At 27.8% G+C, this 121,896-nt stretch overlaps 2 protein-coding genes across 4 annotated transcripts; both read left to right on the plus strand.

Annotated features, from left to right (window-relative positions):
- The first annotated feature begins 35,138 nt into the window (after positions 1 to 35,138).
- On the plus strand, positions 35,139 to 35,468 carry LOC135928687 (DNA-binding protein HEXBP-like). Its single transcript, XM_065465143.1, has one exon. It carries the CDS (start codon positions 35,139 to 35,141, stop codon positions 35,466 to 35,468), a length of 330 nt encoding a protein of 109 aa, XP_065321215.1.
- A 14,331-nt stretch (positions 35,469 to 49,799) lies between these two features.
- Positions 49,800 to 120,152, plus strand: LOC135928049 (actin-histidine N-methyltransferase-like). 3 transcript variants are annotated; one of them, XM_065464374.1, is made up of 12 exons: positions 49,800 to 49,956; positions 50,004 to 50,102; positions 50,144 to 50,292; positions 50,334 to 50,406; positions 63,327 to 63,437; positions 63,593 to 63,738; positions 70,906 to 70,973; positions 88,069 to 88,270; positions 90,780 to 90,882; positions 90,927 to 91,127; positions 114,437 to 114,606; positions 114,980 to 115,198. In XM_065464374.1, the coding sequence occupies exons 1-12, from the start codon at positions 49,881 to 49,883 to the stop codon at positions 115,004 to 115,006; spliced, it is 1,425 nt and encodes a 474-aa protein (XP_065320446.1). In that variant the 5' UTR covers positions 49,800 to 49,880; the 3' UTR covers positions 115,007 to 115,198. The 3 variants fall into 3 exon arrangements, with proteins under 3 accessions (XP_065320446.1, XP_065320447.1, XP_065320445.1); XM_065464375.1 differs by lacking the exon at positions 114,980 to 115,198 and adding an exon at positions 91,182 to 91,253 and having other exon boundaries at positions 114,437 to 114,574; XM_065464373.1 differs by lacking the exon at positions 114,980 to 115,198 and adding an exon at positions 119,591 to 120,152 and having other exon boundaries at positions 49,803 to 49,956.
- The last annotated feature ends 1,744 nt before the right edge of the window (positions 120,153 to 121,896 follow it).

Genomic DNA, 121,896 nt, shown 5'->3' on the forward strand with positions numbered 1-121,896 from the left:
TAATTTTGTATACGATTTTTAAAGAGAAATGACATTGATAGTTTTTAAGCATTAAATTATTTAATTTAACGAAATAACCTCTCAGCAGGTTTGTGATTTTGAAATACATATTTATAAATAAATCTTTTGTTTATATTTTTTTAAAGGTTAAATTAAAAATAGTCTATTTTATATAATGTTATCAAAAATTCATTCTTGACCAAGCCGACGCCGCCGCCAAAAAGTGTCGGAGCTCAACACGCCGCCGCCGATGTAAAAATTTGTCGGCGTGGCGGCGTTATACATATTTTTTATTATTATATATAATATTTATTTTATATATTATTTATGAATTGTAATTAAAAAAAAAATTAAATATTTTTTGAATTATTAAAAAATGCGATTTTATTTATAAAATTAATAAATATTATTTAGTGCTGTAAACATTTTTAAAAAAATCGAACGCGTTCGCGTTCAACGTTCATTGACAAAAATCGAACGCGTTCACGTTCACGTTCACGTTCACGTTCAAATTCAAAAAAAGGAACGCGTTCAAGTTCATGAACGCGTTCATACGTTCAAGTTCATGAACGCGTTCATACGTTCAAGTTCATGAACGCGTTCATACGTTCAAAATTTTATGATAAATTTTTTTTAAAATTTAATTTGATATAAATAAATGCCTTATATTTTTCAACACAATATATTAGCCATGATAAAAAATAATAGTTTTATTTTGATAATATAATTATAAATACAATATAATAGAGCGATAAAAAAATAAATTTATAAAAAAATTTTCTTATTAATTTTTAATAATAATTGCTTTTCAAAATTTTCATCTGATAGGCATGAACGCTTGTCAGTTAATACAGCGTTAGCTATACTAAAAACTCGCTCAACAGGGGCAGATGAAGGGATTGCGGTGTTATACTTGATAAATAATTCTTTTAAAAGGGGGAATTTATTAAAAACATTTAATGTTTTATCCATTGTTTCAAAAAATTGAGCTATGTTATCATCCTCCAATCTGCCCTCTTCTTCCTCGTCAAAAAAAAAGGATATCTCGGAATTGATTTTAAAACAGTGAAATATTTTTGATATTTGGGCCATGGTAATTCTAATTCATCTAATATTGAATTTTGATTTTCAGAATCTGATGATGAAATATTTATATCCATGCAAATGCTAATCTATTAAATTAAAATATAAAATATTCAAATTAATAAACTTTAATCTTATCTTCTCTAGCAGTAGCACTATGGTACGTTAATTGCAATATGAAAGAGGAAAAAGTAAAAACAGCTGATTAAAAAATATAAGACTTTTTTGTTAAAAAATTGGATTAAATATTAATTTTTCAAATAAATAAAAATATAAGAATTTTTTGTTAAAAAATGCGGATTAATATTAATTTTTCAAATAAATAAAAATAAAAAGTGTTTTTAAAATTGAACGAACGTAAAATTGAACGCGTTCATCAAAGAAAAGGAACGCGTTCACGTTCAAAGTTCGTCAAAAAAAAAGAAACGCCGTTCATCACCTTTTTTCAAAAAAACGAACTTCGTTCACGAACGCGTTTATTTTGAACGCGTTCGTTTACAACACTAATATTATTTACTATAAATTTGATTTGTAACAATCCATATATTACAAGTTGGCTCACTTTGGCAGATATGTAACGAACGTGCTAGATGAAATAAGATTAAGACATTAAAATAGAAAAGGTATTGATATTATTCTATATTTTATTCTCTTAATTTTTGATGCTTCAAATATTTTTAATAAAACCATAATGCAATTTACAACTCGTTGTATAAAATTTATTTTTTATCATAAAAGGAAATTTTAATTAATATTTTTATTTTGTTGCCATTATAACATATATAAAAATAGCAGGACTAAAACAATTATATTGGATGTAGCATTCCAATACCCTGTAACAAAATATAGGTTATCCTTGCAAGCAAAGCCTTCTTTTGCATGGAAACATTTTGGATCCTTAATATTAAATACTGACACAAATAATTAGAAAACCAGTGTTGCTACAAATAAAGTCTTTTGTAATATATGCTTGCAAATAGCACTTGATAAAGATGGTGAAGTTGAAAATAATTATTCATTTTCAGAGTAAATTTTTTGATTATTTTAAAAATACTTGTGAATTTTTTAATTAGTTATCCAATCAAATCTTTGTCAAAAAATATCAGCACATCAAACATAATAAAACATTTACTTGACAAACATGACTTATCATGTAAAGAAGAAATATCTAAACAAAATTTAAAGTTATTTTTCAAACCCATTGTAAAAAATACAACTGTCCCTATAAAAGATAAAAAAATGGATTCTAGTAAAAAATTCTGTTGAATTTATATCCGTCCAAAAAGGAGTTACTATAAATTTATCCTTATTATTTCATAGTGAAATTAAAAATCATTTAATTGTAAAAGAATATGATAGTCCTCCCATAGCATCCCTTAAATAAAATATGCTTACTAAATTTGATCATAGATTTCTAATAATCGATCTTCAGGTAGTATTTTAAAATACATTAATTATTTTTTATATATTATTTCCCTTTGTTTTATTTTTTTACTTAGGTGTTAGGAGCACTTTTGGATCCTCGTTTTCAATCTATAAACATAGTAAATAAATATTTAAAGGAAAACTATGATCCATTGGAAGAGGGGAGAATTCCTAACCTGGGATTTTTCATGCATCGATCCTCTTGCCCCTTTCAATATAAATAGAGATGTCATACTAGATGCCGAGGCGAATAAACTAGCTAAATATTCGCCATCTCTTCCTGCCAATTATACATTCCTACCATTAATCGCCACGACTCTAACGTCGTTCGGCTCTCATGCCCTGGCCTTCTTTAAAGAGTTGGGAAAACGGATCTCTGCTAGGACCGAGGATTCCAACGAGGGATTCTACCTACGCCAAATATTAGCCATAAGCATAGTAAAATACAATTATCCCAACTTTATTTTTTCAATATCCGAAACCCCCTAATTGAACACTATGCATTGGATAGACTTTGGCCATTTTGCTGCCTATTATAATGTTAACGATAAAAGGGAACTTGAATCTCAATCAACAAAAAATAGCAAGAATTAATAACTTTATATAATTGTGATTTACTAATATTATATATTCTTTTACTATTATTATAACTTACCGTAATAACATATTATTATAATATAAATATAGATATAGATATATATAAAAAGATTAACATAATAATAAAATACTTAATATTAAAAAAAAGAAGAAGATTTCTTAGATTGGAAGATAAGAGCATTGGATCTTCCTAAACTTTCAATATTAGCTAGAAAGGTCCTGTGCGTTCCAGCTATGAGCACATCCAGCGAGCGTGTATTTTCCTTAGCTGGGCTCATTCTGAACTCTAAAAGATTATTATTATGTCCTATAAATCTAAATAAAATAATATTTATACATGATAATTATAACTTAATAAAATCATTAAATTATAGTTATATAAACATAATAAAGCATAAATTGTATTTTAAAAGTGTTTCCAATGAATTTATAATTTTAAATAAAAACATTTAAGTTAGAAAAATATTTGACGCCTCGCCCCCGCCAGCCGATCCTTTTATAAAAAGAAACGCCGCCGCCGAAAATGCTATCGGCGCACATGTCTAGATATATCGATATATTCATTAAATTGCAAATTTTACAAAAATAATTTTGGTTAATTTTTAATTTTTTTTAGAAATTATATATCGATATATGTGTCAGAGACCTGCAGGCCCAGCCCTAAGCCCGGGCCGGGTCTAAATTTTTTTTAATAAACCGGGCCGGGTCTGAATTTTTTTTTAAAAAATATACCCAGGCCGGACCTGACCGAGCTAAGAAAAAAATTTAGAACCAGGGCAAGGAACTTTAAGTCGTGGATGCCTTTAGGCAGGGTGAAGGAGTATTTGACCTCTAAAAATGTTATTGATGAATAAATATATTGTTTAATTAACTAGTATGTATTTAAAGCATGTTTATCAATCTAATTAGGTTACAATTTATTTTAAAATATATTTGTCATCAAGGCATAGATCAAAATATATGATTTTCATATTAAAATATTGGAATTTTATTATATAAAAATAAAAGAATTTTTCTCATTATTAATTTGATTGGATCTCAATATATAAATAAATATAATAATTTTGCTAAAGCATGGTTTGAGAAAATTATTAATTGCCAATTTATATTACATTGTATACACTTATCCAATCAAGATGAGCATCGTCAATAAAATGTAAGGAGCAAATATAAATCTGCAAGAAAGCTCTGAAAGAAGTTGAATATTTATCCTAAAGAAATTACCAAATATATTAAATGAAGAAATATTTTGGAAACCTTCCAATTAATGAAGGGGAAATGTAGTAATGCAGGGATATATTGTAATATACTATTTATTAGTGCTGTAAACATTACTACAAAAAAGAAACGCATTACCGTTACTCGTTACTCTGAAAAAAGGAACGCGTTACCATTACCTTTTCAAAAAAGACCGCGCGTTACCGACTTTTCAAAAAAGTAACGGGCTACTCGTTACTTAAAAAAAATTAAATGTATACAAGAATAATATTTATTTTTTTCCGACAATATATAATAAAATAAAACTATACAAAAAGAATATATAAGATCGTTTTATAAAAAAAATATTAATATATTTAATTATAATATAAATAAAATTATACAAAAATATTATATGATAACATCTTTATGTAACAATTTTTTATTTATTTTTAGCAACAATTGATTTCAAAATCTTGATCAGACAAACAAGAGCGCTTAGTGCTCAACACAGCTGGTTAAATAATGAGATGTTATATATAGTATTTTAATAATAAATAAAATCTATAATGAAATTCTCTGTAAAATTTTGTTATATCCTGGCTACGCCACTCTTTCATATTCATTTATTATTTAAACAAAGTTTTTTAAAATAACTATTTTTTATTCTTTAAATTTATTAACAATTATATTCAAACCATTAATTTTGGGTTTTTAATGATGGTTTCCAGCCCAATACTGTAGTATAATTTAATTGCTTATATTTAGGGCTGTGCCGATCCACATATTTTCACCGATCCGATCCGATATTTCTCCATATATTGTTTTTCACCACCCCCCTTTGAACCAAAGAAATCAATATTTTTTATGCAAAAAATCAAATTATGCATTTAATTTAATTTTTTTTCATAATTCAGATACCATATTTAAAAACATTCTTTTATTTTAAAGTATAATTAATAAAATTGGCGTTATTTTTTAAAAAGATTTAAAATAATTAAAACTTTGGGTGTTCCTTTCTATTTTAATAAAAAAACTTTTAAAATACTATAAATCTATTTTAAAAAAGAATAAAATTTAAAGGATGTTGTGCATTTGCATTGTTTTAAAAAAAATTATTTAGAAAATATTATAATAATGTAAAATAAATATACATAACATAAAATAATATAAAATAACAAAAAAAAGAAAGTAAAAAGATCGGGTCTGTTTTTACAGGTATCGGCCCGATCCGATATTTTTGGAAAATTCTAAATATCGGTGCCAATCCGATCCGATATTAAATATCGACACAGCCCTAATTATATTTTAATTCCGATTAAGCTTTTCAAAATATTATGAAAAATTATTATTCTATTATTAGAGTAATATTTAAAATAATGATATATTAATTTATCTTTTTACCTTCAAATACTTTTTTAAGTTTGAACTGCTGGACATTGAGGTTGAAATATTTGTGTTGGGATATAATTTACATTTCCAAAGTGTAGACTTAGTACCATTAATTTTCTTTATTGGTTTAAAATATATTCAAATTGGGGGCAGGGAAGGGTTAAATCATCTTCATCTGAAGTAAGTACTATGGGAATAATATTCTTAAAATAAATTATAAGAATAATAATATCATTATTAACATTTACTTTGAATTTTGATTGAATATTAATTTCGACAGAAAATTTAACAACGAGAAGTTAAAATAAAAATGAAGGCAGGGGTTGATATGAATTAAAATCGGATTAAATTATTTATATTAATAATTAAAAAATAAATAAAAGTAATTATATAATACAATAAAATATGTTTTTGTTGTTATTTTTTTAAGAAATAATATAAAGTAACGAGTAACGTTTTGTGTTACCGTTACTCAAAAAAAAGAAACGCGTTACTGTTACTCGTTACCTCTAGAAGAAGGTAACGAATGAATGTAACGAATGGCGTTCCTTTTCTTCAAAAAAAGTAACGTAGTTAGTAACGACGTTACTTTTGTGACGTTACTTGACAGCACTACTATTTATACATTATGAATTATTATATTCGTCAATTAGATATGATTATCTATATATTTATGAATTATAATATTGGTGAAGGTTAACACTACAACACCCATAGCATGTAGTAAATGCCAGCATTTAAAAGCTCATTATCAAGATGTAGAAGTCTCCTGGAACTCTAAATACAATATGCTCAATAGTGTTTATTCACCAAATGAAGTAATTATAAAAGTTCTGCAAGAACGTGAGGGATCGGAAAACTATTATATTATAGATTTTCCAATTCTTGAGGATCTTGTCAATATTTTTGGAAATTTTTACAGAGCTATTGTTGAGTTACAGTAGGACTTTTATACTCTTTTTAAAGTGGTAATTTGGTATTATGAAGTATGAACTTCCTGAAGTTTATAATGCCTATCAAAGCGATAAAAGTGTGATAAAATTGATTCTAAATATAAAGAATTTTTTAATTGAAAAATTTGTTTTACGTAAGATCACTTTATCTCTTTTTTCTCTGCCAAATTCAGGCAATTACGTATATTGTCAGGGACAGATCGGAAAACTATATAAAATTACAAGAGGCTAAGGAAGTTAATAATTACCAACTACCAGTCGAATTACGACTGTTGTTAAACAAACTCTTTTACCACGAATGGGTCGATGGTGATTCTTATAATATGTCATTACACGATGATGAATTTAATAATTACCTAAATGTAAAAACAGATGAAACGATAAGGTGGATAATTTGTTAGATTGTTGGGTGGCTCATCAAAGCCAATTTCCGATTTTGAAAAAATTGGCAAAAAGGGTAGGCAATTCCTGCTTCAACTGTGAGCGGAATTTTTCCACTACTGAGAGAATTCTTGAAATAATCTTCAACCTGAAAAGGTAGACATGCTTCTCTTTCTTCATGATAATTTGTAAATCTTTTATATCTTTCTTGAATATAGGGTTCTGTCATTCATGCTGGCTTTTTACTTTGCAAACTGTCAAATATTTATTGCATTTGTTATATTTTACCTTAAGTCCTGAAAGTTTTTTTTAATCCAACATTTTTCATTATTTTTTTTTACAATATGATATAACACAATTATTTTATTTTGTTAAATTTATAAAATAAATTATATTATATTGTGCAAATAGATAATATATTCTCAAAATACTATTTACAATCTTACATACATGCATTTTTTTAAATAGCGGTTTATTTTTATTTAATACAATATATTATATTCTCAAAATATTATTTACTTCCATTTTTATAATTATCTGTTAAATTTTTTTTATAAATACAATATAATATAAAATATTCTCAAAATATTAGCTTTACCATGCATTTTTTAAATACAAATTAAAATTATCACAAATACAATATATTATTTAAAATATTATTTACACAAATATTTATAGTATCAATTTGTAATATACTAAATATCTGTTTAGAATAAAAAAGATAAAATGTGCAATATACTTATAAATAGGGTAAAATACCGAATAGGGAATTTTTGTATACACTAGGTCAAATATAAATTTAAAAAATTTCGGGACGGGCCTAAATAAATTTTTTTAAAAATCCGAGCTGGGCCATGCAAATGTTACCTATGCAGGTTTCTGATATATATCATTAATGAAAATAATTTGATGGTGATAATATAAATCTTTTAAAAATTTTACAAAAATGTTTTTATTATTTTTGTTTTTTAAATATTATATATATAATATCTTTTAAATTGCAAATTGAATGAGGATTCGAAATATGTAAAATATGGAAATTGTCCTATTCGTCTAAAAATATTTAGAAATAGATCTTTAAATCTTTTATAATTTCATTCTTAATGTTATTCTAAACGGTGACGAATGTCATAATCATCATTTTTAATATTTAACATATGCCTCTGAAGATAGGAATAATTATTGACAATGCAATGAAATATCTGTTTATTTAGCGTTCATTTGATCTCCACTTCCTCCCCCCCCCCCCCTTTCAATACCTATGACTCGAGGGACTAAATAATAGTCAGAAAATATTTTTATCAACTTTCATTTAACACTCATTTAACTATTATAGTTAAGTTATAAAAATTAAAACAATCCTAATCCTCAAAGGTTTAACCGCTCATTTAAAAAACAATGTAAATAATTAAATAAGAAACATTTGGAGCTATACACTTAAAAAAAACATTTAAAATATAAATATTTTTAAAACGATTTAGTATTTTTTGTGAGAAATTTTTTTTTTAAATATAAATAATCAATAGCTATTCTGTTTTTATTCTGAGCGAAATAGTGAGTTTAATTTAATATCATTATCTCTTTGGCAGATTTTAAACAAGCTCTTGAAACATTAATTAATGTTTTTAATCATTTTTATTTATTTATTAAATAATAGATGAAAACCCCTGTGATTACAAAAGATTAAGGACAGCTTATAGTAGTTATCAGCTCTTAGAGCTCGAAAGAGAGTTTTCATCCGCAATGTATTTGTCCCGTTTAAGAAGAATAGAAATTGCAAAAAGATTAACACTTACAGAAAAACAAGTAGAATATATAACATTATATATAAAATATATTAAACATATAGATTTTGAACTAATTACAGGGACTAAGTAAAATAATTTAGGCAAGGTGTGGGGTGGCGGGTAGGGGGGGGAGTATTAGCTTCATGAAGTTGGCTGAACAATTGTAAGAACTAATTCTAATATCTTTGCAATAATTTAACTAAATGAAAACTATTACGTCATTTTTTAAGCGTGATATCAGCCAAACTTTTGAAATTACATATTCTACAACCTTTACAGGAAGATAATTAGAAATTGTCGCTTTTGTTCATGCCCTAGTATTTCTAGTGTGATCTGCACCGTGCCTAATTTTTCAAGCCCGGCCCGAATATTTAAAAAATTTTTTTACCCAGCCCTGCCCGGTGTGAATTTATTTAAATATAGAAATTAATTTTTACAATTACTCAAAATAAACGATATATGTTAGGGTCTAGTTTCTATAAATCAAATCTAATATTTTTATTTTACATAAAATTCAACATAAAATTGATAAATTTAGATATATTTGAAAAAAAATTCTATGGCCATACCTGACCCGGCCCGAATTTTCTTAAAAAATATTAGGCCCGACTCAGCCCGAACCCGATTTTTTTAAAAAAATAGGGCCCGGTCCGGGCCTACTTTTGCAAATCTCTAATTCCTAGGTATTTAAAATTAAAATGATTTTGAAATTTTTTGTTAGTAATTTATGTCTATGAGATATATGAAGTGTAATAAAAAATCAATAAATGGGGAAAAAATTGTGTTATTTATTTATAGTTCTGTAAACCTTACTTCAAAAAAAAAACGGTTACTTGTTACGATTTAAAAAAGGAACGAGTTACCGTTACTACATTTTGAAATAAGAAACGCGTTACTGCTATCAAGAAAATAATGGGTCATTATTTAAAAAAATACTAAATATTATATATAAATTTTCTTTTTATTTATTTATTTTCCCCACGGATAATATAAATAAAATTTTATAAAAATTATATATAATGATAAGAGAAAGTCATAACTTCTTTTATCTGTTCTATTTTTACCTTCATATGTTTTATTTTGGATTTAAGCTGCTGAAAATTGAGGTTAAAATATTCGAATTTTGCTCACGATCTACATATACAAAGTATAGACTTGTTGACCTTAATTTTCTTTATAAATGTTTCATAAGACAGGGCAGAGTTAAATCATCTTCATATAAAGAAAATTCTTATAAAATAAATTATAATATTAGCGAATATAAATTAACATATCTTGATTGAATCAATATTAATTATATTAGACTGTATAATAATATTCCTTACATTATTTCACCCGAAATGTCTATTTCCAAAATTCTTACTTCATCTTTCTTCACAAACAACATTCATGAATAATTCAAAGCAAATTCAAAATATTTGTTGTTTAGAATTTAATTATAGGAGGGGGATGGGCTTAGACTTCACTGCACTTAACCATCTAGCTTTACCATCTAGATTATATGATCTCAGGCCTCATATTCCCCATCGACTATTTATGCGCAACATAGATTGGGGACAACACACCCTTAAACACTTCTTCGATTACTTAATTTAGTCTAAAATCAAATGGATTTAAATATATAAATAAGTATGGGTCAAGAAGTATTTGGGTCGACCAAAGTTTTTTTATTCAAATTAGACAAGGGCTTATCATAACATACAAAGTTATGATAATAAAAATTGATTGAATTAAGTTGCTTTTACATAGTTTTATAGATTTAATATGATAAATAGTTTCTTGTTTGTTACTATTTTGAATTTTATAAAATTATAAATTTTAATTTCGAATATTTAATCATTAAATTATCAGGTCAAAATTTGGTTTCAAAATCGAAGAGTCAAGTACAAAAAAACGCCAAAGATTGCCATCAATAAATTTTAATTATATAGGAAATAGAATCACTGCGCCTTATTTGAATTGTATACTAAATTTCTATAAATTGTAAAATAAATGATAAGATTTTTTTAATTATAATTGATATAAATATATATTTAGATCGTCCAGTCAATTTTTTTATATTAAATTGGAAAATATATTTATATATAATCTTACATTATCGCATCAAGTTCATATTAAAATTTATTTTCATATAAGCTTAATGTTAATATCAATTTCAACTTAATCTTTAACTTTAGTTAAATCTTATATCATTTAATTTCAATTTTCATATGAAATTAATATATTACAATTTAAGGAGATTATATGACAGTGTTAATATCATATTTTTTAAAATATATTTAAATTTATTTTTGAAAATTATGAAAATTAATCGTTTTTGCTATATGTTAAGATAAACTTCTTCATTTTTTGATCTAAAAATTTTTTTTTTATAGTTTCAATTAGTGATCTGTATCGGGCCTAACTTTTCAAAGTTTTGCCGGCCCGGCCCGAATTTTTTAAAAAAAAATTTACCTGCCCGACCCGGCCCGAATTTATTTAAATATAGAAATTAATTTTTATAATTACTCAAAATAAAAGATGTATGTTATATGGCGTTTAGTTTCAATAAATAACAAAATTTTTTATTTTACATAAAAAATTCAATTTTAAATTGATAAATTTAGATATATTTAAAAAAATTTCTAAGGCCCTACCTGACCCGGCCCAAATTTTTTTAAAAATATTAGGCCCGGCCCGAACCTAATTATTTTAAATAGATTCGGGCCGGGCCGGACTCGGGCCAGGTACAGGCCGGGCCTAACTTTGCAGATCTCTAGTTTCAATTTTATTCTTTTTAATTTAGTTTTTTACCTGTTGCCTGATTTTTTTTTACATATTTTACTTGATGTTATGTTTTATTTATGTATTTTATTTCAATAAAATTTATGATTGTATTAAGTCCATTTTTAAAAGTACGGACTATAGCCAAAGGCGGACTGGTCATAAGAGCAGGTGGGCATTTTGCCCACGAAGCCGCGAGAAAATATTTATTTTTGAGGCCGATCAGAAGAAAATATCAAAAAAGAGGCCGATTAGAAAAAAATTTATTATATTATGTTCGCATTATTTTCTCTTATCCATTTATTTTTGATGATATCTCTATTCCATGAGAATTATCATGTCGTTTACTATATTTTAATGCATAAAATATCATGATGTCGCTTGACGCTATACATCATTACCATGTGTTTTCTTTGTTTTTTTTTCAAATAAAGTGAAAACGCTTTCGTTTGAGTAGAGTGAAAGTTAAGTTTTGATTAATTTATTATATTATATTTTATACATTAATTTATTGTAGAAATAATATAGCCAGCATTTGTGATTGTATTTTTTGTTCTTAATTCATTGAAATTAAATAAAATACAAGTAAAAAATTTTAAATAAAATAAATTTTTGAATTTGATTTTCTAATGTTTCTTTTTAATATTAATTAATTGATTGTTAATTTATGTTATTTTATTACTAACTAAAGCTCAACGAACACAGATTGTTAAAATGATTACAACAATTTACTTATCATTTGCAAAAATTTTTAGTAAAATTTATTGTATAAATCATATATAATAATAAACTTATATAGATATTTTATACTTATTTATATGATCATTGAATTGAGATGTATGTAAAAAGTTAAAAGTAAATAACTCATTTATATTTCATAACCCATAGACAATAATATTTTTATTATTACTGGCTGGTTCATCAGATTTTATAAAAATAAGTAATTTTATATGAAATAAAATTTTATTAGAATTTCCAGTTCACATCTTGAGATATTTTTTTTAGCCTTAAGTTATAAAAAAGGATAACCTAACATGATGACTTTATTGTCTTATATTAAAATACAATTCTATTAAAAATATATTAAATTTAATTTACACTTATCTTGTTTATATTTATCATGGGTAATGTACACAATGATTTTTAGTTAGATTAATATATTTTTAAATATCATGCTTAGAAATTCCAAAATTAAATTTAAAGATGGAGCTGAAAATTTAGGAGAAAAAAATGCTGCCGAAGCAGCTGGTGCTGATCCAAAGCAACTTAAATCTCTTTGATGAATAAATCCATACAGAGTATTTCAAATATTATTACTCCATGTAAATAAAACTATTTCTTAGGAATATCAAGGAATATCAACAACTGCTTCCAATTCACATCTACCTGAAACAACTACATTGTCTGCAACATCGTCATTTATTATTGCATAAGTACAATCGTTGCCACACCCACCTAAAACTATATTATCCACCATTACAGCAGATAAATTCTTTATTATCCTCACACTTATCAATCAATGCTTTCAGATATTTTACAAAGTGGATTATTAATATCTGAAATAATTTCACTATGTATAGGAATATTAACCTCACATTTATCTGTTAAAATTTCAATATCTATTCTTTTAAAGAGCTACAAAATCGATTCAGGGGATCCTATGGTATCTCCTTCAGAATTGAATATGCATACACATGAATTTAAATTGCAAATAACAGCTGCTATACCTCAAAAACTTACATTTTTAATGCAACATCCTATACAACCAATAAATAGTAAACATGATAAATTATATTATTGACTGGCAATGAGTGAAAAAATGTGTACTGCTCAATCTTCCTGGCATTTGCAGTATGCGGACACACTTTCACAACAGGCTCAACAAATTTGCGACATATGCATTCAGTAATTAAAATACATGAAAATTCAGAGTATTAATGCAGTCAAGGCCTAGCCCAGAGCATCAAAAAACAAATCATTTAGTGTTAAAATATTAAATGAAAAAAATCGACAAATTTATAACAATGTCCACTTAATATAACAAATATTCGAAATAATAAAGTTTTTAGGCAAACAAAACGTACCCAACAAAGGATTAACTACTATTTAAACACTTAGCACTTGGGAAATGAAAATTTGAATCATGGGAATTTCCTGGAAATAATTCGTATTATATCAAAGAATGATCAAATATTCCGAGATCATTTAGAGAAGGCTATTTTAAAAAGCAAACGTAGAAATGAAAAGCTTAAACTCTATGACAAAGCAAAATCGAAGGGAAGATGTTCTCTCATAACCTTATTGTCAAAAACAACTGTTAACAAAGTCATTGATGTCGTTCTTGATCAATTCAGGAATTTACTCAAGACATTAGCGTTTATGATCAAACAATTATTTGCCTATGATATATATAATGGCAAAATAACTGAAAGGCTTTTCGCAGTTACAAAAGTTAAAACTCTTCTGGAAAAGGATTTTTTGATATTTGTGTGAATGCTTTTTAAAACATGGAATTCAAATGAGAAATATAATTGGAGAATCATTTGATAGTGCTGCAAATATGTAGGGTGAATTTGTTAGGTTACAAAGACAAGAGGTTCCAGGAAGTTTGTATATTTGGTGTTACAGTCACACATTAATTCTCTGTATATGTGATTCATGCGATAATATTGAAGGCAAAAATTAGTCTAGCAACTTTCTTTGGTTAATCATATAAAAGTATGGATGCTTGGGTGAAACCGAATAATTCATCCGGCCAACATTAGTTGCGAAGCTGCAAAAAATATGTGAGACAAGGTGGTGGGCACGTGTAATAGCCCTTAGATGGATATATGGTAAAGAGAGCTTGCTCCCAATAATGATAAGTGCGCTTCAATTTATAATAGATAATAAATCATTTGAGGCAAAAACCTCATTAGAAGCGCAGTCTTTGATCGATAATTTATGTAAATTTAAAACTCTAAATACGGCTATAATATATTTAGAAATTTTTGAAATAATGGGGTCACTGTCATTGTATCTTGAAACTAAAATTTAGATATTTTGTCAGCATGACAAATGATAAAAGATGCTAAGTCTTCTGTATCATCGATAACTATTACACCGATTCAAAATAATGCAATAAAAATGGCTTCTAATTTAAATGAAACACTTTTTAAAGCTCCCGGAGAGTATCTGGGTACAGAATTCTCTGTCAAAAATTGAATAGGACGAGCGAAGAAAATATACAGTGACGAAGGACAAGTTGAACTTCCTAAGAATCGATTGACCATTATAGGGTAGAATTATTTCGTCCTATAATTGATCAAATTATAAACAGCTTGTCGAAACGATTTTCTGAGAATAGAGAGAACTTATTTTGAATGTGTAATATTTGCATCCAAGACATTTTGATGATATAAAAGTAAAGGTATTTCTGAAAATTGGAAAAACTGGCACAACAAATATATTGAGTGTTAAATTACGTAATAAATTGTGTTCATTTGCTAGTGTATTCAAAGATTTACTAGCAGAATTAAATGAAACGGACGATGATATCGTATGTACAAATGAGGAGTCAAATGAAGAAGATATAATATTATAATATGATAATAACTCAGAGTGTAATAATGAATGTAACAAGTATTTATTATGCGTGTATGAAATTCGTAAAAGATACAATATGCACACAAGTGCATACATTGATTTATTTTTGGCATATGAATACATTTTAACGTTGTCATTTAAGTAGGTTTATTGCGAGAGAACATTTAGTAAATTAAAAATTATAAAATATAGGCTCTGAGCTAATATAGCCCAAGAAAAAATCGAAGCGTTTTTAATGATGTTAGTTGAACGAGAACTATTAGCGCAGATTGAACTAGAAGATATTCTTGTTTATTTGCGCAAAGGTCCAAAGTTAATAAGAGATTTATTAACTTAAAAATTATATATATCTTAATTCTTTTATTTAAATCTTATTTATATCTATTTACAATATGATCGATGCTTGATTTTATAAGTGCAGCAATTTTATTCTCGTGCAATAGTATAATTGCAATAATTTTATATAAATAAAATATATTATTGATTTTATATATTGAGTATGTTTTATTTTATATTTAACATGTGATGTATGATATGATTTTATAATTCAATATAGTTGTATATCTGATATAAAATATATATGTTCAATGAATATGATTTTACATGTGCAATTTTTTAAAATAAAATATATGATTATCGTTTAAATTTATCTTTACAAATAAGAAATAATAAAAATCTAGTAATTCGAAAAAACCATTTAAGGAAACTCGGCCGAAGTCTGGGTGGGAGTTAAGCCCACATAAAAATGAGGCCGCTAAAAAATGCCTATGAGGCCGTCGCGTCACCAGTCCGCCCCTGACTATAGCAGTTTTTGTTTTCATATTTATTTATTTTATAATTTTTTATTATTCATTCCGTTCTGATATTGGCAAACCGGAAACTTAAAAGAATATTAATTATTTTTATTTCTAACAAGATATCTAATTTTTAAATTTTAGAATATCTTTAGATTTATAAAGTAGAAATCACATTAATAACTGAAGAATTTATTATAACTATTTATATGACATTAATTTAGCTACTAAAGTATTGTTTTGTGCCACCTGGAGAGGGGAATCGAAATGAGGAGAATAGTAGAGATGAAGTTGAAAGCTGTATATTAGATAATCTTAGTGATAGGCAATTATAATCTCACTCAAACAACCATCATGGAGCTTAAATCACATGGAGAAAGAGTTTATAAGAATTGTATGAAATCATCTAAAATATTTACATAAATTTTTCTATTTCTTCTGAAATAATTACAAATATATATCTTGCACAATTTTTTAAATTTATTTTGATCATAAATGATTTATATTTTATTCCTCGAAATATAAAAATTGGCACACCCAAAAGAAGGTAGTCAAAATCTTCAAAACAATTTGAGTACAGAGTGCAAGAGAATGTAGGATATAATTAGTGTTGTTAAAATGCCGCGAGTCGCGACCCCGACCCAAAGCTCGGGTCGTTTTATTCGACTCCGACTCAATGTTTGGGTCGTTTTTTTCGACTTCGACCCGAGTTCAAGCCGAAAAAAACGACTTCAACCCAAAATATGGGTCGTTTTTTTCGACTCCGACCCAAGTCCAAGCCGAAAAAACGACCTCGACCCAAAATATGGGTCGTTTTTTACGACTCCGACTCAAAATTTGGGTTGTATTTTTCGACTCAAACTTGAAATTTGGGTCGTATTTTTCGACTCAAACTTAAAGTTTGGGTCATATTTTTCGACTCAAACTTGAAGTTTAGATCGTATTTTTCGACTCCAACTCAAAGTTTGGGTCGTTCTGACTCAGACTCAAACATCGGGTCGTTTCATTCAATCAGACCCAAAATATGGATCTTTTTTTAAAGACGACTTAAAGTTAGGGTTGCTTTTTTTCACCCCTAACCCAATATCTAGATCATTTTTTTCGACCAAAAGTCAAATAACATTTAGTATATATTAATATTATAGGCGGGAAAGTTACTTAAAGCTTCTTTAAATTATAATGCTCTTATTAACTATTCATCATAGTTATATTTTAAAATTTTTAAGTGAAGATGTACCATAGAAAAGTGCCATTTGTCATGATGGTTATTTTTGAACTTTTTTAAATGAAATAGATAAAAATATATATTGTAGACATGTTAAATCAAAATTTCAGTGATGATGTACCATAGATAAGTGGTAATTGTCATAATCGCTATTTTTGAACTTTTTTGAGTTTTTTTAAAGCAAATTGCTAAAAATATATATTCTAAACATGTTAAATTAAAAATTCAGTGAGGATGTATCATAGATAGGTGACAATTGTCATAATCGGTATTTTTGAACTTTTTCAAATTTTTTTAAAGGAAATAGATAAAAATATATATTCTAAACATGTTAAATTAAAAATTCAGAGAGGATGTATCATAGATAGGTGACAATTGTCATAATCGCTATTTTTGAACTTTTTCAAATTTTTTTAAAGGAAATATCTAAAAATATATATTCTAAACATGTTGAATTAAAAATTCAGTGAGGATGTATCATAGATAGGTGACAATTGTCATAATCGCTATTTTTGAACTTTTTCAAATTTTTTTAAAGGAAATAGCTAAAAATATATATTCTAAACATGTTAAATTAAAAATTCAGTGAGGATGTATCATAGATATTTTGAAAAAGTTCAAAAATAGCGATTATGACAATTGTCACCTATCTATGATACATCCTCACTGAATTTTTAATTTAACTGGTTTAGAATATATATTTTTAGCAATTTGCTTTAAAAAAACTCAAAAAAGTTAAAAAATAGGGATTATGACAATTGTCACCTATCTATGATACATCCTCACTGAATTTTTAATTTAACATGTTTAGAATATATATTTTTAGCTATTTCCTTTAAAAAAATTTGAAAAAGTTCAAAAATAGCGATTATGACAATTGTCACCTATCTATGATACATCCTCACTGAATTTTTAATTTAACATGTTTAGAATATATATTTTTAGCTATTTCCTTTAAAAAAAATTGAAAAAGTTAAAAAATAGCGATTATGACAATTGTCATCTATCTATGATACATCCTCACTGAATTTTTAATTTAACATGTTTAGAATATATATTTTTAGCTATTTCCTTTAAAAAAATTTGAAAAAGTTCAAAAATACCGATTATGACAATTGTCACCTATCTATGATACATCCCCAATGAATTTTTAATTTAACATGTTTAGAATATATATTTTTAGCAATTTGCTTTAAAAAAACTCAAAAAAGTTCAAAAATAGCGATTATGACAATTACCACTTATCTATGGTACATCATCACTGAAATTTTGATTTAACATGTCTACAATATATATTTTTATCTATTTCATTTAAAAAAGTTCAAAAATAACCATCATGACAAATGGCACTTTTCTATGGTACATCTTCACTTAAAAATTTTAAAATATAACTATGATGAATAGTTAATCAGAGCATTATAACTTAAAGAAGCTTTAAGTAACTTTCCCGCCTATAATATTAATATATACTAAATGTTATTTGACTTTTGGTCGAAAGAAATGATCTAGATATTGGGTTAGGGGTGAAAAAAAGCAACCCTAACTTTAAGTCGTCTTTAAAAAAAAGATCCATATTTTGGGTCTGATTGAATGAAACGACCCGATGTTTGAGTCTGAGTCAGAAAAACGACCCAAACTTTGAGTTGGAGTCGAAAAATACGATCTAAACTTCAAGTTTGAGTCGAAAAATATGACCCAAACTTTAAGTTTGAGTCGAAAAATACGACCCAAATTTCAAGTTTGAGTCGAAAAATACAACCCAAATTTTGAGTCGGAGTCGTAAAAAACGACCCAAACTTTGAGTTGGAGTCGAAAAATACGATCTAAACTTCAAGTTTGAGTCGAAAAATATGACCCAAACTTTAAGTTGGAGTCGAAAAATACGACCTGAGTCGAAAAATACAACCCAAATTTTGAGTCGGAGTCGTAAAAAACGACCCATATTTTGGGTCGAGGTCGTTTTTTTCGGCTTGGACTTGGGTCGGAGTCGAAAACAACGACCCATATTTTGGGTCGAAGTCGTTTTTTTCGGCTTGAACTCGGGTCGAAGTCGTAAAAAACGACCAATACTTTGAGTTGGAGTCGAAAAAAACGATCCAAAATTTGGGCGAGCTCTGTTCGAGCCGACTCGGCTAAGCCGATTAACAACACTACTTATGCTAATCTATTAAAATAAATAAACAATATTCAAATTAATTATAATAATGGCGTTTTAAAAAAATTGAAAGTGACAGTTGATTATAAAATATGACTTTTTTTCTTAAAAAACGAACTTATATATTCTTAATGTTTTATGTACGATGATAATTTTGTTTTATAAGATTTGGAAAGGAATTTAGCTTTAAAGAAGGAGGTTAAGAATGACATAAACTAATTTTCTTTTCTATAATATCCATCATTGTGTCGTCTTAAAAACACTAAAAAAGAAATATGTGCATTGATATAAAAATATAAATTAAAGAATGTAAACCGCATATGCATAATTAGTTGGAACTTTCTCAAAAAAGGTTAACAAAAATATTTAAGATTTTGGTAAAATTATTGCATAATATTTTATCCCCCTTTTAATCTATAGTAGATATCAGTTCAAGTTTGTGAAGGATATTTTTCTCATATAAAGGTCAGCAAGATATATATATATACTTGCTTAACCATCATTGAGTATTAAAATAACAATATATAAATTTTTTCATATGATTAAATATTAATTGTTAACCTATAAATTAATTTTTTTAAAGATTATTTTATAATAGACATTTATGCAATACCATTGATGTCCAAGATTATTTTATGGAAATAAATTTATTTAATTTTTTAAATAAATTATAAGTTTATAAAAGTTCGTTTTGAATAAGAGTTTGTTCGAAAAAACGATAAAGATATTAGTATTGACATAATTGTTATTTTTTATATGATGTTCAAATTGAATGATAACAAAATATAAAAAATGTTGTTTAAGTATTTTGTGCTAATAATAAAAATTTTTGTACCAAAACAACGGCAAACTCTAAGTTCCTGGCATATAGGAAAATTTTTTCTAGAAAACTAAAAGGTTTTTTAAAAAAATGAGATTTAATTTTCTTATTTACATAATAATTAATATATTTATTATAAAAATTTTAATAAAAAAAAATAACTTGAGCAAATACGTGTTAAATATTTTTATTAATAAGTGCGAAATTTTAACTCGCATCAATAGGAGTAGCCGAGAGGGGGGGGGCAGGAAAAAATTTTCGCTTTAGAAATTTTCCTGTTCGCAATATCATTTTAAACTAATAAGAATTTCCCCCTATACATCCTTCAGCCACCCTTTCCACCCAAAAATATATACAATTTATCACATTAAAAAATAATTTGAAAGAAAAATAAGTAAAAGTTAATATTATTTTAAAATAACTACTATAATTAAAATTTTTAGAAAAAAAGAAGTGAATTTTTTATAGATTATAGCATAGCCAAAGGTCTACAATATGGGTCTAAAGAATAGAGGGGCTCGGGCTGGGAAATTAGGCGTGACACGATGGGTTAGGGCGTGAATGTGAATAAACTTTAAATTATTGGGCGGGCCTTCCCGAAAATTTTGCCTGACGTGATTGGGCATGAACATAAATTCCCCGTGAATCATGGAAATTTAAATTTTAAAATTGCTTTTTGTGAATATAAACTTGCAATTTTAAAATTATAATATATATTTTCTAATTTAATTTATTCCTTTTGGAAAAGGAATACTATTTGAAAACAAAAATAATTATGCATTTTATAAACAACATTTATTTCACCTCTTATTGAATCTCAACTGAGTGAAAAACAACTCTCGTTCAGTAATATAATTTGGCAATAAATTTAATTTAAATATGTTTTATTTTCATTTATCTTCACTATAAACTAATCATTGGACTCAAATTATAATCAGTCAAAATTAGGAAAATTAAACGTCTTAAATTTATTGTTTATTTTCCAGATTTACCTATAAATAGTGTTGTTAAACGGCTCATTTTGAGCCGATTTTTTAAGAAGGCTAACTCAATATTTTAGCCAGAAAAAGATTGTTGAAGCCTCGAGATTTCTATAATATATGTCTGGATCTTTATTCTTCCTATGAGCAAATCCTTTAGGCTTGCGTAATATTTTTCTGGAAGAAATATTGAGTTAGCCGATTTTAAAAATCGGCTCAAAACGAGCCATTTAACAACACTACCTATAAATTTAAAAGATGATTGATGAAATTGCCTTATACATGCTGTTTAAAAGGGGTTTGACTAAACTACAAATGCCTAGGTAAACTACAAATGCTTAGGTAAACTACAAATGCCTAGCTAAACTGCAAATGCCAAGGTAAACTGCAAATGCGTAGGTAAAATTTTTTGTTACATACTCATTAATTGAAGTGAGATATATTTTCTTATGATATAAATAATTAAATATTATCAAATAATAAAGGAATATATATTAATATTTGTATTTCCTTTTATCTCACAATAAATAGTTTTAATCCTTTAATATATTTATATTAAAAATAATTATAATTACATTTTAAATTTCAATAATATTTTTTTACGCTAACATCCGGATTTAGCCCGATAGATCGGCTTGCTTGATCAGCTTGCTGGGTTAACAAAATATATAGAAAATTAAACTAGCTTGTTTTAATCGGGGTTTATAGTTCATATTATAAATAGGTTTTAAAATCTTTGGTTCTAGTAATAAATTGGCCCTGCCAATATATTTTATAACACGAGGAAAAAAATAAAATTTTTTAAAAACTTTGTTTTAAGCTTAGTTAAAAGTTTTTGATACTAGAAAGATGTTTCAAACCTTTGGGTCTAGTAATAAATTGGCACTGCCATTAAATTTTACTCCAAGAGGAAAAAAATTTATGAAAATTTTTTAGAATTTTGTTAGCCTAATTAAAAGTTTGTGATAGTAAAAAAGATGTTCTATAACCTCTGGGTCTAGTAATAAATTAGCACTGACATTAAATTTTAAGTCCACAAAGAAAAGAAACTATGAAAATTTTAAAAGGTTGTTTTCAGCCTAGTTAAATGTTTTTGATATTAGATAGATGTTCTAAAACCTTTAGGTCTATTAATAAATTAGCACTTTATTCCACGAGGAAAAAAAATTATGTATTTTTTTGTAAAATTTGTTTTTAGTCTAGCTAATAGTTTTTGATATTAAAAAGATGTTCTAAAACTATTGGGTATAATAATAAATTGGTACTGCCATTATATTTTATTCCATGAAAGAAAATATATTTATATAATAATCATCGGCAACTATTGATTTAAATTAATTATATATTGCAATAGATTATGAAATAATAAAATTGGGGTCTGCATAAACACTAACTTTTTTTCATATGTTTTGACATTGATCTATATTAATATTCTCAAGCACGAATATTATGCTTATGGCAATTGTGGGATGCATTTTAGATAAAAAAAAAATTAAACACGATTTAAAATAAATATTAATCTATTATATAAACAAGCTATAAGGTTATCAAACCAAGCATGATTGCCATATAAAGTTAGTCAAAAATGTAATCCGGTTTCATAAACTAGACCAGTCTTATAATGAAGCAAAATATTTAAATTTATTATTGAATTACAAAATTTTAACGAAATATATATAAAAATCAAAATGAAATTTCGAAAATTTTATAAACATTTAGGACAAAATACTATAGGTTATTTGTAATTTTTTATTATATCACAAGTAATTTCAGATAAATTATTCACACAATTATCATAGATAAAATATAAATTTAAATTATAATTTTATTAGTGATAGAAAGTATCTCGTTTAGCAAGCTCCACTAACACTCGCTTTACTAATTACATGATCTAAATAATATCTAGACATCATAAATGTTTGTAAAAATCACAAATTAAGATAGTTCAAAATTTTCTAAAAATTATTTGTCATACGAACATTTTCCAAATTTGATAAAAAAAATTCAAAATATTTTTAGCATATTGATAGACAATTTAATATCTATTTTAGGATAAATTTATATACCCGAATGTCTTAAATTTCAAAATGAGATATACGGATTAACTTCCCCAGTCATTTTCACTACCATTCCCTAAAAAATTTTAAATGGTATATTACTCATTTCTAATACCAAAAATTTTAAACTAAACTCAAGTTAAAAAAATAATAAATAAAAAATTAACAGTATTAATTTATACTAGACACTAGGGTTTTAGAACATTTTTATAATATCAAAATTTTTTACTAGGCTTAAAACAAAGTTTATAAAAATTTTTCAAATTTCATTCACCTCGGGATTAAAATAGAATGATAGTGACAACTTATACTTGACCCAAACTTTCTACTGGGCCTCAAAGCATAAATTTATATTATTTTATTGCTACATATAACGCAAAGAATTAAAATTCAATGGGCCTAATTTTTCACCGAATTTATTTAAATATAAAATTAATTTTTATAACTCAAAATAAACGATATATGTTATTTGGCGTCTACTTTCTATAAATAAAATCACATATTTTTATTTTACATAAAAAATTCAACATACAATTGATAAATTTAGATATATTTTTAAAAATTTCTAAGGCCCGACCCGGCTCGAATTTTCTTAAAAAATATTAGGCCCGTACCCGGGAAATCTTTCTAATATCAAAAACATTTAATCAGCCTCATAACATAGTTTTTAAAAATTTTCATATCTTAATTTTCCTCGTGGAATAAAATAGAATAGCAGTGTAAACCTAATACTAGCCCCGATAGATTTAGAATCCAATATCATGAACCTTTTACTGGGCATAAAACATAAATATAATTTTTTTATATTTCTACATTTTACGCGTGGGTTAAAAATATTCGGACTAGAAATTCCTTTATGAACCCAAATGTTTTAGAACATCTTTCTAGTATCAAAATTTTTTAACTAAGCTTAAACCAGTTTTAAAAAATTTTCATTTTATGGTCCTTGTGGAATAAAATATAATGAAAGTGTCAATAGGTTTAGGACATCATCTTAGTATCAACAACTTTTAACTTGCTTAAAACAAATTTTAAAAAATTTTCACATATATTTTTTACTCGTGGAGTAAAATATAATGCCAGTGCCAATTATTACTAAACCCAAAGGTTTTAGATCATATTTCTAGTATCAACTTTTAACTAGACTTTAGATAAAGTTTTAAAATTTTCATAATTTTTTTCCCTCGTGGAGTAAAATATAATAACAATGATAATTTATTGCTAAACCTAATGGTTTTAGAAGATCTTTTTAGTATCAAAACCTTTTTACTAGACTCAAATTTAAAATTTTTCATAATTTTTTTCCTCGTGGACTAAAATTGAATGTCAGCGCCAATCTATTACTAGACCCAGAGATTTTAGAACATTTTTTTAGTAACAAAAACTTTTAACTAGGTTTAAAACAAATTGATATAAAAATTTTCATATTTGTTTTTTCCTCGTGGATATAATGGTGCCTATTTATTACTAGACCCAAAGGTTTTAGAATATATTTATAGTAACAAATTTTTTTAACTAGCCTTGTTAAAACTAGGGATGCGAACCCGACAAAATTTTGCCCGGGTTCGGTTTAAGGTTAAAAAAAATAGGGGTTCGGTTCAGGGAAATATTTTTGAACCCGGGTTTGGTTCTAGGTTCAGCTCGGGTTTAAGAATTTTTGAATTGATAAAAAAAATATTCTATATTAAATCATCATTAAAAACTAGACATATTTGGTATAAAAAATAAATTTTTTATTTTATTTATAGGCAAAATATAGTTAAAATACAAAGTATAGTCATGCATAGATTTAAAAATTTTTATTTATATGTGTTTCTTTAAATTAACAATATCCAATATTATAATTTTTACTTTAACTTGTTCACTTTATTTTCCTCTAATTAATAATCTTTGAGAATAAGTTAAAAATTAAAAATAAATGGCGTAAATGAATTTAATTGTTTAAAATTTATTAACAATCCAATAGGAATCTTTGAGAATAAATTTTAAAAAATTTAAAAATGAAGTAAATGAATTAAGTTGTTTAAAATTTATTAACACTTCACTTAGTTGGAAATTTGAAAATATTATAAAATGTCAAGTAAATTATTAATATTTGTGTTTACAATTATACAAATATCTTATATTAATTTAAACAATTAAATGAATCCAGTTGAACCAGGGTTCAAATAAAATTCAGGTTCGGTTCGGTTCAAATTTTTTTTCCAAAAACCCGGGTTTTCTTCTCCAGGTTTGGTTTCGCTTCGAACCCCTGGTTAAAACAAAGTTAAATTTTTTTTCTTTATTTCCTATTGGAACAGAATATAATGGCAGTGACAATTTATTACTAGACCCAGAAATTTGAAAACATCTTTTTAGTATCAAAAACTTTTAACTTGATTCTTAAAACAAAGTTTTAACATTTTCATAATTTTTTTCCCTCGTGGAGTAAAATATAATTCCAGTGCCAATTTATTACTAAGCCCAATGGTTTTAGAACATTATTTTAGTTACAAAACCTTTTAACTAGACTCAAAACAAATTTAAAAAAAAATTTTTTTTTCCTTGTGGAGTAAATTATAATGGTAGTGCCACTTTATTATTAGACCCAAAGGTTTGAGAAATCTTTCTAATATCAAAAACTTTTAACTAGCCTTAAAAACAAACTTTTAAAAGTTTTCATAATTTCTTTTCCTCGAGGACTAAAATTTAATTTCAGTGCCAATTTATTAGGTTAATGATGCTTACTACCAAGTGAATGTATGGAAATATTCTAAATACCAACCTAATTTGCTAAATACCGACCAAAATTTATTAAAATGTAATAAGATCATTATTATTTAATATATTAATACGGAATCACGTGGCCGAGTCCGGCCTCCTATATATTATCCCCCTAAGGATGGAACCACCAAGTTAGAATAAGAAAAAAAAATGATCATTCCAGGGATTCGAACCCGGGACCATGGGATAAGTAAACCAAGCTCTTGCCTACTAGGCCATAGAGGCTTTCCAAAAATCACGATTTTTCAAATATATATTATAAATATATTTGGTAGTGCCTATCCAAATGAAAAATGAACAAAATTCAAATTTGATAGATGGTACCTTAAGGTACCAAGCATCATTAACCAATTTATTACTAGACCCAGAGGTTATAGAGCATCATTTTACTATTAAAAACTTTTATCTATGCTTAAAATACATTTTTAAAAAATTTTCACATTTATTTTTACCTCGTGAGTAAAATATAATGGCAGTGCCCATTTATTACTAGGACCAAAAACTTTAGAACATCTTTTATATCTAAATCTCTAAACCCAGATTAAAACAAACAAATTAATTTTCTATATATTTTGTTGACCCAGCAAGCCGACCTTCGGGCCGACCCGATGGATCGACTAATAAGGCCCATTTGGTTGGGTCTAATCTATTGCTAAATGGGTTAGCTCTGGTTTAAGGTCAGCTTTTCGGCTCAAACCTTGCTGGGTTTTCGGCCAAGCAGACCCGACTTAGCAATTTAACAACACTAGTGTAATCTACTAAAATACACTTAGGAATATGGTATTGTATGTAATAATTATCGTTTAAATTTATCGATAAGCTTAAGTTCAATGAGCATACAAATTATATTAAACAAAATTTCGCGATGTTGGAATTGGATTATTTCCACTTTTATCATAGATAATTATTACACATTTTTCATTGATTATCATTTTATTTTAAATCATAATTTAAATTTTATTATATGATATATTACATATTTATTTTTGAAAGATAAATTACATTTTTTTATTCCTTATATATACTTTTTTTTTAAATAAATAATAAAAAAAAATAACTAATACAAATTGATGTATAAAAAAAATGTTAATATAAAATTTTCACCGATTAAATTTAAATACAAATTGATATATAAAAAAATAAATCAATTGCCAAAATAAATAATAAAATAACATCGATCAACATATTCAACATTCCACCCTTCGAAGAAATTCGGCTTATGATTTCCTTGGATAAGTTGAGTGGTAACGTCATTAACATTCATGATTACCACGCAATACTCACCCATGTTCATGGTGCAGTCTTCTTTTCAAACCGAACGATGGCTTGGTAAAGTAAAGACAACACCTAGCTAATTTCCAAACCGGATCGCTTGTGCATGGCATCGGACATCTAGATTCCTTTCGAGCAAGGTTTCTTTTGTCGTGCTTCAGCCAGCAATCCAATTTCTGAGTCGTTGCATCGATCTTGGCGCACGAAATTCTTCTTGAAGGTATGATCTTAGGCACAACATCGGGCTTCAAGCGAACTTTCTCTTGTCTGACCAATTTGGGTTTATAGGAGTAAGTTGATTCGAGGTCTTTTTTTGTTGTCGAGATTATCTTCTCGATCATTCTCTACATTACCCACTAAGAACGTTTTTAAAATGTTGTTGAAGGTGTGGAGCCACATACGTCCTAGCAGGGGGATCTTATCAAAATCCACTACAATGGCCTCCAGTGTATGTGAGTTTCCTTCATACTTAACGTTCACATTGGCAAGACCTAATATCTTGATAGCGCTGCCGTCATAACCAGTGAGTCTTATGTCACTCTTACGTATAGCGGTTATGCCTACAGTCTTAGCTGTCAGCTTCGGATACCTGGTACCGGTGTCAACTTGCATCAAAGTGGGTATGTTGTTGATGCTCACTGTCATGTTGTACGCGTCATATGTGGTATCCTTGACCTTCATATTGTACACTTCCAAATTCTGCAGATTATATTCTTTGTCTGTGTTTGAGTCGTCGTCATGATTGATTACTTCGATGTTTATAGCATGGTTCGTATTCAATTGACTATTACGATCTTTGTAATCAGGAGATCTATTGTAAGTATTATTGTCATTTTTGTACTGGTTGGGCTTCGACGAATATTTCGGAAACCATTAATATTTTAAGGGTTGTGTTTGTGCTGACCACGGCGAGGATAGTTGGTTCGGTTATCACCTCTATAGCAATCATACCGTCGATCAGGGCTTTGATGATGGTCACAATGAGAGTCGTGGCGATTGCCATGGACGTTGTTCCCGCTATTGTTGTAGCGATCGTCGTAGTAGTTATCGTTGCGATTATCCAAACGGTTGCAGTTATAGTGACAATTATCGTAGCTTTGATCAAAACGATTGTCGTGGAAGTTGCTATGCCTTCCGTTAAATCGTTTGTCGCGGTCGATCTCGTAGCGTATATCGTAACGTTCATCAAATCGTTTGTCACTGCAATAGTCGCAGCGTAAATCGTAACGTTCATCGAAATGCTGTGCGGGGCGATTGTCATTGACAAACTGGGGTTGCTTGATAAGAGAGTTACCATGTGCGTGACAGTCCTGAATGAGTTTTTGTTGTTACGTAACTTTTTTGACTCTGCCCATGTGATTAACCTCTTGTATACCGTGATTCATTCAAATGTAACAATTTCATCCTTGATGCCACTTGGGTCCGCGGTGTCTTCCTCTAGACTTAGATTGTAAATGTCTTCTATGGTCATAGAGCTCTTGCCCGCTTTCCTGACATCTTTGGAATACGAAGATACTCTCACTTTCTCAATAATTCTCTGAATGCCATTGAAATTACATTCTTTATTGAGTCATGCTACGCGCGTGACCCAAGCAGAGAATGTCTCATCCTTGCCTTGAGTTGCAGCATAAAATAATGATTGTTTAGCGTTCTCGGTCTTTGTTGGATGTTGTAACTTGTATTTGTCAAGCAGGGCGATTGGGTCCTGGAAGTCTGTCTGCCTCAGTGCAAATTGCCCCAATATTATTGAATTCGTTATCAGGAAGACTTCGGAGAAATAAAGCGGCTCCGTTGGAGATCTTGCTCGTATTGAAGAAATTCTGCAATTTCCCTATGTAGGCGCTGTCATCGCTACTAAAGGGAAATCAAGCTTGACAAATTCAGTCATATATGTGGAATTGTTCAAAGCATCCATCGTAAGAGAATTATCATCGATAATGGCGTGAAATAGAATAAATGTACACTGTAAAATCAAGATCAAATTTTGAGATAGTACTTACCTAAAGTTCGGACTTAGATTGGCCTTCATGTTGGAATTGGATTATTTCCACTTTTATCATAGATAATTATTACACATTTTTCATTGATTATCATTTTATTTTAAATCATAATTTGAATTTTATTATATGATATATTACATATTTATTTTTAAAGATAAATTACATATTTTTATTCTTTATATATCCTTTTTTTTTAAACATTAATAAAAAAAATAACTAATACAAATTGATGTATAAAGAAAATGTTAATATAAAATTTTCACTGATTAAATTTAAATACAAATTGATATATAAAAAAATAAATCAATTGCCAAAATAAATAATAAAATAACATTGATCAACATATTCAACAATCAAAATATCTCGCGACAAAACATTCAAACATAAAAGAAGTATAACAAGCGGCACCCAAAGACATATAAATACCTAGACTGATGATTGCTTATTTGATAAATTACATCTAATATTTCCCTAAAATGTCTATATCTGCATTTCATAATTTTAGATAATAATTTTTTAAATTTTATTAATATATTATGCATCGCTCTACAAAAAAATTTTTTTTTCATAGGACATTTCTTTTAATTCACATTATTTATTATATTATAAGACTCTTTTCTTATTTTAAGACATAAGTATTTTTTCTTTTAGATTCCCAAGAATAAAATATTATTGTCAAAAGGATTGTATCATTTATTTTTTTTAAATGTAAATCCAACACATATTTTTGTTGATCTTAATGATCAAATGCTTAATCAAGATTAACCCATTATCAAATTCTTAAAACATTAATAAATGAACGTTATTTGCACATTAGGTTTCATCATTATGGTGATAATCAAAATAAAAAATCTAATATTTGTATTATGTGCATGAATTAAGAACAATTTATTTAATTTTAATATTATTAGATTTATATATTGACTATATATTTTTAAATATTGATATTATATTAAGTTATGAATATTTATTATGTCTTATAAATTAAATTTTTATTATATAATATAATTCCTTAAGTTCCATTTATATATAATATAATATGAGTATAAAGATCTATAAAAAATAATAAAGTTTGTTATATAAAACTTAGTGTAACAGAATATATATTAAAATAATATTATATATATATTACATTATCATTTTAAAAGCTAAAATTATATCAATATTTAAACAGCTAAAAAAAATATTTTACAAATTATAGGTGCTGAACTAGGAGGGAAAAGGGAGTGTTTCGAAGAAACATTTGTAGTTCCCCTTTAGGATTTCGAATTGGATTTTTTGTTTAAGAAATAGGGACTCGTTTTTGACCCCTGTCCTTAATGCAATTCTTCTACCCAACAGATTTAAGAACTTTAGGGATTGGGGACCGGGGTTTCCCAGAACGCTAAAAATTAGGGGAATAAATATAAAAGAATTAGGGAGGAATCTATATTTATTAAACTTATTGATTTCTTGGAGTTCCAAGGGGTCGGTATTTCCGTTAGCCGGGTAGGAGGTAACACACGAGACGTCCCAGACAAGTCCTTTGCCGCCGTGCCAAGACGTCAAAGACATGCCGTCGGGACGCTTACCTTCCGCATTTAGTAGACCTAATGGCTCCAAACTATTAGGGAAACCGGCCAAAATCAAGGCTTTGCAGATTAAGTTATTAAGGTTGTTGTGCCTCAGAAAACGGCCACTGACTTTGAGACAAGAAAAACAATGTCTAAAGATAGCCAATGGCAGTTTGAAACTCATCGTCTGTTAGTAACGTTTCCTTTTTACCACTCGGAATTGCATCTAGCCATTCATGGCCGTTAGAATTTATTTTTGCGTTTCTGAGCAGTTCAGGTTAGTGTTGTTAAAATCTAGTCAAGTTTTGAGTCGCAAAACTCATTTCAATTTGAGCGGCTCAATGAGCCGCATGAGTCGGCTCGATGAGTCGGCTTTAAGTAAACAACTTTAATGAGTATAATATATAGAGGGACTCTGAAGCCGACTCATCGAGTCGACTCATGCGGCTCATTGAGCCGCTCAATTTGAAATGAGTTTTGCGACTCCAACTTGAGTTCAAAGTCGTAAAAACTCGATTATTTAACAACACTAGCCGACTTTGAAACCGACTCATGCGGCTCATTGAGCCGCTCAATTTGAAATGAGTTTTGCGACTCCGACTTGAATTCAGAGTCGTAAAAACTCGACTATTTAACAACACTAGTTCAGGTTAGTTAGATCGGGACACAGTCAAAGATTTTCAAATGCGCATTGAAGCATAGGGAGCATGAAGCTCTTTAGATGACTGGAAACTGGCTGCTCGGATCCTTGAATAGCTAGGGTAAGCCACTATTGTTTAGCTGAAGATAAAAGGAGATCGTCCAACTCCATAAGCGATGAAATAGAATCGTTAAAGGATATTCGAGATGAAAGAGATCACGCAATTGCCATTAGGAAGGGAGTGAAAATCCAAAACCACCCCGGTAAGCGGGCATAGAGGCGAAGGTCCAATTAGAATCGAAAAAATTTAAGACTAAAAGGGATTCGATAAAATGTTTAAATTTTAATTCGAAGGCCTTAAGGAGGGTGTTATACTGGAAAACCGGGGAAGATTTAAATATGTGTAAGAATTTATGTAGTAAAAGACATTTTTTAGTGAGGAAAAAGAACTGATGCTTGGGAAGATGAGGAAGATTCTTTAGTGAATTGAAAAGGAACTGAATCAAATCGTCAAAAAAATTTTGACAAAAGGAAGTTGAAAACCGATAGGGGAACCTAATAGAGTTCCTCGTGGGGAATGATTATAAAATCTGGGGGAGGGATAAAATCCTTGTTGTTAAGGGAAGATATTTCACACTTCTTTCTATTTAGGGAAAGACCAATTTTAGAAGCTACCATTTCAACGTATTCTATGGCCGATAAAACATTAGATAAATAGCCGCCAAAAGAGCCATCGTTGAGATACCATAAATTTAAGTCTAATTTGAAAAGATTTATATTATGACTGTTTTTAACTATTGATGTTATACTTAAATGATTTTTGTTATGACTATCAAGCTCTTATTTTGTGCACATTATTTCTATTTTTTATTTATTATATAATAGATATTTTTTGAAGACTAACATTCTTTGAATATCATTGACAAAGTTAAAGTGTCTTAATAAATCATTATAGTTTTTATTCATTTAATTAAATTGCCTAAAATTTGAAAAATGTAAGTAAATTTACAATTTAAAAATATATTGGTTAATAAACTTTTCTTTTTTTTTCTTTTTAGCTTTCACCTTTTCGCGGTAAGCTCCTTCAATATCTCTCTCCACTTTATGTTATTCATGCTATCTCATTTATCTAATTTATACTTCTTCGCTCTAACTTTATGGCCCCATTGAAGTTTTGGCCTTCCACTTTTACGTTTGCCCATCATTTCTGTTATATAATAGGAATATTAATAAATTAAAATATTATTTTTGGTTATTAAATAGTAATATGTTTAAATTTTATATCACGCACACATTAAATTATTTTTATTATAATATTCTTTTTTTTTCTTCTTTTTTTTACGCGCCACTATTCACATCCGGTGCAAAAATTTTGAAATAGTACTGTATTGTATGGGTTGAATCATTAATAAAATAAAAAATTATATCATACTGATCAGGTAAATTTTTTTATTTAATTATATCTTTATTTTACAGATTATACGAACATTAAATCTCAATATTGATAGTAATCTTTATGACTTACACAGAATTTAAACTTAAAATCAGCCACCACCCACCCTAAAGTAATTAAATTATACTGTAGTTCTCGGGTATAGGCTCTTTTTCTGCCCCACTCCTTTTTTAATAAGACTATAGAGGTTTAAGTAAAATTTTTCGAAATGATGCGCCAACAAGTACGTGCGGCTTGCAAACAAACGTGTGGAGGGCTCCTCATATTTTTACTTTTATACCCAAATTAAATTAGTTCCAATCAGATGAAAATGAGGAAAACCTAGCGTAGCTCTGTTGAAACTTCAACGCTAGAGGGAAAAAGCGCTATATATCACGTATCACGTATTTTGTAAGAAACATTTTACAGCTATTCAAATATGACTAATCTTTACTTTTCATTTTACATTTTATTTGACCTTTATTTATATATTATTTAGTATATATATATTGTAAATACAAAACAGTGATGAATACTTTTTAAAATTAAATTATCTTATCTTTTCATGGTGCTTTTAAACTTCCAAACTCTCAACTTGGAAAAATAATTTGTGACAAGAAATTTCCGATAACAACCTAATTTACTAAACATCGACCAAAGTTTCCGTCAATATATATTAAATTAAAAAGTTGGGGGTAGGGGGGTCTTATTATTACATTTATAACCCAGAAATCACTTGATCATTATGGATGTCGTCTACTTACGTCAACGCATAGGAATTCAGATTATAAAATCTAATTTCACATACTTCATAGGTTCATTCCCCGAGGAGCCCGATTAATCTAGATTTTCTTCTTCTTCCCTAAATCATTTAAAATTACCCTCCCCCCCCCCTTCTTCCTCGTATTATCATTTGGACTATTGTAATATGAAGTCGTTGGTTGTTAAATTTCTTAAAATTTCTAGAATTGTTAAATTATATATTTTTCTTAAATTCCGTTATGTAAAAATTACTTATTGTTAAGGGAGCAGGCTATTAAGCCTAGCATTAGAGAAAGGTAATGGCGTAATATATGAATAATAAGGAATGGAATAAATAAATATTAAAAAAAAAAAGTTGATTGACTTGTGATAAATAAAATAATAAATAAAAGGGATGATTTTGTAAAAAGAAAATATATAAGCGCGAAAAGAAAAACAAACGATTTATTATATTTTTTTTTATGTACGATATATATTTTATTGATTTTTATTGAAGTAAAAATAAAGAAATATTGAAGGAAAAATAAAGAAATATTGAAAAGTAAAAAATATAAATAATGTTGTTTGATATTTTAAAAATAAAGAAATATAGAAGAAAAAATATAAATAGGGTTAATTGATAAATTAACAGTGGTGACTCCGACCCATTACGGGAAAAAGTTTATTTTAAAATAAGGAAACATAGTAAAAGGTTTAAAAAAGAAGGAAACCTGAAATTATAAAAATAAGGAAACATAGTAAAAGGTTTAAAAAAGAAGTAAACCTGAAATTATAAGAATAAGGAAACATAGTAAAAGGTTTAAAAAAGAAGGAAACCTGAAATTATAAGAATAAGGAAACATAGTAAAAGTTTTAAAAAAGAAGGAAAACCGGAAATTATAAGAATAAGGAAACATAGTTTAAAAAAGAAGGAAAACCTGAATTTATAATAATAAGAAAACATAGTAAAAGGTTTTTTTTTAAAAAAAGGAAGGAAAACCGGATTAATAAATTTTTGTACGGCATTCAAGATATATGTATAGTTGCATCTTTAGTTTGTTTACAATTCTCATAGTATTTTATTTATTAACGTTGCAAATTGTTAAACTCTTTATATTAAAAGTATTAGTTAACTTTTTGTAGAGAGAAAATGAAAACTTTTAAATTTATGAAATGTTGGGAATTACAATATAATATTGTGGGAGCACTAGTCATATTAGTGATTTGGATGTGTAGTTTGATTTGGGGTAGAAGAGTCAAAAAGAGTCGTAGCGTGAGAATAAAGGGCCATAATGGAGAGGAGGATGTTATGGGAAAGGTAACATGGTTGCCGGTTCAAGAATTAATTAATGGATGGACAGAGAGTGAAGTGGATAAATGAATAAGGAAGCCTGATGGGAGGGAAGTATATAGTGATAAAAGGTTGGGACCTTTTAGGGGACCTAGAGATGATTCTCAGGGACGTAGAGGGGAAATAAAACCCAGTTTTGATTCGAGAGTGAGAGGAAGAATGAATTGTTATAATTGTGGAAGACAAGGACATATGGTCAGAGATTGTAGGGAGGCAAAGTGTTTCGAATGTGGTAGATTTGGTCATATAGCCCCTTATTGTCCAGGAAAACCAGAGAAATTAAGATGCGCGGGTTGCGGAAGATTTGGTCACAATAAGGAAGAATGTAATACGGGAAATTATAATACTCGGGGAGGTTTTCCCCAGAGAGTAATGGGACCAAATACTCCAACTGTGCGAACCATTGAGGATGCCAGAGTTGAGGGAAGAGGAGTATTTCCGGAGGGAGTTGAAGATCAAACCGTGGAATGTTTCCGATGTCGAGAAAGGGGACATGTGGCAAGGGATTGTGCTAATTTGTGACTATATGATGGTAAAAAAAATGATACATAGGGCCAAGAGAGTGGGTTATTGGAAGGAAACATAATGTATTCACGAAGAGAAAGAAGTATAATTGGGAATGTAAGGATGATACAAGATGATTTAATAAATGATCCTTGTCCTAGGGTAATAATAGACTTCAATGGGAATAGGGTACCTATGCTATTTGACACGGGAGCAGCTATTTCAGTAATGAGTTATGCGAGATATAGGAGTATTTGGCCCGATGGAATGATAGCAAATGAAGGCTTGAGAATACGACAATTCGATTGGTCCCAAATAGTAGTAATGGGAAGAGTGGAAATAGAGGCAATGACGGAAGGAGGGATAGAGGTTTTAGACTTATGGATTATTAATAGGAGAGTAGAAGCGGTATTGGGGTGGGATTGGATCACCCGGATTAATCCATGGTATAGTTTTTGGGGGGTATTTGCATAGGGAAGTATTCGTTCAGATGGTGAGTGATGATACAGATGGGAGGAGGACATATGAGGACGTGGAAGTATTGCCCGGAATTGAGAACATGTTCAATTGGGAGCGGGAGGGAGCTGAGGAAATGAGGGGAGAAATTAGGAGTGGAGGTCTGGGAGTAAGGATTAGGAATGAGGGAATCAGGAGAGATAATCATAGTGGAGAGGTAAGCAGAGAGTGGGGAAGGGAAATGGAAAGGAATAATTTTATAGGAGGGATTGGAGCGAATAAGTTTAAGGGGGAAATAAGAGCGCATAATCCTAAGGGGAAAATAGGGAATAATTACAAGGGGGAAATAGTGGCGTATAATTCCAAGGGGAATAATTCTAAGGGAGAAATAGAGGCGTATTATTCCAAGGGGGAAGTAGTGGCGAGTAATAGTGAAGAGGAGATGGGGGCAGAAATTGGTACCAAGGAAGGGGGAAAAAATAATTGTAAGGGGTGGGGGGGGGGAAGGAATTACGAGGGAGAATTAGCAGTGGGGAGTTATGGGTATGCGAGTAAGGAAAAGGACAGATACTGGGAGGGGAAGATCCAGGAGACAATCTATAATGAAGCGAAGAGCGGGAAAGGGAAGTTGCAGGATAATAATGAAAATATAATTTAAAAAAAATGACAAAGGAGCATCCGAGCCAAAAAACGGCATGTGGGAACCGGGAAGGAGAGTTGGAAGTAGGGGTGGGACCAATACCAATATAATATTGGTTTACAATACCAATACCAATATAAACCAATATATATTTAAATATTGGTATTGCTTTTACAACCAATACCAATACCAATTACCTAAATATATTGGTTTTGATATATTGTTTAAATACAATTTTAACCAATACCAATATTAAAAATAACATAATTATTTGGGTTTATCGTGGATAATTATATCGTGGTATTTTTTTTACTTTCATTGCAAAAACTGATTACATCTGTTATTTCTTCCAATACTACTGTGATATCAATATTTCTGTTATTTATAATTATAGTTTATTTTCATTATGGAAGTAAGTTTTCTATATGATATCTATCAATTTTATCTATTAATTCATTTAGGATATTATAATGAATGAAAACCAAATCGAGTTAATAAATATAGATAATGATGTTGATACTAATAATAATAGCGATAATGAACAAGAAGAATCAACGATATCTAATAAAAGACGAAATACAGCAAAAATCTGGGAATTTTATACTAGTTGTGATAACAAAAAAAGGCTAATTTGTAATAAATGTAAAAAAGAATTATCTACTTCCCAATTTTGGAACCTCAGGATTATGGACACATCTTAAATCCATCCACCCAACTTTATATAAGAAATGTGAACAAATAAATAATGGCAGTAAAAAAATTAACACCATAAAATCATTTTTAATTAATAATGTAAATAATAAAGCTAATTTAAATAATTTAATTATGGACTTTTTTATTCAAAATAATTTAGCCTTTTCATTGGTTGAAAATGAGTCATTTAAAAATTTAATAATGCAACCCCTCATTAACATTAATTTCTAGAAAAACACTTAAAAATAGAAATTATGAAACATTATCATAGTTCTTTTATCAATTTAAAATCTATACTTTCTAAAATTACTTCTAAATTTTCTTTAACAATGGACATTTGGTCCTCTCCAAATAAAATACCCTTTATGGGCATAACCATTCATTATATTGATAATGATTTTAAATTAATTAATCATTTATTAGATTTTATTCCTTTTAAATCAGCACATAATGCTATTAATATTTATAATATTTTTAATTCTGTATTAAAAGTAAAATTTGAAATTGATTTTTTTGTATTACATTAGATAATGCTAGTAATAATTTAGCATTTCTAAAAATTTTAAAACAAAAAGATAATTTTGATAATGTGTGCAAATGCTTTTGCCATATTATACATTTGGCTGTCATGGCTGCATTGGAACCCTTAAATACAACTTTAAAAAAAATAAGAAATTTTTAAAAAATTTTGAGACTTTCTATATCTAAATTTAATAAACTCGAAAAAATATATCTTGAAAAAAATCCACACTTATAATTTCCTCACCCAATCTTGGATATACCAACACGTTGGAATTCAACATACCAAATGCTTGTAAGAGCAATATTGCTCAAACCCTATTTGACAACATATACCAATCATTTATAAAATACCAATCAAGAAAATTATATTAGTGCCTTAGCCTGGAATAATATAGAAATATACCGAGAATTTTTGGAACCATTTAATTTTGGTACAGAGATGGCCTCATGTGCTAATACTCCAACAATTTCAACAATTATTCTTTTATATTCCAGTATTTTTGAGCATGTGGAGAGTTATAATAATAATCCTAATGCTATTTTAAAGACAGCTTCTTTTGCTGCCTTAACAAAACTTAATAAATACTATAATTATAATACACACCTCTTTATTATTTCAACAATGATTGACCCAAAATTTAAACTATCAAGTCATTTATTAAAGCATAATAATATGCAAACTCTTATTGGATATCTTACTAATGAATACAATCTTTTTAAATAAATAATAACAATTCAGCGGAACTTACAAATGAAGCACAAAATAACAAAAAATTATCCTTTTATGACAAAATTTATCAGGTGAAACCTCATAATAATAACAACTTAGAAATAAGTAAATACGTAGATGAAGCCACAATTTCCAATGATACAAATCCATTAGATTGGTGGAAATTAAATAAAAATAGATATCCAGTATTATCAAAAATTGCTAGAGATTATCTAGCAATTCCGGCCACCTCATCTAGCTCTGAAAGGGCTTTTTCAGAAGATCGGTATGTTATAACAGACCAACGTTGTTCATTAGATGAGCGTACTATACAAGCTTGCCTGTGCCTAAAAAGTTGGATGCGCATTAGTGTTGTTAATCGGCTTATCCGAGTCGGCTCGAACAGAGCTCAACCAAATTTTGGGTCGTTTTTTTCGACTCCAACTCAAAGTATTGGTCGTTTTTTACGACTCCGACTCAAAATTTGGGTTGTATTTTTAGACTCAAACTTAAAATTTGGGTCGTATTTTTCGACTCAAACTTGAAGTTTGGGTCGTATTTTTCGACTCAAACTTGAAGTTTGGGTCGTATTTTTCGACTCAAACTTGAAGTTTAGATCGTATTTTTCGACTCCAACTCAAAGTTTGGGTCGTTTTTCTGACTCAGACTCAAACATCGGGTCGTTTCATTCAATCAGACCCAAAATATGGATCTATTTTTTAAAGACGACTTAAAGTTAGGGTTGCTTTTTTTCACCCCCTAACCCAATATCTAGATCATTTTTTTCGACCAAAAGTCAAATAACATTTAGTATATATTAATATTATAGGCGGGAAAGTTACTTAAAGCTTCTTTAAATTATAATGCTCTGATTAACTATTCATCATAGTTATATTTTAAAATTTTTAAGTGAAGATGTACCATAGAAAAGTGCCATTTGTCATGATGGTTATTTTTGAACTTTTTTAAATGAAATAGATAAAAATATATATTGTAGACATGTTAAATCAAAATTTCAGTGATGATGTACCATAGATAAGTGGTAATTGTCATAATCGCTATTTTTGAACTTTTTTGAGTTTTTTTAAAGCAAATTGCTAAAAATATATATTCTAAACATGTTAAATTAAAAATTCATTGGGGATGTATCATAGATAGGTGACAATTGTCATAATCGGTATTTTTGAACTTTTTCAAATTTTTTTAAAGGAAATAGCTAAAAATATATATTCTAAACATGTTAAATTAAAAATTCAGTGAGGATGTATCATAGATAGATGACAATTGTCATAATCGCTATTTTTGAACTTTTTCAAATTTTTTTAAAGGAAATAGCTAAAAATATATATTCTAAACATGTTAAATTAAAAATTCAGTGAGGATGTATCATAGATAGGTTACAATTGTCATAATCGCTATTTTTTAACTTTTTTGAGTTTTTTTAAAGCAAATTGCTAAAAATATATATTCTAAACATGTTAAATTAAAAATTCATGAAGATGTACCATAAAAAAGTGACAATTGTCATAATCGTTATCTTATAACTTTTTTAAGTTTTTTTTGACATAATTGGGCTAAAATAAGTATTACTAACATGTTAAAATAAAACTTCAGTGAAGATGTATCATAGATAGGTGACAATTGTCATAATCGTTATTTTTGAACTATTTTCAATTTTTTTAAAGCAAATAGCTAAAAATATATATTCTAATGCATGTTAAATTAAAAATTCAGTGAGGATGTATCATATATAGGTGACAATTGTCATAATCGCTATTTTTGAACTTTTTCAAATTTTTTCAAAGGAAATATCTAAAAATATATATTCTAAACATGTTAAATTTAAAATTCAGTGAGGATGTATCATAGATAGGTGACAATTGTCATAATCGCTATTTTTGAACTTTTTCAATTTTTTTTAAAGGAAATATCTAAAAATATATATTCTAAACATGTTAAATTAAAAATTCAGTGATCTATGGTACATCATCACTGAAATTTTGATTTAACATATCTACAATATATATTTTTATCTATTTCATTTAAAAAAGTTCATAAATAACCATCATGACAAATGGCACTTTTCTATGGTACATCTTCATTTAAAAATTTAAAAATATAACTATGATGAATAGTTAATCAGAGCATTATAATTTAAAGAAGCTTTAAGTTACTTTCCCGCCTATAATATTAATATATACTAAATGTTATTTGACTTTTGGTCGAAAAAAATAGTTCAAAAATAGCGATTATGACAATTGTCACCTATCTATGATACATCCTCACTGAATTTTTAATTTAACATGTTTAGAATATATATTTTTAGCTATTTCCTTTAAAAAAATTTGAAAAAGTTTAAAAATAGTGATTATGACAATTGTCACCTATCTATCATACATCCTCACTGAATTTTTAATTTAACATGTTTAGAATATTTTATTTTTAGATATTTCCTTTAAAAAAAATTGAAAAAGTTCAAAAATAGGGATTATGACAATTGTCACCTATCTATGATACATCCTCACTTAATTTTTAATTTAACATGTTTAGAATATATATTTTTAGCATATTTGCTTTAAAAAAATTCGAAAAAGTTCAAAAATAGCGATTATGACAATTGTCACCTATCTATGATACATCCTCACTGAATTTTTAATTTAACATGTTTAGAATATATATTTTTAGCTATTTCCTTTAAAAAAATTTGAAAAAGTTCAAAAATAGCGATTATGACAATTGTCACCTATCTATGATACATCCTCACTGAATTTTTAATTTAACATGTTTAGAATATATATTTTTAGCTATTTCCTTTAAAAAAAATTGAAAAAGTTCAAAAATAGCGATTATGACAATTGTCACCTATCTATGATACATCCTCACTGAATTTTTAATTTAACATGTTTAGAATATATATTTTTAGCTATTTCCTTTAAAAAAATTTGAAAAAGTTCAAAAATAGCGATTATGACAATTGTCACCTATCTATCATACATCCTCACTGAATTTTTAATTTAACATGTTTAGAATATATTATTTTTAGATATTTCCTTTAAAAAAAATTGAAAAAGTTCAAAAATAGGGATTATGACAATTGTCACCTATCTATGATACATCCTCACTGAATTTTTAATTTAACATGTTTAGAATATATATTTTTAGCAATTTGCTTTAAAAAAACTCAAAAAAGTTAAAAAATAGGCATTATGACAATTGTCACCTATCTATGATACATCCTCACTGAATTTTTAATTTAACATGTTTAGAATATATATTTTTAGCTATTTCTTTTAAAAAAATTTGAAAAAGTTCAAAAATAGCGATTATGACAATTGTCACCTATCTATGATACATCCTCACTGAATTTTTAATTTAACATGTTTAGAATATATATTTTTAGCTATTTCCTTTAAAAAAAATTGAAAAAGTTAAAAAATAGCGATTATGACAATTGTCATCTATCTATGATACATCCTCACTGAATTTTTAATTTAACATGTTTAGAATATATATTTTTAGCTATTTCCTTTAAAAAAATTTGAAAAAGTTCAAAAATACCGATTATGACAATTGTCACCTATCTATGATACATCCTCACTGAATTTTTAATTTAACTGGTTTAGAATATATATTTTTAGCAATTTGCTTTAAAAAAGTTAAAAAATAGCGATTATGACAATTGTCACCTATCTATGATACATCCTCACTGAATTTTTAATTTAACATGTTTAGAATATATATTTTTAGCTATTTCCTTTAAAAAAATTTGAAAAAGTTTAAAAATAGTGATTATGACAATTGTCACCTATCTATCCTACATCCTCACTGAATTTTTAATTTAACATGTTTAGAATATTTTATTTTTAGATATTTCCTTTAAAAAAAATTGAAAAAGTTCAAAAATAGGGATTATGACAATTGTCACCTATCTATGATACATCCTCACTTAATTTTTAATTTAACATGTTTAGAATATATATTTTTAGCTATTTGCTTTAAAAAAATTTGAAAATAGTTCAAAAATAACGATTATGACAATTGTCACCTATCTATGATACATCCTCACTGAATTTTTAATTTAACATGTTTAGAATATATATTTTTAGCTATTTCCTTTAAAAAAATTTGAAAAAGTTTAAAAATAGTGATTATGACAATTGTCACCTATCTATCATACATCCTCACTGAATTTTTAATTTAACATGTTTAGAATATTTTATTTTTAGATATTTCCTTTAAAAAAAATTGAAAAAGTTCAAAAATAGGGATTATGACAATTGTCACCTATCTATGATACATCCTCACTTAATTTTTAATTTAACATGTTTAGAATATATATTTTTAGCTATTTGCTTTAAAAAAATTGAAAATAGTTCAAAAATAACGATTATGACAATTGTCACCTATCTATGATACATCCTCACTGAATTTTTAATTTAACATGTTTAGAATATATATTTTTAGCTATTTCCTTTAAAAAAATTTGAAAAAGTTTAAAAATAGTGATTATGACAATTGTCACCTATCTATCATACATCCTCACTGATTTTTTAATTTAACATGTTTAGAATATTTTATTTTTAGATATTTCCTTTAAAAAAAATTGAAAAAGTTCAAAAATAGGGATTATGACAATTGTCACCTATCTATGATACATCCTCACTTAATTTTTAATTTAACATGTTTAGAATATATATTTTTAGCTATTTGCTTTAAAAAAATTGAAAATAGTTCAAAAATAGCGATTATGACAATTGTCACCTATCTATGATACATCCTCACTGAATTTTTTATTTAACATGTTTAGAATATATATTTTTAGCAATTTGCTTTAAAAAAACTCAAAAAAGTTCAAAAATAGCGATTATGACAATTACCACTTATCTATGGTACATCATCACTGAAATTTTGATTTAACATGTCTACAATATATATTTTTATCTATTTCATTTAAAAAAGTTCAAAAATAACCATCATGACAAATGGCACTTTTCTATGGTACATCTTCACTTAAAAATTTTAAAATATAACTATGATGAATAGTTAATCAAGCATTATAATTTAAAGAAGCTTTAAGTAACTTTCCCGCCTATAATATTAATATATACTAAATGTTATTTGACTTTTGGTCGAAAAAAATGATCTAGATATTGGGTTAGGGGTGAAAAAAAGCAACCCTAACTTTAAGTCGTCTTTAAAAAATAGATCCATATTTTGGGTCTGATTGAATGAAACGACCCGATGTTTGAGTCTGAGTCAGAAAAACGACCCAAACTTTGAGTTGGAGTCGAAAAATACGATCTAAACTTCAAGTTTGAGTCGAAAAATACGACCCAAATTTCAAGTTTGAGTCGAAAAATACAACCCAAATTTTGAGTCGGAGTCGTAAAAAACGACCCATATTTTGGGTTGAAGTCGTTTTTTTCGGCTTGAACTCGGGTCGAAGTCGAAAAAAACGACCCAAACATTGAGTCGGAGTCGAATAAAACGACCCGAGCTTTGGGTCGGGGTCGCGACTCGCGGCGTTTTAACAACACTAATGCGCATGCAAGATTCTTCTTAAATACATAAAATTATTTTCTCCTCTTATATTAAAATTATATCATTCTTTTGCATTATATTTTGTATAAATAGAGAGTTATGTTACATTTTTAGTTTATTTTGCTATGTTCTTTGTGATAAATAAAATGGTTCAAAATCAATACGTTTATTATTGTTGATACAAAAAATGCATGATTAAATCAAAATTTTTTATATTCACATCACCTAATAAATTCCTAGTTTAAAAAAGAATTTGAATTCAGTAAAATTTTGAGAGTTGGTTTTGGTATCATGATTTTTTTCCCCATGTTTATTTAAAATTAGAAATTAAGGGTTTTATAATCACTATTTTTATTCTTTTAATTAGTAATTTGAATTTAAACCAATACCAATATAAACCAATAGTTACCAATATAAACCAATACCAATAGCAATACCAATACAAGAAATAGAAAATATTGTTTAAACCAATACCAATATTTTAGACCCAATACCAATACCAATACAATATTTTGTTAATATTGGGTTTTTACTATTGGTTCCCAGCCCTAGTTGGAAGTAATCAGGATGCAGGAGGGAGTAAGAAAATTGGTGGATGATTATCAAGAAATTTTTGACGAAGAGTTGGGCTGTTTAAAAGATTACGAAGTAGATATCAAATTAAAAGAGGGATGTGTACCAAAGTTTTGTGCTTTGAGGTGAGTACCGTTTGAATGGAGGAAGGATGTCGAAATGGAATTGGATAAATGGGTACAGAAAGGCATCATATGTGGTGTGGAATATAGTGAATGGGCAACGCCGTTAGTGCCTGTAAAAAAAGCTAATGGTCAACTACGCCTGTGCGCTGATTTTCGAGTGTCTCTAAATCCCTGGGTCGTAGAAGTTAAATATCCTTTACCGAGAATTAAAGAAATTTTAGCGAATTTGAAGGGAAGTGTATATTTTTCAAAAGTTGATTTTTCCAACGCGTACTTGCAATTGCGGGTAAAATCAGAAGTAATAAAGTTGTTAACCATTACTACTCCCAAGGGGTTATTTGCGTTTTGTAGATTACCTTTTGGATTAAGTGTATCCGCTCCGATATTTCAGAGGACTATGGCTGCGGTTTTTCAAGGGATGGAAGACGTATTCTATTATATGGATGACGTAATGGTAATGGGGCGAACTCCAGAACAGCATGAGCAAAGATTGAAGGAGGTGTTCCGAAGAATTAAAGAAAAGGGTTTGCGGGCCAGTGCCGAAAAAAGCGTGTTAGGAGTGACGGAAGTCGTATATTTGGGACATAAAATAACGGGAAAAGAGGTTAGACCGTTGGATAAAAATATGACGGGAATTGCGAATATGTTGAGGCCGAATAATAAAATTGAGGTTCAGGCTTTTTTGGGAATGGTAAATTACTACCACCGATTTGTAGAGGGATTCGCTCAAATAGCTGCGCCATTATATACTCTGCTAATGAAGGGTGAAAAATTTGATTGGAAGAAGGAACAAGTGATTGCATTTGCAGAATTGAAAGATAGAATTGGAAGGGAGCCCATTCTTATGTGCTTTAATAACGAGTTGGAGGTGGTGTTTGCGGTAGATGCATCGATTAAAGGAGTAGGTGGTGCGTTATTGCATTATATAGATGGGATGGAAAACCCGGTTTTGTTTTTCTCGAGAATATTCAGAGCCGCGGAAACAAGGTATTCCGTGATTGAAAAGGAGGCATTGGCTGTTATATTTGGACTGACGAAATGCCGTGAGTATTTGATTGGGCGTAGGTTCGTGATATATACAGACCACAAGCCGTTAGTACACCTGTTCAAAAAGGATAATAAAGAACTGATGCTGTCGCCTCGGTTACAGAGATGGCTCTTATTTGTGGGAAGTTTTGATGTACAATTGAAATATCGACGGGGAAAGGAAAACTGTTTACCAGATATTCTTTCTAGCTGTGGAGCTGGAGAAGAAGGATATGAAATGGTTCAAGAGTATATAGAGGAGGGAAAGGAGCAAGGACTAATTAGAGCAATGGTCAAAATGGCCAAGGGAGGACCGATAACATGTGAATAACTTATAAGGGCAACTCTAAAGGATCGTGAATTGACTCGAATTAAGGCGTGTATAAAGGGGCGTAAACCTTGGAGCGACGGAGATAAAGTTTTTAAATACATCGAAAAGGAATTAGCTATAGTGGATGACTGTGTGGTACGGGGAAGTCGGGGTATAGTACCATTTAAATTGAGAGATTCGTCTTGGCAATGATTCATGCAGGGCATCAGGGAGTTGAGAAAATGAAACAATGGGGCCGAGAATATGTATGGTGGCCAGGAATGAACAAAGAGATTGAGGACATAAGCCGAAGCTGTGAAATGTGTAACCTGTGGGCAAGTATGCCTCACAGAGACAAGAAAAGTGTATGACCCAAGACTACACAGCCGTGGGAACGTATCCACATCGACTTCTTTGACTCTGAGGGGCAAATATATTTAATTGTGGTAGATGCATACTCCAAATGGGTAGAGTACGAGGCAGTAAGGGGGTTAACTATGCAATGGGCTCGTTTTGGAGTAGCGAGGACGAACGTGTCCGACGGCGGTCTCGCTTTTGTGAGTAGACAATTTGAAAAACTTTACACGGAAACCGGGGTAATACATGTCTTAGCATTTCCTTATCATCCAAGCTCAAACGGACAAGCGGAAAGAATGGTGGCTCTGGTTAAAAGTTGGTTTAGAAATTCGAAATATGGCGGGGGGGGGGAAACTATGGATCGCCGTAGCCTTTTATAATAATAGTCGAAAAGGGGAGGAGTTATCACCGGCGGAAAAATTTTTGGGCCGTAGAACTCGCATTCAATTAGATTTGCTAAAACAAGAGGTACCTCCAGAGATGGATTAGGGGGATAACGCGTGTAAATTCGTGGTGGGGCAAACGGTTTGGGCTAGAATTTTTGGGGGTATCCGAAAAGGGGAATCCGGTGTGGTCATAGAGAACGTGGGTCACAAATTGCATAGGATAAAGTTCCCAGACGGGAGAGAAGGAATAAGACATGGGGATCAGTTAAAGAGAGGAATGGACCCCGGAAGACTTAGGTCAAGTCAAAAGACTTAGGTCCCGTCAGGAGGGAAAAGGGGGAGTCAGCATGTGTGAAGATAGAAAGTCGTATATAGAAGGAAAATAATAATAATTGAGAGAATAAGTGAGCATATAGAATGGGAGACGTAACAATTTTTGGAGAAATAAAAGAGCCTATAGGAATAGGTGGGAAGGAGAGAGAAATTAATGGAATTGGCAAAGAAAACAAATGTTGGTCATCAAAATGGATTCAAATCGTGCTTCGGGGTGGCATAGGAGATGGATCTGTGGAAACTATGAAGTAATACTCGGGATGCGACCTCGTAGGACTGAGCGCCGGAGTAGGGAAGGTGGATGGGGAAGCGAACGAAGTATCATAAGACAAGCGATGGCAGAAAGACGATGTTATCGATATCAAGAGCGTGGTCATATTCAATATAGCTGCCCCTGGAATTGGAGAAGGACGGAGGGGAATCCAACATGGCAACAAGTTCGCCTAAGGGTGGAGGAAGTACCTACGAGGCAGATAGCGGCTGTTTTGGGGCGGCGAACGGAGCTAGTGCAAGGGACAATCAATGATCCCGACCGGTTGAAGGAATTATGGGAACGAGGAGAGAGGAAGAAGAGGAGCAGCGTGAACATCGTCCAACAGCTAGCGTGGAATGGCCCATCGTTGATTAAACAGTTGAAGGCACAAACGAGAGGACGGAGGGAAACGGTATAACAAGAGGAGAGGATATCACGGCAGCCGAGCGTATAGAAACTAGTCAAGGAGTGATGGGAACCGAAGAATGGAGGGATCTAGTGGCCGTTTGGATGTAATGGTAGAGGATTCGTAATGGGGCAACCTCTGAGGAGGGGACGTATGATCATCTTTGCTGAAGGGGGCGTGTTAAGGGAGCAGGCTATTAAGCCTAGCACTAGAGGAAGGTAATGGCGTAATATACGAATAATAAGGAATGGAATAAATAAATATTAAAAAAAAGAAAGTTGATTGACTTGTGATAAATAAAATAATAATAAAAGGGATGATTTTGTAAAAAAAAAATATATAAGCGCGAAAAGAAAACAAACGATTTATTATATTTTTTTTTATGTACGATATATATTTTATTGATTTTTATTGAAGTAAAAATAAAGAAATATTGAAGGAAAAATAAAGAAATATAGAAAAGTAAAAAATATAAATAGTGTTGTTTGATATTTTAAAAATAAAGAAATATAGAAGAAAAAATATAAACAGGGTTAATTGATAAATTAACACTTATATTTTATTGTAATTATATATATTTATTATTTTTATAAATACAGTATTTTTTTTAAAATGTATATTTACGCGAAATTAAATATTTTAATATACTACATAGAAAACTGATAAAATTTAAACAAGGAAAAAAAAAAAATTGTATAATATAATAGTAAATATAAAATTGTAAGATTTTGTATGATTTAATTATAATATTAATAATTAATAATATTTACATTATTAATATAAATTTAATAATAAAAATATAGATTTTTTTTTGTAATATTTATTCCAAAAAAATTACCAAGAATGATAGCTAGGAGCCATTTATTTGCATCGTTTTATGAATATAATTTCATGAGACTTATAGCTGGGTAGGAAAAATAAATTTAAGGGTAAAGGGGTAAATCAAATTATTCGTAAATATTTATACTTATTATTCCTATAAATATCAGATTTACTCATATATTTTAAATTTTTGAGATTTTTAATGATTAAAGGGACTGTTAATATCTTTTCTTACTAATAACACCTTTAATAAAACGTTTATAGTAGATATTTTTACTTATTATTCCTATAAATATTAAATTTACTCATATATTTTAATTTTTTTGAGATTTCTTATGATTAATGGGACTATTAATTTCTATCCTATTTTTTTTTACTAGGAAATCCTTTAATAAAATTTTTATCATTGGTATTTTTGCATATATTGTAATATTTTTTGAGATTTTTAATGATTAATGGGAAGGTTAATCTCTTTTCTTAAACAAAACTCCTTTTATATAATTTTTATAGTAGGCATTTATATTTATTATTTCTATAAATATCAGACTTACTTATATATTTTAATATTTTTGTGATTTCTAATGATTAATGGGACTGTTAATTTCTTTTTTATTTACTAGGAACTCCTTTGATAAAATTTTTATCAATAAAGCTACTTGTGGCTCTTTTGAAAATTAAGAGCTGCAATATAATAACAAAATATTTATGGATTATTGAATTATAAAGTTAAGCTACTGTAATTTGGCTTAAATGAAGATAAAGAGCTGAAATATAATATTTATAAAAGCTTATAAATTGAGCATGAGCATATAAATTTTAAGCTTAAGCGAAATTTAGCGAAGGGTTTACCGACAAAATACCTAATTTTAACTAAAAAAAATAATAATACCTAGACTGACGATGCATTTATGATTATGTATTTGAAAGCCTCGTTGAATGCAAATTAGCTGAACCCGCCATTTTGGTAACCCATATAGTAATTATTCTCATGTTAAAAACTACTATTAAATTGATAACTTGGTTCTTTAAATAGTATGCTTCCGTTTAAAATCTTTAATAATGAAATGGGTAATCAAAATGGCGACCCCAGCTGTTTTCATTGATGTACACTTTTAATGAATGTATCGTCAGTCTAGGTATTATTATATGTCATTGGGTACGATACCATTATTATGTCATTGGTGGCATTATACCACGTTTTATATCAAATTATATATTTTGTCACAATACATTAACCATATGTTATAAAATTTTTTAATTTGTAGATATTTTTCTATAATGGGGAAATGCCATATAAATTTTCCTATAAATCTTGTTGAAAAAATTGATAAACTCTGTGACAATCTTTTAAATTGTATTTTTTCCCAATTTATGATATATGAATTTATTTAATTTTTTAAGTATGCATTGAAAATAAACATGATCCCACATTTCAATGGCATTTTAAACAATTACAGAAAATTTATTGTATAATTTCACAGTTAATGAATTTACAAGAAAGTAAAGTTAATAGATTATTTTATGTTATTTAATTATTTTAGAATATAAACTAAACTTTAATAACAGGAATGAATATTTGTCCAAATTTATTTTATGGCTCAAATTAAATAATTTGAAAAATCTTGAAAAATTTGAAATAAAAATGTGTGAAAATAAAGGATTAGGAATATATTCAACAAATTTAATAAGAGTAAAAATCTATGATTATTGAAATATAAATTAATTTTGTAGACAAATCAAACATTGACTAGAATAAATAAAAATATTATATTAGACAGTTCTTCTGATCATGATTTGTCACTCAGTATGATATCTTTATGTATATTAAATTAAAAAATTAGTTCTTATATACCTAAAAAATTAAGAGAAAAGAAAGATATTTTTTTAAAAAAAATCTATATAAAAATATGATATTTCTGTATTGATGGCCAGACTTAATAGAATACTTTAAAATTATACTTAAACTGATGATACATAATATTGATACTTTTACAATACCTATATATTAAAAATTCAAATATATATTATCTAAATATTTACAAATTGGCATAATTACTAAATATTTTGATTTGATTTTAAATAAAACATTTTATGACACTGAATAAGTTTTCAACTTGAGTAAGGAATGGTAGTGTGTTTATATATGTTAGGATCAATGTGTTATTCTCATTGCCTGATTTTTATGGCAATATGTTAAAGTGGTTGGCAGTATGATTTTGTGTTTATGGGAACGTACACATTGCCAGAGTTAATCATGCAAGATGTTTTTTATAATATTTTAACAAATTTTTCCATATAATTTTTTAAGATTATTATTTTATAAATATAGATTTTTGTGGTTGATAGTATTGAATTGATGTTATATTATTATTTAAATATATTTTTTTGAAATATTTTGATGGTATATTATTTTTTAAATACATATTTTTAAGATGATTTATTTTGATGTTATATTATTTTTAATATATTTTTTGAGTCAATTTTTATATCTTTATTTTTTTCTTACTTTTATAGACATCTTTTGATTTTATATTATCTTATAAATATAATTTTTTAAGATTAATTTTATATTTATTTTATTCATACTAGAGGTCTGCATTGGGCGGGTTTTTCTCACCCACCCAATGTTTTAAAAAAAAATATACCCTCCCGCTTACCCATTTGTCAATAATACCTTACCTGCCCACCTGCCTATTAGTCTAAAATTTTTTACCAGCCTACCCATTATTTAAAAAAATTTTTCCCAAATCCGCTATTATAAAATTTAATTATGTCCATTCTTTCAATTTTTTAAGCATCTATAATAAAAAAAAATTTTAGAATTACACCTCTACAAGAACTTTTTAAGAAATTACTATATTAAGCATAAAAAATATTCAAATTAAATTATGGATTATTTATTTGATCAAATAAACTATTTATAAAAAAAATATATATAAAATTGATATTATATGTAATTCTATTGCAAAAATAATAATGAATCAAGTTCTGGATTCAAACATGTTCTTTGTTCTAAAAACCTTCCAGCAATCCTCGTTCAGAAGAAGCACTAGTTGTAGGAATTGCCAATATTTTTCTTTCTAATCTTGATAGCTTTGGTAAAATCTCTTTCTTGTTCTTTCCACCAAAGTAGTTTTATATAAAAAAAGTTTATTTATAAAAAGTTTTTATGACACCAAAAAAGGACATTTTAATTTTTAATATATAAAAAAGTTCACAGGAACAATTTTTTATTAATATTTACTTAAATGATTTTAAATTTTTTTAACCCACCCGCCCATTGTTTAAATTTCTTAACCCGCTCACCCACCCGCCTATAGTTTAAAAGTTTTTAACCCGCCAGCCCGTTCTTAGAAAATTATTTGCCCGCCCACATAGATGGGCGAGCATGCCGAAACCCCGCCCAATGCAGACCTCTAATTCATACTTTTTTAATATACTTATATTATTGTTCCAACATATTGTTTTAATATGGTTTATTTTGATGTTAAGGGTTTTGCCGATCCACATATTTTTCACCGATCCGATATTGTAAACCGATCCGATATTTATAATGATTTTTAATCACCCCTGTTTGAACCAAATGTAATTAAGAAATCAATTTTTTTTAAGAAAAAATCGAATTATGAATTTAATTTAATTTTTTTATTTCTACAATTAAGACTATAATAAAAATATATATATTTAATAATATATCCAATTTATGTTGGTATAAATTATAAAATTGTAATATTTAATATATAAAATTATAATATATTAGATTTTTTAATAAATATGAGAGCCTCCAGAATTTCTGGGAATAAGCTTCTACGATATGGACTATCTATATCTCCTGCCATACTGAAGGCAGACTCAGATGATTCCGCAGATAACGCATTTTGCAAAATTATCTTTGTCTTTTGTAAAATATTTCCATAATTCAGATACCATATTTAAAAAAATTCTTTTATTTAAAGTATAAATAAAAAAATTGGCGTTATTTAAAAAGATTTAAAATAAATAAAACTTTGGATGTTCCTTTCTATTTATATAAAAAAAAACTTTCAAAATACCATAAATCTATTTTAAAAAAGAAATAAAATTTTAAAAACTATTTAGAAAATATTATAATAATGTAAAATAAATATACATAACATAAAATAAAATAACAAAAAAAAGTAAAAAGATCGGATCAGGTTTTTACAGGTATCGACCCGATCCGATATTTTCGAAAAACGTTAAATATAGGTACCGATCCAATATTTAATATCGGCACAGCCCTAGATGTTATATTATTTTAAATATATTTGTTAATTTGGTTTCTTTCATATATGTTTTTTAATAATGTATTTTTTCTAGTGCTATAAACATTTCTAAAGAAATTCGAATGCATTCAACGTTCATTGGCAAAAATCGATCTGTTCACATTATAAAAATAGAAACGCGTTCACATTCATTCAAAACTTTATGAATAAATTTTTTTAAATATTTAATTTAAAATAAATAAATATCTTAATTAATAGTTTTAAGTGAATTTAAAAATAATATTTTATTTATTAAAAAAAAATTTCTTATTAATTTTTATATATTAAAATTTAATTGTTTATAAAATATAAAAATAATACTTAAAATTTGTTCAACTATTTATATATAAAACACTTGAAAAATATTAAAAATAATATCGAAATTTCAAATAATCATATAAAAATAAATAAATTTTCTATAAGATATTAACTATTTTATATCTATGTATGTAAATATAATATTTAATTATTTTTACTTTATAAATCTATTATAATAATTATAATTATTTAATAAGTCTATAAAATATATCAATCGGAAATAAATATTACAATCAATCTCTTTAAATTATAACGTAAAGATTTAAAAACATATACTTTTTGATCACATTTTACATTTGTTAAGGATAGAAGGAATAGGTTCTAAATCGAATCGCTAAAATAAAAATCGTTAAAAATTGAGAATCTCGCTTATATCTGAGAAAATTTATCAAGTAAACTTGAAAGAGCGCAATAATAATATTTCCTCTATTTTTAATAAATTTATAAAAATTCATTTTAAATACAAATGTTTACTTTCAAGGAGATATAAGCGAGATTCCTAATTTTTATCGATTTTATTATTAACGATTTAGAATGGGAACCGATAGAATTAGTTTATTAAATACATGGTGTTACTGTAAAGTATTTATTTTATTTTGGCCATGGTATTCAGTATCATATAACGAAATAAAAACTTCCATGCTTACGATAATCTATAAATTAAAATAATATACAAATTGGACAGAAATAGTGTTATCAAATATGATAAAGGAAACAGCTGATTAAAAATAACCCTTTATATCTTAAAAAATTCATATTAATATTAAATTAATATTTATTTTCAAAATAAAAAGAAGAAGATAGATAAAAAAAAATTTTCTTTGCAATAACTTTTTTTAAAAAATACATTAGAAATTTTTTTAAATTTAAAGCATTATTCCAAAATTTTAATTTTACTATTAGTTATCTAAAGATTGAATGAAAATTCGAATTTAGGGTTTTCATTTCATTTTTATTTTTAAATTTTTTTATGATCAATATGAGACACCAAAATTAAAAAAAAATCATTTATTATTTATTTATTCTATGTAAATAAAATATACAAATCTATTATAAATTCAATCATTTATAGGAATTCATTGAATTCCATCTTCAATAAATTTTGTGGTGTGAGAATAAAAATTTGAAAAATTGTATGTAAAATAATTGCTCAAAATACTCGTAAATATAGCAATAACTTCTATTCCGTTAATTGGTTTAGGAGAATTCGATCGGTATTGATTTTTAATAACTCTGAAAATCGATCGGATTTTATTGCGGCGAATAGGGTGGTAAAAATATGATATTTGGATAATTATCGTCGCTCGATGACTTGGAGCATTATCCATTCTAAGCAATGACGATGGTAGAGGTATGTTTTGAATTTTATGACAATGAAAGCCTCATCTATAATTGTGAATGTTTTCAATCAACTTATTCCTATTGTGCATAGGACTGATATATTTTTTCCTTTGGAGGGAGGTAACTTAACAGATAGCCTTTTTCCTAAGGGTGCCCACCCATGCGAAATACTGTGGGTATTAAGCCCTGTCTCGTCCAGGAAGAATACATCAAAGGAAATATTTTTCATCTTGTCACAATATTCTTTTCGAATTTGAATTACATATGGAGAGTTTCTCCTATCGGGTTCTTTTCTAACCCTTATCCGGCTCCAACCCATTAATTTAATACATTTTGATATAGCTGACTTGCTCAACCTTAGATATGGTGGTAAATTTTCTATTGTTTTTAATGGTATAGACGTTATTCTTACCAAACAATTCAGCTATATTCGACTGAAGTTCTTTGTTATCTTTCAGAGATAAAGGGTCGTCGTAATATTCAACAGAACGAATGTATAAATTTAGATCATGGACAATTGTCCTTGCATTGGGATGTTCATCAATTGGTTTGCTCAGCCATATTTCAGCAAATTCCATTTTTTCATCGCTCCAATTACCATTTTTTTCTAAAACGAATAAGATCAAAATTTGGTTGCTCGTGAATATTCGAATATTGACATCGGTTTGTAATGTCAGTTAGACATCTAAGGGATTTGATGGGATAGGTGAATAACTTTGGTATCTATTTGTTATTTCAGATAATTCTTCGAGAGAATATAGTTTCATTAGGTGTATCTAAAATTATGTACATAAAGTTAGTAAATAATCGAATATTATATTAACAACTGAAACTGGAGATAGATTCCAAATACTAGCGAAAGTAAAATTTGACCTTTAAAAAAATAGAAATATCGTTTTTAATTGGAAAAAAAATAATTATTAGAAGTTTTAATTTAAGTTAAATTACCGGAAGTTTTTAAAAATAATAGTTTTTCTCAACATTTTCTTTCAATTAAGTTTTTAAAGGGTGTGTTTATCTCAAAAAGTTTTTACAATAATTAAGGAATATTATTTAACTATATAAGAATGTTTTTTTCACATTATGGAAATGTGTTACAACAAATATTATTACTGTAATAGTTTTGCAATATCTGTATGGTTTTTATGCAATTCGTTAAATAGCATATTACAAATTTGTTTAACTGGGGCTGATGTAAAATCTTTTCTTTCATTATACATACTAAAATCTAAGATTTTAATAAAACAGATAAATATATTAATATCAACATTAGTAATCTGCATCGGGCCTAATTTTTCATGCCCGGCCCGCCCCGAAATTTTTTTTTAAAAAATTTGCCGGCCCGGCCTGAACCTAAATTTTTTTAAAAAAGTTTTGCCGGTGTGGCATGATACATTAACTCCCCTTATCATATACCTCTGAGTTAAGATATCACTATGATAGATTAATTCCCTCTTTGATAAATAGTGTTAAGGAGGGAGTTGATTAATAACAAAGATCTTAATTACAATGTAAATTGATAGGGAGAGTTATATGATCATGCAGTTTTTTTTATTTACTGAATTTCTTGTTAGTCGTTTTAGTCGCCTAAATTAGACGACTAATAGACTAATTTAGTCGCTAAAGTTTTTAATCGATTTCCATGATTACGACTATTAGTCGTAGTCGTAAGAACTCGACTAATTAACAACACTACTCATAAGCGTCAATATAGCTAAAAATATAAACTTTAAGCATCACCTGTCATGTCAATAATGCTATATATAAACTTTTAATATTACATTTCAGTCATTAATGTCAGTATTACTAAATAATAAAAACTTTTAACATTATATATCAGTCATTAATGTCAGTATTACTAAATAAAAGAAACTTTTAACATTACATGTCAGTCATTAATGTCAGTATTACTAAATAAAAGAAACTTTTAACATTACATGTCAGTCATAAATGTCAGTATTACAATTTTATAATGATATTTTATTATTATAATTACAATCATAAATGTCAGTCTTACTAAAGGGAGTTAATTTAAATTTAAGTTAAAATATCATGTTACATCGGCCCAGCTCGAAACAGAATTTTTTTAAAAAAAATTTACCGGCCCGAATTTATTTAAACATAAAAATAAATTTTTATAATTACTCAAAATAAAAGATATATGTTATATGACGTCTAATTTCTATAAATAAAATCAAATATTTAATTTTACATAAAAAATTCAACATAAAATAGATAAATTTTAAAAAATTTCCAAGGCCCGATCCGCCCCCCAAATTTTTATTAAAAATATTAGGCCCGACCCGGCCCGAAAAGCCGAATACTCCTAATTTTAACATGGGGCCAGCTAGTAGTATGGATTTGCAGATCTCTAATCAACATTATATATCACTACCAGTAAAAAAGGATTGGACTTTTCTTTTTGATTGAACGATAAAAGGACTTTATAAAAATTTTTATGGTCGAAATCACAATTTTTGAATTATATAAACTGCTTTGATATAGATATCTATATATATACTGTCAAAATACCGAAATAATAAAATTAAACTTTAAATCCCTCACCTCACTAATTAAAATACGTTTAATTAAAGAATAATAAAAATGATTTGCGAGGATTAATCATCTGTTTAGCTCAATGTTTTATATAAGACTTGTTCTTAGCGCCTTGCAAATTTAATTTATTTTGGACTGAGCTCCATCCAAATTTATTCTTAGTCCCAAGCCCATAATTTTATTTCCGTCATGAGCTTGGCCTATCCCAATAATTGAAAAATATAAATAAACGTATATTTAAACGATTAAATAATACAAACATTTAATTCATTTACATTAATCCTAGAGAAACCATTATAACCTATCGCATAGAATCTTTTTTATATATTTTGAGTCAATTTCCGAAAAAATTGTTTTTAGACCCAAGCCCGATTTTAGACCAATTTTCAAGTTCCATTAAGTCTGTTTAAAGGCCGATAAATATATAAATGTAATTTTCATCAAACTGCATTCCTAATATCGCAAGAAATGCATTCGCGAATCGCGATAATGCTTTCGCTATAATACATTCACGACAATGTATAAGTAATATATTCAGGTAAGTCATTCGGGGTAATGGATCGATTCACTATAATAACTTTACGAGGTAATCAACAGTTAAAAATATATGAAATTTAGTATAAGATGTCATAAAAAATATAGCAGTATAAAAAAATATTAAAAATAACGACCATGTAAAATTTGAAAAAAATTTTTAAAAAAAGGATAAAGAAGAAAAGAATAAATTTAAAATATAAACCATCCAAAGGCCTTCAAATAGGGAGCCTAATATTATTCATAAAATTAATGATGGAAAAAATTATATAATCTTAAAAATTATTGCCACTTTCGGGGAGGGGGGGGATGTATGTTGTTTTTTTCATTTAAGATATTTAAAAAAAGGTTTTTCTACAAATTTTTATTGATATTTTAGAAAGTTTTTTCTACAAATTTTTATTGATATTTTAGAAAGTTTTTTCTACAAATTTTTATTAATATTATAGAAAGTTTTTTCTACAAATTTTTATTTAAGATATTTTAAAAAGTTTTTTCTACAAAATTTTGTATTGGGGGTCAAATATAGAAATTCTTAATTCCGCAGCGTTTATATATGGGGGAGGGAGGGGTGTAGGAGAATTTGCCTACAAATTTAATTTTTTATTTAGTGATAAATTAAATCTATCTATCTTAGATATAATCGGTTAGAAAAACAAATTATTTCCACTATCGGGTCAATCATTCGCAAAATTTTGTTGATCCAAATGTCAGATTGATTACACTCAAAAAGTCGAAAGGCTGTGGCGGGATCTAAAAGCAAACTATAAAAGACATGGGGATCGGGATAATATTCATGAATATCTTCTTATAGATATTTTCGAAAATACCTATTATTAAATCGTTTAGATATTTTTATTCATTTTATTAATGATTGTATAAATTTCAATTATATATTTCAATTTAATGAATACAATTGCGTCATTTAATACTATATTTCGATTTAACCCTTCACTACAAAGGTTAAAAAAATCACTTAAACTTCAAAGGTGGGTCAATTTTACCCCTATTTTGATTATTTTCAGAACAAAGTTATGCTAATTTTCCTAAAGTTGCTTAAATTTTATTTATTTAAGGGATCTTCCTTTAATTATAGTATTATAACCAAAATAAATTTAAAATGCAATGTTTCATCTACCAAAAATTTACCTTATCCCTATACCCCTTTAAAAACTTTGTAGGCATTTAGTAATTTTCCTAAAGTTGCTAAATATTTTTTTATTATGGGATCTTCCTCTAATTATAGTATCACCAAAAAAAATTTAAAAAAATGGCTAACTCAATATTTTAGCCAGAAAAATATTATTTAAGCCTCGAGATTTCGTTAATAGATGTTCAACCCTTTGTGCCACCTCTGAGCAAAATCTTAAGGTTTGCATAATATTTTTCTTAATAAAATATTGAGTTAGTCGTTTTTAAAAATTGGCTTCCCCCGAATCGCGTTCAATGACGCTTTTTTGAAAAAAAATGATAAACCACGTTCCTTTTATTTTTAACAAACTTTGGAAAACGTAAATACTTCTTTTTTTGACGAACGCATTCGTTAGATGGAATTCAATGCATCCATCCTTTAAATGATTGAATTTATATTTGATTTTTATATTTTATTTACATAGAATAAATAAATAATAAATGATTTTATTTAATTTTGGTGTCTCAAATTGATCATAAAAAAAATCTAAAAATAAAAATGAAGTGAAAACCCAAATTCGAATTTTCATTTAATCTTTAGATAACTAATAGTAAAATTAAAATATTGGAATAACACTTTAAATTTTAAAAAATTTCTAATGTATTTTTAAAAAAAAGTTATTGTAAAGAAAATTTTTTTTATATAATTTATTTAAAATTCTCATTTTCCGATTTAAACTTGTGCCCAAAATATAAAAACTATATTCGATTCATAACTTTGACTTTAGTTTTCATTAAAGTTTAAAAAAATTTATTATTAAAAATTTCGCCAACTTGCGGATTGAATATTATAGAGTTATATCTTTACATTATGATTATTTTATAATTTTATTAAAAGATTTAAACAATCTATCAATAGTGATGAAAGATAATTATTAATTTAAATTAATTAATTATTGAATATAGCTAGTAATTTAATTTTTAAAACTTGTTTATATCATAAGAAAATAAATCTCAACTCAATTATAGATTATAAATATAAAAATTTTACCTAACCATTTCTTGTTTTCCTTCATTGTAGTTCGCATAGGCATATGCACTTTAGTCAAACCAAGAAAGAAAGAAAATATTAATCATGCTTCTAAAAAATATAAATCGGTTGGTATTATTTGTTTTTCAAAAAACAATTAATTATTATTTGATTCGAAAATTTATTTTTTTATTTTTTTTTTCTCTTTAGCTTTCACTTTTTCTGGTGGTAAGCTCCTTCAACATCTCTCTCCACTTTATGTTATTCATACAATCTCTTTTATCTATTTTATACTTCTTTATATTGGCTCTAACTTTATGGCCCCATTGAAGTTTTGGCCTTCCTCTTTTACGTTTGCCCATCACTTCCAAACTTTCAACTTTATTTCCTATGTAGTTCATAGGCCTTCTCATTGTGTGCCCATACCACCTAAGTCTGTTTACCATTAACTTAGTCTTAATGGGCACTACCTTTAAACTATTTAGTATTCTTGTACTGCGCACCTTATCCTTTCTTGTTACCCCAGCAATCATCCTCAGCATTCTCATCTCCATAGTTTGTAGACTTCTCTCGTCTGATTCTTTGGTTGGCCATGTTTCCGAACTATATAGAATAGTTGGTTGTACTATGGAACTGTAGATTTTTCCCTTTAATTTGTGTGGGATTCTTTTGTCAAATAGCACTCCAGATAAAGATCTCCACTTTAACCACCCTTGATTAATCTTATTCTTTATCTCTTTTTCTATTGTGCCGTTTGTTTGTATAGTGGAGCACAAATATTTGCAGTTTTTAATTGCGGATATCTGCCAATCATTTATATCAATACTCTCCGTTTCATCTCCTCCTATCACCATATACTCCGTCTTTTCTCTATTTACTTTTAATCCGTGCGTTTCTAGGATATTTATCCAATTCACTAACCTTTCTTTCATTTCATCCTTGGATTCGGCAAGTATCACAATATCATCTGCAAATATCATATTCCACGGGACTGTTTGAGGTATAGACTGTGCTAATACATCTATTACTGTAATGAAGAGAAGTGGGCTGAGAGCCGACCCTTGATGAACTCCTTCGGCTATTGTGAAGCCTGCTGAAGTACCTGTTGTGCTACGGACCATTGTTGTATGTCCCATATACATATCCTGTATTATTCTTATATATTTTTCGGGAACTTTTTTGTGGCGTAGCGCCCACCAGATAAGTTTTCTTGGGATTCTATCGAAGGCCTTTTCTAGATCGAGAAAGACCATGTGTAGCTTTTTGTTCTTTTCTCTGTATTTTTCACTCATTTGCCTAATTGCATGGATAGCATCGGTTGTTGATCTTCCAGGCATAAAGCCAAACTGTGTCTCTCCTATTTCGATTATATCTCTTAATCTTTTTTCTATTATTTTTTCGTATAGTTTTAGACAGTGTGACATTAGTTTTATGCCCCTGTAATTTTGACAATTGTGTGGATCCCCTTTATTTTTGAAGATAGGAACTAGATAGCTCTTCCTCCATTTTTGGGGAACCTCTTCATTTCCAAGTATTTTTATTGTGCTTTAAGGCTTTCTATTGGAATATCGTCTGGACCCCTAGCTTTGTTGTTTTTCATATGCTTGAGGCATGTGATTATTTCTTGTTCCGTTATAGGTTGTACAAGGTTTTGACAAGGGGAGTGTTCATCGAGATGCAATATGTGGGAATTAAAGTTGAGAAGCTCCTGAAAATATTCTTTCCATCTATTCATTATTTCTTTTTCCTTTATTATCAATTTCCCATCTTTATTTTTGATTACTTTCGGAGCTCCGTTTATATCCCTAGAGTTCTTTTCTCGCTGTTTGGCTAATCTGTATATTTTATTTTGCCCTTCTTTGGTATGTAGATCTTCGTACATGTCATCGTATGCCATAGATTTGGCCCTAGCCACCGCCTTTGTAGCTAATCTCTTGGATTTTTTGTATCTTGACTTGTCATCTGCATTTTTGGATTTGTACCATATTTTATAAAGGGCTTTTTTCTCCTGTATAGTGGTTTGTACCTCTTAATTCCACCACCATAGTTCTTTGTGTGATTTGTTGCCTCCTCTTGTCAAGCCTAGCGTCGATTTTGCAGTGTCTATTAATCTAGATGAAAGGTCTGTCCTGATTTTTTCACTGACTTGTGAGCAATTTATTGTTTCAATGTTTACATTGATTGCAAAGGCATCTGTCATTGTTTTTAATTTACCCCATTTGATGCATGGTTCCAGTTTTATCTTATTTTGAGTGGATTTATTTGAGATTTGTAAATCCATGATTAGTAGCTTGTGTTGTGCGGCGATATCTTCTCCTGGGATGACTTTGCAGTCTATTATATCTTTTAATCTTCTGCGAGAGATTAGCATGTAATCTATCTGTGTTTTCCTAGTACCACTTTCATATGTTATTAAATGACTGTCTTTTTTCCTATAGTAGGTGTTGGTTAAGGCAAGGTCGAAGGCTTGCGTAAATTTCAGTACGTGCTCTCCTTCATCATTTCTTTCTCCGTATCCAAAACCACCATGATGCCTTGTAGCTATCTCTTGCTTTCCCCACATGCGCATTTAAGTCACCACCAATTATGACTAGGTCATCCTTAGGGATTTCCATTACAGCTTCATCAAGGAAAGCTCTAAAGTCATCTTTCTCTTCTTCCTTGCAACCCGTTTGAGGAGCATATACTGATAGGATGTGTAGTATTGATTGACCAATGCAGAGTTTTATCTTCATTAGTCTATCAGAGATCCTGTTGACTTCTACTACTGAAGAGGTTAGGTCTTGGCTGAGGATGATGCCGACACCGTTCCTATTGCTAACAAGTCCATTATAGTACAATTTATACCCATCTCCAATCATCAAAGTTTTCTGTCCTTTCCATTTCGTCTCTTGTATACACGCTATATCAACTTTTCTCTTGTTCAACATTGATGCCAATTCTCTCGTCTTACCTTTAAGCGTCCCAATATTCAAACTTGCCAGTCTTGTCTTCTTTGCTTTGACCTTTACTTTATTTTTCACAGGATGGAGGTCTACACCCTGCGCGTCGCATGGAGGGAACGCCCTAGCTTTCATATTCATATTTTCATTTGTGTCCTTCATTTGTTTATTGGACAGGTATCCTTAGCACCCGGCTGTCCAGGCCTGTCGGTGACCGGGGTGTCATCTCTAAGCTCCGAAATTCATCATACCATATGTCTTTACACATCAGTCATCGAAGAAAAACTTGAAAGTTTTTATGGTTCTTACCAGGATTGAACCCGCGTCCTTGTTCATACTCGTGTTTCCAAGCCTACATCTTACCCATTAGGCCACCCCGATACGAAAAATGGATTACATTTTATAAAATGGATGAGGGGAAAAAATACATTAGAAGCTTATATAATGATAATTTCGAATATTTATGAATAATTAAAATATTATTGAATACTATTATTCTAATATAATTGATAAGTAAAACACGAATTGAATTACATGCGTTTAAGACCGAGTGTATACCAAAAATTATAAATTTTATTTTTAAAAATAGAATCAATTATACAGAATGACTTATTACTTCAGAAAATGCAAAATGTCTCATTATCTTTGCTATTACTAGAAGAAATGCATAAAAAAGATTCATTTTGGAAACCTTATTTAGGTTACTTGATTTTCTAGATATTTTAAATAAAAATTTATTTACATAATAAAGAAAGAAGGAAAGAAAGAAAGAATTTTAATATTAATTAACCGGTAAAGAAATTAAAGATATTGTTAAATAGGAAGTTATTTATTTATATATATAATGAAAATTAGATATCTTACCACAGACGTTTAACACCCCCTTGTATTTTAGTGAGAATGATTTTGAGATCGCGAAATCGAGTTTGTCATTTGATTTCATATATAATCACGTTTGCAGCATTTCAAGGCAATATGTTTACATATATAGATTACTTAAAGTATGTTTTATTTGTTTTTAAACTAAAATACCGGGTGACTCAAAAACGCCGCCTTTTAAAATATTTATCTAAAACTCTTCATGTTTTTTAATGAAATTTCGTGTTTTATTAAAAAAATATATGAAACTTAATATCCTCATTTTTTCAGAGATCTACAGGCTCGGTTCAGAGCTTGGGCCGGGCCGTATTTCAATTTTTTTAAATATACCCCGGCTGGGCCTAATAAATTTTTTTTTAAATGACCGGGCCTAAAAATATTTTTAAAAAAATACCCGGACCGTGCCATATATTTTATAATCGAATATTTTAAATCGCCTTTATTAGCTATAAAATTAAAAATAAATATAATATATTTTAAAAAAATCCGGACCGGGCCTGAAAATAATAGGGCTGTGCCGATATTAAATATTAATCGGCACCGAAATTTAACGTTTTCAAAAATATCAGATCTGGACGATATTTTTTATCGTTTTTGGTTATTATTTATATAATCATATAATTTTTTATTTTATGCTTAATTTCATAAAAATAAATTAATGAGAGGAACTAGAGGTCTGCATTGGGCGGGTTTCCCGTTCATCCAATGTTTTAACAACAATTTAACCCGCCCGCCCAGCCCACCCATAGTTTTCAAAAAAATATATACCCGCCCGCCCATTAGTCTAAAATTTTTTACCCGCCCGCCCATTATTTATAAAAAATTTTTAACCCAAGTCCGCTTATAAAATTTAATTATGGTCATTCTTTCATTTTTTTAAGCATCTAATAAAAATATTTCAGCATTACACCTCTACAAAAAGTTTATAATTTAGGAAATTAATATAAGTATAAAAATAAATGTAAATTATGGACAATTAATTTGATAAATTGAGTATTTATGAAAAAATAAAAATGTAAAATTAATATTATATGTAAATTATAATGCAAAAATAATAATGAATCGACATTTTCTGGATTCAAACACGTTCTCCTTTGTTTTAAAAATCTTACAGCAATGCTAATCCCGTGTTCGGAAGAAACACTAGAAAAGTTTTATTACATTCCCATAAATGGAAATTTTTAATAGACAAAAATGTTTATTTATTCTAAGAAAAAAGTTTTATTGTTGTGTTTATTAATAATATAGTTAAGTAAATGTTCTTCACTTAAAAAAAAGAAATATTGTTAGTGATCATAAACAATTTTTTTTTGTTTGTTTTTGAACAAAAATTTTAAATTTCCTTAACCCGCCCGATCATTGTTTAAATTTCTTAACCCACCCGCCCAGCCCGCCCATAGTTTCAAATTATTTTTAACCCGCCCGCCTGCCCATTCTCGAAAATTTTTTTACCCGCCCATCCGCCAGCTCATTTATATAAGCGGGCGTGGGCGGCAGACCTCTAAGAGGAACTATACAATTTATTTGTTATAATTGTTAAAAAATAGTTTCAAATTTTATATTATATGCAAAAAGAAAAGTATTTTAAAATATCTAAAGAGTCCAATTCGGTTTTTGTTGCTAAACGGTTCAATATATCCAATTTTAAAAACAGCTAACTCAAGATTTTGGTCGAAAGTAAATTACTCAAGCTAATTGATTTTTCCCATAGATGGCAGAAAGGTTTGGACTTCTATTGGTGAAATTTCAAGCCTTAGGTAATATTATTTTGACTAAAATTTTGATTTAGCCCTCTTTTAAAATCGACTAAACAGAGCTGTTTAACAATACAACATTCACCCATAAACATTGCAAATATTTTAAATGAGAATATTAACTGTTGTAATTGTGGTAACATGCAAATTTACTAGATTAAGAAAAACGCCAGACAGGCAGATTACTTTTAAACAAAATTACGAAGCCCAAAGATATTCAAATCTACAAGAATTAAATCTCGGTACAAATTGAGACTATGCAAATGTTGATTAAAGAAAAAGGATATATAAGGAGAAATTATGATGCGAAAAATGATGATTAAATTATGATTTTACGAACTTAATTTTTTTAATCTTTAATTTTATTTTAATTTTATTTTAATTTTTTTATATTATTTTAATTTCTTATTTTATTTATGATTATGTAATTAGTATTTATATTAATTAATAAAGTATTAGTAGTTAATTTATTTATACTATTATTTTATTCTCTAAATTATCTCAACCACTACATTTGTTGGCCGAAACAATGTTCTATGGACACATTCAGTCTAATTAACTTTTCTTTATTTGACAATGGTTCTAAGTTCCCAAATAAATTCTACTTAACTTCTACATTGGTGTTGGAGAGCGGAGGAGACCGGGCCATTACAATAATTCAGTCTAATTAACTCTGAAAAGAGATTCTAAATAAAGGGGGAAGGGGATGTATGAAATGACTATCGACACAAAGACAAAGAATGAGGTCAATGAAACATGGTGTCAATATCAATGGTCGTAATTCGAAAAAGAATAGAATTAGTCGTTTAATTAAAAGGAATTCGTCACAAGAAATCGTTATACATACAAGCGATCGATGTAGCTAAAAGAAATTTGTTATAAATTGTTATTAAAGATATACGGTTAACTGTTATTTAAGTTGATAATATTTAGAAAAATATCAGGTTGTTGATTAACCAAAATCTTCATAAAGAGAAACGGCTTTTCGTCATTAGAAAATTTATGCCGCAATCGAGCTCAATTAGAGATCGGATTTTTTATTTTGGATCAAAAGATACAAGAAATCATTATCGTATAAGAAATCTTAAGACAACGTGGATATCTTGACAAGCGACTAGGTAGAACAAGTGGTCAAGACCAGGATGCTATCGTTAATCGTTGACAAATTATCGCCAGTTGCTTATCAAAACTTTAGTATAGGATAAAAAATCGATGATCTTAGAAACAAGAAGTCGGGGAAACCATCGTTACTCGCAGACAAATTATCGGCAGTCGTTTACCGTCATTAGTTACTAGAAATCGTTAGAAAGAAGCACAGACTAGGATAATTTGGGATTAAAACGAAATATAATTAAAAGAGCTAGAAGAATGTATCGGGAATCATGATAACAGATTCGTCAATGGCCTATAAAGATCAAGAGATAATCGTTTACAAGGGGTTGACAAGAAACAGAAGGAATCAAGAATTTCATAGTGTAATAGGATACAAACAGTCCTTAGAAGTGAAGAATATTAGACAATAGACCGCCGTCGTTAGAAACTTGAAGACATTAAAGATTAAGACGAATAGATTTGGTGGAGAAACAAGATCAGTAAAGTCAAAATCGGAAGAAAGGAGATCATTCGCAGAATGGTGGGACTAATCTAAGTGGAAAGGTGTTGTAATTGTGGTAACATGCAAATTTACTAGATTAAGAAAAACGCCAGACAGGCAGATTACTTTTAAACAAAATTACGAAGCCCGAAGATATTCAAATCTACAAGAATTAAATCTCGATACAAATTGAGACTATGCAAATGTTGATTAAAGAAAAAGGATATATAAGGAGAAATTATGATGCGAAGATGATTAAATTATGATTTTACGAACTTAATTTTTTTTAATCTTTAATTTTTAATTTTAATTAATTTATTTGATTATTTTTTTATCTTTATCATTTTAGTTTTAACCTTTCTTTATTTGACAACGGTTCTAATCTCTCAATCCTTAAAAAACATCAAAATGTTACATTAACTTTTGGAGAATAAAAAAAATAAAATGCACTTAATTATTCATAGAAGTTTGTTTATTTTAAATAGAAAATATTGATATTTTTATTGCATTGATAGATAGGTAGTAAATAAAAATCAATATAAATATCTGATTGGTAAAAAAATTATGGATCAGCACTGCCCTATAATATATAAGACCTACGGTGGGCTGAATTTTTTTAAAAAAAAAATAACCCGGAACCGGCAGTATGGTATCTTGGCAGGTCTTGGAATTTAATAGAGTCATTTTTTTCCAGTATGTTAAACTATAGCTGGCTCCCTGCTTTTTTCAAATTTTTTCTCTTATGAATTATTATGAAAAACGCAAACATACTTTGAGATTTTTATTTAAATACAATTATCATTATACATAAATATAATTTGGATAGAGCTCCAGCTTCTTTTTTTCTTCTTTATGTTTTTAATTTATTTAAGACTTGAATTTAGATCAGGGGTTTTCGGAATATGAACCCCAAATTATATTTCACTTTTTTCTAGGAACTTTAGGATTAAACTTCACGCATTCCAATTTTTCTTCTCATGGCATAACTTTTTCAGTTTAAGATCTTCTTTTAATAACATTTTAAATTTATTTTATTTTTTTGTGTGTTAATAAAAGGGCGTTTAATAGTCAGATTTGTTTGATGACCAATATTTGGCTTTAAAATTTAGGTTTAGGGAAATATTTTTAAATAGGCGATCGTCCGGCTATAGTCCAACATAGTGGGAATCCATCTAGCTTGTTTTTAAAAAAGAGATTAAAGGTATTGAGTTATTACCACATTTTAGAATTTTTGCATATAATTTCCTAAAAATCGACTCGATCAAATTCTGAATAAATGAAGATATTAAGTTACATTTATTCTTTATTAAAATAGGAAATTACTTAAAAAATCGAATGAAGCATTTTAGAGCAGATTTATATATTTTTCCCTAATTTCAATTAAGGTTCATGTTTCTACAACAACCATTTTATAAATTAATTATGTTTGATATCTATATTGTGTATAGTTAAATTTTTGACCCGCCTCACTCCGACCCTTTATAAGGCTTTTTAGGTGTCTAATTACTATAGAAAAATATAAAAGAATTGAATATCTTTTCTGAGAATGGTTATATGTTATTTTAAAATACACACTTGAATCATTAATATATAAAATTTCTTAATTAAAGGAGAAAAATATGGAAGCAGAGCCCTAGGCCAAGACAATAGGATAGACTGCAATCTTCCTTAATTTTTGAACCGTTCACACAGCTTGAATTTGGCAATAAATGTAAAAAATGGCGCTAAGGTCAAATCCACCTTGTTCTATAAGGATTTTATATTTATTGAGTCGAAAAATCGACAGAAACAACAAGAGGAATGCTATTTCCAATAGCTATAGCAATTGTCACTAGGATCCTCTTTCACCTGAGGTTAAAAATCCTACCTGTTTCATTCCCTTCTCTGCAATAACTTTACCATGATCTTGGACAGTGGTTACTCCAGTTTCATCCATGTTCCATATGTCCTGTGGTTCAATTTATATTCATCCATTAGAGATTTTAAATTATCAAATTTTTTTGACAATATGAAGATTGAAGCCTTGAGCTTTAGCCAAACTTGTTACTTAAGGAGTTCTTAGGGATAATTTAGGATGTCTATGTTTGAACCCTTTAATCAATCCATGCCCACCATTCCATCACGGGTCCAACTTTCAGGAAACTAACTCATATTTTGCTAAATCATGTGCTAATAATCTTAACTAATATTATTTATATTCTTTAAAATATAAATTTTATCTGCTTTATGCCAAAACCTATGAGTGATTTGCTAGCTTGAATGTGTTATCTTTTAAAATGCCCTCAGAGCTTTGGCGAATATTAACCTTGAACTCCATCTCATATGAGGATATTGCAAAGTCTCTTTGTACTTATACATTGATCTTCTTAAGGTTGTTCTAGGAATATTAAATTTAGTATCTATTGATAATATTGATCTTTTATTAATGATTATATCATCAATTACTAGTTTAATTTGTTCACCACTTATTTTGCACCAATTTTGTTTTGCGCGAGCTTTCATTTCAATATGAATGTATGAATTTTGGCCAGTCAATGCATGCTCACCTGTCTATTATTTTTAAGGCCTTTATATGTATATTAAATAAAACTTTTAAAGTCTAATTTTTTGTGTGAATAATGCCAAATGCCTAAGGATAATATTTATATAAAATATCAGTAATCTAAAATAGTAATTTTTTCACCAAACAAAAAAAATGTGTAACGTGATTTTTTCAGAAAGAGGTTCTAAAAACAGTTTATTTAAAATATTATTTTATTGGATTGCTCTATTCAATAAATGAACTTAGGTGAGGTACATATCATAAATATACACAGGGCGGGCCAGTCTTTAAACATGACCATTTATGGCACATTTTCCTTACCCTTTTTGAATTTCTGGCTAGTTAATTGCGAAAACAAAAGAGAGGGGGTGGGGAAATTAAAATTGAATAAATTAAATTGTTGCGAACACGACACTTTGCATTATTAGGTCGAATAATGTGGGATATTAAATCAAGAAACGTAATTAAATAATAAAGTAAAAAATATAATATTTTTCTAATTTATATAAACTTAATTGTATATAATTAAATGAAAATATATATAATTATAAATCAACATTTTGTAGTTCATGGGTGCCATATTGTTTTGCTTCTCTTTTTTTTATCTAAACAAAACTAGGTATAATATTTAAAGGTATGATGCTCTCTATCTCTAGTCTCTTTGGCATATTTATCGAGATTGAATTATATGTATTTAATTAAGTTATGAAAAGACCTGCCAAAAAGTGTCATTTGGGTATAGATATGGTTCACTCACATAATGAACAGCCAATCTATAATCATATGAGTGTTATAAATTTCGAAGGCTTGGCAAAACAATACTATTATTTATCATTTGTAATATGCGTAGACATCTAAATAATCATTTATATTAAATTTATTCTTATTATTAATATAACTTATGAAGGGCAAGATCTTTACTAAAATTTCATTTTATACAATAATATGCAATTTATAGAATTAACAAGATTATACAAGTTCTTCTTAAGTTATCATTAATTAAATAACACCAAAACCGAAGGCTCTAGAAGAAAATGGATTTGAAATTAAAATATGTAGAGTTTTCGCATCGTATAGAAAAGTTTTTAATAGAAATGTGTCAATTCAAATCTGACAGTTTCATTCAAGTCTGATATTTTAAATTTCTCACGATTTAAGTCATAAGCACGTGAAATTGAAAATGTGAGATTTTAATGACTATGAGATCTTGAAAATTTAAATGGCCTTCAATCTATTTAAAGATATCAAAATTTCAATTCCACACGTTATTAGCCGTGTGATTTTGATGGTGTGAGTTTTCACAGATTTTATTTTTCTAATCATTAGAAATTTTATTTTTATCATCAAATTGTTGTCAATAACGCTCAACTGATTCTGAAATATTTATTTAATTTTTTAGAAATTATCTCAAAACAAATCGTCTCAAAACTTTATATTTTACGACCATTTTACTTATGAAGATTACAGGTTAATAACAATTTAAGATTTTTTCTCTAATTAAATAAATATTTAAAACAAAATAAAGGTTAGAAAAGGTTATACTATATTTTATTTTGGCTTAATTCATATTTTATATCACAATCCTTCCCACTTTAAAATTTGTGCTTATGATTTTAGTTTTTTTATAAAATAAATGTTTAATTTACGTAATGAGAACTAGATCTCACAGAAATCAAATCTAATATTTCAATATTCGTTTCAAACGAATAATACGAGTATTATATTCCATTTTCGAAATATTTGATTCTATTTGAATAGTTTAAAATAATTAATTCACCATTAATATACCTTGTTTATAATTACAAACAATAGATGATAATACTAATGACGTTTATAACTTTCAAATTTTAATTCAATTCTAAATAGAAAAATTTAATAATCGTTCGTTATAAGCAGAGTTGCTAAAGGCGCCGCTATATTTTTTCAAAAACACCTGTAAAACAGCTATTTTTTAACTCGGGAACGGGAACTGTCATGTTTATTCCACTTCCAACCAACGGCACCTATTCAACCAATCATTCTTTGCCTTCCGTTCAGCATGTCTAAACCATCTCAGTCTATTAATTTGCCTTCCGTTCAACATGTTTAAACCATCAGTCTATTTATTCTCAAGACATCACCTATTGATTCTATCCCAATCCTTTCTCTCAGTTCCTAGCTTGTTTTTCTTCTCAATGAGATACTCTTCATATTCATTTAATCATTCCTTCAATCTGGCTTCGCTTAATTGCCCATGTCTCGCTGCCATACATCATACAACTTCTCTCACAGCTTGTATAAACTCCTTCAAAGTTAACGAGACATTTTTATCGGTTAAAATTGAAGACACTTAAATTTTTACAAGCATATCTTATATGAATATTTATTTAAATTTATAAAACTATTTAATTAAATGTAGAGCGAGTTGTTATATTTATTTATTTTTGCCATTTTTAAACTCAAGTTAGAAAACATTACAAGAAATATATCTTCCAAAAGTGGTTGAATGTTTAAGAATGGAAGTTCTGAAATGAATGAAGATTTTCAACTTGTTGGATATCAATGGTGTCACAACATTTACGCAGTGTCTACCACAATATCAATTTAGTGTTCATCGGATATAGAGAAAGCTTTAGAAAATATATTTAAAATTATATATTATATCCAAAAGCTCATTTCAAAAGTGTCAGTCTTTAGAAAATAGACAAAATTGTCCACAAATATGGCTGGTATTATAATTAAAAAATTGGGAAGTTATTTGATATCTACAAATACCACAAGGTGCTTTAACTCAAGAACGTAAATTTATTAAAGAATATAGTCAAGTGATATAATCGTTATTTTTCGAAATGAATAAATTTCAGATTAGGGAATCTTGACAAAGACTTTGAAGATCCTTGAAGATGAGCTTTATATGAATGTGAATTTTTTTTTTAACTCCAACTGTTTCTAGACTCATTCAAATAAAAGGATTTTGCAGAAGAACTTTGCCAACTTATTGTAGAGTCTGGCGCGTACGCAGGAATTTGGTCTGGGGGGGGGATAATAAAATTTTTTATGAAATATTATTATTTAAAAATATTAAGCATTAGGACTATTAACTTTTCTAATACATAATTTTAAATTAATGTGAATTACAAAAAAATTATATATATATAAACTGGCATTGAAAAACTATAAAATAAATGTGAATTAAAAATGAATATAACCACGATATGAATCACTTAAATGACCCAAAATTGAAATTTGAATTTTTTGAGCCTTAGTATAAAAAATTTAAATGTTGGAAATATAAATTAAATCACAAAATGTTTCTTAGGAATAATTGTATTTTGTATGTTTTGAGAGCTAATTTTTCAATTATCTATCTTGGCGTTAAATACCTAATATTCAAAAGATCCTAATCATTCAATCTACTTTCAGAAGTTGTATTTCATAGGTATGTTTCTCAGAGACTTGCAGGCCCGGCCCCCGGGCCGGACCATATTATAATTTTTTTAAACATACCCGGGCTGGGTCTAAAAAATTTTTTTTAAAAAATATCCGGGCCGAGCTGTATATTTTAAAACTAAATATTTGAAATCGACATAATTAGCTATAAAGATCAAAAATAAATATAATTTATTTTAAAAAAATTGGGAATATAATCTAAAATGTGTTTGAAATAATGCAAAGCATCCATAGCATTTTTGGAACTGTATCAACCATAGTTAATCTTTTAATCATAGTTATTCAGCTAATAAGGTATCATAAGATACTTTAACATCTTCATGATAAAAATCTAACAAATATTTTTTTTTCTATCACCATCTGAAAAAGGTTGGAAAGGCTTTTGTGGAAGTAATATCTGCGGATTTGTAAGTGCTGATTGATGAATTAAAAACCATTCATTTATTTGGGTTATAAATGTATCTAAGAGAGGGGACATTTGTTTTATAATACTCTTCTACTAATCCTATATTAATGTTTTGACGATGAGCTTGCTTGCTGCAAGTCGAGGGGGACAAATTTTAAACACGTATAGCTCTGCTTTTGACTCAACAATAACATATTAAATATGTTCTTCATCAACATTAGCTCTAATTTACTGAGTTCTAATAAAATGCTCTCCGCTATTCTCATCTTCTTAGTCTAGGTCATGTTTTTGAAAAGTATTAGATAAAATAGTTGTAAAATTAAATAATACATTCTAATGAGAAAAAAGAAAGAAAGAAATAAGTATTGAATCCAATAATTTTCTTGCTTCTGAGGAAATATTTCTTCCAAGCCATTGGGATATTTCAGTAATTGCATTAATAATCGGCTCTTCTAACTCCATAAAAGCTGTTATGCTTGATGACGGAGACTCGATCTCATTGGACAAGTTTGCAATTTCTTTCTTCCTGTTGGACAAGGAGTTTCAGAAATAATTATTATTTGACTAAAAATTTAGATAAATAATACGCCATTAAAATTTGAAAATAATAGGTAAATTACGCCAAGGAAAACTTGATATCGAAATTAATTGGTAAAATATCTTAGTAGATGAATGTGATATATAAATGTAATTAAATATATTATATAAGATAAGAATAAATATTAACAAATATAAATTAATCAATAATATTTTTGAAAAATATAATTCGGCATCTGCATTTTTTGGCTTTGGCCGTTACGTACGCGCCTGAGTAGAGTCTCTTATACGTTGCATTAATAAGTTTTATAATTTTATAAAAATAAGTTTTTTTAATAACTTTATTGCATATTTTCAACTGTTTGTAATGATGATAATATCATAGCTGCTATCAGGGCTTCTACCGCTAAGTATAGAGGTTTGGGACGTTTTAGTTTTTAGTTTAAAATTTTAAAAAGATTTTGTTCCATTTCTGTTTTTCTTGAAAAAATTTATATCGGTTCGGTTTAATTATTATGGTTCTTTTCGGTACATTCCGGTTTTTATAAATTTGATTTTTTTAAACAAAATTAATCATAAACCTTATATAGAGAAAAATATTTTTTATTTTTATAATTCCTTATTTAATTTAACCGTGAAGATTATTTCTTATCTAATTAACTAGTAATTTCCCTAACCTCTATTAAATTGAATATATAAAGAAACAATAAAATAGGTATTGATTGACATAAAGATAATGGTGATTTAATTGTAAAAATTTTATTTGTAAAGAAATCACTAATTTAAATTGCCCCAATGAAAATTATAATTTCAAATTTAGGTTAATAATTTAAAATTAATTATTTTAAAAAACCGTTATGAACCGGTTAAACCGGGTCAATATATTTATAACAGTTTGGTTCGCTCTCTTTATATTTTCTTTATAACGGTTACGGTTCAGAAAATTATAAAGGTTCGTTCCGGTTTCGCTGTTTGGTTCGAAGCCCCTAGCTGCTATTATCCATCCTACATTCAAATTGATAAGAAAACAAATTCCTAATAAAAAAACCTACAATTTTCTTTGTGATGATATATATTTTTTAATATATTAAAGAATTAATTTTGTCGCATATATTGAAAAAATAATTTTGTCGCATATATTGAAAAATTATTATATTTGTTAGTATGGTTAAATGGCTGGTCTTACACGACCACGACGCTGATTTTTGGTCGAAAAAATACCAGAACCAACCCAACCAAATGGATTGATTGGTTGACCAAATCCATAGTCTCGAGCACCAACCGACAGCTTATATAATATTTTATTGTGAATATTTTGCTCAATCATATTTTTATGCATAGAGGGACGAATATTTCAATATTAGCATAAATAATTATTTTTGAGATTATTTTTTTAAAAAATATTCCCTTCTTAAACAAAAAATTTTTGATAATTTTTACTTTACACTAGTAACTTGAGTCTCAAACTCGAGTTTTGATCTATAAACCAATTTAAAAACTAGAGGACGACTACTTCAATTCATAATTGATCAAATATTTAGCATAGAATTCGAAATAATTATCTTCTAAAACCAGGCTAACTTTATTATAGGAATTTTTCGGTTTTTAGATATTTATAATTCATATATCATCAAAAAAATGCGGGTAATATATGTTTATTTAATTAACAATTTTCGGGGTGACCTAAAGTCGTAAAAATTGCCTTAGGCTAAAGCCGAATGAATTGGCTTTGGCTTGAGTCAGCTCCGGATTTGTCCTAATATTTGAGTTTAGTTAGTTGGCCCAATAGTTGGCTCGAGTTTAATTTTGGGCCCAAATGTATTTATTTGTTATTTAACTCTAATTCGCTAATGGATATAACGACAAAATTATTTGCTTAATATATAGCCAAAAATTGCCTTCCCATCAAAATATATTGCAATATTGACCATCCATTTCAAGAACTTGTATTATATACTCCCTACCTGGTAGTTCTAGCTGATCCTTGCTCGCAAGTATTTGTGGAAAAATTCTTCAGTGCATACGATTAAGTAACCCCATTACGAACTAGATTTGACAAATATACTTTAGACGATATTTTAATCATCAAACCTAATAAAAATTTATTAAATAACGTTATCCTTTGAGTTTTGATATTCATTTTTATTAATATGAGATTTTGAATTGAATCCTTTATTAATATTTATAAATAATTTCATATTGTTTTAGAATAAATAAAATAATTTTAATGAAATTGTTACAAAGTTAAGGGATACTAATTTGAAATAAATTATCAAAAAAAGTTGGGCACACATTTTTCGAACTCCTTAATTTAAAAAATTTTTTTAAATTCAAATGGATTCGGATTTCGGCAATAACTATATTTTTTGCTTAATAGAGGACGAGAGAATGTCAATAATGATAAAATTTCAAAAAAATATCATACTTTTTAACACTGAAGAAATTTTTTGGATTTGATCTATAAGAAAAACTTAACCTAATTGCTTATTATTAGTGGTCAAAATTCTTGATCAAATTTTACCTAAAATTTTAAATATATTTAGTTAAAAAATCCGATTTAAGAACATTATATCCATCCAAATCTTAAGATTTTTGATAGTTTCTATGGAATTTTTACGGCAAATATAAAATAAATAAAAAATAGATTTTATCACTTGGCAAACCATAATATTTTTTTTAACAAATTAATTATTTATTTTTATAAAGATAATTAAAAATATTTTTAAAAAATTTGACAGATCTATGTATAAAATACTAGTTTAATTTTTTGAAATTTTATTTAATTCTTCTAAATTTATAATTAATTGTTTAGCAATTTAAATTATATATGTTTAATTGTTCACCGTAAAGTTTTGTCTTAATAATGAAAATGTTAGTCAACAAATTTTTTTAATAATGTTAAAATAAATAAAATAATTCCTTTCTTATTATTTTAATCGTTAGTCTTAAAACAAATTTTTATAATAATGTTAGTAAATAAAATAATTCCTTTTTTAATTTAATAATTCTATCTGGGGCCAGCTATAGGTTTGCAATGATAAAGTTTTTAGTCAAAAAGCGTACTCGCTCATTGTTCTGAAATTTATTTAACCCGCTTACTTATATATTTTTTTTTTAAATTTAACCGCCCGCTCGCCAATTTATCTATAAATTTTGTTTAACCCGCCCGCCTAATGTCAAAAATTATTTTAATGGCTGGTTTGGTTCTTTATTTATTTATATATTTAAATGTTAATTAAACATATATTGAAATAAAACTATTATTTTTAATCATTTCGCCTGAAAAATATCAAAAATTTACCCGCCCAAGCCCATCCATTACTTTAAAATTTTTTCAACCCGCCCAATGTTAAAAATATTTTTTAAAAACCCGATCATACCCATTTAAAGTATAAGCGGGTGAAAACCCCTCCCAATGCAGACCTCTAGTGCTAGCTAGACATAAGTAAAATAAAATATATAAAAAAATAAAATAATTATATAGATTTTTCTTTAGCCGGAAAAATAGGCCCATATTTTATATCAAAAAAATTCCCAAGCCAAAATTCCCCCCTCCCTCACTACCTTAATAATAATTCTTTTTCTTCCTTTCTTATTTTCTTGTATAATTATTTTTAGCTAACGTCAATTTCTTGATTTTTATAAATAGAAGTAAATTTAAAAAATTTTTTTTCATAGTTAGACCTCACATCAGGGTTGCCATGTCTCCCCCATCAGCTGGAGACTCCCGCAATTTTTTAGTTTACATGCAGACATCTCTCCCGCAAAACTACCGCAATTGGAAATCTCCCGCAAAAATACCGCAATTTTAGAATTTCTCCCGCAATTTTTTTTAGTATTTTAAAATTTTTAATATATAGATAATAATTTTGAGAGAAATTAATTGATTATTTTTAAAATAATTTTAAATATTTATTCGAAAAACATGTCTAGTTTGTAAATTTTTTTCTATTCTGTTTTATTTTTATCCAATAATAAATCAACATCATTTCATTCATATAAGTCAGTACAGGGGAGTATATCAACATCAATTGCAATACAAAAATATTCTTAAAAATAATAAATAATACAGGTGCAACTACATTTTACGGAAATCGTATACATCTATCATGTAGTTCAACATTCACAGAGTTATATCATCACAATGTGGGTCGAATCTTTTTCTCATGATATTTAACGACTCCAATATAAGTGCAAACCTTACTTGTGGCAGAACAAAAATGAGCAAGGCTATCACAAGTGTTTTAGTACCTGAATCCTAGAGGTCAATTCTAGACGATTTGAAAGATGGGCGTCCATATGCAATTCTAACAGATGCAACTAATAAGGGAAATAATAAAACATTTCCCTCGATCCTCCTCTATTTCAACAAGAATAAGAACATTTCAATAAAACTGTTAAAATTTTTTCCTCGGATAGTGAAAAATCCAACGATATAGCTAGCCACATAATGGTAAATATAGCTGATTCAGGGTTATCAATGATTTGCATGTCAGCTTTCTGCGCTGATAATGCCTTTGTAAATTTTGGCAAAACCCAAAGTTACCGAATTGAGGAAGCACAATAATGAATTAATACCAATTGGCTTATAAGTCATATACTACATAATTCTTGCAAGAAGGCAATAAATGTACTATCTGTGGATGTCGAAATAATTGTGATGATATGTTTTAACGAATTTAGTCATCAACTAAAAGAGTTAATGAATTAAAAGAGTTGGCGAAGTGGCCTTACTTGGAATGGTGTGAGTTGTTGCGATATATACCTATCAGGTGGTTGTCATTAATATACCTGCCATCGATAGAATTTTAAAATTTTACAAACCCTTAAGAAAATTTTTCTTAAATAAAGATTTTAAAGCTGTCCTAAAATTTTGAAAAATTTTTTCGAGTATATTTTCAAGGTAGAGTGATAATGTCGGAATATTAGGAATAAATGTTAACGAATTTTCATAAAGATTAATATGGTTGTTATTATCAGCATTTTTCTGAAAATCTCCACTAATTAGATTAGTATTATCGATTGGAATACAATTACCTGTTGTTATCACTTCCAGTTTTGCTCCCAAGACATCTCTTATGGACGATCGTAATTCATAAGCAGAAGGATTATTGTTAAAACCTCCTCTGCTGCGTAAACAACTAAAAAATAGTTCAAGATGATCTTGTGAGGTTTTGTAGGTTAAAACATAACTAAAATAAGAAAAGAAAAAAAAATTAATAATAATTATGGTTAGTATTAAGAGGTATAAAAATATTTGAAAATAAATAAGAAAAATATATAAAATCAAATGATTGATCGGTATTTAATAAATACCTTGATAATATTAATAATATTTTTATAGAATGTTTGATTTTTTAATACTCGAAACATATGTGCTAAAGGGTTTAAGGCCCCACTATCTAAAAGTATGAAGATTATTTTGAAAAATGTATCAATACTCTTAAAGCTTTAAAGTTTGAAGATGGGAAATATGTATATGAATCAAATAGAAAAACATGCATTATAGGGTTAATAGCATCAATGAAAATTTCTGGTATTGGGAATGAATTATTATTGGGTCCTAATCCCAAACTCAAGTATTTTATATATTTTTCTTATTTATTTTCAAATATTTTTATACCTCTTAATACTAACCATAATTATTATTAATTTTTTTTTCTATTCTTATTTTAGTTACGTTTTAACCTACAAAACCTCACAAGATCATCTTGAACTATTTTTTAGTTGTTTACGCAGCAGAGGTTTTAACAATAATCCTTCTGCTTATCAATTACGTTCGGCCATAAGAGATGTATTGGTAGCAAAACTGGAAGTGATAACAACAGGTAATTCTAATCGATAATACTAATCTAATTTGTGGAGATTTTCAGAAAAATGCTGACAATAACAACCATATTAATCTTTATGAAAATTCGTTAACATTTGTTCCTAATATTCCGACATTATCACTCTACCTTGAAAATGTATCAACCTATATAGCAGGGTATATAATACGCAAATTAATATCTGAAAAAAAGTAACATGTTATACATGCATGCATAACAGCTATGATGGATAATCAAAATCATAAAAACAGTGATGCTTATAATTTGATAAAAATAAAAAACAATCAGGGGTTAATAATTCCTTCTAAGAGTGTTTCAATATTATGCCAAATTTCTTAAAGTGCATTCCGTGTTTTGAAAAATCATTGCTAATAAAAAAAAAATTTATTTTTAAAAGGATTGTATCATTTATTCTTTCTAAAGTACATCAAACAAATATTTTTGATGAACTTATTGATCATATGCTTAATCAAGAAGCACTATTCTCCCATTATCAAATTCTAATTACATTAATAATTGAACGTTATTTGCACATTCGATTTCATCATTATGGTAATAATCAAAATAGAAAATCGAATATCAATATTCGTCAGAAATTGACCAAAACAATTTTATTTAATGGCCAATGAATAAATTGTATAGTGTGTCTGAATTAAGATTCTTTTTTTTAAATTTAATATTGTTGATTTATATCATGATCATATATTTTTAAATGTTGATATTATATTTTGTTAAGAAAATTTATTATATCTTATAAAATATTTATAAATTTTCTGTAACTTTAATTTTATAATAAAATTTATTTCATTCTTACACATTTTTAATTAGGTTATGCTTATGATTTTGTAAGAAATACATATGAGAATATGTTAAAATAAATAAATACTGATACAAACACATAATAATAAAAGCCATTAGAAAATGAAACCAATTTTAAAAAATAAAATATTACAAACAAGGAATGATAAAAACAATAAATAAAATAAAACTAATTTGAAAATTAATACCAAGAGAAAAGATTATATATGGGAATAGGATATCCTAATAAATGTAAAAATATTTTAAACATTCTCAATAACGATAGGGTTGCTAAATGTTAAGGTTTAATAGTTATTAAGATCTAATCATATAACTCCATAAAATATTAAATTCATAAGTTTATTTCTTTAATTATAATAAATAATATGAATAATATAAAAATCATTTAAATCATAAAAATTAATAACTTTATTAGATATTATATATTTTTTATTAAAATACAAGATTTATTATTATTTATATAAGTAATAATAATAATTGATAGGATATTTTTGAAGTTAATGCATTATTTTATAATAATAATATGTTGCCATAAGAAATAAAGCTTTGCTAGTTCAGATATAAATTCAGAATGTTCTATTCCATTTCCGAAATCTATACATCCTTGAAACTCATTTTTATACCAATGAATAAATCGATGCATAGACACATGCGAATTGGATTGAATTGTTAATCCTTTTAAAGAAAGAATCTAAAAAACCTAAAATAAAATAATTTTAAAGTTATAAAAATAAGTTAATTTCTAACCTAGACTTATTTGTATTTGTTGACTCCAAATTCTTAAGAATTATAAAACATCCTACTGAGCAAAATTTTAAAACTAATTAAAATAATTCAGCCATGCTAAGCAAAGATATAAATTGGGCCAGGCACAAGTTCATAAGTAAATAAAACTCTTAATTTCTTAAGTTTTTATAAATCTAAATGTAATTTATATGGAACCCACAAAATTGTGACAGTTGATATTCTTATATGGAATCTTCAGTTTAGATATATATGATTGCATAAAGTAAATAAGATACCTAATAAACTTGAATAAAAATTGCTGATATTGCTATAATGTAAATTTTATAAATTAAGAAAATAAAAATAAAAGCTTTTGATAAAATATAATGTTTGATTAATAAAATTGTATCAGTAGTAAATTAAAATGATAATAAAAATAATGGACTCATGGGCAGGGGCGGACTGGCGACGCTACGGCCTCGTGGACATTTTTTATAGCGGCCTTTATATGGGGGTTTCGCCCCCATACCCCCATATTGCGGGCCTTTGGCTCGTTTTGCCCGGTCATCGACCGGGTTCCCCTAAATGGCTTCTTTGATTTGCATGATTTTTATTACTTCTTATTTTTTGAAAATAAGTTCAAAAGTTTTACATTTTTAGTAAAAAAAGAATAGTATTATACGATATTCATATATTTTATTTTTAAAAAATGCACATCTAAAATCATATTCATTACCTATATAAAATAATATTCATTGAAAATATATATTTTATATTAGATTTACAACGATATTGCATTATAAAATCAAATCATACATCACATGTTAAGTATAAAAAAATATAATCAATATATTATATCAATTAATTATAAATATAAAATTATTGCAGTTATACAATATTACAGAGAATAAAATTGCTGCACTTTTATAAAATCAGGCACCGATCATATTGTAAATAATATTAATAAGATTCTAATAAAAGAATTAAGAAAATATATAATTTTTACCTTAATAAATCTCTCATTAACTTTGAACCTTTGCGCAAATATACAGGAATATCTTCTAGTTCAATCTACGCTAATAGTTCTCGTTCAACTGACATCATTAAAAACGCTTCTAATTTTTCTTGGTCAATGCTTATTTTTATAATTTTTAATTTACTAAATGCTTTCTCGCAATTAACCTGAGTAAATGATAAAGTTAAAATGTATTCATATGCCAAAAATAAATTAGTGTAACTTGTATATGCTTATTGTATCTTTTAAGAATTTCATACACGCATATTAAAAACTTGTTACATTTATTATCACACTGATTTGTTATCATATTGTAATATTCCATCTTCTTCATTTGACTACTCACTTGTACATGCGATATCATCGTCCGTTTCATTTATTCTGCTACCAAATCTTTGAATACACTGGCAAATGAACATAATTCGTTATGAAATTTAACACTTAATGTATATGCCAATTGTGCCAGTTTTTCCAAGGTCTTTTCAGAAATACCTTTATTATTTATTTTATCAAAATATCTTGGATGCAAATATTGCACATTCAAGATAAGCTCTCAATTCGCAGAAAGTATTTCCGACAAGCTGTTTATAATTTGATCAATTATTAGGACGAAATAGTTCGAACCTATAAAGGTCAATCTATTCTTGAGGACGTTCATCTTGGCATTTGTCACTATATATTCTCTTCGCTCATCCAATTCGATCTTTTTCCAGAGCATTTTGTACTCAGATACTCTCCGGAAGCTATAAATATGAAAATGTTTCATTTAAATTAGCAGCCATTTTATTGCTTTATTTTGAATCAATGTAATAATCGATGATACAGAAGATTTAGCATCTTCTTTCATTTTCCATGCTGACAAAGTACCTGATTTTTTAGTTTGAAGATATGACAGTGGCCCCATTATTTAAAAAATTTTTAAATATATTATAACTGTACTTAGCATCTTAAATTTACATAAATTATCAAGTTTTTGTTTCAAATTATTTATTATCTATTATAAATTGAAGTGCCTTTATCGTTATTGGGAGCAAGCTCTCTTTACCATATATCCATCTAAGGGCTTTTTCACGTGCCCACCACCTTATCTCACCTATTTTTTGCAGCCTTCTTAACTTATTTTGGCCAGATGAATTATTCTGTTTCACCCAAGCATCCATCCTTTTATCTGATTCACCGACCTGGATTTTATTTGATTTCAATGAATTAAGAACAAGAAATGTTGGCTATATTATTTCTACAATAAAGCAATGTATAAAAATATAATATAATAAATTAATGCTTTCACTCTACGCAAACGAAAGCGTTTTCACTTCATTTGAAAAAAAAACAAAGAAAAGAACGTTGTAATGATGTGTAGCGTCAAGCGACGTTATTGATACATTATGTATTAAAATATAGTAAACGACATGACAATTCTCAAGGAATGTGATATTCAAATCTTAGAGATATCATTAAAAATAAATAATTGATAAGAGAAAATAATGTGAACATAATAATAATTTTTTCTAATCGGCCTCTATTTTGATATTTTCTTCTGATCGGCCTCAAAAATCGACATTTTCTCGCGGCCTCGTGGGCAAAATGCCCACCGGGTCTTATGGCCAGACCGCCCCTGAGTCAAGCCTCAATGACCATGGACTTCCACATAATAAACTTATAGCGTTATTGAAAACCTTAGAAATGATAATGGAAGTAATTTCTCGATATCCTTTTTTTTGACTAGGAATTAGAGAATGGATTGGAGGAGTCTAACTTATCGCAATTATTTGAAGCAAAGTGCAAAACAATAAATGTTTTTAATAAATTCCACGCTTTAGAAGAGTTGTTTAATAAGTATAATACCGCAATCCCCTCATTGGCGTAGTGCGTGTTTTTAATATAAATGTCGTATTAACTGCCAAACGTTTTTGTCTATCAGATAAAAATTTTGAAAAACAATTGTCATTAAAAATTAATAAGAAAAATTTTTTATAAATAAAAATATTATTTATTCGCTATATTATATTGCATTTATAATTATATTATCAAAATAAAACTATATTATTTTTTAATATGGCTAATATAATTTGTTAAAATATATAAAACTATTATTTATATTAAATTATATTTAAAAAAAATTTTATTATACGCATTTCTCTTTTTTGAAAGCGAAAGTGAACGCGTTCGATTTTCCTAGAAATCTTGACAGCATTAAATAAAATTCCAGGAAATCATACTAGTATTTTGTACATAAATCTGCCCATTTTTTTAAAATATTTATGATTATCTTTATAAAAATAAATAATTGTTTTGTTAAAAAAAATATCTTGGATTTCAATTCCAAGGGATAAGATCTTTATTTTTTAATTTAATGGCCCTTAAAAATTCCTTCAAAACTATCAAAAATCATTTTTGGAAAGATATAATGTTCTTACATGGATAGGAACAATGTTATACATAATAATAAATTTGTGTATATATATATAAAATACTTTTTAAAATTTCTATTTCGTTTTACGTAATGATTGAAGAAGTTTTTTTTATAAGATTCAATCCAAAAAAATTTCTTTAGAATGTTAAAAAGTACGATATTTTCTGAATTTTATCATTATTGACATTCTGTAGTTCTCTATATTATTAGTTTTAATTTAAAAAATATAATTATTGCCGAAATACGAATCCATTTGGATTTTTTTTAAATTACGGAGTTTAACCATCTTTTTTGATGAAGTTAGTATCCCTTAACTTTGTAACAATTTCATTAAAATTATTTTATTTATTCTAAGACAATATATAATTATTCACAAATTAATAACGGATTCAATTCAAAATCTTATATAAATAAAAATGAATACCAAAACTCAAAAGAAAACATTATTTAACAAATTTTTATTTAGTTTGATGATTTTTTTTAAATATTCTATTGATTTTTTTTTTTTTAAATATGGTATAAATTTATTATAATTGAATAATATAATATAAGTATAACAATATATGTATTTTTTTTTAACTGGACTTTATTATTTATTCATAATCATTAAATTACAGAGGATTAAAAAATATATATTAAAATGGATATATTAAAAATTAAATATAAAAAAAATAAATATATAATATATATATAATCTATGAAGACATTAAAAAGGACTATAAAAAAAATATATATATTTTAAAAAAAGGGGGGTATATATCATCTAAGAGAAGAGTGAATACTTAAAAAATTAGACCGGCAAATTTCCAGGGAAATCTGCTGGCGAAGTTAAAATCCTTCATTGGGGGTCCCCTGAGATCTGTCTCATTTTTTTCCTATAATTTTAATGAAATTGAGGGCCTCGTTTCCAAACATGCCTAGGGTATTGGTAACGATAGGAATGAACATAGTGTTGGCGAGGCCAGCGTATTTATTTTTTTTAAAGATTTCTGCCTTTTCGATAGCAGAAAATGAGAGGTTAGACTTGGCTGCAAAATCAACGCAAGTGTAATCCCATGTTAGCGGAAGACCATTAGACCAGGGTATGAGAGAAATACCATCCGGGCGTATGGCGTATTTGTTTGAAAGACCCACTGGTTCGAGGGTAGATGGGATATTAACTTTTTTGAGGGCGGCTAGTAAAATGTTATTGATAGATTTATGACGAGGTTGTCGTCAACGGGAGAACTTGCAGTGCAAGGTAAAACATATGTATATAAATAAGCCATATTTCTTCATAACACATTTATTCATATTTATCTATACTTTAAAAAAAAATATATGGATGGTAAGCCTTCGATTCAATGGGCTGACCACAGTCGATGCAGATGGAGGGAACTACGACATTACAGCCGAGGCGGAGGGCTATAGATATACATAGCTGTTCGCCAGTCATGAGGAGGCCAAGATTGGCGCTGGGGATGGCTTCCAACCATTCGTAGCCAGAGTTTGCATTTAGTACCAAATCATTGGGATTTTCCTCAAAGGGCCTGTTCGAAATAAGATATTCAACGGAACGGGCGATCAGAGGAGCATCCCAGTCTTTTTGGGTACTGGAAGCGGGACGGCTAAGGGTGGGAGAGCAGTTGTTGTCCCAAAAGGTGAGGGCCTGTGAGAGGTCAGTATCTAAAATATCTTAAAGTACATTTGTCCAATTCAGTTCGTAATAGGGTTACTTATTGCTAGTGCATTGATGGATCTCTCTACCGTTACTTGCGAGCAAGGAGCAGCTAGAACTACTCGCTAAAGGGTGTATTATTCAAGTTAATGAAATATTTTGGATAGCCAATATTGCTAAATATTTTGATGGGAAGGCATCTTTCTATATATTAAACTATTAATTTTTGTCGTAATATCCTTTAGAGAATTAAAGTTAAATAACAAATGGCTCAAAATTAAACTCGAGCCAACTATTGGAACTACTAAAGCCCACTTGAGCTGATTAATGTCAACTCCTGAGCCAACTCATTTAGTCGGCTTGAACCTTAGCCAATTTTTATGACTTTAGGCCAGACCTCGTAAATTATTAATTAAATAAACTTTTTTGATGATATATGAATGAAAAATATCTAAAAATCGATAAATTCCTATAATAAATTTTTCCCGGTTTTAGAAGATAATTTTTTCGAATTCGATGCTAAATATTTAATAATTAATATTGAATTGAACAACTCGTCCTCTAGTTTTTAAATTGGTTTATCGATCACAACTCGGTTTATTCGATTTGCTAGTGTAAAATATTAATTATAAAATATTTTTATCTAAAGATAAGAGCGTTTTATAAAAAAAGAAATATAATATATTCTTTTTTTAATACGATAATTATTTCTAAGTGAATATTGAACTACTCATCCTCTAGTTTTTAATTTGGATTCTCGATCACAAATCGAGTTCGAGACTCAAGTTGGTAGTTTAAAGTGATAATTACACAATATTTTCAGGTTATAAGAGAACAATTTTTTTAAAAATAAATCTAATATTATTAAACGTAATTATTTCTATGCTAATATTGAAATATTCATCCTCTCATAAAAATATGGTTAAGCAATATATTTAAAATAAAATATTATAATAAATTGTTTTTGTGTTGGTGCGCGGATGGGTGCTCAGGTCTATGGATTTGTTCGATCAGATCGACCCATTTGGTTGTGTAGGTTTTTATTCATTTTTCGACTAAAAACAAGGGTCGTGGTCGTGTAAAACCATCTATTTAACCACACTAATTGACACTATTCCTTTTTTGATGGTATCTTTTCCTTTTTGATTAATACTTTTTCTTTTTTGATCGAATACTTTTCCTTTTTTGAATGGAAAACCCTGTAATAAAAGATAATATTATATATTGATTTGTAGTATAAATATATTGATTGAAAGTCAAGGGTATAATAAATGGTTGCATAAGATCTTTTTGATAATTTAGCTATGATTTTGACTGTAACATTCGAGGAATTAAAATTATAAAAATTATTGATAAGATACGATTATCTAAAATTGAATAATTAATTCTATTTATCAAAAAAAACGAATAAACTCTAGTATTCGAAAGTTAATAAAACCAAGAGTTAAAAAAAAGTTTTCAAAAATATTTTGACCAAAAATAATTTTTAAGATTTTTTTCAAACTCTGATCAAAACACATAGCCTCACAAACCCGGATTTTTCCTTTTCTCAAATTAGAAATATAAAATTTGGTTCAAAAATGAGACCCAAAATTAATAAGCGTAAAATTAATAATGTGATAACCTAATTGAATATTGAATCTGAATAAAATTTCTATTAAACAAGATCAAACATTCTTATCTATTTTGCCTAGAATTAAAATGAAACAAATTTTATAAAAATATATGTTAGGTGGGCAGTATCGTGTGTAAGCACTAGACAAAACCGCATTGTCAAAAAGAACGATTTCGCTAAAGAGGAATCGATACTGGCACTTATTCCATTCATGGATATGTTTAATCATGATGGAAATCTTCCCATGTCAATTGATTATGATATCGAAAATCAAGATGTTATTATATACGCCCCAAAAATTTATCATATTGACCAGCAAGTTAATTTTTATATTTATTTTAAATCATATATTACAATAATTCTTTCCTAGAGACCTGCTCGAACCGGCTTTTGAAGATTTTTGAACTATTTTTGGACCCGACCCGAAAAATTATTTTGCACATGCCCGGTCCATTTTTTTTAGTCAGTCTGAAAAATATTATGCACATTTTTATAGTAGATATCTAAGACCTGGACCGGACCAATAACCCGAATCAAATAAAGATCCTTTGTAAAGATCAGACTGAAAATGGTTTTTTGAAAATTGGTTCGCTCGGTCTGGACAGTTGCAAAATATGTTAGGCCAAAACCAAACTGAATTCAAAAGCCAGGACAGGAGACTGCTATCTAAAGTCAGAATGCAAGGACAGGATCAAGGACATTTTTTTGGAAATTCGTTCGGTCATTTTAATTATTTTAACCTCTATCTATATTCTTGACCAATATTTTGGTTTAACACCCCCTAACCCCCGCCCTGCAAAATTTGAATATTTTCTTTTTGATTTTTCTATTATTTATGGATTTTATAAGTTTTGTTAAATAAAATTACTTGCATTCATTTTTTTAGGAAATCTATTAAATTTATAAAATAAACAATCATGAATAAAAAGTATACTATCTAAAAAGAGAACTTATACATAAACTTATAAATATTGTTCCTTAGTATTCCAAATATGCGGCTCATGGACAAAACAATATTAGGTTATTGCCACTTTCGGTGGGTGTATTATTTTTTTTTATTTTACATTTTTCTTTGTTATTTTTTTTTATGTTATTTTTTTTTAAAATTTTATATCATTTTTTAATTCAAGATATTTAAAAAAAAAATTTCCACAAAATTTTTTTGGTAGATTAAACTTTGCATTTTTATTTTTTTTTGGTGATAATACTATAATTAAAGGAAGATCTTATAAATAAATAAAATTTTAAGACTAGTATCCTTGTACATAAGTACTAATTCTTTAAAAAATATTAAAGAACCAAATTATTTTTAGGCCATTTTACAATTTTAAGGGCTTTGAAGGAATTAGATTATGATAGGAATGCAATTTCTAGATGGTAATTTAAATTAAATATGGTTTTTAATATAGGTTTAAAAAATTTCGCAAGGTATGTGGGTTCCATATAGTCGAATCATTCAAAGATCTATAGAAATTGACGAACTCATGTGTGAAAGCGTAAATATTATCGTGGTCGGCATTTGATCTCCGAGGCTATATGGATCATCGGTGGCATATATCGGGAGACAAATGAAATATTTCTAAGTGCTACAACAACAATCAAGATATGTTTTCCTCTCATAATCTAATTCCTTCGAAGAACTTAAATTGTATAACGGCCTAAAAATATCTTTAATATTTTTTAAAGAATATACTAGTTTAAAAATTTTACTTATTTATGAGATCTTCCTTTAATTATAGTATTATCACCAAAAAAAATGCAAAGTTTCATTGCCCCCTTTAAAAACTTTATAGGCATTATCACAACAAAAATAAGTAATTTTCCTTAAGTTGCTAAATATTTCTTTATTTATGGGATCTTCTTTTAATTATAATATTATCACCAAAAAAAATTTAAAATGCAAAGTATCTGCCAAAAAAAAATTTAAAATGCAAAATTTGTAGAAAAAACTTTTTTAAAATATCTTAAATAAAAAATGATATAATCTTCCTTTAATTATAGTATTATTACCAAAAAAAATTTAAAATGCAAAGTTTCATCTATCAAAAATTTTGTAGAATAAACTTTATAAAAAATCTTAAATATAAAATGATATATTTATCTTCCTTTAATTATACTATTATCACCAAAAAAAATTTAAAATGCAAAGTTTCATCTACCAAAAAAAAATTAAAATGCAAGTAAAAATTTTTTTTTTAAATATCTTAAATAAAAATTGATATATTAATTCAAAAAAAATAACATAAAAAAAAATATACCCTCCGGTGGCAATAACCAAATATTTATTCAAATAAAATTATGAGATGAAGTTTTTATTATGATGCGTAAAGTGGTCTTTATATTGCAGAAATGCAACCCATAAATATGAATATAGAATAGGTCATTATTTTAACAAAAGATTCCACTAATAACCCAGAAATTTGGAGACTAGGGGTCCGCTTCGGCTATACTATCTTCTATAGGTGTTAATTTCAACAATCCTAATTAGAAACCTCTCATCCTGGTATAATTACGCACATTTTTGTAAATAGGCACCTGATAGAACAGTTTATGATTTATCAATATTTATGCTAATCTAAAATGGAAATTATATGTATTAAAAGATTGGCTAGTTTATTTCATTTAAATATTATGATTAATATTTACTCCATAGATATTTGACTATCTGTTTCTCTGCCTTGAATCTAGATATCCGATTATCTGGCCTATATCGCATATTAAAATTTAGGACCAAAAAATGACCACCTGATTATAATTTAAACAAAGTATATTTTTATTTTTAAATTTGCTATTATGTTATTTTATTATATTATTGCACCCAAATGCAGATATGTATGAATTATGGCAACCGATCTTCCGCACAATATTTGATACATAACGGGTTTATACCCGACGAAATAAATCGCTTTGATGAAATATCCTTAAAATTTGGTTTGTAAATTTTATTACATTATTATATTATTTGTATACGACAGGATTGAATTCAAATGATCCAACATTATTGATTAAGAATACATATCTTAAAGAATTGAATGATGAAAATATAATAAACGATGCTTCCAATGTTTTTATATCTTCCGACAATTATTCTACGTTGATTTTAACCTTAAATCTAGAAAAATTTCCTTTACAATTAACGGCTTTCAATATGTTAAGAATTATTTGTATGACCTTAGGTAATTTCTTTTCTCTTATTTATATATAAATACTGATATACGTGTAATTTATAGGGTTGCCAAATCTTCTGATTTTTGGCGAAACGATTTTTTAAAACTTTAATTTAAGCGTAAATTAGTGCCACGGTAATTTACAATTTCTTTTGATTTTTACGAAATCTCGAGGCTAAAAACAATTTTATTTTGAAATTTAATTATTTCAAATTTTCGGTTAAATTTAAAAAATGTTAGAATTTATCACATCATGGAAACGAGATTTTTTTTATTATAACAGTGAAAGTAGTGATAAAATATCATTAATTAAATTTTGCATACCTTTTGAGGTATATGGGGGGGGCACATGTATATTTTCTCTTTTTTAAAAATTTTTAAACGTTTTGCTGCAGCTGCATTTTTGCAGGCTGTGCAAGCTTATTCCCTCTTCATTTTTCTGATTCCAAAGTTGGAAAAAGAGGGAGAAGAAAAAATACATCCTGAAACTAAGAGATGAATATGGGAGAATAGGCTATACGTCAAGAGTGTAAACAGGATGTTCTAATCTATGACATGTGGGCTAAATAAAGGAGTTAGAATATTACAATATGTCTCTAGGAATTTTGAATAAACAGGAACTTTGGGATAAAAACAATTTATAAAATGTTCACGAAATTTGCTATTGAAAACATTTTTAAAGTCTACTTTAGGAGGAGGATTTTGGATATAATACAAATAACATGTGAAGCTTACCTTCTCCCTTCACACCAATTTCTAATTGATACGTATACTTAATAAGTTAAAACCCGAGGTTTGGACACATGGCAATTATTTTTGTAATAATCTCCTAAATAGCCTACGACCAAAGTATTTGTGATATAATCAGGTTTGCCCCCATAATTGATTCGAATCTGATGGCAAGTCTTTTTTTAAAATAGTATTTAGGAAGGTTTTAAAGGCATTTAAATGATTTTTTGAGATGAATTTATATGAAGAGGCAAAAACCATTTTGCGTCTGAATGTGGAAAATTTGTTAAAAGAATTGATAAATATCATAACTCACAAATCAAATTTTTTATTCCATATTTTCCAAAATATATTTGGCCTTCTCTAAAAAATTATTGAAATCTTGGAAGAATGAATACGGATAATCTATTCTCATTTGACTATCTGATTGATCCATCGTTAACTATAAGGAGAAAATTTTGATTCCCCCTCATTCTTGACGGTCTATCAGCTAGTAATATATATTTGCGTTGTTAATTCTTGAACGTTAAATTGTATTAATTCCTTAAGTAATCGTTTTAATATATTTCAAAATAAACAATTAACCAAAAATTATAATCTGAACGGTGAAAAATAAAATAATATAAAAACAATTAATTTTTTAATATGGGAAGGGCGAAACAAAAATTATATCCAAACAATTTTATAATATGAAAATTATCAATTTGCCTCTATACATTTTGTATAAGGTAAAACGAAAATTAATAATATTTAAACATGACAAAACTCATACCGCGAACTCTTTCGAACGATTACATGACAGCGAAATTTTTATCGCGAATCAATAATAGCGATTATAGTGAAATCATTATCAATTGCGAAAATTTTATAGCAAAGTCATTATCAATTGCGAAGAGAATATAGCAAAAACAATAGCGCGTGAGCAAATAGAGGTCTGCTGGGAGGGCTGACGAGCGGGTTAAATTTTTTAAAGAACGCATTCGCGGGTAAGAAAAATATTTAAACTATGGGTGGGCGGACTGGTTAAAAAAAAATTTTCAACTTTTATTTAATATTTAAAATCATTTAAGTAAACATTAAAAAAAATATGCTCTCTGAAATTTCAACATTTTTAATATAAAAGTACCTATAACTGAGGATGTTTTCGTCGGAAGAAATTAATTAGAAAAAATAACATGTTGGATTTTATTTGCATGGAAGTATATAACATTGACGTGGATGAAAATCAGATATTACCCGTTTCCCCAATGAGAATTCAATTAAAGATTATTATAATTATAAATCCAATGTTTGGAATAGATAGCATCCACCTCAAAATTAAACAACAGATGGGAAGATGTGGCTGTTACAGAGGAGAGAATTACCTAATGACATAACAAAATATTTAATGTTTTTTTGTATAATTTAGCAAGATTTTAGGCTACTTAGTTTAGTTTAAGATTACAATTTATAAACAATTTAAATTAGTCTTTTTATATTTATTATTAATAAGTTCACTTTTTATTTAATTATCTCACTTGAGTAGAGGATATACTTCAAACGGATATCCTACTCTACTGATAGAAACTACAAGAAAAAGATTTAGCAAAGCTATCAAGATTAGATAGAAAAATATTTTCAATTCCAAAAACCAGTGCTTCTTCTGAACGAGGAATTAGCATTGCTGGAAGGTTTGCAATATTAATTTTATATTATTACATAAATATGTTATTAGATCAAAAATTCCTTATCCGTAATTCGGATTGAATATTTTTTATACTTATAATAGCAATTCCTAAATTATAAAACTTTTTTATAGGGATGTAGCGCTGAAACTAAATTATTTTTTTATATTAGATACTTAAAAAAATTGAAGGAAAGCTTATTTAAATTTTATATGAGCGGCGTGGGTTAAAATTTTTTTATAAATAATGGGCAGGCGGCTAAATAATTTTATATTAAAGGGTGGGCTGGTGATTTTCGGCTAAAGAGCGGACGGGCTTGTATATTTTTACTATAGGCAGGTTGGGAGGGCGGGTTAATTTTTCCAAAAATATTGGACGGGCGCGTTTGTGGGCTAAAAATTTGCCCATTGCAGACCTCTAAAAGCAATACAGCGATAATTGTTAAAGGTGACCATTTTATTTTAAAACATATTTTTAAGCGGATATTAGTTAAATAATATTTTTAAAAAATACGCTGAAAGATTGATTCAATGATAGAGCTTTATATTTTTTTAATCTTAATAAATTTGTGTCCTAGAAATATTTTATCTGAGATTTGTATTTATTGCCTAAATAATTCTTATTATTTACTAATTTAGTTTTCCGTCGCTAAACAAAAACCGAGTTATAAGCTAAATAAAAACTATAACGTTGCGCCTATAGCATTTTTTATTTTCATAATAATTTATCTTAAATAATTTGACCATTCATATTCCGATATTGGAATACCGAAAACTTAAACAAGTAGCAATCAAATCATTTATATTTTAAAATTTCTTTCAATTTTGTCTAATTATTTGTAAAGTGTAAATATTTATATAACACATTTATTTAGCCATTATTGGAGAATAAAGATTATCAAACAGCATCAATTCTGAGCCATTTAGTGATAAGAATCAAAAGAAGGATATTGAAAAAAAATAAAGGTTTTATAATAGATCTTAGGGGTAGTAGTTAATATCAGGCTGTCATTTGAATACATAAAGAGTTTAATTGAAGAAATAGTTGAAATCATCAAAATCAATTATAAAGTGGAATACATATGATTTATTTCCACAATATCTTTAACTCTCTCTTTCTGCAGAAACAATTACAAATTTATCTTATCTAATAGACTATTTTAAAGTTTTTTTCATTATAACTAGAGATGTAACATAAACTTCGAAATTTCTATAGTTTCCCCAATTTTTATTTATTTTTTTTTCATTAAATAATCAGGATTTTATTATATTTTAAATAATTATATTTCCTCTTGGTTTATATATCATAATTATGTTTTGTTTTTATGTTTACGTTCATTTTCGATGATATAATCAGGGATGTAACATAGGGAAAATTTCCCCTATAGTAATCAGGATTTTTATCATATTTAAGAAAAAAAGAAAGAATATCTTTTCTCTTGGTTCATATATCATAATTAGTTTTGTTTTTGTAGGTATCACGTCAATTCGGCGCTGCGTCAATTCAGCGCAACGACGATTCGGCGCGTATCTAATATGGTTTCCGTTTATATAAAACAAAGGGATCATTAAATAGAAGTCATGTTGAGGGTTGGATATCAAAAAAATTATAAACAAAATTTATACTCTGATTTCTTTGGTGGACCAATTTATAATGAAAAGATATGTTGATTTAAAAAAATTCAAATTATTTTTTAGAAGATTAACAAAAGGGAAGTGTCTAATGCTAAGGTTGAATTTCCCATATGCAGCGATTGTATTAATTTAGAAAATAAATTGACTTAAAAATAAATTTTCCTTTAAGACTGCCTCATTTTATGGATTTATTAAAAACCCTAAAATTAATTCTATTAATCATAAAAAATAAATATCATTTTTAAATCAAGGTTTCGAACAGAACAGCCAAACAAGAACCAACCGTTTTTATTTTCTGAACCATAACCGGACTTTTATATAAAATTATAAAAAGAGCGAACCGAATTGTTATAAATATTCTTGAACCAATTTAAACCGGTTCACAAGGTGTTTTAAAATAATTAATTTAATAACCTAAATTTGAAATTTTAATTTTCCTTGGGGTCAATTTAAATTCATGATTTCTTATCAAAACCATGTTTATTTTTTTACTTTATATACTTGATTTAATATAGATTAGGCAAATTACTAGTTAATTAGATAAGAAATAATCTTCATTAAATTATATAAGGAATTATAAAAATATAAATTAAAAAGATTTTTTTCTATGGTTTATGATGATTTTTAAAAAAAACAACAAATTTATAAAACCAGAACGAACCGAAAAGAACCGTTATAACCAAACCGAACCTAAATGTTCAAAAAAACCGAAATATCTTTATAAAATTTTAAACTAGACCGAAACGAACCGTTATACTTAACGGTTCGAAACTCTCGTTTAAATAATTTGATTTTTTTATAGATCAACACATCTTTTAACATAGCAAATTGGTCCACCAAAGAAATTGGTTTAAATATTGGTTTGTTAATTTTTTTTGATATTATTAAATTTTTTATTATTATTACACATTTATTAAATAAAATTGAGATTTTTGTAAAAAAAAAAATATGAAGAAATAATTAATAAAACCAACATTCAAAATGGCTTCTATTTAATCATCCTTTTGTTTTATACTAATAAATTTCAACTCTATTAGATACGCGCCGAATTGAGGCCGCGTTGAATTGATGCTAGTCGAATTTACGTGTAACCTTTTTGTATGTACGTTTATTTCGATAATATAATAATATCTCACTGAATGAAATTTTTTTAACGACTGAAATATATTTAATTTAATAATAACTGAAATTAGGTAAGAAATAAGATTAAAAGCTAAAGAGATATAAGGTAGGGTAGACCAACCTCGTCTTATAATTTTAATTTAATTAATAATAAAATAAATTTCTGAAAAATAATTTAATTAAATATTATGATAATTTCGCAAAAGTCATTTTTAGGTTAAATTGTTCATTTTCCATAATGCAACGTTTATTTGGAAGAAAATATCAATTTTTAAAAAAAAGCATTTAAAATGCTCTTAAGATATTTATTTAGTAAAAATTTGTTAAATAGGGAATATGAAAGGATTAAAAATTTAGTAATCGAAAGATGAGATAAAAATTAAAATTTAGCTTTATTAATGATGGGTGGGCAAATATAAGAGTGGAATGTATTATAAAATTTATTATAGCAATACCAAGTCCTATTTCCTTTAAATTAATTGAAACACATACGGATGAATATATATCTAGTGAATTTATTAAAGTAGTTGAAGAAATAGGAAACACAAAAAGTAACATCATATTAAAGGATAATGCAATTAATAAAGAAAGCATGGAGCTCTTTCTTCGTTTAATGACGTTCCACATGCCCAAACCATCTTAGTCTATTCTTCTCATTACCACTCAATCACTTCTATAACCAATCTTGCTCGTAATTCCTTGCTAGTTTTTCTCTCTCTCGAAATATCCCACACATCCCTCTAATCATCTTCATCTCTGTTCTTTTCGTCTCCATAATCTAAACAACTCCTCACACAACTTGTTTAACTTCAGAGAGACTTTTTTATTTGTTAGAATAGACGACATCTCTCTACTTCTCCCATGCTTGTCTGACCCTTGCAACAGCAGCAGAATCTATACCACCATCTGCGTTTAGCATATCACCCAAATCCAGAGTTAACCCATTGCCAAAATCCAAACTACCATTTTCTACGTTATCAGTATTATGTACCCCTTTTATGTATGTTCTACAAATAAAGGTCGGACTTCCTTTTTTCCCGCTGATCGTAATTTGCACCCATTTCTGCCATGGTGCATTGTATTGAATTTCTAGAAATTCCCCACATACACCACAAGGCCAGTTGCCTGATTCTTACATCTTCAGATCATCACCACCAATCATCACCTTTATCTTTGCTGAATTCATTTTTAGGCCCTTGCTTCCATAGCCATCTTACATCTACTAATTTTATCCCTCAATTCTTCCTCACTGTTTGTCATCAATACAAGGTCATCTACATATAATATCCCAGGGAAGTCCTTCATGCATCTCCTTAGCCACCACATCCACCTTGATGAAGTTCTACTTTCATTTCAAAGCTTTCACTATCTCCATCATCCTTCCGTACCGCAGTTTGTGCTCCCACATACATTTTCATCACTGCCATAACCAACCATTCTTCCACACCTGATTTTCTCAAAGCCCATCTAGTAACCTATCGCGTCACCCTGTCAAATGCTTTCTCCAAATCAACAAACGCATAATAAAGTTTCTTCTCCTTCGCAAGATACTTCCTTTATATATTTGTTTCACCACAAAAATTGCATCTGTCGTTCCTTTTCCTGGAGTAACTGCATTTCATCAATTTTAGTTTGTTCCCTTATCCGCTTCTTTGACACCCTCTCAAATACTTTCATTTCATGTTCCATGAGTTTAATAACCCGGTAAGATCCGCAATCTAAAGGATCATCTTTCTTGTATACTGAAATAATTATACTTCTTTGCCAGTCTTCGAAAATAGCTCTGTGACAATTTTATTGGCTAAATTCATTAATTATTTAATCCCTAAATCATCAGAACCTTAAAACATTTCTAATACCACTCTCGTTAAACCCGCTGCCTTCCCTTTTTTCATCTTTTTCAATGTTCTCTTAATTTCGTTCTTGCTAAAATGTACACCCTGGACCTTCATCCTTTGCACAACTAACATCATTATCCCATTCATTCTTTTCGCTCAAAGATCCCTCCTTGTAAATCTTACAGGTGTTCTTAATACCATTACTATCAATCACCATTTTTCCTTCCATATTTTCCAAACATTTAACACCTACCACTTCCTGCCTCTTTTTTACCATCAGCTCTGTCATTTGGTCCACATTTCCCATTCCTTCCGCGCATTCCATTTCTTTAGCAAATCCTGCCTTTGTTCTTCCTTCGCTTTCACTATTAATTTCTTACCATTTCTTTTCGCCACCTTGTAAATATCGCTATCACTATTTTCTTTACATTATACCATTCTTTGATGCACCTTTTTTTCGTTCACAGCTTTTGCTACCTCCGGATTCCACCATCATGACTCCTTATATCTAGACGGCCCTTTTCTCCACCCACATACCTCCCCAGTTGTCCTTACAGACTTTCTTCATGGCTTCCCACTTGATATTTACCCAAGATGTTTGTGCCATCTCCAACTCTCTTATCGCCAATGTCATATTGAATTGACATCTCGCACTCTCCTCCATCAATTTTCAAACCTTCAGCCTTGGCACAAAGTTTCTTTTACTGATTCTGGCGCCTTTAAAGGTCAGATTTCTTATAACTAGTCAGTGCTGATCAATACATTCCTCTCCCGGTATCACTTTTATATTTTTTAATATGCTCCTATCGCATCTCCTTACTAACAAATAATCCACTGCACTTTTAGCACTACCCCACTTGTAAGTCACCAGCTTCTTTGATTCTTTATTAAACATTGTATTACAAACAATCATATCCATAGCATCACTAAAATCTAAAATTCTCTCCCATTCCAGATTTCTCATGTCATAAATAAATCCTCCATGTACTCCCTCATAACCCTCACTACTCTCTCCATTCAGATCACCAGCTAGGATAATCCCCTCTTCATTTGCCAGTCTTGATGTAACCCCCAATAGACTGTCCCAAAATGTATCTTTCTCTTCTTCACTTCTTCCACTGAAATAATATTGCATAGCTTCCTACCAAAAATCATCTTGATAATCATTATCTGGTTATCTAGTCTTCTTTCGATTACTTTGTCCTCCCATTTCTCTGCAACCAATACACCAACGCTACCATCATTACTTCCTTTCTATAAAACTTTTACTTTTCCCTTGTCCTGCCAATCATTCTTGCGTCTTTATCTTTCCATCTGGTCTCTTGTATGCAACACACATGTATATGTCTTCTATACAGTGCATCGACCACTTATCTCGCTCTTCCCATCATGCTCTCAACATTCCATGTCTTAACTCTTACTCTATCCCCGTAAACTGGTTATTAGGTCGTTTATGGCCATCATATGTTTCATTTTCACGAATCATGGTTCCACCAGGTTTCCATCCTTCTTTTTGTCGTAGGGGTTGAGGAGGCCTTGGGCTGTACCCCGCTCAGGCATTGTTGTAATCATTAGGAAATTATGTAGTTTTTAAAATTGGATGCCCATTCCTGACATTAAGCCAATTAGGTGGTTTTTACACCCCGCTAGGAGACGCTGATCCTATTCTAGACCACACAGGGAACCTTTTAAACTTCCATTAACCGCCAGTAGACATTGCCACTTCCCCGCCACTATGAGGCTAAAGATAGGATTTTGAGAGAGAAATAAATCATGGAAACTTGTGAGAAATAAATATCCAATTATCGAATGCATTGGGTCTGCATCTCATTGACTTAATTTGCTTTCAACGAATCGAGCAAATAAAATACTAATTTAAATTTTAGTAGCCAAAGCCCAAATTATTATAAAATATATAAAATACAACATTCTTTTCACATTTAAGGAAAAACAACTATTAAAAAATAAAAATAGGATTGTTTCTTTAATTGACTAGTCTACTCAACTCTTTGGACAGTATCTCTTTGATAATTCGTCTTGTTGGATTATTTCCACTTTTATCATAGATAATTATTACACATTTTTTATTGATTATCATTTTATTATTAATCATAATTTAAATTTTATTATATGATAAATTACATTTTTATTTTTTTTTAAGCTCAATTACATTTTTTTTTATCTCTTTATATATCTTTTTTTTAAACAATAATGAAAAAAAAACTAATACAAATTGATGTATAAAAAAAAATGTTAATATAAAATTTTCACCGATTAAATTTAAATACAAATTGATATAATATAAAATAAATCAATTGCCAATATAAATAATAAAATAACATCGATCAACATATTCAACATTCCAACCCCTAAAGAAATTCGGCTTGTGATTTCCTTGGATAAGTTGAGTGGTAACGTCATTAACATTCATGATCACCACGCATTACGCCACCCATGTTCATGGTGCAGTCTTCTTTTCAAACCGAACGATGGCTTGGTAAAGTAAAGACAACCCCTAGCTAATTTCCAAACCGGATCGCTTGTGCATGGCATCGAACATCTAGATTCCTTTCGAGCAAGGTTTATTTTGTCGTGCTTCAGCCAGCAATCCAATTTCTGAGTCGTTGCATCGATCTTGGCGCACAGAATTCTCATTGAAGGTATGCTCCTAGGCACAGCATCGGGCTTCAAGTGAACTTTCTCTTGTCTGACCATTTTGGGTTTGTAGGAGTAAGTTGATTCGAGGTCTTTTTTTGTTGTCGAGATTATCTTCTCGAGATCATTCTCTACATTACCCACTAAGAACGTTTTTAAAATGTTGTTGAAGGTGTGGAGCCACATACGTCCTAGCAGGGGGATCTTATCAAAATCCACTACAATGGCCTCCAGTGTATGTGAGTTTCCTTCATACTTAACGTTCACATTGGCAAGACCTAATATCCTGTTAGCGCTGCCATCATAACCAGTGAGTCTCATGTCCGTCTTACTTATCGCGGTTATGCCTAGAGTCTTAGCTGTCAGCTTCGGAAGTATACTGTACCTGGTACCGGTGTCAACTTGCATCAACGTGGGTATGTTGTTGATGCTCACTGTCACTGTACGCGTCATGTGTAGTATCCTTGACCCCCATATTGTACACTTCCAAATTCTGCAGATTATATTCTTTAAGGTCTGTGTTTGAGTCGTCGTCATCATCGATTACTTCGATGTTCATAGCATGGTTCGTATTCAATTGACAATTACGATCTTTGTAATCAGAAGATCTATTGTAAGTATTATTGTCATTTTTGTACTGGTTGGGCCTCGACGAATATTTCGGAAAACCATTAATATTTTGAGGGTTGTGTCTGTGCTGACCACGACGGGGATAGTTGGTTCGGTTATCACCTCTATAGCAATCCCGTCGATCAGGGCTTTGATGATGGTCACAATGTTAGTCGTGGCGATTGCCATAGACGTTGTATCCGCTATTGTTGTATCGATCGTCGTAGTAGTTATCGTTGCGATTATCGAAACGGTTGCGGTTATAGTGACAATTATCGTAGCTTTGATCAAAACGATTGTCGTGGAAGTTGCTGTGCCGTCCATTGAATCGTTTGTCGTTGTCGTAGCGTCCGTTGAATCGTTTGTCGCGGTCATTGTCGTAGCGTATATCGTAACGTTCATCGAAATGCTGTGCGGGGCGATTGTCATTGATGAACTGAGGTTGCTTGATAAGAGATTTACCATGTGCGTGAGAGTCCTGAATGGGATTTGTTGTTACGTAACTATTTTTGACTCTGCCCATGTGATTAACCTCTTGTACACCAGATGATTCATTCAAATGTAACAATTTCATCTAGCCCTTGATACCACTTGGGTTCGCGGTGTCTTCCTCTAGACCTAGATTATAAATGTCTTCTATGGTCATAGAGCTCTTGACCGCTTTCCTGACATCTTTGGAATACGAAGATACTCTCACTTTCTCAATAATTCTCTGAATGCCATTGAAATTACATTCTTTATTGAGTCGTGCTACGCGCGTGACCCAAGCTGAGAATGTCTCATCAGTGCCTTGAGTTGCAGCATAAAATAATGATTGTTTAGCGTTCTCGGTCTTTGATGGATGTTGTAACTTGAATTTGACAAGCAGGGCGATTGGGTCCTGGAAGTCTGTCTGCCTCAGTGCAAATTGCCCCAATATTATTGAACTCGTTATCAGGAAGACTTCGGAGAAATAAAGCGGCCTTTTCTCCGTTGGAAATCTTGCTGGTGTTGAAGAAATTCTACAATTTCCCTATGTAGGCCCTGTCATCGCTACTAAATTTGGGCAAATCCAAATTCAGTCATATATGTGGAATTGTTCAAAGCATCCATCGTAAGAGAATTATAATCGATAAAGGCGTGAAATAGAATAAATGTACATTGTAAAATCAAGCTCAAAATTGAGATAGTACTTAGGCAAAGTACGGACGTAGATTGGCCTCCATGTTGGAAAACGCGAAGGTCGCGAGTTAGAGACTCGTCTTGGCCATCATGTTGGAATTGGATTATTTCCACTTTTATCATAGATATTACACATTTTTTATTGATTATCATTTTATTATTAATCATAATTTAAATTTTATTATATGATAAATTACATTTTTATTTTTTTTTAAGCTCAATTACATTTTTTTTATCTTCTTTATATATCTTTTTTTTAAACAATAATGAAAAAAATAATTAATACAAATTGATGTATAAAAAAAATGTTAATATAAAATTTTCACCCATTAAATTTAAATACAAATTGGTATAATATAAAATAAATAAATTGCCAAAATAAATAATAAAATAACATCGATCAACATATTCAACACGTCTTATTAAAAATATTTTGCGGGTAAATCCATATTTCTGAGATAAGAGAATTAATCTTCCTGATATTAAGTTTTTAAATAATTTTGCACATCTATACAATTTCATAGTCATTTCTACACAAATAGAGGAAGTGGAAACAGACAAATCAAACTTATCGACATCTCTATAATTTCGTTCCATCCTTGATATGAATAAAAGGACGTGAGATAAATATAATTCTATTTGTGTGGAAATAATTTTATAAAATGGTATATAGATGTGCAAGATCACTTAAAAACTTAATATCAGGAAGATTAAGTCTCTTATTTCTATAAAAATATGTAGTATTACCGCAAAATATTTTTATTTTTAAACAAACTATTGATTATCAAAGCTATACTGTCCAAAGAGTTGGGTGGGCTAGGTAATTAAGGAAACAATCCTTTTTCATCTTTAAATAGTTGTTTTTCCTTAAATGTTTAAAAGAATGATGAATTTTACATATTTTATAATAATTTGGGCTTTTATTACTAAAATTTAAATTGGCAATATTTTATTTACTAGATCTCTTAAAAGCAAATTAAGCCAATGAGATGTAGCTCGATAATTGAATATCTATTTCTCATAAGTGTGCAGGCTTTCCTCATTACTTGCATTATTTATTATGATGTTAATTTTTGAGTTATTTATTTCTACATTTACCTTAATAAATTTACTATATATATTTCCCTGTATGCATATTGGTCCCTCTTAGTGTAGCGTAATTGGCTAATTTTAGCCGACTATAAAACGGCTTAGCCGAGATTTTAGGTGAATAAATCGGCTAAGCATAAAAATCGGCCAAAACTAATTCGGCTAAGCCTAAAAATTGGGTAAAATGAATTAGTCAAAAATTTTGCATCATGCCTAGCATTAATTATTATTTATTTATTTTATTTATATTTAATGTAAATATTTTATTATTAACAACAAATAAACCTAAAGGGTTAAAATAAGTATTGATAACATGTTTAAATAAAATTTAGTGAAGATATACCGTAGAAAAGTGACAATTGTCATAATCGTAGTTTTTAAAGTTTTTTGAATTTTTTGACGTAAATAGGCTAAAATAAGTATTGATAACATGTTTAAATAAAAATTAGTGAAAATGTACCGTAGAAAAGTGACGATTGTCATAATCGTTATTTTTAATGTTTTTTGATTTTTTTTGACGAAAATAGATTAAAATAAGTATTGATAACATGTTTAAATAAAAATTTAGTGAAGATGTACCGTAGAAAAGTGACAATTGTCATAATCGTTATTTTTAAAGTTTTTTGAATTTTTTTGACGAAAATAAATTAAAATAAGTATTGATAACATATTTAAGTGAAGATGTACCATAGAAAAGTGACAATTGTCATAATCGTTATTTTTAAAGTTTTTTGAATTTTTTTGACAAAAATATGTTTAAATTAGTGTTGTAAACGAACGCGTTCATGAACGAAGTTCGTTTTTTTATAAAAAATGATGAACGGCGTTCCTTTTATTTTTGACGAACTTTGAACATGAACACGTTCCTTTTTTATGACGAACGCGTTCGAATTAAACGTTCGTTCAATTTTAAAAATACTTTTTATTTTTATTTATTTGAAAAATTTAATATTTCCGAATTTTTTTAAAATAAATTATTATTTATATTTTTTAATCGGCTGTGTATTTACTTTTCACATTTCAATTTTTTTAACACATAGTTTATTAATTTGAATATTATTGTTTATATTTTAATTTAATTTATTAGCATAAGCATGGATATTATTATTTAATCCTAATCATCTGATTCTGAAAATCCAAAATCAGTTGAATTATCATTACCATGACCAAATATGATAAATGTTTTACATTAACAGCTTGCCAAGTGTAAAATGTGGCCAAAAAGTATTATAAAATCTTCAGGTTCCAATTTAAAACGACATTTGATTTTAATATTAATTATTTGATTTTAATATTAATTATTTGATTTTATATGATATAACTAAGTTAAATCATTAAATTTGAAGAAATAATGCATTTGGAATATTTGACCCCAACAATAACGATAGTTATTTTAAAATGAAAATAATTAGTGGCCTCAAATATGGTCAACCATTGATAGACGCTGTATTAAATGGGATTAATAAAAGGTATTAAACCTATTACTCTCAATTAATTACATATATTTTATTTTTTTAAAGATTTGAACATATATATAAGGATCAATATGTTCTTTCTGCAATTATACATCCAGCATTCAAACTTCAATGGCCATGGATAAAACTTCTACAGAACGAACCTATTAAAAATAAACTTATAGCGTCATTGAAAAAAATGTTATGAAAACCCTAAAGAAAACTATTAATTTCGAGATATCCTTTTTTTTTGTCGAGAGTAGAAAATGGATTGGAGCGTATCACGTCAATACCGCGAAACTTTTACCGCGAAATGCATTATCGCGAAAAGATATTATAGCGAATGCATTACCGCGAATGCATTTTAGCGAATGTATCATAGCGAAAATATTAGAATGCATTCCCGCCAAAATATTATAGCGAATGCATTACAGCGAATGTAATACCGCGAATGCATTATCGCGAATGCATCATAGCGAATGTATTATAGCGAATATATTAGCGCAAATGCATTATAGCGAATGCATTACCGCGAAAACATTATAGCGAATGCATTACAGCGAATGTAATACCTCGAATGCATTATCGCGAATGCATCATAGCGAATATATTAGCGCGAATGCATTATAGCGAATGCATTACCGCGAAAACATTATAGCGAATGCATAACAGCGAATGTATTATCGCGAATGTATCATAGCGAATGTATTAGAGCGAATAGCGAATGCATTATCGCGAATGCATCATAGCGAATGCAATATCACGAATGCATTACAACTAACATTATCACAATGCAATAGTGATTTATATTTGACAAAATTATATTTAACTCATTTATTAAGTTCCAAAAAACCAGAGAACCAGCTTAATTGTCTATATTTATTTAAAGTAGCGTTTTAAAATTATTTACCTCTAAAACACGTCACTTGTTATTTATGAAATTCGTATTTTATTAAAAAATATGTGGAATTTGGTATACTCAATTTTTTTAACGATTAGATTAAGTCGTTTTTTACAAAAGACCCTATTAATAAATATTTTAATATTTTATTATTTTAAGATTGATTCTAGTAAAAGTTAATTTTTGCCCCAACAAGCCCCAAACCCCAGGCTTGTAGATTATATTGGTTTATTAAGTCTCCTATAAGATAATTGTTATTATCAATAAAACACCATTTGTATATAAATAATTCATAAAAATTTCAAAATGTGATATTTTATTTTAAAAAATGTTTAAGTTTTAATGAATTTTTTAATTTTTTTCTAATTCTTTTGATTATCAACCACCAGAAAAGGTGAAAGTTATAGGGGAAAAAATAGAATTTAAAGCTATAATAGCCAATGAATACTTATTATATCATATTTTTAAGCATAATATAATTAATTCGGCCTAATTCTACTAGCCCCTAGTTACTGATATGATTAACCCTTTCCAACGCTAAAAAAATATGTTGATAATTTTTAAAAATTTTTAAATAAGATTAGATGAAGGGGAACATTGGACTAACGCTAAAAAATTTCTGATGCCCATAATTAGGAGAGACCGGTGTTATAATGAACCCAGGGTTATAGTGAGAGTGGCTTTATTTTCTAGAGTATTAAACTCTAAGAGATAATTTTTTACCAAAACTATATACTTATATATTGCATATGCGGCTATAATTTTTATTTCTATCGGACCGCTTGAAGAATTTTTATAATGCTTTATATCATTCGTACCTTCAAAAGTAACTTTTTACACTTTTACTATTTTTCAAAAATAAAGATTAATATAGAATTTTACCACACAAAAATCATCTTATATAAAAGAAAAAATCCTATTTTATAGAATAACAATTTACCCGAACAAAATTGATAATATAAATACTTCAAAATATGATCTTAATCAAAGTGGTGCTACTGGGGCTATTTTTATGGGGTTAGGTCGAACCTTTTTTTTTTGCTATTTTTTAAAAATTTGACATGCAAAAAAAGCCAAGGAGAGACCAACTAAAAGAAAAAAAATCGAAAAATGTTATTATATGATAAATAATTGTTTGGTATACAAATAAATTATATCAAGCATAACAATCAAGACTGCTTTCAATGTCAGTTATTAGTTACATGGCTTTGCAATTTTATTGTTTTTTTATTTGCAAAGATTGTGAATGTTTTAAATGATTTTATATAACACTTTTATGTTTTAAATCATTAAATATATCCTAATAAAAAAATATATAACTTTTATATATGGAAAATTAAGCAGAGTTTATAATAGCCTCGACCAAGGGCTTGTTCGTCCCCGGGTAGGGTTCACTCGGTTGCCAAAAAAAATTCCAGGAAAAATGATATTTTGAAAAAATTATTAGAGATGTATTTTTGAAATTTAAACATATCATAAAACTAATAGAGCTGAACAAAATGAGATATTTTTTATTAAAAATCATTAAGTACTTATAATTTTCTTAAGGTTTGCCTTTAGGGTTCGCCATAACCCCGTTCTCCCCTACAAGTTTTCAATAAATTAAAAAGAAAAAACTTGTTGTTTAATATTTAAAATGATTAGATGAAAAAGAGAAATCTATTTTATTACTTAGAATCTTTTTTATATATTTTGAGTCAAAAAAAAGAAAAGCCTTAGCCTTAATTTCAATAAAAAAATGTTTTTAGAGCCAATCCCCATTTTAACTTAATTTTCAGATTCAACTAAGTCAGTCGAAAAGTCGATAAATATAAAATTGTAACTTTCTTGAAACTCCATTCGCGATATGATAATTCATTCTCTATAATGCATTCGCTATAATGCATTCGCTATAATGCATTTGCGATAATTCATTCGCTATAATGCATTCGCTATAATTCATTCGCTATAATGCATTCGCTATAATGCATTCGCTATAATGCATTCGCTATAATGCATTCGCTCTAATGCATTCGCTATAATGCATTCGCTATAATGGATTCGCTATAATGCATTCGCTATAATGCATTCGCTATAATATATTCGCGATAATTCATTCGCTATAATGCATTCGCGGTAATATATTCGCGGTAATATATTCGCGATAATGCATTCGCGATAATTCATTCGCCGTAATGTATTCGCTATAATACATTCGCGATAACATTTTCGCGGTATTACATTCGCGCTAATACATTCGCTATAATATTTTACGCTGTATTATATTCGCGGTAATGCATTCGCTATATTATATTCGCGATAATGCATTTGCTGTAATGCATTCGCTATTATATCTTTTCGCGGTAATCGACATTCGCGATAATACATTTCGCGCTAAAATTTTCGCGGTATTGACATGTAACCGATTGGAGGAGGATAACTTATCTCAATTTTTTGCAAATATCAACAAAACAATATTTTTTTAATTAATTCTCCACGTTAAAAGATCTGTTTATTAAGTATAATACCGCAATCCCCTCATCTGCCCCTGTAGAGCTCGTTTTTAGTATAGCTAATGCCGTATTAACTGCCAAGTGTTCCTGTCTATCAGATAAATATTTTGAAAACAATTATTATTAAAATTTAATAAGAAAAATTTTTTATAAATAAAAATATCTTTTTATTCGCTATATTATATTTTATTTTTAATTATATTATCAAAATAAAACTATATTATTTTTTAACATGGCTAAAATATATTGTATTAAAAAATATAAGTTTATTTATATTAAATTTAATTTAAAAAAAATTTATCATAAAATTTTGAACGGTTTTATAAACGTGAACATGAACGCGTTCCTTTTTTTTGAACAATAACACTTGAACGTGAACGCGTTCGATTGTCAATGAACGATGAACGCGTTCGATTTTTTTAGAAATGTTTACATCGTATATTTAAATTAAATTTAGTAAAGATGTACCGTAGAAAAGTGACAATTGTCATAATCGTTATTTTTATAGTTTTTTTAATTTCTTTGACGAAAATATGTTAAAATAAGTATTGATAACATGTTTAAATAAAATTTAGTTAAGATGTACCATAGATAAGTGACAATTGTCATCATCGTAGTTTTTGAATTTTTTTGACGTAAATAGGCTAAAATAAGTATTGATAACATATTTACATAAAACAACATTAAAAAAATTCAGGACGGGCCGGCCCTGAATATATAAATTACGGACTAAAAATCCTGGCTTTTTTTTTGAAAAAAGGAGCCGGGACGAAATTTTTATATTTTAAAAATTAGGGTCATGCAAATAATACCTCTACTGCTACTCATAAATTAATTATTTACAAAAACCACATTTAAAAATTCATAAACAACACTAATATGAATAAAAATCACTTTAAAAATATTTATTTAAAAAAATTTATATTTACATCAAATTTTATGAAAAAATAGAAAGTAAAAAATGTCGAGTTAATAATTGATTATTCATCAATCAAATTATCTTTAGCTTAAAAAAAAAATATTTATATTTTGATTTCTTAACCTTTAAAATTAATTATAGCACTAATTTTAACCCATTTGCTTCAAAAAACTTAAAAATAACGATTATGACAATTATCACTTATCTAGAGGACATCTTCACTAAATTTTTATTTAAACATGTTATCAATACTTATTTTAACATATTTTCGTCAATAAAATTCAAAAAACTTTAAAAATAACAATTATGATAATTGTCACTTTTCTACGGTACATCTTCACTAAATTTTTATTTATACATCTTATCAATACTTATTTTAATCTATTTTAGTCAAAAAAATCAAAAAACTTTAAAAAATAACGATTATGACAATCGTCACTTTTCTACGGTACATCTTCACTAGATTTTATTTAAACATATTATCAATACTTATTTTAACCTATTTACGTCAAAAAAATTCAAAAAACTTTAAAAACGACGATTATGACAATTGTCACTTTACTACGGTACATCTTCACTAAATTTTATTTAAACATGTTATCAATACTTATTTTAATATATTTTGGTCAAAAAAATTCAAAAAACTTTGAAAATAACGATTATGACAATTGTTACTTTTCTATGATACATCTTCACTAAATTTTTATTTAAACATGTTATCAATACTTATTTTAATCTATTATCGTCAAAAAAATTCAAAAAACTTTAAAAATAACGATTATGACAATTGTCACTTTTCTATGGTACATCTTCACTAAATTATTTAAACATGTTATCAATACTTAATTTTCGTCAAAAAAATCAAAAAACTTTAAAAATAACGATTATGACAATTGTCACATTAAAATATTATCCTTAAAAAGATCATATAAAATAACATCAAAAAAGTTGATATAAATATTTTTAAAAAATTATTTAAAAAAACACCTCATTTAATAAAAAAATAGATAATTTTACAAAATTGATAAAAAAAAATTATAAAAGATTTCACCTAAAAGATTGTTTTTTTATCTAATAAAATTTACAATATAATTCCTCAATAAAAGATGTATTTACAAAGAAGATTGTGAAAATCACTAATAAATTATATTAAAAAGAAAAGAATATTACATTTTTACAATAGCAGCATATTATTTTTTTTATTAAAAACACATCAAATTAATAGATTTATTTTCATTTCAAAATAAAATCATATCATGTTTATTTGTTGATAATAATAAATTATTTAAATTAAATATAAATAAAATAAATTATTTTACTAAAATAAATAAATAATAATTAATGCTATGCATCGATGCAGAATTTTTGACTAATTTATTTTAGCCAATTTTTAGACTTAGCCCATTTTTAGGCTTAGCCTAATTAGGCTTAACCGATTTTTAGGCTTAGCCTTATTAGGCTTAGGCATAGTTTTTAGCCAATTACGCAACACTAGTCCCTCTTTCATTTAATTTATATAAAATAGGACTTGGGATTGCTATATTAAAGTTATAATACATTCCACTCATATTTATTCGCCCAATTAATAAGAGTCAAATTTTTTTCTTCGCTTTCAGTTACTGTATTTTTAAACATTTCATATTCACTGTTTTACAAATATCTTGAGAGCATTTTAAATGCTGTTTTTAAAGGTTGAAATGATTTCTTCTATTATGAAAAATGAACAATTTAAAATAAAAATGGTGTTGCGACATTATTAATATATTTTATAAAATTATTATTTCTAAAATTTATATTATTAGTTGAATTAAAAAATAGAAAGAGGGAGTTGGCCTACCCTATCCTATATTCCTTTAACATTTAATTTACTCCTTATCTTAATTTCAGTTATTATTTTAAAAAAATAATTATTTCAGTTAATAAATTAGTTTCCCTATGAACATTACTAGAGTTGAGTTATTATTATATTATCAAAAATGAACGTACGTACAAAAACAAAACACAATTATGATGTATGAATAAACCAAGAGAAAAAAATATTTTTTCTAAAATATGATAAAAATCCGGATTATTTGATCAAAAAACATAAAGTAAAAATTGGGAAAACTATAGGAAAAATTTCCTCTATGTTACATCATAACCAAATTTCTAGATACCTAGATACAAATTGCTCAAATTTTGAGATTTGGAATCATTTTAAACGAAGATAACTAATTATATAATTGAAATTATATTATACTTGTTTAATATTATATTTATTGTCTATATATTTTTAATAAAACATTTTAAAAAATCAATATTGACCTTACTTTTTTATAGGAATTTTTCTGTAGTTTCCCCCTAAATTTTCCTCAATTATAGTTTCTTGGGAAGTTTAAATCCTTAGTTGCGAAACAAATGACAAATTGATCTATTTAAAAGATCTGGAATCGTTTTCACTTTCAAACGAAGATAACAGATTAAATAATTAAAATTATATCATATTAGTTTAAATTATATATTAATAGTTTACATATTTAATAAAACATGAAATGTATCTATATTGACCTGTAAAATAATTTTTTAATGGAAATTTTCCAGTGTTTCCCAAATTTCCCTCAATTATACCCGGGAAATTTACAACCCTATGCAGAACTATTATTAGCAACAATACAGGTAAGAAATGTAGACAAGATAAATTTTTTAGATATTATGAAATTTCTATATCAACATGAGCGTCTTATTGCTTCATTCCTCTTAACATTGTAGGAAAAAAAAGAATATATAAAATAATGTAAAAATATTCTTAATATTCTACAAAGGTAAATTTTTATACAGATTTTGACATTTTGGCAATAATAAATTTCTACGGAGATGTGCCAATCTAGCTTCTTAAAGAATAAACGCTTATTATATTTTTTTAGAATTCTTCTTTCATATCTTTGTTTCTTTTTTTATTTCTTCCTTACTTTGCTCCCCTAAAATCCATCTCCCACTTTCACGCAAGAGCTCTGGTGTTCAGATAATGTGAGTACTTAATTTAAGATATTACCAAATTTCAAAAATTGGAAGAGAAAAAAAATGATTATCTAAAGAAAATATTTTTTGACATAAAGCTCCGTATTTGGGTGTTCACATCTCTGAAATAATTAATATAAATTATTTTTTTAAAATTATGATCTTTTAAGAAGATTTTTTATTAGCTTTTTATAGAATATTGTTTTCATAGCTTTTATTCAATAAGCATATCCTCTTCGCTCCAATTATCTGTTTTCCAATGCTGAATGAATGTTCTAATTACACTAGGTGAAAGTGAAATATGCTTGATAAATAGAAGGCGATTTTACCGCACTCCAATAAATTCGCTGAGATGCGTTTCTTTTTATCAAAAAATTTTATCCCAACAATGTCATTATTCTTAAATATCGTTATTTTCGCCTAGCGACATTTTATCACGCGACTATCACGACGACACTTTAACACTCATCATTTGATAACGCCACATTTTATCATGCAACAGTTGAACACGTTACACTTTATCATGATATACTTAAACCTTAATTTAATATTTTTGAAAAGTTAAATTTTGATAATATCTGATTTTATGACTTTTCCATTTAAATTTCGATAATTAAAAAATTTTAATTATTTTTTTTTTGTATTTTTTTTTATTGAAAAAAAAGATATTTTAATTTTAATAAGTATGATTTTTTTAAACTTAATTATCATCTTATCTTGGGAAACAGGAGACATAAGCAATAAGAATGATTTAAATTTATACTTTTTATTAGTAAGTAACTATAAATCAATATAGTAAAAAATATAAATTATTTATAAAATATTTAATTGCACATATGGGCAATTGCTTTAAAAATGTTAAACCAAGTCCATAATTCGAAATACATATCAGCTTTGAGAGGTACGGTGCTGTCCCCATTATGACTTGAAGATATGGGGCCTTTGTTTTGCATATCCTTTTGAATCCCATCTAAAAATTTTCAAAGCGTTGGGTGAGAACATTGGTATAGAAATTGAATTCCATAATGCCACCCTTCAACACAATTAGTTATTCGGGCGACACCTAACGTCGAATTGTGTTTGTTCCATAATCATACATTTTGTTGTTATAAAAGAATTGTATTTTGAGATTTATTTTTTGCGCACCTCCAGCATATTGATTTATTTTTATTTGTTCTAAATTTCATATATTCATAGTTTTGATATAAAAGGGTTGGTTTATTTTGAGATGTAAATTCAAATTCTTACATTATAATTATTAAAAATATATTCTTTAATAAATAATAATATAGAAAATTGAGCCGTATATAGAGAAAATAATATTATATTTATGGAGAAATACAAAACCTTAATTTTTATCTTTGTGAAAAAACGATTGACTTAAAAAATATCAATAGATAAATACATTTTTCAAGAATTTTAAGAGGTAAGAATTTATTTTCATTTTTCATTTAATTTTCTTATTTATAATTTTTAAGTGTCGCATGATAAAGTGACGCGTGATATAGTGACTGAGTGATAAAGTGTTGTCGTGATAAAGTGTCCTCATGATAAAGTGTCGCATGATAAAGTGACACGTGATAATGAACACTTAACTTTAATAAAACTTTTCATTTTTATAATTTCCAATTCTTTAAAATATACACATATACTTTAGTAATTCAAAACATTTTAAAATAATTATATTTAAACCTTAAAATGTTAATGAATGCTCACCTTTTAAATTCTTTAATTTAAATTTTAAAAATATGCTATTTGTAAAAAAACAAAAATAAAATTTTTAATATAAATAGTTATTACAACATAACACTAATTGGAAACACAATTCAAAAAAAAAGAACAATATAAAATCATATATTTTATATTATTTCATAATAATTTTATTACATATATTTATATCTAAAAAGAAAATTGATGAATTTAAATAATATAGTTATATGTAATATAATTATCGGTGTTAGGTTTCCTTGACATCGGCAAAAAAGGTGGGATCGGTACATCTCTTATTTTATGTTAACACATAGGCTAAAATTATTATAAAACTATTTATTTAGATGACATTCGTAAATTGGAGATGTATAGCAATGACAAAAAGATAAATAATATTATATTTGAATCCTTTGAATTGCGTGAAAATGAAATTAAATCATGGAAGCATTTATTAATTAGAACAAAACTTCTCTCTAACAGGCATACTACTATCTTGCAACAATCGTCTCATGAGGTTTTATATGTAATATTTTATAAATTTAATTCGGCAAATGGGCAGATAGTGAGCCTTTTTTAAAAATAACTTATTAAAAAAATCCTTTTCATATATTTATATGTCAAATTTGAAAATAAACTAACTATCAGGCGCGTAACCAAAGAGGGGGGGGGGTAAGTCTCTCAAACTTTCCTATTCTTGTAATTATCATTTTAAACATAAAATATTCCTCCCACACACTTTCCTCTCCCCATAAAATATCTATAATATATTACTATTAAGAAGAATTTGAAAAAAAAAATTAGTAAAAGTGAAAACTTTTTAAAATGATGACTATAATTCAAAATTTTTATAAAAAAAATAGAAATTTTATTATAAAAATATAATATAGCGAAAGAACTATAATAAGTATTCCTAAAGACCTCTAATAAAATTTATGGCGGAAAAACTCGTCTAATAGTGTTTTCCCTCCTTTTGTAAAATCCTGGATACGCTTATGTAACCCGTCATATACATACACTTATATTCACATAGATACTCGACGATAAAAAAAGTTCATTAAAATAATCGCTATTTTGAAAATTGTAATTTTTATTTTAATAAGTCTATATTTATATATTTATACTGATTTTAACGATAAATATTTCAACTATTTATGAAAATTTTTTATATATTTAATTCGCATATAAATTGCTGAATATAATTTCAAAAAAAATATAATATAAGAATAATTATTTATTGTTTAAAAAATTTATATTTTTAAACATTATAATAATATATAAAAATTAAATAAAGTAACAAAATAATTTCTATAAGATGGACCATTTAAAAAAACTTAATTTGTATATTTTTTTATATTATAAAAAATTTACAACAGAATATGAATATATATTTATTAGTGTTATTAAAGTAACTATTAACTAGTTACATTTTTGCTAGTAATTAGTTACATATTTGCTAGTAACTAGTTACATTTTTGCTAGCAACTAGTTACTTATAAAAATATGTATCTAAATAATATATTTAAATAATTAATTTTATTTTTAATATATTTTTTTTAATATAATATAATTATTTATCAAAAGAATATTAAAATTATAATTAACATACTATATCTATATTCTATATAAAAATATATATAAAAGAAGAGAAATTAAAAAATAAAATAATATATTTAGGTTTGGTCGGCGGAGTTTAGTTGGATCGCCAAATTTCGATTAATATTCTTTGTCGAGAAGCCTTCTTTTGGATCACCTGTGATTAAACGTGTTTGACACTTTTCTTTTCCTTTTTTGATTGAACCTTTTCCTTTTTTGTTTGACACTTTTCCTTTTTTTGATCGGACTTTTTCGTTTCTTTTTGGGAATTTTCATTTTTGATTGACATTTTCCCTTTTTTTGATTGGGACTTTTCCTTTTTTGAATGGGAAACCCTGTAATATAATTTCCCGTACAAATAGATTTTCTTTTCTTAAATTGTTACATTACTGGGTTTCATAATTTTGTAACCAAATTCAAGTAATAAACCTATTTTTTAATATTATATTTCTTTACAAATTTCGCAATATATTCCATTATCAATATTTGTACTTACAATTTCATAAGTAATAAATGTATTTTTTTTTTAAATTACTAAATTAGGTCATAAAACTTAGTATAAGGAAAGACAAATAGTAATCATTACTTACTAATAAGGAAAGACAAAGACTATGTAAAACAAAATATAATAATGTAGATATCAAATATCATTTCACTTAATAAGAAATTAATCAAATACACTTCTGACAAATGAATCATGTTCGAACCCAACATCATTTGATGTAGTTGGATTTTTTGACCTAAAGCGACAAAATATTGTTGATTGAACTTATAGAAATTTTATAAAAATCCATTAATACAATTTTAATACTTTTGATTAAATAAAATGTTGTCCTTACATCAAGTGCTCCCATAGAGCGAGTATTAAGTTTAGGGGAAGTTCATTTTTGGAGAGAACGAGCGCGTCTCTTAGATATAAATTTTGAAATCAATTTGTTGTTAAACAAATAAACATTTATTGAACTCTAATTTTTATGAAAAATAAATGTTTTTTTTCAATGCAAATATATATAATATTTTTATTTCGATGTAAATATAAATATATTCAATTTTCCGATATATTTTTTCTTTTTAATTATTTTTTTATATAAATAAATTGTATATTTTTTAAATAATTGATTATAATTTGTACATCCTAATTTTTTTATATTAAATAAATGCGTTCAGGAAATAAATAATGCGTTATATGAAAATGAATGATGTATAAAGTTACTTATAATGCAACTAGTTACTTTTGAAATATAACTGTAACTAACAAATAGTTTTTACCAATGCAACTAGTAACTGCAACGTTATGTTTCAAAAGCAACTTTTAACAACACTAATATTTTTAATATAAAATGACATAAAAAATTCATGTAAATTTTTGATTTTTTGGGGGATAAATTAAATTACAAAATGAAATAGGAAATAAAAATAAACCCATATAAATTATGAAAACATAAAAGTTTGCAAAACATATAAAATGCCTATAAGGTAGGGGAAAGTCCGGATATCGAAGCAGATGGAAAAAAAAGAGAGATGTAGTAGGTGTTAAATTACTGAAAAATATGGAAGGAAAAATGGTTATTGATAGTAGTGGAATTAAAAACTTCTGGAAGACCTACATAGAAAAACTTTTGATCGAAGAGAATCAATGGGATAATGATGTTAGTTATACAAAGGCCAAGGTGTAGATTTGGAAAGGATGAAATTATGAGAGCATTGAAAAAGTTGAAAAGGGGAAAGCAGCGGGTTTAACAATATGGTAACAGAAATGTTTAAAGGTTCTGATGACTTAGGGATTGAATGGTTATGAATTTATGCCCTCTAATTGTCAAACAAGGAACTATTCCTGAGGATTGGTAAAAAATTATTCTAGTATATAAAGGGAAGGGTAATCCTTTAGATTGCGGGTCTTATGGTGCTAAGTATTTGAGTGGGTACTATAGAAGCTGATAAGGGAACAAACGAAGATGAAATGTAGTTTGGTTTTAGACCGGGGAAAGGCACAACATATGCAATTTTAATGGTAAGACAAATACAGGATAAATATCTTGCAAAGGAGAAGAGACTATATTATGCGTTTGTTGATTTGTAGAAGACGTTTGACAGTGTCCCGTGAGGTTACTAGATAGACCTTGAGAAAATCATGTGTGGAAGAATGGCTGATTATGGCAGTAATGGCAATGTATGTGGGAGCACAAACTGCAGTACGAAAGGATGATGAAGATAGTTAAAACTTTGAAGTGAAGGTAGGACTTCATCGGGAATCGGTGCTGAGACTCTTATTTATCTTAGATGTGGTGGCTTGAGAGATGCGTGAAGGACTTCCATGGTAGTTATTATATGTAGATGACCTTGTATTAATTGTCAGCAAGGAGGAATTGAGGAATAAAATTACTACATGGAATATGGCTATGGAAGCATTGGATCTGAAAATGAATGCGGTAAATACAGAAATGATGATTAGTGGGGATAATTGGAAGTGGAGGAATCCAGCAATTGGCCATATGGTGTATGTGAAAAAGGAGTTGCTAGAAATTTAATCCAATGCATCTGATGCCAGAGGGTGAATAAAAGATGTAGTGGGAAAAAGGAAGCAAGTGTGAAATTTATTTGTAGAACATGCATAAAAGATTTACATAATAATGATAACAGAAATGGTGGTTTGAATATTGGCAATGGGTCAACCATGGAAATGAAAAAGTTTTGCTATTTGAGTGATATGCATTCTAACAAAAAACGTCTTTAAAGATAAAGGGAAAATTACTTAAGATGTGTGAAGAGTTGCTTAGTTTATGACGTTGAAACATGGACAATGAAAGTGGCTCACGAAGCCAAATTGGAAAGATCGGAGATGATGATTGGAAAAAGCGGAGATGATGATTGTAAGATGGATGTGTGGCTTATCAGGGAGAGAATAACTAGCAAGGAATTGTGAGAAAGGATGTGAATAGAAGTGATTGGAGTAGTAATGAGAGGAAATAGACTAATATGGTTTGGGCATCTGGAACAAGGCAAAAGATGACTGGGTAAAGAGATAAACCTTGATGGAAGTAGAAGGATCAAGACCTCGAGGAAGGTCCAAGATGACCTGGATAAAGGTAAAAAATGGAGAAGAAAAATCAGAGGGGAAACTGGATAAAGCTGCAAATCATTATTTAACTGATAATATCATAAAAATTATCCAGATCTTTTATTAATGCTTTAATTTATTCACATTAACAATTAAGGAAAATTTATATCTTACTTAATTGTTACTTTAATATAATATTTAATTTTCAATTAAAAAAGGTAGTTCTTATTACATTGTATTTTGGAACTTCTTCCATTGATATTGGCACATATATAGGGCATTTAGATTTAGCTTGTAAATTATGTTAATGGAAGAATTTAAACCAGGATTATGATAATTTGTAGATGTTGGATAAAAAGATTCTTTTGAAAAATGTGCACGTAGAGACCTGAGTATTTGTTTGGTTTAAAAAATAATCTTTTAACTGTATTGGTCCCCTTAATTAAAAGAGGTTTAATTAGAAACCTAGATAATTTAAAAAAAATAATCATTTAGATTCAAAGCCACATCTATTCCATATAATAATAAATGATCAGGAATAAAAATAATAGTAAAAGAGAAGTTAGAGATATTAACATTATATATATAAATTAAAAAATAGTAAAAATATAAAATTATAGAATTTTATTTTTACTTACAAATGGTTTCCAAATGAATGATGTTTTTATAACATTATACAATTGGCGTTGAGCAGTCCATGATATAAATCTATGGTCATATCATATAGGGTAGGTTAACTCTAGCCCACATTAAAAAATAATGTTCAAATTGGATAAATATATATAAAATTAAAATAAATAACACGACTCATAATACACCTTTTCTTATAATTTTATATTTATTTAAGATCTCGTATGATTCGCACAAATTAATTAACATATTAATCAACAGAGAATTACAGGTTTTATCTCATGTCATATCTTTTATTGATGAAAAGCTAGAATCCTTTGCTGCATAAAATTTGAATATATTATATAAATGCATTTGTTTACACTTATCGAAGCATATTAGCTTAAAAAAATGTTAGCAATATTATTAAAATGTACTTGTGTATATTTATCTTTTTTTTTAATTATTGTAAAATGAACAATTTGATATTAGTTATTACCGCGTTAGTTATTTATATTTCTAGAAATATTTAATTTAAAGACCATATTAATTTGAGATTTTTAAAAAATTTCGAAAAAAGATCCAGTGGATGATAGCTTTTAAATTTTATTCAACCCAATAAATTGGTTCTTACAAGCTTAGAATTGATTTTAAGAATAACTAAACTGTTTAACGTTTAGGATTTATTACATCACAATGTCTTACCTCTCTAATAATCTCTACGCCTTTCTCTATTCAAAATATGACAGATATATTATATTACAAACGCTCCCCATTATAGTTATTAAAGTGAATTTCAAACACGGTAAAAATTATTGGTATCCCCTTTTTTTTATTTACTATATTCTTAAGATTTAAATATGATAACTATATATATATTCATTTTGATAATCACTTTTACCTTTTTATTAATTAGTATCCAATAACATACTATTTAAAAAATTATAAAATAAATACAAAATAAAAAAAAAGATCAAAATATTATATTTTAAATCTTCCATAACCATAAATTTATTAAAATATTTTATTTAATTTCTTTTTACATAAAACCTAGTTAAAAAAATATATAATTTATAAATTTATAAAAGAAACCATAAATTGTGTCTAAAAATTTCTATTTGAATTTTTTGTCGAATAAAAAGAAATTCTCTGGGTTCATTTGTGAAAAGTTGTATTTTATTACCCAGATTTTTTAAAAACATATATGTTAATGGCGAAAAATGCCCGTTCGTAGAGGTTACTATTGGAGTGAATATGAAGTTTTAAAATTTTTATATTTGTTTGTCTTTTTAATTTCTGCCTATGTTATCAAATTTCAATGTATGTTTGAAGGGAATGATGGGACACATGTGTATCCCATATAAGTGATTTACCGAGGGTCCAAGGTATGGTTGTCATACCATCATGTCTTAAGCCATCTACTTGAGATAAGTTGGTTCAAGATTGTTCGGAATGTGGGCAGCTGTTAGGCTTCTACATGGTTTACTGCTGTGTGGCGTTGGTGTCACCCTTGACTAAATATACAATTCAGGCCATTCCTACCTTTTGAATTGACGGGTGATTTGCATTTGATGCAAGCATGAGGCTGTACGATGTCACAACCTTGACGTAAGCCAATGGTTACTCTCAGTTGTTCAGCTGATAAGAGATTACCAAGGTTACGACTAGTGAGTGATTCTAACCATTCATGATCACTAAGTCTATCAGATAATTGAAGGAGTTGAATGCAATCTAAAGGTGGATTTATTGATATATCTGTTTGGTATTTCGAGATTAAAGGTGTGAAAAATTTTTTGTGTGATGATTGATGGTAATACGGTGTTAATGGGTGTGTTTGCATTAATAAATAGCGTCGTCTAATAAATGATCGGCAGGGCATATGAAGCCAGAAATCATAGAATTGTATACGAATTATGATAGGGATAAAAAATTGAGTGGCAAAAAATCTAAACCGCCTAGTTTAGAAGGTAGCTGAGCAAGTGACCAATTGAATGAGTTTAAATTTATGTTTAAAATTTTTTTCAGAAATATTTTAAATTTATCCTGAATTATAGATATGAATTCGTTGTTTTTGAAAAAAGATGATGATCGAAATGTGCAAAAATTTAGGCATATAGAGGCATTTGCATATTAAAAATAAACTTTGGTGTGCCGATAGGTGATAAAGAATGTGCTCCATGCTGTAAAAGCTTTTAAAAATGTTATGAAGAAAATCTTCTGACTTGGTACCATAAGCTAATGGGGACCCAAGTTTAAACTATCGGGAACAATGATTTTTTAACTTTCCAACTTGGCTTATTGTTTAAAAAACATAATTCTGTTTTATTTATGTTGAGTACCAGGCTGATAGCTTGAGAATAGATTTCCAGGTGTTTTAAGGTGCTAAGTGCATTAGCTGATGGGCCACAGATGGTCCAATTGTCTAAATACCATAGATTAAGATCTAGGTCGAATTGTTTGATTAGGTAGATGAGATGATGGATTCCAAAACAAAAAAGAAGAGGGCTTAATGGATCCGCTTGTTGGATGCCTTCTTGGGATAAA

This window comes from Gordionus sp. m RMFG-2023, chromosome 4 (genome assembly GCF_954871325.1).
Source record: "Gordionus sp. m RMFG-2023 chromosome 4, tfGorSpeb1-WG-v2, whole genome shotgun sequence".
NCBI lineage: Eukaryota > Metazoa > Nematomorpha > Gordioida > Chordodea > Parachordodidae > Gordionus > Gordionus sp. m RMFG-2023.

Coding starts and splice junctions, on each gene's coding strand:
- LOC135928687 (XM_065465143.1), top strand. CDS start 35,139: ATGGTCAGAGATTGTAGGGAGGCAAAGTGTTTCGAATGTGGTAGATTT.
- LOC135928049 (XM_065464373.1), top strand. CDS start 49,881: ATGGGGAAATGCCATATAAATTTTCCTATAAATCTTGTTGAAAAAATT. Junction 70,974..88,068: donor TTTACTTATGAAGATTACAG/GTTAATAACAAT, acceptor AATATATGTTAG/GTGGGCAGTATCGTGTGTAA. Junction 114,607..119,590: donor TGCAACAATCGTCTCATGAG/GTTTTATATGTA, acceptor TATTTATTTAAG/ATCTCGTATGATTCGCACAA.